This window comes from Diachasmimorpha longicaudata, chromosome 6 (genome assembly GCF_034640455.1).
Source record: "Diachasmimorpha longicaudata isolate KC_UGA_2023 chromosome 6, iyDiaLong2, whole genome shotgun sequence".
Taxonomy (NCBI): domain Eukaryota; kingdom Metazoa; phylum Arthropoda; class Insecta; order Hymenoptera; family Braconidae; genus Diachasmimorpha; species Diachasmimorpha longicaudata.
Window position 1 is genome coordinate 2856565 of NC_087230.1, and position 129517 is coordinate 2986081.

General features: G+C 40.2%; 11 protein-coding genes and 1 non-coding gene across 15 annotated transcripts; 7 read left to right on the forward strand and 5 right to left on the reverse strand.

Annotated features, from left to right (window-relative positions):
* Positions 1–1938: 1938 nt before the first annotated feature.
* LOC135164099 (uncharacterized) lies at positions 1939–4062 on the forward strand. Its single transcript, XM_064124149.1, has one exon. It carries the CDS (start codon positions 2487–2489, stop codon positions 3963–3965), a length of 1479 nt encoding a protein of 492 aa, XP_063980219.1. The 5' UTR covers positions 1939–2486; the 3' UTR covers positions 3966–4062.
* LOC135164098 (transcription initiation factor TFIID subunit 1) lies at positions 3971–12062 on the reverse strand. Its single transcript, XM_064124148.1, has 3 exons — positions 11156–12062; positions 6415–9950; positions 3971–5774 (listed from the first exon to the last, which is right to left on the reverse strand). Exons 1-3 carry the CDS (start codon positions 11787–11789, stop codon positions 4245–4247), a joined length of 5700 nt encoding a protein of 1899 aa, XP_063980218.1. The 5' UTR covers positions 11790–12062; the 3' UTR covers positions 3971–4244.
* A 794-nt stretch (positions 12063–12856) lies between these two features.
* LOC135163805 (tumor susceptibility gene 101 protein) lies at positions 12857–32088 on the forward strand. The gene is made up of 6 exons (XM_064123619.1): positions 12857–13319; positions 13395–13558; positions 16189–16300; positions 23856–24073; positions 27895–28253; positions 31711–32088. The coding sequence occupies exons 1-6, from the start codon at positions 13115–13117 to the stop codon at positions 31895–31897; spliced, it is 1245 nt and encodes a 414-aa protein (XP_063979689.1). The 5' UTR covers positions 12857–13114; the 3' UTR covers positions 31898–32088.
* Positions 16307–19401, forward strand: LOC135163806 (uncharacterized). The gene is made up of 2 exons (XM_064123620.1): positions 16307–16755; positions 16830–19401. Exons 1-2 carry the CDS (start codon positions 16734–16736, stop codon positions 17222–17224), a joined length of 417 nt encoding a protein of 138 aa, XP_063979690.1. The 5' UTR covers positions 16307–16733; the 3' UTR covers positions 17225–19401.
* A 24-nt stretch (positions 32089–32112) lies between the features above and the next one.
* On the reverse strand, positions 32113–32892 carry LOC135163809 (transmembrane protein 258). The gene is made up of 3 exons (XM_064123622.1): positions 32736–32892; positions 32300–32539; positions 32113–32222 (listed from the first exon to the last, which is right to left on the reverse strand). Exons 1-2 carry the CDS (start codon positions 32736–32738, stop codon positions 32300–32302), a joined length of 243 nt encoding a protein of 80 aa, XP_063979692.1. The 5' UTR covers positions 32739–32892; the 3' UTR covers positions 32113–32222.
* An 895-nt stretch (positions 32893–33787) lies between these two features.
* On the forward strand, positions 33788–34950 carry Sumo (Small ubiquitin like modifier). The gene is made up of 3 exons (XM_064123621.1): positions 33788–34014; positions 34110–34235; positions 34304–34950. The coding sequence occupies exons 1-3, from the start codon at positions 33997–33999 to the stop codon at positions 34436–34438; spliced, it is 279 nt and encodes a 92-aa protein (XP_063979691.1). The 5' UTR covers positions 33788–33996; the 3' UTR covers positions 34439–34950.
* A 1231-nt stretch (positions 34951–36181) lies between these two features.
* LOC135163804 (histone-lysine N-methyltransferase SMYD3) lies at positions 36182–85952 on the reverse strand. Of its 4 annotated transcripts, XM_064123616.1 has the most exons (8): positions 85540–85634; positions 85269–85437; positions 84849–85149; positions 82710–82951; positions 82332–82636; positions 69472–69751; positions 36635–36797; positions 36182–36548 (listed from the first exon to the last, which is right to left on the reverse strand). In XM_064123616.1, the coding sequence occupies exons 3-8, from the start codon at positions 84986–84988 to the stop codon at positions 36308–36310; spliced, it is 1371 nt and encodes a 456-aa protein (XP_063979686.1). In that variant the 5' UTR covers positions 84989–85149; positions 85269–85437; positions 85540–85634; the 3' UTR covers positions 36182–36307. The 4 variants fall into 4 exon arrangements, with proteins under 4 accessions (XP_063979686.1, XP_063979688.1, XP_063979685.1 ...); XM_064123618.1 differs by lacking the exons at positions 85269–85437; positions 85540–85634 and adding an exon at positions 85798–85952; XM_064123615.1 differs by having other exon boundaries at positions 85269–85597.
* On the reverse strand, positions 83200–83287 carry LOC135164159 (U6atac minor spliceosomal RNA). Its single transcript, XR_010299242.1, has one exon. It is a non-coding gene; the product is annotated as a U6atac minor spliceosomal RNA (small nuclear RNA).
* Positions 85953–87862: 1910 nt separating the features above from the next.
* Positions 87863–102635, forward strand: Mdh2 (Malate dehydrogenase 2). The gene is made up of 5 exons (XM_064124171.1): positions 87863–88125; positions 98896–99111; positions 100523–100795; positions 101332–101661; positions 102287–102635. The coding sequence occupies exons 1-5, from the start codon at positions 88051–88053 to the stop codon at positions 102413–102415; spliced, it is 1023 nt and encodes a 340-aa protein (XP_063980241.1). The 5' UTR covers positions 87863–88050; the 3' UTR covers positions 102416–102635.
* On the reverse strand, positions 88683–104472 carry LOC135164112 (uncharacterized). Its single transcript, XM_064124172.1, has 3 exons — positions 104335–104472; positions 91363–91514; positions 88683–89341 (listed from the first exon to the last, which is right to left on the reverse strand). Exons 1-3 carry the CDS (start codon positions 104364–104366, stop codon positions 89166–89168), a joined length of 360 nt encoding a protein of 119 aa, XP_063980242.1. The 5' UTR covers positions 104367–104472; the 3' UTR covers positions 88683–89165.
* A 14-nt stretch (positions 104473–104486) lies between these two features.
* LOC135164110 (uncharacterized) lies at positions 104487–112905 on the forward strand. Its single transcript, XM_064124170.1, has 4 exons — positions 104487–104641; positions 106811–108119; positions 111065–111499; positions 112416–112905. Exons 2-4 carry the CDS (start codon positions 106827–106829, stop codon positions 112758–112760), a joined length of 2073 nt encoding a protein of 690 aa, XP_063980240.1. The 5' UTR covers positions 104487–104641; positions 106811–106826; the 3' UTR covers positions 112761–112905.
* Positions 112906–119826: 6921 nt separating this feature from the next.
* Positions 119827–121429, forward strand: LOC135163953 (uncharacterized). The gene is made up of 2 exons (XM_064123858.1): positions 119827–121264; positions 121368–121429. Exons 1-2 carry the CDS (start codon positions 119827–119829, stop codon positions 121427–121429), a joined length of 1500 nt encoding a protein of 499 aa, XP_063979928.1.
* Positions 121430–129517: the final 8088 nt, after the last annotated feature.

Below are 129517 nucleotides of genomic sequence, written 5' to 3' on the forward strand. Positions count from 1 at the left end.
GCTAAAAAATCACGAGTGCGAAGCACGAGTGATTTTTCCTGAAAAACTTGACGACTTCATTTGTATGCAGGGAACCTAGAGGGAAATATTCTATAATTTTGAAGCTCGAGTGGTATTCAGGGGATTATTTTTCCTATCCAAATTTCGGCCAAGAGAATTGTGCCATGACATGAAAAGAGGTTTATTTGGTTAAGTGTCGTTTGTTTACCAAAATATTCAAAAAATTATCGCTGATATTCGAGGTAGGCTATACAAAATATCAACAAATGGTGCAATTCTATTGGCTGAAATTTGGGTGGGAAAAATAATCAGTAGTAATACCCCAAGACCTTCAAAATTATCGGATATTTCCCGAGAGTTTCGTTGCGTAGCAACGAGAGGGATAAGGTTCGCAGGTTAAAAAACCCGAGCGCGAAGCGCGAGGGTTTTTCTGCGAACCTTATCCCGATCGGTGCTACGCAGGGAAACTGGAGGGAAATATCCGATTAATTTTGAAGGTCGAGGGGTATTTGGCTGGATTATTTTTTTCATTCCAATTTCAAACAATTAAATGTGTGGCATTTCACGTCATATAGTATGGTTTTTCACTCGTAGTTGTGGCTTCTCCAGCGTATATTTTCTGTGTGCACAAAATGCAGAGAATTGTTTCCAAATTGTGGCTTTTGTCTTCACTGTATAATTAGGAACATTATTTTTAATTTTTCGATCAATAATCCCCAAGGATTCTCCTCCAAATCTGCTCATGTCGAGGTAAAGTCTTTGAACTTGATTTTTTGTAATGACAGTTTTGGGGTTTGAAACGCGTACAAATTGTTTATCGGATATTTTCATTGCTTAGCAACAAACAGGGAAATATCCGAAAAATATCCGAAGTAAAACTCTCTTACTTGTACCACGTGACGGGAAATGCCACCATTTGATTGGTTGAAATTGGGATGAAAAAAATAATCAGTAGTAATACCCCAAGACCTTCAAAATTATCGGATATTTCCCGAGAGTTTCGTTGCGTAGCAACGAGAGGGATAAGGTTCGCAGGTTAAAAAACCCGAGCGCGAAGCGCGAGGGTTTTTCTGCGAATCTTATCCCGATCGGTGCTACGCAGGGAAACTGGAGGGAAATATCCGATTAATTTTGAAGGTCGAGGGGTATTTGGCTGGATTATTTTTTTCATTCCAATTGCAAACAATTAAATGTGTGGCATTTCACGTCATATAGTATGGTTGTTCACTCGTAGTTGTGGCTTCTTCAGTGTAGATGTTCTGTCTGCACAAAATACAGAGAATTGTTTCCAAATTGTGGCTTTTGTCTTCACTGTATTATTAGGAACATTATTTTTAATTTTTTGATCAATAATCTCCAAGAATTCTCCTCCAAATCTGCTCATGTCGAGGTAAAGTCTTTGAACTTTATTTTTTGTAATGACAGTTTTGGGGTTTGAAACGCGTACAAATTGTTTATCGGATATTTTCATTGCTTAGCAACAAACAGGGAAATATCCGAAAAATATCCGAAGTAAAACTCTCTTACTTGTACCACGTGACGGGAAATGCCACCATTTGATTGGTCGAAATTGGGATGAAAAAAATAATCAGTAGTAATACCCCAAGACCTTCAAAATTATCGGATATTTCCCGAGAGTTTCGTTGCGTAGCAACGAGAGGGATAAGGTTCGCAGGTTAAAAAACCCGAGCGCGAAGCGCGAGGGTTTTTCTGCGAATCTTATCCCGATCGGTGCTACGCAGGGAAACTGGAGGGAAATATCCGATTAATTTTGAAGGTCGAGGGGTATTTGGCTGGATTATTTTTTTCATTCCAATTTCAAACAATTAAATGTGTGGCATTTCACGTCATATAGTATGGTTTTTCACTCGTAGTTGTGGCTTCTTCAGTGTAGATGTTCTGTCTGCACAAAATACAGAGAATTGTTTCCAAATTGTGGCTTTTGTCTTCACTGTATTATTAGGAACATTATTTTTAATTTTTTGATCAATAATCTCCAAGAATTCTCCTCCAAATCTGCTCATGTCGAGGTAAAGTCTTTGAACTTTATTTTTTGTAATGACAGTTTTGGGGTTTGAAACGCGTACAAATTGTTTATCGGATATTTTCATTGCTTAGCAACAAACAGGGAAATATCCGAAAAATATCCGAAGTAAAACTCTCTTACTTGTACCACGTGACGGGAAATGCCACCATTTGATTGGTCGAAATTGGGATGAAAAAAATAATCATTAATAAAATCCCATATATCCATGGTACATTATTAAAGTTCGGCAAAGAACTGTTTGTGCGTTGCTATGCAGTTTCTACATAGCAACAGACAATGCATCAATTTCGCTAATGATGTGGGAGGAATTATATCAACTAGATTGTGATATGACAATGGAAACGCTTCACAAAAGAAATTAAATCAATTGAAAGGAAGGAATTTTGTCGATACCACGTTCTATTGATACACAAGTCAACTTCAACCACCCCAATTTCCAATGGACGATTTTTACAGTTTGTGTTTTTCTCCCATTGCAACAAAAAAAAAATTAGCTGAAGTAATCGCCCGGTTTATTCGGCTGATAAAAACAACCAGACAGGAACAATGGCAAGACTACGAAGCAGATAAAACTCTCCTCTGCACTATAAAAGTCCTTTCATTCTGTGATGAGGCACTGCATCATACATCATATAGTTGGGGATGGAAAGAAAAGAACAATCATCGAACTGTGACAACTTTTTATTTCCATATATTGAAGATATATTTTTCTATCTATACTAACAAAATGATAAAAATAGTGATCAAAATTGTTCACCAAGAAAAACTATGGAATTGCGAGGACCTATGTCAACATATTATTCAGGGTCTTCTCAATTGTGGAATTAATCAATATGAAATTATCGACGGATTATTTAATAAAACACTGTGTAGAAGTACATCTTTGAAAGATACCCGGACAATTTTACGAATGGTGTGTTCAACACTAGAAACCTATTCATGGGTTAATAATGAAGATAGTGAAACAGTCATTCAAAAGCTATTAACACTATATCACAATAGTCTCAGCCATAATTTTAACGAAAAGGAAGTGATACTGAAAAAAGGTTTTGAAATTTGTTTACTCGGTGCTATCAAACATCTATCCAATTACCATCTAATCTCAATTCTCTCACAAATGAGTTTATGGGCCCTGGAAGAGCAATTCCATCATGACGGAATAATTCTAGAGCTTACAAATATTTTAGAATTCGCTGCCCAGTCTTACAAAATGGATGTATTTGGGAATCCCTTGACGAAAGAATTATTACTTCTCCTTTTAAAAATGATATCCTCAGCAAATTCATCAGTAAGTCTCATGGGAAATCGAGTATTTCAAAATCTTATTGACAGAAAACACAATAAATTGCAATTTCAAACGATAAAATTATACTTCGAGAATATTAATTACAATTTAGAAATCAATAAAAATAAAGAGAATGGCCAAGACTTTTTAAAAAAACACCGACAAGTTATCCACCAAAGTTTTCTGCAATGTGTGATGAATCACTACACATCAAGAGTAAACCTTGAAGCCAGTTACTGCACTATTTGTTTGATAGCAATAGAAGTTCCTTGCGGATTCACTGCTGCAGCTTTAGCCTGCCTCTTAATGAACATTCAGGATTTAACTCTCGAACACTTGGATGCCAATTATTCTATGAGTTATCATGTTCATGCAATGATATTGGCAACAATGACATTGATCTGCTGGGTTCACAAAGCAAAAGTGTTTTATGCTTATGTCAACAATGTTTTAAGAGAACGAGCCCAATGGGCCCCACATTTAAATCCACCGTTAGCAACCCACTACGACTTAGCAATACATCATGTTCTTTGGGACAAACCTGAATTGTTTTTCATCGACTGGGAAGTGCGCTTTGGACTTTGGAAATGTTTTCGTCTACAAACAGGGAATGATCATAATAAAAGTAACTAATACACTTTGAGAAGAACACAAAAAAACCATCGTTTAATCTTACATATTAATTACAATGTATGCCATTAAATTAATATATTAATATAATACAATTGCAAATTGCCCACTTCTACGTTATTAAATCTTGTTAATCATGATTATTGAAATCTAGCGATTTCTCATTTTTTCATTGTAAAAGTATAGAAAATCAATACCTATTATTTTCAAATAGATAATGATTAGAAGTAATATAAGGAATACACTCTTTTTTAATGGATAAATTTCAATATTAACTCACATCTAAAACCATAGATCTCCAGCCATTTCCTCATCAGCTTGACTGGACGGCGGAATCTCCTGCTTGATCTGCCCAGTAGCATTTTCATGTTCCTCATCACTCTCAGATACTGCCAAGTCATCCTGAATTTTATCAGTACTGACTTTTTCTGCTCTAGGAGGTAAACCAGCTAGGAGAAAATCTGAGGGGTCATAATTAGGATCGACATCCATGCTCTCTTCTTGCTGAATCAATTGCTGTTCCCCAACGTAAAAACCAACGTTTCCCAACTGCACCATTGCTTCAGCAGCTTGTTGACTATCATCATCAGCAGCGACCTCTCCACAGTCTCTCATTCCACCGAGCTCAAGTGCTTCCAAATCTCCAGACTCTCCCTGCTCGTCAGCCGTGAATGGAACTTCATCAAACTCATCTTCACTGGAGAATTGTAAATCCTCTTCGAGAACATCTTTTTTTTTCGCATCCACATTTTTCGCGCTAAGTTCAGTCTCCATATCACCTTCAACATCGACAAAGTCGAAATCATCCATGCTGGACTTGCCGAACGGATTGTCTGGGGAATTCGTTTGGCTGCTTCGATATTCTGGCTCCGCAATAGTATAATTCTCCTCTTCAGGACCCAACCACGAGGAGTCCATGTCAGCTTGCTCCATTGCGCGTTGCTGAACGAGAGATATATTATTTTCGAGTTGAGTGACGTGGTCGCCGTACTCGTCTAATGTCTCTTTGCAAATTTTTACTAGCACTTCCGCGTTCCTCGTAAACGTTGAATCCTTTCCATTGTATTGAACACAATTTTCAAGAATTTGTTCGACATCTCGCACAAATTCTTGACGACTGTGGTATTTATGTGTAATTACTTTTTTAGAAATGCTTTCAAGATCCATCGGTCTTTTTATTACATTATAATAATCTTTGACCAACTTTTTGTTTACGGGTTTAAGGAAAGGCCAAGCTTCAGCCATCGTTTTGAGTTTACTACTGACGCTATCAAGGATATATGTAAGTGCCACTTGATCGTTGTCATCAAGAAGAGGATTTATCGCCTTTTCTAATCTCATTAGTCTATCTTCTTTTTCTCCAAGTCTTTCCACACATGTGTCGAGCATTCGCTTTGCCGCAACAGTTAGAGAGCTCTTTGACCCATTGTATAAATTTGAATTCTCAACGATTTGATTGACGTCTGCCAGAAACTCCTCTCTGCTCTGATATTTCTTCTGTCGAAGATTCTCTCTGATGGTTTGGAGATCCATGGGACGTTGGATAATTTTATAGTAATCTGGCACAGCTTTCGCGCTTACTGGAAATAAAAAGGGTTGAACGTCAGGGAGATCACGCATTTCATTAAGAATGCTCTCCAGAATAGTTGACATGACAACCACAGGATCAGTTCTACGTCGATTTGCCGGTCGCTGATGCTTCTTCAGATAGTCGCAGTGATCATCTCCTATTGCTCTCCGCCGCTTCTTAGCACTAACTGCTTCTTTAGGGACCTTCAGGAGAAGTGTTCGTCTCTTCATCTCTTCAGCATGCTGAAATTGACAAATGTCAATGTTTAGTCATGATGTCGAACCATTAATTATTTATAGAAATTTTTGAAAATAACTCAGTGGACCAAATTCAATTGAGGTCTTTCTGGGTGCCCTGGATTGATAAATCATTGTGGTCATCTTCGGAGTATAGTTATCTTTGCTAATAAATTAACAAACTGTTTCCAAATGCTTGTTTCACACACTATTTCCTTTTATCATGTGCAATTGCTTGATTAATTTCCCTTGAACTTCCTTTCAACCAATCTCATCAAATTTTTAACTCGTTTTAGTACTATCATCATCGTTATTCTTAATATTATTTTTTCTATACAACGCATTGCCTTGCGTATATAATGCTCCTTCTCTCTTCAATTCTTTGATAAAATATTAATATAAAATGCTTGTAGGTAAATTTGTGTATACTTGCATAACTTGGAGACATCGTATTTTAATAAACCATTAGATGACTTTAATCATATTTTAAAATCAATTTAGGGATAACGAGAAATAACGAGAAATAACGAGAATCTATGAAAAATTAATAAGGTCCTCATTAAAGGATGTCGAGCGATGGTGAATTATCTACCAATTTGCAATAAATAAAGTTGCCAATAAATGATGAATAAATAATTATACTTACTTTGATGAGTTTTGATGATAATTTAACTTTAGTACCCTCAACATTAACGAGATCTTGATCATCAGTGTTTAGTTGCTTCTCTATTTCTTCCTCCTGCTCCTCAGTCATGGCCACATTGACAGGAGTAGTTGTCAAGCTATTCTGATAGAGTGGACAGGCCTTATTGGTCCTCATATGTCCAACATTGCCACAAGCACCACATTTTAACTTCAGATCTGGTTTAAGTTTAGGCTTTTTACGTTTAGATGAAGCTGCCTCAGATTTGGGATGTTTAGAACTTAAGGAAGTGGATGGGAAGTTATTGAAAGGAAGGATACTGGTTAATGCAGTAGTTGGAGTATTGGTATTGCTACGATCGAGCATGCTAGAATTAGAAGGGAAATTGCTGAAAGAGGTGCTAGAGCCATGCGATTTATCACGCTCTTGATTCCTCTTGATTCGCCTTAATTGTTCCTGGAGTCTTCGTTTTTCTCGCTTCATCTCTTCTTTTTGTTGTTCGTCAAGAGTTGCGAACTGTTTAATAAATGTTTCATCTTTGGAGTTTCGTATTTTAATATATGTGTCAATGACTGCGGGCTTTCGTACAATTTCCACCCGAGTATATTCCTTTCCGTCAGGATCTCGGAATGTTCGGTAAATCTTCAATACCCGACCTGGCTGAGCATTAAATCCCTGCCCGTGATCCCGACTGTCCTCTTCGTCATCCTTCTTCTTCTCTTTTGTTTTTTTACCCTCTTGTTCTTGAGTCTCACCCATCAACATTTTTCTCAACTCCTGTCTTTGCTGTTCTTCTCTTTCCAATGAAAGCTGCGAGCTTGTTTTTTTATTTGATAGCATATTCTCGATGTTTTTACCCATTTCTTCTATATCTGAACTATCCTCATCTGAACTCTCACCCTCATCAGTACTGAGTACTTCAGCAGACGAGAGAACCCGATTCTGAAGGTCAAAAATTCTTTGACATTCTTCTTTATATCTTTCCTGATGCTCAGCAATGGAAAACCTATTTCCCCTCGAGAACTTGGTCATTCCTTCTTCACCAGCTTTAGCCTTTTCTGTTGAAAGAGTTCGCACAACATCGATAACTTCCCAACGCGACAATTTTTTAATTTCTTCCTCAGGCACTCCAAATTTTCGAAGAAGTGCTTTTGCATTGTTCAGCGATAATCTTCGTAAATCAGCATCTGTGCCAGTGACTGTTCTCTTGGGCTGAGCCTCTTGCTCTTCTTTACTAATTGTTGGCTTATTAGGCACTCTGACGTAGGAGAATCCCTCGCCGCATCCAGTCGGATCTGCTGGTCCCGCCAATTGCAGTAAGCATTTTCCTTTCATTGCTTGAATGTATGCCCGTGTCGTATTCCAAGGAGCTACTTTAACCTCGTCATCCATCTTCAACTGCATTTCTTCATCATCATCGTCTTGTGGAGTAAAGAGAAATTTTTCCCCATAACCAGCATCTTTCAAACGTTGTTCAGCAGCAACCATGCTGAAATAGGCACAGCACTGTTCTGGCGATACCATCGCGCGAATTTCCTCTTCACTAGGCAGACGAAAGTCTGGTTTTATCACCCACCAGTTGGAGTCCATTCCAGTTCTTTTAAAATCAGCGCATAATTTTAGACGTTTTCTGATGCTACTTTCACTATGGGAGGGAAATGCTTTCTTTATATCATCCATTTTTATTCTCCTGGGAGTATCTTGAGATTTCCAAAAAAGTCGGTAAATAAAAACTTGAAGGAAATCTCTTACAAAATTATTAGCTCTTTTCGAATTAGGACCGGGTACTTCGTAAAGTGGACACTCTTGACCTGCAACAAATAACGCATCGATTTCCCTGATGAAGTACTGTTGTCGAGTTCGAATTACCAGGAAATCGGTCTGGGGAATCTTGTGTTCGTAAATTGGAGCTCTGTACATATTATTTTCAATTGCCTGAATGCTCTGGCCTGGTGTGAGAATACCAAGAAATGGGCTCGTGTGAGCATACGCTGTCTCTCCGTATTTATATTTTTGAGGACCTTGATCCTTACCGGCTTTCCGTTTATAGTAATTTTTGACTTTGGAACACATACCAACTTGATTCATCAATGGTGGATGCTCTTCAGAAAATTCAACCAGAACAAGCTCACCATCTTTTCCTGTCAAATCCTCAGAGGTTCTCATAAAAAATACATCTCCACCCCCTGAAGCTATTCTCTCTTGCTCCCTCTGTTTGGCTTTCTTTTTAATATGTTTCAGTAAAGGAAGAACACTGTGGGGACCAGGATGAGCTAGAGGACCATGACTGAACCTCCTTATTGGGGGTCTGTGAAAGTTCCTCAAACGCATTGCTCCCATGTGAGTCTGAACAAATGGAACTCTGAGCTCCACGACAGGTGTACTATGTTGAATAAGATTTCCACCACCAACTTTCAGTCTCAATGTTGTTTCAGAGGATCGCGGCATGTAGTAAATATCATTGGAAATGTTGAAGGGATCACGGTCTGGTGATTTAGGTGGAGGTGGAGGTGCGTCTTCTTCAAGAACGTTAATTACACCAGCTTTTCCGAGAAGTAGTTTACTCTTTTTTACGTGAGGATGAGGTATTTTAACTTTTGGGGTTGGTCCATTCTCTTTGTGAAGTAAAGCAGGGTCAATGTCGTCGGGAATTCCTAAAACAATATTTTCATCGTTGGGATCTAACGTGAGTATTTTTGGTTTTGGTATTTTTTTCATATTTTCAGCATCCCAAATAACGTCATCCTCCCATAATCCATAAACAAGTTCCTCATTTTCTACTGGAAATATCGAATACCAAGTGTCATCGTAATTGTCCTCCCTCTGCTGTTGATGGTTACCTTTCCCTGGAGCCTTATTTTTTTGGGATTGCATGTGAAGAGGTGTTGAAATTTGTGATGTTGCTAGGCGTACATTCGAGCCCACTGGAACTGGAGTGCCTTTTCCTGGTTGACTAAATGCTTGGGCTGTTCTATTGCCACTAGAAGGTACCCATCCAGCTAAATTATTCTTGCTGTTAAGTTTCTGCATTACTTTATGCTTAATCTCTTCACCATTCCAAATAACATCATCCTCCCAGTGTAATTGGGACACCATTAAAAATGCATCGTCCGCAAATGGTTCCTCTTCAACTTCTGGCGTCTCTGTTTCATTAGTTGGCGGGTCCTTTTTTTCAGCCAATTTAAATCCATAATTGAAGCCCTCGCCGGTTTCGGGTACCTCCAACATATCATACCATATTTGTGCAGGCCCAAAACGCCAGTCAGCAACTTTCGGTTCCATGTCCCGATTTTCCCCGGCCTCTCCAGGCTTTCCTCCTTGTTCTTTATCCTCGATTGGCGTCAGTAATTTGACTTCATCATCAGAAGCAATAAACTCGGATGAAGGCACTGGGCCATAATTCATCTTCCAACCTTTAAACTTGGCTCTCCTATCATCTTGATCTGAACCAGAGTCTGAATCACGCGTATCATGATGCCTCTTTTTCTTTCTTCGTTTCCTAACTCCTCGCCATATCTGTGGAAGGCTGCTGGGTTTACCTGGAAGAGAAAGGAAAAGAGATTATGTTAATATGAATTCATTGATTGAGCATGTAATTGATAATTTAAAAAAATAATAATGATTAACAAGGTAATGAAGTCTAATAATAATGTTTTATTATTATTATTATTATTATTATTATTATTATTTTCATTTCTAGCGATTCGATTTATAGTATGCTTCCGAATGGATATGTACCGACCCGAGTTGATTGGGCTGGTGACATTTGCCAGGGGCCTTAGAAAGATATATTTAACCCATTAGTAACATGAACTTCAACAAAACAATAAATATTGCAACAGCCACACGACGGATGCTTTCCATCCATGCTTTCATAACAAAAATGTTATCATCATGCCAAATTTTAATTTGCTACCCCAATTATTCATCAAATTATTAAGTATAAAATACTGGAAATACGGAAAAAACTTAAAAATGGCACTAACTCGCGATTTTTATACCAACAGATATACATATTTTCATAGCTCTGTATGGTGCTCACTGAGACGAGTGTTTGAAAAAAATAAATAAAATCTGTTGATATTCAAGAAAATATATTCATGTAAAAGGTGGAATATCTGTGGAACCACTCGGCTGATTGGGCCCATCTAAAATAGCAGCTTTTCATTTTGGGAGACTTACAAATGTGCAAAATTGCTACTCGCTATCACTATTTCTTATTAATATATGGTATTTATAACATTTATGATGATAAAACCTAAAAAGGGCCATGTCTTAAAATTTTATGTAAAAAAATGTTAATATTTCCATTGGTATAGATAGGACGAGTTCGTATGAGTATTTTGAAAGAAAAAAATGAAATCCTTCCAATGGTTTTTGAGATACTGAGAAAGAACGAAATTGACAAAAGTTGCTATATCTGAGGAACTACTTGAGCGATCGAACTAGAATGACGCATCGAAGTAGGCTTTAATCATAGCTATCACCAGTTGAAGATTAAGACTTTTAGCTACAAGTTTTACCGAATTTACGTAGAATTTTCAGAAAAGTATCTGGAAAATTGCAAATTTTCCAGCACATACACCCAGACATGATATAAACAATATCGTTTTTTCCAATTTTATAACATTCTAGATAACTTGAAATTGAAATCACTGAATGGAAAAAATCGTCAAATACAGGGCTTCTATTAGGGAGAAAAATCGATATTAGCTCAAGTAAAATGTATATCAATGCCTGTTACCTGGGCCAAATAGCCGCGAGAATCTCAGGACTTTGTTCGGTCGAAAATCAGGAAAAATTTCTGTAACGTCGATGTTGGCGTATTTCGAAGGTAACATTGATGCTAAAGGTGTTTCTAGCCTCCGTTGTCGAGCAGCCTCTGCTTCCTCAGCGGTTAAAGACTCATTTTCTTCGGGTACTGGAGGCGGTGGCATCAATTGTTTATCCGATTTGTTTACATTGTCCTCATCATCGGCATCATAATCAGTAGAATCTTTCTCGGTTTTCACCTTAGCCTCCATTCCAACATTATCCTCGATTATGTCATCTGCTAGTTCACTTATCTCTGAAAAATCCTCAGCTGTTGGCGACTTGTATTGGTAATCAATGTCATCGTTCTCATTCTCATTCTCAAATTTAATATTTGAACTAACTTCTAACTTCTCTTCCAACTTCTCCTTATTTGACTCATGAGGAATCAGTTCATTTAAAAATGAACCCAGACCCAGGCGATCAAGAGATGCCAAATGTTGCTTGGCATCATTGTCGAGAATGTCGTCCTCCAACTGACCATTTTCATCGATGTTACCAAACAGGAAACCCGTTATGTTCATTCCAGTCTCATAGTCTCTATCGTCGTCATCAGAATCTCCCATTGTTCTTGTGTTTATTTGACGATAGTGTTTCTAATTATTGCGTCAAACGACCATCAACGTACACTAATAAAAGTTACAAGGCGATTTCCACCATTTTAATCACCATTAAACATTATCGATTCACTTTATAATATATATTAAATGATGCACTACCAATAATTATCGGAATTTATCATTCTATTCACCATATGCTCGTATTTATATCCCTTAGAAAGAGCATGGAGTAGCAACTGCCAGCGCAGAAGGCCACAGGCAAGGAAATGTCGGATGGGTCTAAAATAGGTACATCCGCAAATAATGGTACAGGAAGTGGCGGCCATTTTCCCCAGCAGTTTCGGGGGGGCTCCGTTTGTACTTTCTCAACTGTACCAATGAACAACTGTACAGAGAATTTTCAAACGGTGAGAGCACCGGTGTGCAGGGATTCAACTGTCGAGACAAAAATGTGGCTGTACATGTGGACCCAGCGCCACATGTACAGCTTACCTTTTTGTCTCAACAGTTGAATCCCTGCACAGTGGTGCTCTCACCGTTTGAAAATTCTGTGTACAGTTGACCATTTGTACAGTTGAACAAGTACGAACGGAGCCCCTCCCCCTTGACTCCGTGACTACATTATTTTAACAAAGGGGCCTCACATGTGGATTTTAAAGAGAGAGAGAAAATACTTGAGATTCTCTCGGCGAAATTAGACTATCTCCGAGAAAAGGTTTTATGACTTGAACGGTTTGATGAGGGACTCAAATTACACTTAGAAACTCTATTACAAAAAATTATACAAAGAATATTTTATTTGGAAGGCTTGAGTTACGTCAATAAATTGCAAGATTTATTACTTGTATCCGCTTACAATTTTCTGAAACTGACTATTTCAAAAGGCTGTGTTTTTTCATCCTCAAGAGTGTTTAAAAATATTACATATAGCTTGAACCTTTTCCCGAAAGTTTAAATTATTGAATACAATATTTGAACGCCAGAAGCTAAATCTAGTACTAATATGGAAGTCATAGGGACCCTATGGTAAGTAGCGGTCTACGCGAGAGGATACCTTCACTCCCACATAGTTTCATAGTTTCTGCTTTGTAACCCGTATCCTCCCACTCCTAAACACGGTGATAAAAGTTACACTTACTTCACTACGGCTTTTTGTATCGATTGTTTTCAATAAAAAATATACATAAACGATGTGCAGCAATTGCTTTCACTCTGACGGACGCAAAACCACTTAAAAATCACGGATAACCCAGACTTGAAAATCAGGGAGTAACCTATAAAATTGCACCCAGCCTCCAACCTGACATCATTTGTGACGTCTGTACGGTTAAATGGTAAAAATGAATCGCATGGATGAGGCGAGGATGAAACAATATCTACTGAAGTATCAGAATCCGGAAGTTACCAGAAGAGAGATTGTAAATGTGATGAAGGAATACAAAAGTTTGATCGGGACCAGTGAGAGCTTTGTTTTTAATGATGGTTCGTGTCAAGAGCTGTTCAATCTTCAGGGAACAATACCAGTTATGTTTAAAGGTACACAATCATTTTAAGATTAATTTTTCCTATCTGATTATTAATTTTTTCCCTCTTTTGGTGCTAATTCATCAGGTTCAGTGTACAACATTCCTATCTGTATTTGGCTAATGGATACACACCCAAATAATGCACCAATGTGCTACGTAAAACCAACAGCAGATATGACAATCAAAGTCAGTATGTATGTGGATCACAATGGGAAGATTTATCTGCCTTATTTACACGATTGGGTACCTGTAAGAATTATTTTACTATTTATTTTTCTTTCATGACATGCACAATATTTAAGAGATCGATGAAGTTAAACTTTCAGTAAAGAAAGTGATGCAACAATTTTTATTCTCTAAAAAGATCATCCGTGGGACCTGGCAACAAAATAGAAATAGTCCGTTCAGTACGGGCAAAATGAATTCCCAGTCTCCAAAACTTATTTTGGAGAAATAAGATATATTAATATTTTTCTGAAAATCTAAAACACTATTCTGTCGAATTTTCTAAAAATTTTTCGATTGTCTCGAAATGTGATGTCCCTGGCACTCCCTTCGAATTTATAGAGGCTTCGTTATTTCCTTATTATTTACAAACTCCTTGATTTCTCTCCCAATTTAAAGAACTTTAAAACAGATCTTCAAATAAATCTTTATGTTCCTAAAATGTTCTCTGAAATCCAACGTAAATTCTAATGACATCTTTGAATTTTATAGTGTCTGTGAATGTCTGAAATTTTATTGAACGGTCTTACAATTATTTTTTATTTTAGAAACGCCGATATTCATACCAAATTTTACGAATTACTTCGAATTCGTTTAGTTTGTAAAAAAAAATTGACTCACGATATTTTCCTATGGAGTCTCGCAATATGTTTGAAACTTATAGAATCTTAAAGAATTTCATAAAACTTCCTCTAATTAATAAAAAAAATCGGTTTTTCCAAGCTTCCTAAAATATTTACGAATTCTATCGCAATTTTCTAGAAGCTTTCGAAAAGACTCAGTTTCGCTAGGAACGTCCTGACTGTATACATGATACCACAAAAGCTTCAACATTATCGAGCATTTCCCGACAGGTTCGTTTGCAAACAAAGGAACGTCGCAAGTTCCTGAAAAACTTGACTCGCGCTCGTAATTTTTTAACTTCAAAAACTTGATGACTTTATTTGTTAACAGGGAAGCTTGAAGCTTGTATGTTATTCGAGGGATTATTTATCCGATACAAATGTCGGCCAATAAAATTGCACCATGAGACAAATTTTCACAATTGCATTCATCCTGGCTGTTTGTTGAGGTTTATTTAAATCGATCATGTTTTTTTTTCTATATAGCAAGTACCAGAAAGAATTATCAAAAAATGATCAGCGTAATACCGGGTAAACTGTACTACGCGTCGAATGGTGTAATTCGATTGGTCGATATTTGGGTCGGAACAATAATCCTTAAAATTTGATTAATTGTAGAAATTCTCTAAAAAGGACAAAAATTGTTCGTGTGAAATTCCTAGAAACTCTTTAAAAAATTTAGAAATTTGTATGAAATCTCCTGAAGCCCATGAGTACTCTAGAAAAATTTTGGAACGTTGCTACATGCCTTCCAATTTTGTAGAAACTACGATATTGCAAAAGTACCCAGAACGTCCTAAAAACTTCAAAAAGTCTCTTGAATTTCTTCGAATTTTCTCGGTCTTTATCCATTGTCGCAATATCCCTAGAGGCTTTTTGAATTACTATGATTTTTTGACAATGTCCAGAGACCTCGTAAATGTTATCACAAAGTTCTCAACTATGTATAGCCGTCGCTGTCCCAGTAGAGGCACACACCGAATTCAACAACCAAAAAATATAATTGATATTTAATGGGATATTGAAACTCAATAATGGATCAAAATAGATAATAATAATGGATCATAAGTATGAAACGCCTTAAATAGCTAGGTGGTCAAAACTTTTAATCAAAAAGATTTGTTTCACTCTTAGTCCTATACGTTTCCAAGGATTGATTACACTGTTGATTTGATCTTGAACTTAAATGGTTCTGAAAAGTCATTTGACTTTTCCAACATTCTGGTGAAAGCAGTCATCAAATGAGCCGTAATCGTTTGTATTGGTGATTTATGTCGCTTCACAATTTTATTTCGATCAACACTAGAAAAATATATTTTGGCCAGTGCCGCTACGTTCAGTTCATGTTGAAATAATATATTTCAAGATGAGGGACATATAGATTTTTGTTCGCGTGGTATTGTTCGAGAAAGGACGAGTTCCAATCTCCGGACGAGAGAGAGTGAAGAACTGCACGGAAAAGTGCCTTTTTGTTAATTATTCAATGAAGAAAGGCGCAACTCGTAAATGACTGAACATCATATTACTAATAAAATATATAGTTTGGATACACGTCCGACAGAATCTTTCAACTCGTGTGGAAAATCAAGAAGTTTTGAAAAAAAGCAAGGAGTTTTTAGAAAATTTGAAGGATTTCGAGTCGTTATGAGAAAATTCGAGGGAAGGGAAGAATTCCTCAAAAATTAAAGACCGAAGCCAAGATCATCAACGTGTCCACGTAAAACTACGGTTAGACCAAGATACAGCCATCTCCAATAGTTTTTTGGTTAGATTTCTTTTTGGTGCCAGCAGAATAATCAAACAAAAAATGTATAAAAAATTGAGGAGAGGAAATTCTATAGAAAATCCCTCAATAAACTGAATTGTAGAGTACGATGGAAGGACTTTTCTATCGAATATTTTCTGTTAAACATTGAATAGAAATTTCATCGAATTTTTTAGCCTTCTCGCTAGCTTCTTATATTAATTTGTTTCGCCCGTCGATCTATATCAATTTAATATTAATAAATATGACCATTTTTAACTTTTCAGCATTCTTCAGATTTGCTGGGTTTAATACAAGTTATGATTGTAACATTTGGGGAGCATCCGCCAGTTTTCGCAAAAATGAATACTCAAACTACTCATTATCCTACTCAACCTTGTAAGTATGAAAATTAGGCAATTAAGAAAAAGCAGGAGGCAGCAAGCAATGACAGCCGGCATATAATAATGAAGATCTATGCATACTTTCTCCGCCATCAATGAATCGATAATGGGCTTCCGAATGAGATCAACGTCATACAACTTTTTCTCCTTCAAATAGCTCTCCGCATTTTCGCCACAATTTTTCATTCCTTAAGTCTTGGATGAAGGTATTCTGACTCCTTCCCTTCCCCCAGATTCTCTTTGGCCATACACCTCATCCATCAAAGATGGCGACTGGCACACTATTTTTACAAGAAGAGAATTTTTATTAAAACAAACAGCGTAGAACTCTCTCGGGCAGAAGCAGTAGTGCCGTTCTATTCTGCCATGCTAGTATTTTTTTTTTATTTCTACCATTTTCATTGGTAAAAAGCAGCAGTTCTGCACATATGACTACGAGGACGAGAGGGAGTATGTCGTTGAATGATTTCTAAAATTTATAAAATCTAAATGCATGATAGACTTCCGAATTACTTACGTCATAGTGGACCAGCATTTTTGTACCAAATTGACTGGCGACCAGTACGGAATCATGCTGATTCATACCAAGACCTCACACTTCGGAATAAGAAGGGGGCATCTTCAAACCTCTAGGATAGTCTCAAAGGAACAGTGGTCGGTTAAATATCCGTTCTCGACCTTCGAGAACCTTTTGCTGACCAAGAAAATCTGCTTCCCATTTTGGGAACGCGTCCTCAGAGTCGGCAAAGCTCCCTTTCACGGGGTAAATCGAAACGTTTCTAGAATAGTTTACACAGACAGTAGATGGTCTCCAATGGTTCTTGGAGATATTTACAGAATACAAACAAAATCAATTTTTAAAAAGTTGTCAAATTCGTTTATCCTTGTTCTTATCGTCCATCGACTTGTACTGTTCTAACAGTGGGCAAGAAAAAGGTTACATCATTGAGATTCAATAGTTGGCAGATGCTGTGTCAAGAATTCAATTGAATTCTCATCCAGCTCCTTCTATAATTTACAATCGTTTGTTGATATGTTGATTTTTTAAAAATTAGCACTTAAAAGAGTCATTAACAAAAGTTAGATAATCGAAATATCTTGGGGCTTTCAATGATGAGGTATAGGTCAGAAGTGATTGCAATAGCCATCAATGAGATGAATATTTTGGACAAAATAAAAAAATTTAATCAGTTGAGTAGTTTTTTGGATGTTGAAGAAATTTTGTTTAGATCCAAAGTTGAATATCATCTTCAGTATAAAACATTGTACTTATGAGAGGAAATTTTGTGCCAACTCTCAAGTTAACAGCTGGTTTTTGTCAAAACAGCGCGTGCACGCATCTTTAACGAAACAACAAAAATTTTAATATCTGGAAAATTTTTTATTGAAGCTTGTTGGTTTTTGGAGTTTTTCTCAAATACAAAATTCACTCCTCTCCTAGTGTATGTTATTCCATCTCTCGAAGGGTAGTACATGATTTTATTACAGTATGCCCAGAGAATAAGGAAAAAGGATAACTTTTTTACCGTGGTGGTTGTGGCAAGTAAGGTCCTCGTAGTCAGTTTTAACTATAGTCTCTCTTGAGCATCCGAACAGCAACATACCTCTTCATTAGTAGAAGTTGTTCATCTTTTATAACTAATAGAACTCCAAATGCAAAGTGAAAATTATTTTAAATCCAAAATCCAATGAAGGTTCAGAAGTTTGGGTTAGATGAGATAGAAGACATTGATATGAATGTAGTAAAAAAAATCGCTTTAGTAATTTTTAAGAAAGTCAAATAATCCTCTAAAATATCAACTGAAATATCTGATATGTTATTCATCCGGTTCACCCCAGATTCACTACGGAACATCGTATACATAACAGGTCGGAAAACGGACCATAATTTCCAATCAACCTTTGCCTTGCGAGTATTCATTCTTCCATCATGAAAGTATATTTGTGAAATTCGGAGATTTTTTATTAATGTTTCGATTAATGATCTATGTCCGGAGTACTGGAAGATTTGTCGTTTTATCTGCTCCCCCATGATTTTGATGTTGGTTGGTCACCATTTGTCCTTGTGCTTATCTCTTTCTAATTTCGCCCTCTAATGACTAATTTCTCAATATTTATGGAAAAGGCTCGCTGAAAATGTTCCCTATTTTTTCCCCATTTTTTACATACCAATATTTATGGATAATTTTTGATGATCCGGCAATTACAAAATAAACTTTTTCAACTGCAAGGGTTTGTAGATGAACAAAATCAGATAAAAAACAATCTAGATAACGTTCACTCTGGGGTATAGTCAGGGCATAGTTAAGTGACAAAACTTGAGATTTCTAACTTGAATTTCAGGGCTTTTACTTCTGAATGAAAGTCTTGTATTTGACGGTTTTGTCAGTTCTCTACTTTCAATAGCAAGTTATCAAGAATGTTATGAAACACGCAAAAAAGTGGATTTTTACGTCATACCTATGTGGATGCGCTGCAAGATTCGCAATTTTTGAATTTAGAGAAAATAGAAAGAAAATACGGTGAAATTTCAACTTATGATAGCTGTTATTAGTCTTTACTTTGATGCGTCGTTTTAACTCGATTGATCCAATAATTTCTGAGATATAACAGCTTTTGTCAATTTCGTTTTTCATAAATATCTCACCAACTACTTCAAGGATTTCAAATTTTTTTTTCAAAATACGCCCTGCCGTGGGTCCTGTCACTATCAATCGGAACCTCCACATCTTCTCAGATAAAATTTTGAGATATCGGTGTTTTAGGTTTTATCCTCATAATTGTTATGAACAGCATGAATGAAAAAAAAATAGAGATATCGAGTTGAAATTTTGTAGACTTGTAACTCTCATAACATGAAAGGGTGCTATTGTGGGTGAACGCAATCAGCCGATTGGTTCCAGAGATATTACACCTTTTGCATGAATGTATTTCCTTAAAAAATTCATGAACCACTAAATAAATTTTGATTTTTCTTTTCAAAATACTCGTTTCGATAGACACTATACAAAGGTATGAAAATGTGTATACTTGTTGATAGAAAAATCACGGGATATTACTATTTTTACATTTTTGAACTATTTTCAGTATTTTTGGCTGATTATTTTTTTCATCCCAATTTCAACCAATCAAATGGTGGCATTTCCCGTCACGTGGTACAAGTAAGAGAGTTTTACTTCGGATATTTTTCGGATATTTCCCTGTTTGTTGCTAAGCAATGAAAATATCCGATAAACAATTTGTACGCGTTTCAAACCCCAAAACTGTCATTACAAAAAATCAAGTTCAAAGACTTTACCTCGACATGAGCAGATTTGGAGGAGAATCCTTGGAGATTATTGATGAAAAAATTAAAAATAATGTTCCTAATAATACAGTGAAGACAAAAGCCACAATTTGGAAACAATTCTCTGCATTTTGTGCAGACAGAAAATATACGCTGGAGAAGCCACAACGCCGAGTGAAAAACCATACTATATGACGTGAAATGCCACACATTTAATTGTTTGAAATTGGAATGAAAAAAATAATCCAGCCAAATACCCCTCGACCTTCAAAATTAATCGGATATTTCCCTCCAGTTTCCCTGCGTAGCACCGATCGGGATAAGATTCGCAGAAAAACCCTCGCGCTTCGCGCTCGGGTTTTTTAACCTGCGAACCTTATCCCTCTCGTTGCTACGCAACGAAACTCTCGGGAAATATCCGATAATTTTGAAGGTCTTGGGGTATTACTACTGATTATTTTTCCCACCCAAATTTCAGCCAATAGAATTGCACCATTTGTTGATATTTTGTATAGCCTACCTCGAATATCAGCGATTATTTTTCCCACCCAAATTTCAGCCAATAGAATTGCACCATTTGTTGAGATTTTGTATAGCCTACCTCGAATATCAGCGATTATTTTTCCCATCCAAATCTTGGCCAATAGGATTGCACCATTCGACGTTATTTTGTATAGTCAACACGGTATTTCAGCGGATATTCTTGGAAATTTCACTGGAAATTTTGCATGTTGATATATATAAAAAAAAACAAATGTTGAAGTAACCCTCAATTGTATCTGACAGATTAAATGGCAATTCGTTGAAAATTATGTCTCATGGTGCAATTCTATCGGCCAAGATTTGGATGCAAAAAATAATCCCCCGAATACCACTCGAACTTCGAAATTATCTGATATTTCCCTCAAGGTTCCCTACAAACAAATAAGCTCGTCAAGTTTTCCAGAAAAATCACTCGCGCTTCGCGCTCGTGATTTTTAAACTGGAAAACTTGACACGTTCATTTGTTTGCAACGAACCTATCGGGAAATATCCGATAATTTCGGAGCTCTTGTGGTATTATATGCGATAATTTTTTGAATATTTTGGTAAACAAACGACACTTAACCAAATAAACCTCTTTTCATGTCATGGCACAATTTTCTTGGCCGAAATTCGGATAGGAAAAATAATCCCCTGAATACCACTCGAGCTTCAAAATTATAGAATATTTCCCTCTAGGTTCCCTGCATACAAATGAGGTCGTCAAGTTTTTCAGGAAAAATCACTCGTGCTTCGCACTCGTGATTTTTTAGCCTGAAAAACTTGACTCCTTCATTTGTTTGCAACGAATCTATCGGGAAATATTCGATAATTTTGAACCACTTGTGGTATTATATGTGAATAATTTGATTAAAAATTGGGATAACAAATTACAATTTGCTATGATCACAATTTGTCAGGTGGTTGTTACCAAATTTATTTTTTTGTTGAGGTTCATGTTACTAAATATATCTTTGAAAACCGCCTGGCGGATGTCAGTACCACAACTAATTCACATCGCGAATATCTACCTTTTCATTTTCTAAATCGAACTGGTGTAGATCCATTTGAAAGGGTACTTCCAATCGAATTGGTAGAAATGAAGGAAAAAGTATAATAACGCGTCAAGTATCGACCAGATTACTTCTGTCGAATAGCATCGGCCGTTTGCTGTTCTTCAAAGGGTTCCTCTTAAAGTTCTTTATGTTAATCAAGCGGTATAAAGAGATATATTAATGGGTTTAAAATAATTTAATGTAATGTTCTTTAATTAATATTTCTATTTTTACCCCGAAATCGTGGGTCGGTTGTTGGCGGACACAAAAATGGAAATATACACTTGAAGGTTTGTTGCACGAAAGTGCCTCTGGTCATTCATTTTCGGAATATATATGTATAAATCTTCATTTTTGCATCAAAGTCGTTGTTTCAGTTGAAAAGAAGTTGGAACAATAGATTTCTCTTGTTTTGTTTCTAATTACACCATGGAGTAATAGTAATGCAAGTATCGAGAGTTCGGCATACCGCCTTTTTTAACTTTCTTGACATTCGCTTTCATAGTTTCAACTGTATCATTTTCTTCGTTAACTTGTTCTGTTTGAGAATGGGACTATTGATAACGTTCAATTTTTCGATTTCTAGTTTTCCTTCGAAATGATGTAGATTAACTTGTTTACTTTATAACTTTAAGGAAATTTAAGAACTAAATAGATAAAATAATTCCAATAATTCAAAAATGGTTTCAGACGTTAAGTTTTACTGAGAACCACCTGTTGAAATTGAACTGATGTTCTTTCTATTCTCGTCGTCCGAAAGTTCGTGATTGGGTGGGAATTAATAAAAGATGACCCGATTTACACTACTTGATAATATTGCGTTCGCAGTAATTTAATAAAGGGAGAGAAAAGTCTGCAAAAAATCCAGATGCAACTTGCTAGAATAATGGGATGTGTTTTACTCACACATCAAAATTCCTATTAATACCGTTAATTTTGTAATTAATCACATGTGGCTTCGTAAAATTTACTAAACAGTACTATAAAATTTCAAGGTCTATCACTTTTTATTTGAGGTTAAATGAGAAATTCATAGAAATCTTTTAAAAATTCTTAACCAAGTCAGTTTATTTTATTGGGCCTTCCTTGATTTTTTATTGTGCCACACAGCAATTTTTCAGTAACTCATTGTAATTGGTTAACGATGAACGCCGAATATGGCCGATTATTGCCGACGTTGGACTTGATCATGGGAAATGTTAAATCAAACTTTGAATTTTTACGAAACCGATATAGAAGTTTTCTTAAGCCTCTCAGGGCCCCTAATTTGCATCGAGATGGTAAGGCAGCACACTAATTTTTATTGCAATCACACTATAAACATTGTCAGATTTTCTTTCCATTAACGCTGAATGCTTTCCTGATTTCAAAGCTGGTATATACCCCTGATTATTTGATAACGACTACCTGATATTGCCCCTAAGAATCACCGTTGACCCACTGTGATTGTAATGGAATGTATGATTGCCTGTTCCTGACTGTGATTGCGAGTATAGTGACTGGAAGCTGCCCTATTAGCGGTCTACTGATACCCTCTAATTTAGACGATGTGTGCCGCCCGATCGTGTTTCTCACCCTATTCCAATTTTGAACATCGTCTCTTTTTCAAATTCAACCCGATTGGTCCAGCGGTTTTGGAGAAATGGACGTTTGTTTCTCAGTCGGTTTATTGCAAATAGAAAGTATAATTGAAAAATAACCTAATAGTGTAGAATTCCCACTTGTGTTAGTTTTCCATGATTCGTTCATTTGTTTGTCTATGAAATAAATCACACGTGCCAAAATTTATCCGCCGTTGTTGGCCAATATGTATGAAATGAGCTGAGGAGAAGGTAGAGGAGTTGGAACCTCGGTCTAAGCCTTAGATATCTCCTTGCAGATGCTTTGCAAAATGTGATTCTGATTGTGTTGAATTATATCGCTTCATATTTAAGAATCAATTCATAAAAATCTGCGTCCAAAAACCAATCGAAGTAGAGAGTGCTAGAGAGCTAACATAAATAATGTAAACAATGATTCTATGATGGAAAAGCACTGGGGGCACTGATCTTTGTGACCGATTTTCATTCTGCTGGAGTAGTTAGGAATGATACGTTTCTTTCTCATGCGACATTAGTAAAGAACTAAAGAAAAATTAATGGACTGCATTTTTCAATCGATTTGCTATCTATTAGATTGTATATTTTAGTGGCACAGGTTATTTTACAGGAATTCGACTTGGAGCTTTTGCCTATGGAGTTAGAAGATATAAAACAAAGAGAACGATTAATAAGCCGAAAGATAAGGGGAACTTTGGCGAATAGATTTGAAGTGCTGTTTCTCATTTTTAATGCTCACAGACGATTTTTTTGCTTGGAACAATGAAAAATTGATTAAATAAAATTTTTCAATGCCGTTATTTATTGTAGAATTAAATTCAGATAGTGCTCAATCGGCGGGTTATTGAACCACCAATGATTTCTTTTAACGAAGAAGTGGGCAATTTTCATAAATTAAAGCCATGAATCTCCTGAATTTGCGCATAATTTATATACTATCGATGATGTTGATGTTTGTTACATTTATATTTGACTAGAGCACATATGTTTTTAGGGTACCAGGATGTGAATTATAATAAAAAAAATATATTTTTACTGTTCTCGCTATAATTATACATATGAGCTTCACACGTTTGAATTTCTTTTCAGCATTTATGCCGCTGCCTTCAGGTGATCTGAACGCTGCCTCCATGACTCCCTATCCACATTTTGTACCGAATCCTCCTTATGGAAGTGGGATGCCACCACCCTATCCCCCAGCCGGTGGTGCTGCTTTTGGAGGCTATCCCAGCTTCGGTTCATACTCAAATCCGGGATATCCAGCGAGTCCTTATTCATCCACACCATATCCCCCAGTCAAACAGCCAGTGAGTCTTCAATTTTTTATTTTATCTATTCACATCAAATGTCAATGTCTCATCCTGGCTCAAGAGCATGAACTACGCTGACAGGAAAACGAGCAAATTTTTTATATTTCATGATTCGCTACCAGTTTCTTATTACTAAGGAAGGCTCCTTCCATAACTCATTCTTCATTATGTTTTCCAAAATGAATGAGGTGTTGATGAACATTAGCATAAACTTGTTTGCAATAATATTATTGCTGTTCACAACTAATTACGTAATTAATCAATAATGAAGAATGAATATTCTTGGTAACATCATTAATTCGATTTTGAGATTGCTTCATCTTTTAACATCTCATCAGGCCTTCGCATAAATATTGAGAAATAAAGGGATAGAGGGTGAAATAAGAAAGGGGTAATTACGAGGATAAATAATGGCCATCCGACATTCACGTGGGGAAGGAGAATGAAACGCCAACCCTCCCAATACTTCGTACATACTGTATTAATAAAAAAAAAAGGTTCTGAACAATTTTTTTCAAAATCTCGGAATTTTTCAAGAATACTTTCATGAGGGGAGAATGAATGTTCTGACGATATTCGTTGTTTTGCCTACCGACATCGAAAATCGGTGTGTCATAAAGATAATGAACTGCTACTCACTCAAGAAAAAGCTATATTATCGATGAAAAAAGAATGGATTTATTGTCTACTAAACTCATTGTAATATTGTTCCCAAAAAAGGTGTTTACAAAAGTGTGATAATCCACATCAGGGTTATCACCACTCATCCGGGCGATTTACTAAAGTCAGTGAAAATCAATTAAATCTTACAGTTTAAAATATCGTAAGCTGAGTAAGCTTTAGTAATCAAATTATCGCCTTTGGAATACGCCCGTATGTTTTTAGTTTAATTGAAGCTAGATATTCACCCTATCACCGGCGTAAAATTAGATATTAAGCCACATAGTTTAAATTTCATCATGAGAATTTATTATTAAATTCCGAAAATTCTCAACCCATTTAACCAATCTATCCAGTGATAAGTTAACTGTCCAAAATTCCAAAAATAATTGACATCTCAATCCCGAGGAGCCATGAATGGATATTTATCGGAAATGACGTGGATCCATTCTACAATTAATCTTGTAACCAAATTCACAATTATCCTATTGGCTAGAGTCTCTGAAGACCATTCTAGCGGTCCGCCATAGTCTCTGTGGGAGTACCGGCGAGTGAACTGTCGATTCCACGTGCTCTTCCTCTTTGATTTAGTTATCGTCTTCTTTCCTCCGGATTCTCACATCCGGTTGCTTTCTTTATCCCGAAACGTTCGCCTAATATAAATTAGTATTGGGATTTGAAGTGGTTATTCCCAGTTTTTGGGATTTTTGAGAAATTTCGACTTAACACAACCAGCTTGTGTAGCTATTGTGTAATAGCTCTGCCGTAGTTCCTGCGGTGTATCCTGACCTATATGTCATTCACTGAGCTCGGTACCTTCTTGCAACCCCCAGTAACGGATTTCTTTTTCCTGCTCCTTATCGATCCAGGCTTTATAGGGCTTATGCGTTGAGGTTTCACGCCTGTCCAATCCTCACACATACACGTTAATCAACCACTCATCTATTTTTCGTTTTTCTGAGGCTGGCCAACCTCTCGTTCCTCAAACACCAGAGGAAAAATCAGGACACAGAGCATCCGTAGGTTCGGTGGGCTATGATGTAGGGATGCGTACAGTACTAGTGAGAGAATTCAGCTAATACCCATTCCCATCATGCTGAAGGTTACACGAGGAACTCATACGAATCTCTAATTGAATAAATACCCCTAAAAGGGGCTATATCACTCAGTTCAGGTATTTTCAGGTATTCTAAATTTTACTGTTACCTGGAAAAGAATTGGAAAACGGCGTGGAACAATCATCTTTTTCCAACAGTTTCATGAAAAATAACAGCTTATTAGACATTTCGAACAAAGAGGAATTATGGCCCGGTTGGATACACTGAACTATCTGCAATAGATAGTTTTGGTTTTTCTATTTCATCTGTAACTTTGGTGCAGACCTGCATCAAGCAGAAGTGCACAAAAAAAATAAAGTATGCTGGAAAAAAAACTTAAAAAATGTAAAAATATAGAACCCGGCTTTTTAAATTTATATCTTAAGATTATTGCAATAAATAGAAAGCCGGTAATGCCTGATTTGACAGTGGAGAGGAGTGAGAGGAGGGGGCTCTAAAAGTAAACGATTTCCTGAGGGGTTCAAGGAAAAGTATTTTAAAATATCATTCTCTGAAAAATTATTCATTATTTTTAGCAATTTTATAATATCAATAGTCTTACTCGATAATGCGTAGAACCCTGAGAACTAGAGAACTTTTTCGAAGATGGCGATTAGCCATCTTAGGTCACCTTAACGCATCAGGGAGGGAGAGGGAGATAAGGGGGAAATATCCGACATTCAAATCATTTTGGAATCAATACGTGAAGACCAATTATAAAATATTGTTGTCTGAAAAATGTTGTAATTTTTTTTAGAAATTCTTCGACTACCACCTATCAACTAGCACTGAGAATGAAGAATATTTAATTGAGGTGGTGATCAAGTGTCACTTTATTGCGAGAAAAGAAGAGGGAGTGGCCAAATTCATGTCGCTATTTGGTGGATTGCAAAGTAACAGTTGATTATCATCTCATTTCAGACATTTTACGATAAGACTAGGATAATTAAAAAATTTCTTAAAACATTTAATAATTTTTCAGAGAACAATATGCTCCATGAATCCCTCAGGAAATATTTTACTTTTATAGTTCTCGCCCCTCTAACCCTCCTGCCCCAAATCAGGCATTACCCGCTTTGGGTTTATTGCATTTATCCTCACATATAAATTAAAAAGACTCGGTTCTATATTTTTTTCGTTTTTTTTTACCTTTTTTCAGGATATTTTCTTTTTTTCCTATGCATCCCTACTTAATGCAGGACTGCACCAAAGTTTCAGATAAAATATAAAAACGAAAACGCTCTATTCCAGATAATTCAGTATATCCAATCGGGCTTTAAATAAAAAATCGCCATGCATTCCCATCGGGATGAAACAATATTAACATTGGGTTGGAGGTATTTTTAAGTTACAAATCCCGAGAAATTACTACAGAAATGGCATTTTACTTGCACGCGAACTATGGTTTTATGAAAAAATCCAATTGGCGGCTAAAAAGAGAGTTGCATCAATGAAATTATTCAATTAAATTATTTGAGCATGATAATACTTCGTTTTTAAAGTTATATTCTTTTCTTGCTATCCTCACCGGAATGTAAGAATTTTGAATTGATGTATTAAACCGTAAAATCAACGATTTTTTGTAAAAGGATGGACTTTCGATCCAATAACATTGATCGAATGAGAAATTACTATACTTTTTTCTTTTCAACGTCCATGCATACATACACATACATATACATACACATACACAAATGATTAACATTCTTTCAATAATCGTTTTTCAAGAGTACATTTCTAAGTGTTTTCAAAATAAATAAAAATGTGATTCAATATTGGGTCTCAAAGTCAAGCCAGTAAACATGAAATAATAAAAGTATTGTAAAATATAAGGAAACTTGGAGTCAATCGGTGCCTAAATAAAAATTTTGACATTCGGCGGCAACATGAGAAAACCATTTCGTTGCATAAACAATAGCCAGAGTACATGGTTTCCTTAAATTTTAGATCATAATCTTTTGATCATCAGTCTAGAAGTTGTCAATATGGGCGCTATCAGGGGTTAATTTCATTGTCAATTCTCTTCCACCGATGTAATTTTTTTTCGTTTTTATCTTACAGTCACCCTCAATGCCAGCTATGAACAGTGGAAATTCCGATACAATCACAGAAGAGCACATTCGAGCTTCGTTGATATCAGCAGTTGAAGATAAATTACGTAGAAGATTAATCGAACAACATTCACAATTGCAAGCAGAACTGGAAACTCTGCGTCGTACTCAACAGGAACTTACAAATGGTTCGTCTAAACTGACTGATTTGTTCAATAGACTGCAGAAGGAAAAACTGGAACTAGACAAGAACATCAACATTCTTCACGATAAGGAGACAGAGCTTGAAAGGGAAATCACTAAACTCTCAGAAAATCAGTCTGTAGACGTTGATGAAGCTGTCACCACGATCGCACCTCTATATAAACAGTACGTAAACAAATTAAGAATTAATCGCTTAAGGATTCGGCATGCCCTAGTGAGAAAAACGCACAAAAAAACCGAAATAATGTATTTTCAATGTTCGCGAAAATGGGGAAAAATTTTCATGCATTACTATTAATATTTGATGTATGAAAAATTTCGTAAATTTTTCCGAATTTGTTGTCACTTTATTTCAAAGACTAATGAAACTAATGAGTACAGAAGAAAATTCGTTATTTTTCCATCTCCACAATTTCATTTGAGACGTTCAAGTAAAGCTACAGGCAATTCTGAAACAGATTACAATTTTTTTTCATGTCAGGTTATACCTTGCAATTTTTCAAATTTTTGGGGCCATTGAATAATTTGATATCAACCATTTTTTCATAACTCAAATCTGAAAGTTGATTTTTCTTGAAACATGAAATTATACAGAGAACTGTTAAACCTATTTCTCAAGGGAAACATATTTTTCATTGAAAATATAGTGAATCAAAAAAAAGCGGTTATGAATGACAACAAAAACTATCAATTTTAAAACTTTTTCCTCCTCCAAAGCTGGATTGTTAATTCACTTTAAAAAATTTATGGTCTATGATTTTACAGCTGCATGGCCCATGTTCTATGAGCCAAATGAATTGCCAAAATAACCGTGGGCCATTCCGAAAAATCTTGTAGATCTGTTCTCAAAATTTAAAATAATTTTTCCTATCAGCCACAGTGAGGTTTTTGAAGTCTAAAACGTGAGCTTACACAGAGTGGTTTTAACTAAGCGAACGATGTGTGCCAAGCTAGAAATGCTTTTGTCAATCACTAAATATTAAGATCTATAAAAAAATACGGAGTGATAGAGATGGTGTACATTGAGAAAAAAAATTTCTTTTGCCAAATAGATTTATTTCCCATTAGTAAATCTACATAATTTTTCCCCATTCTAATGCCGCGTAAATTTACTTATAATCTTGACACAAGAAATTTTTTTCATCAGTGGACGGACTCTCTCACCAGTAAAATTGGAACACGGGCCACTCGTGATTGTTCAAAATCACTAGGTCCGTGTCATACGGAAGAGACTCGAACACTTGAATTTTTTACAAATGAATAACAAAAGATAACTTCATGAATTACCCTCAGTACTGACGCATTGCACCAAGTGAAGGGTATATTTTTTTTCTTCTGAAGAGCATCTTTCCATTAAGTCAACTCGAAGAGTTATTGACACGTTTGAAGATATACAATTTGGCATTATCCACTCATGATATTACTACCAGATGTATTTTGACGAAATATTAATACCTACATTCGGCCTGGGAGGATGGTCGCGGAGAAAGGGCGCAGGAACATGCACTCTTATCTCCACCTGTACCATAGCAGTCAAAGCGGTGCACGACTGCATTAAGGAGGGAGCCTGCTTTAGAGGCTTCAAAAAATCTATATTTTCAAGGATTTTTTTGGAAAGGAAAGAAATGTCTGATTGAAATGAAACTCTTAGGATTTATTCTTATATATTTGGAGAGTCTTCTCAAAATTTTTTATTATTATACATTAGATATTCTTCATGTTTGAAGAAATTTACTGAGGCGCCACGAGTGTGCAATTTCTGTGTGCCAGGCAAGATGCAGGTCGCAATTTTCATGTAAAACAAAAAAACAAAAGAAATTTTCAATTTTCAATAGTGAAACTCCCAGGTTAACCACGAAAATTCAACGAAAAGTGAAAAATTCAACAATTTTTCGCAGATTGAAAAAAAATGCATTTTTAGAAAAAAAAAATTTACTTTAAATCGTTTAAACATCGGATTAATGTAAACTTTCTTAAGATATGTTAGGTTTACCTGGCAGAGAATTTAATTCCAAATTCAACGCATTTTGATTCGTTTCGATAGGACGTTTATTTTTTTTCCTATCTTGTCCAACAATTTGAAAAAATCATAAAAATGGAAATCCGAGGAATCGCGTGTCAAAGTTTTCGTGATGCTCGTATACCTGCTTAACGCTTGCTCACTATTTCGTCTGTATCTCCGGAAATAATCCGAATTTTGTTCTGAAATTTTGGAGACATATTCTTGGATAGTTTAGGAAGTGATTTACGCAAAAAAAAAAATCGATTTTTTGAAGCCTCTAAAGCAGGATCCCCCCTTAAGCGGCTCACTTTTATCAGAGGGGTCAAACTGGCTCTGCCTTGATCAGCGCTCAAGTAAAGTTTATGGACAATGGCCGACACAGGCTGGGGCATGGGCCAGCCTCGAGTTCTCCTCCTCCCCCCCCCTCGCGATCAAATTAAAAGTCAGTTAACTAAGGTGTCTATTAGTGAACATTTCAAAAATGATTCATCACGTGGAAATGAATTCGTTTTTATATGAAAGGTCATGAAGTTCCTCACAACACAAAATCTAATGAAAAGTCTCAAGCTCTCATACACCTATGCAATAAACAACTATTAACATCACATGCTTGAATTTGTCAAAAACCGACATCAAGTACGAAAACGCCGGAAAGGAAGAGAGGAGAAAACAGGGAGCAATGCGTAGTGCGATTGATATTTTTTTCCGAGAAAGGTGATCCTCTACCAAAAAATACACCCTCTACTTGATGGAATGAATCAGCAGTAAGCGTAATTCATAAATTCATTTTTTGATGTTTATTTGTAAGAAGTGTAAGTGTTCTAGTCTCTAGCCGGGAATCGCGCGTCTACCGATTCGGACACTAACGTGACGAAGCTTTAACTTGTAGCAAAACTAGTCTTGGCTATTATTAACCCGCATTTCAAATAATCTGCACGGGGGATGTATACCGATAGTCACTTCGTTTTTTAAACTCGATCTTAATAATTAAATGTTTAAAAGAGAATTTATCTCTCAGGTGAAATGACTCCGTGTGATGGAACATTTTATGCCTGCAATAGAGGACCGATGCCGAACGTATGAGAAATTGGGATGAAAATTTTTAATTTTATGGATTTTGATCAGTAGATTTTAGAATTGAAAAATAAGAGTCATTTGGTTTAATAAAGCTGCGCAATAGCTATTAGACGAATATTCTTTTGAGAAGAAACAAAAATAAATATCGACTATTTTTCGGCTATATCTATTGCGACATTTGGCATAATGAGCCATTTATGTTTTGACAAAGTCGATTCTACTTATTAATATTAGGAATTTCTCGAAAAGTACCCGTATTAAGGTATTTTATTAAAAAATTCACCCAAACCCGTTAAAGTCATTTTTTGTAGAAATATCTTCAATAAACCTCTGTTCAGAATTACTAGGGCGCTTATATTGACTGATTCAAATACTTGATTAAGAATTTCCCCTCCTGGGTTTAGTGTAACCTAGCTATACACAAAGTACTCATTTTCAACTGATGGTTTGAGAAGGAAAAAAATAATTAAATACTTGCTCATCCTGATATATATCGAATTCAACAATTTTTTCAATATTAATTCCATAATTTTATATATTCAGGATGTTAAATGCTTTTGCTGAAGAGGCAGCCACAGAAGACGCTATTTATTACCTGGGAGAGGGCCTTCGGCAAGGAGTCATAGATCTTGATGCATTCCTCAAACAAGTACGACAATTATCTCGTCGACAATTTATGTTACGAGCACTGATGTTACGCTGCAGGCAAAAAGCTGGACTCGCTGGTTGATTAAAGATGAAAATAAATGAATGATTTTCTGTTCATTAACTATCCATACTTGCTGCAATGTTTTATCATTTACTTTACTTTACTGATGATGAAAAAAATGTATTCAGCTAAGGTAAATTATCTACTGTATAAATATGATGGTTTTACTTGATATGCTTGTTCAATAATAAATAAATCTATGGCAAAAGCTATTCCACTGTAATAATTGCACAACATAAAATTAATTGATTTATTGCTTAAATTCAATTCATGAGTTTGACATTCTTAGTGTACGGGAAAATGCAGAGGGATAATCGACTGGCAGTTGTGAGATGACAGTTCAAATCTGAAAGACAATTTTTACAGAACAAACAATTAGTATGACAGATGCTTTCTTGAATTCAATCGTTTTTTCTGTCTTACCTAAACATAAATTCCCACCCAGAGCATTAAGAACAATACTCCGAATCCAGAGAATATTGCAGCAACGAGAGAAACTAATAATTCTTTGAATATATCTCGTGTAAATTTTGTGCTAGTCACTTCATAAACGAAGAACCAGGCGGTAAAGAAAATACCAATTCCCAGTAGTACGAGGGCTAGAATTGGGAAGACCGTTGGATTCACTGGTGAGACATACCTCGTCATTGATTCTAATTCGATCTAAAAGGTTGTAAAGATTCAATTAAATAAAGAAGGTTGTAAAGTTTTCTTGGTTAGAGTTAGTATGCCGAAAAGTTTTCATATGCTAATTATAGCAGTTTGAGAATTAATTATTCGGACAATTCAAAAGTAATTTTTCAATTAATCGTTATAACATTCATCATAATTTTCAACCAATTATTTCTTATTATCTTACCATTTTTGTTGGAGGATGATTTGACGTGGCCTAAACAGAGTTAGTCGGATATTCAACTAAGTTACTAGATGAGCCATGTTAAGCGGGGCGCCAGGTTACTAGCCACAGTGGATAGACTAATGTAGAAACTCCGATTCGGGGAGCCAGATGACCCCAGCAGTAGGCACCGCCACAGTCGATTCTGGCGGGCTGGGTGAGCTACTTGAAAATGCCCCTGTTCATGAAAAAAATCTCTCTTCGTTCCTAATCAATAGTAAGGAAGGACACCAACGCTGTTCCAAGGAGAATTCTCCTCAATCATGCCAACTTTCATTCTTTAATCTCGGTGAATAAAAATAAGAAAAGAAAACACGGGGAGGATCGCAGCGCGGTGGCAAAGCCAATGGAGTCTCGGCGTAGAGACTGCGTGTCGACTTTCCTCGTGGTTTTCAATTTTAATTTTCCAAAACTAGGGGACGAAACTTCACTTGATCAAGAAGAATATAATTCTCCTTCGCAGCGCACTGACGTGATTCCTTAATATTTATTAAGAGGGGAGATATATTTTTCCAATCCGTATATAGGGTATAAAACCTGGCTTGATACGGGAGATTTTAATTATTGTTTAAATAACGCTGGTTTCATGTCTTAATGTTTATTAGAAAAGGAGATAGGATTTTTTAATTAGCAGGTGCCTCTGCGCCGAGATGCCACTGGTCTCGTCACTGCGCTTCGACTTCCCTCGTCCATTTTAATTTTTCCTTTCTGAGATTAAGAGATGAAACTTGGCTTGATCGAAGAGAATTTAACTCTCCTTCGAATAGCATTGGTTTCATTTCTTGATGTTGATTAGGAATGAAGAGACAATTTTTTAATGAACAGGCCAATTTTCGGGCAGCTCCCCCAACCGCCAAAATCGACTGTGGCGCATCCCACCGCTGGGGTCAGTACTAGTGTTGGCCTGGGATCACTTGGCTTTCCCGATTTGAGCCTCTGCTTTAGTCTATCCTCTCTGGTCGTCGTCGTCGTGAAATTAAAGTTCATCGACAGATGGATACTTACGTGAAGTTAGTCAACAATTTAATTTGAATGGGAGAGCCAACATCAGGGCGAACAAAAAACATTTCGACAAAACGAATGTCCTATGGATAACAAGGGAGACTTGAAGAGCGGGCTTTGATATAAATCATCATTAACAATAAATAAAGATCACCATTTGTAATTTTGCACTTATTTTTTGGAGGTGATACTACTTTTTTGTCGGAGAAAATTATTTTCAAGCATGTCAGATGATAAAAAGGTATGAAGTTTAACCTCAAACTCATCTTTTTTGCTCCGTTAATGTCGGTTCGTTGTGATAATCCCTTTAATTGTCATTTAAATGTAATTTCTCAGGAAACAAAGGGCGAGACAGAGCACATTAATCTGAAGGTTCTTGGTCAAGATAGTGCAGTGGTTCAGTTCAAAATTAAGAAACACACACCGCTCCGAAAATTGATGAGTGCCTACTGTGATCGCGAGGTGATTTGTTTGTTTACGTTATCATGAAGGACATAAAACTCAATATAAATGTTTTTTTTTGTCAAAAGGGGTTGGCAATTGCAGCAGTGAGATTCAGATTCGACGGACAGGCAATTGATGAGTCCGACACCCCTTCCAGTCTCGAGATGGAGGAGGGTGACACTATTGAAGTTTATCAGCAACAAACAGGCGGCACGTGTTGAGTGCAAAGATTATTACTATTATAGATACCTTTAAATTTCAACTGTACGAACCGATGACATTGCTTCGTTATTTTTATGTCTCCCCCCTTTTTTTTAATTGTTATATCCGAATTTGATAAGAATGAATACGTGAAGACATTGCAATGAGTCTGTTTCTAGAATTATTTTCATCTTTTGACAGATGAATATTAATTTGTTGTCTACAATTATAAAATCAAAAATTACATGAATCCATTTGGACGTTAAAACATTTATTAATCAGACTATAAATGACCTCTGCAAGTACTTCCATCTCTCCAAAAATGTTGGCCCCCTATCAGACTTAATTTTTCAAGCCATTTGAGATTCCATTATTTTCCAGTTCAAATTCATATTTTTTTATAATTTCCACAAATAGTTTATCAAGGCAATGAACATAATGATAATGATAAATGTTCAAAGGATAAGAAAAATGTGAAAATACAAAAAAATTTTGTATAGAAATATCTAACGTCCTAATGTAATAACATATAAAGTTCATATAATAAACTGAGTTTTTCGATAAAAGAGATTAATTTATCGTGACACTATTTGGGAGATAGTTCGCATAATAATAATAATAAAATATTTTTATTTCAATAATTTTCAATTATAAAATCTGTAGCAAAGTGGTTAATAATAGAGTTAATTCAATTTTAATTTTTCATCGTCTTCTGGTCAATATGCCCTACACTAAGAGACATCGGAGTTTTATTGGAATTTTCGTACAATAAAAACAAAATTTTCATTATCGCTTATCCATTTCCAGATATACTTAAATAAATTGACTATTTCGCTGAAGACAATTGTCTACTATTTCTCTATGCATGACTGACTAGTAACCATTCGTTATTAAAACGAATTGTAATGGGAGTAGTAAGATTCATATGCGATGGACAGGTTATTGATGAGCTGAAGTCTAACTAATAGACACTGCTTAGAGCTTTGAAAACGAACATTGATACATAAAGAGAAAATTCCACCATAAATTCTGAGTGTGCTACTCACTAATCCATAATATCCACTTGTAGTCACCAAAAACTTCGGATATGGCTCCCTAATTAATAGAGGGAACGTGCAAAAAAGTAGGGTAAGTTTGTCAAAAATTAGTGGACCACATTAAATTTTTTTCGGTTTTTTATCCAAATTCCTTTATTGCCTCCGTTTCATCCCATAGCTAGTGGCTAGTACTCAATATCCAGCAGACTCACATTGAATAGTCCTATATTTTTTCCTCCGTGTATCATTGAAGTCTAAGGTAAATGAAAATATTTCCTGGAAACGCCCCTATTATCAGAAGTTCATTCAATTTTCTGAGTCTACGAATCGATAATAGTACTTTGTTGTACAATGCTTGAAATTTGAATGTACTAAACTTGAATATAAATTAACATTGCGATTGATGTTAGGATTATTTTCGATTTATGGGCAATATGTATGTTTAAATTTATCTTTTGTTATAAACAAACTCCAAATTAAAATAAATAAATTCGGATTTTTAAACATTACTCAGTTGAATAGAAATAGATGTTCAATAAATTGGTTCCCATTATGGCCCATGTTGCAAGGATCCACACATTTTAATTATACAAAAACAGTGCTATTCAAAAACTTTGTATCGAAATATCTAATGGTTTAAGGTAATAAATATCCGAAGTTCATGAAGGAAATTCAAATTTTCCATAAAATAGTATTCCCCGTGACAGACATTGGAAGATATGGAGATAGAAATAATCAAAAACTTTTATTTCAACAAGTGCGAATTACAAAATATTTTTATTTTTTTTTCCGTAATCAATTTATTTCAGAATATAGTCAGCCATATCTCAGCTATCAGTCATATTATGATGATTATGATTGATCAGTAACATCTTGATGTTTTTCAAGATGATATTCAGCTAATAACTGATCAAGAAGAGGCCTTACTTCATATTTCATCTTTGAGTGATCATCACCAAATGAAATTTTTATTAATTGAGCAGCTTTTGTAATGTATTCTAAGGCCAATCTACCTTTCTTCTGAGATGAAAGTAATTTTGCTCGTACAAAATGTACTTGCCCAGTCATTGGATGTGTTTCACCGAAATAAAACCTAAAAATGGAATTCAAGAATGAACGGATCGGGTGAATAAACAATTTTATTGGCTATTCAAATAGCATAAAAATGTATTGACTTACAAATATCTAGCAGTTAATTGAGCAGCGTACTTTTCAGCATCTTCCCATCGTTTCAAGTCCATAGCAGCAGCCAAAGCCATTTCTAACATTCGAACTACTAAAAGATTATAGGGATGCAAGACCCCTTTTTGTTTTTCCAAGCACAATCTTGCCGTATCCAAATCTAAGTATTGGAAATGATAAAAATTGTAAATTAATGAAAATAAATCACAACACATAATCAACTAATACAAATGGCTTGAAGTAAACACTTGACATTGCGGCCTCACATCACAAGTTATTTTCAAATCATCAAATCATCTTATTAAAATAAGTCAGGAGATTCTCAACAGAAAATAGAGTGATGTTAGCTCAACTAAAACAGCCTCCAAAAGATCGATGACAACAAAGGTCACTAGTAGAGCTTGAGGGAACGACCACTAAAGACGAAGTGAAAAATTCGTATTTATCATACTAGAGGTGTGAACTGAAAAAATTTTGAGCAGGGAGAACCCGGTCAATGGTACACCACCGTGGACTAGAGTTTCCCTGGGTGAGCTCATCAGTCCCAATGTCTCATGGTTACTCCTCCTTCCCATATTCTCCCATTAATTAATTAATTGAAATTGAATACAATTTAGAAATTGTGCTCTAAGAAAAATTTTAACATCAGGGCGCGCTTTTGGTTTTAAAATAATATTACGTTATTCAACGTTTGAACAATAGTTTTATTTACTTTCCCATTTTTTACAGTCCCCCTGATCTCTCCAATTTATACATGTTATATAATATACATATGTCTTATTTGAGAAGAAGAATTTTTGGTACACGCGTGTTAGCTATGTTAATATCTAACAATAATTGAGAAATAATGAATGAGAGTTATCCTTATCCTAAAGTTCACACTTGAGCTGACCGAAGCAGCTGTACTGCGCCCAAGAGGGACCTGGGACACAGCTTAAAACTGGCCATCGGTCGTTTCGCTCAACTTTTCCTTCGCCAACTTTTCAAATTACCGGGTTCCCTGCCAGAGCATCGAAAGTATTTCGCCTTGTGTCTTCTTAGTTCCCGGCGTCCCCTATGTAATTTGAGATACCGTTCCCCAGCTACTTTTCCATTGCACTGGCATCCACGACACAGGTAATAATATGCTCCACGGTCTTCTGCTGGGACTTGCAGAGTCTGCACTCCAGGTACCGGAAGCCCTTGTGTGCCGTCCTCTCCACCTTGTAGAGTGTCAGCCTTGCCCACTGCTCCTTAAGCTCTCCTCGGATTTCTGTCTTGTTCCAGTGCCTGGCTCCCTGTGGTTCGATACTCAGATTCATAGTAAGAGCAGTACTTGGATCTGCTGATGCTCATCCAGTCCCCTTGGCTTTCCTGGTCTTCTTTTATTTCCAATTCTTGCTCCAGGATGCCTTGAATTACTGTCCAGTCTGTTTGGTTCCAGATAAGTTGTGATTCCACTATTTTTAAAATCTCCATTCCCCTGTTCGTAGGGTTCAGATTCTAAATGTTTCTGCTTTCCTCTCTTAGATATATTTTTGGCCACCTTTCCTCATCCATCTTCATGATGTCCAGTAGATACCTGAGAGCTCTCCCCAGCGTTTCCACATCGATACTCTGTCCTGCCTCGAATCTCCAGAGGTAGGTGTGTTTGGGGATAATCCCATGGCCATTTTAGAAAGTCTATTTTGCAACCTGATGAGTTCTGCTCTTCTGGATCAGCCCCATAGTTCCACTTCATATAGACATTCTACCTTGCGATTGAATCCATCACATATAATCTGTCTCTCAATGTATTAATCCTTGGTCTCGTAAGTACTCTCCAGAATCCGTTGACTGTTAGATTATGCCCGCTCGGGTGAAAACCAGAAGTGAGTATGGAAGTCCCCAAGGATTGAAATTCCCATACTAATCCGAAGTGGCTATGGTCTAGGGTCGAGGCAGCTCCCTACCTCGCCTTCCCTCCGTCATGGAAACGCATAATTTTGGATTTGGGAGCGTTTACTGTCACGTGATTTTTCTTGGCGAATTCCTCTACGCATTTGAGGATGTTCCGGAGTCTCTCGGGATCTTCCTCTATCAGCACTACGTTGCCCGCCAAGTTTAGAGCGAAGATTTTGTCGCCCGGTATGTTAGTCTAGCTGCCATTACTTTAGTCAGGATGTTGTATCCTGTATCCAGTAAGGAGATTCCCCTGTAGTTTCCGGCACGTTATTCTTATCCCCGGCTTTGTCGATTGCAGCTATCTTGTTTGTTGCCTAGTCCTTGGCCCCAAAACTAGCCAATGCAACAGACAGGTGGCCTGTGTGCTGATGGAGAAGCTGTTGGCCGTCTCGGTTTAGCAGGCTGGTGAAGCATTCTACCCATTTCTCCTCGCTAATATTCCCACTAATTCTGGCGTTTCTTGGCCTCAATATATTTAAGGCTTTTCAGAACTCGGCCCTATTTCTGCTTTTCTCTATTGTGTTCTACGTCCTTCTGTTGTGTTCCCTCACTTTGAAGTGGCGGTTTTTGAGATCAGCTAGCTCCCTACTGATTGTGGTGCTCTCTTTCGTCGCTAGGGGGTTCTTTCTGTTTTTGAAAAACCTCTTTTTGCATTTGCTTCCTATAGTCCTCCTCCATCCGGGCTTCTTCCAGGCGGTATCTCCTTATTTTTAATTTTGCCATCCCGTACTGCTTGACTGTTTTCCAGATGATGGTTACAAAAGCATCCCACCTGTCTCTTTGGCGTCTCCATTTTCTTGTAAGGTGAGTACTTTGGTACCCAGTAGTTGTGCTCATAGGCCTGTGAGTTTGCTTCGTTCCAGTTCAGTTGTTCCTCCCTCCAGTCCTCGTCTCCTTCTGCTACTGGTCCACTGGTCGCGTGTGTTAATAGAGAGCTTCCGGCAAGTGGTCTGATGCCAGTCTTGGAATTATTCCGACCGTCTTGACCGTCTTCCCTTGCCAGGATGATGTTCAGGAGTTCGAGTGGATGTATGTGGCCCTTGAACTGTGGTCCCCCCTCACTACTCGGTCCAGGATAACCATGTTGTACTCACTATACTCAACATTTGAATGATTTCACTGAAGGTATTTTTTAAAAATAATCTCAACAGTTTGAATTGAACAATATTATATTGAATTTCTTTATCAGCAATATTCATGGAATCGTTAGAATTTACTTTTTTTGTCTGTTCAATTGAGTAAATGCGCAGAACATGAGAAATGTGGCGAAGCTATTATCAATATCATCTGAAGGGCTGCTTGCAGATCATTAATCTCTAGTCGGCGACATGCAGTCGCCTGCAAATCGTATGATATACAAATTATTACCAGAGAAAAGTTCTACTTTTAAAAATTGAGTCTATTTCAGAAAGGAGATAGTTGGTGTTCATTTTAAAATGGCTTTCGTTTGAAGATTGTTAATGTAATGATAGTTGCTCCAAACGAAATTTGTTAATGAGGGACCTGGAAAGATGAGAAGACGTGGAGTCGTTGAACGGCCCAAAAAAAAACCTCTTACCCAGCACGTGTTTAGTCACCACAAACAGTCAGTTTATCCCTCACAACACGTGATTAAATAACAATAAATGTTTATGAAAAACGATAACGAACGATTCCGAAAAAGTACAATTAACTTGAGCGGTCATCCGGTCAATGATCAGCAATAAATTATCCTGTACAGGATAATAGCGAGCTATCGAGGAAGTAGTGCCTCAATGGAAAGATATGCCAATTAGGCTTGTGGTAGGGATTCGGCCTGTAGCCTTCAACGTGTATGGACGTGCTCCTCAGTGCGTGCCTCTACCTACGTTATCCCTGCCACAGTAGTAGTTCCTCCCGTGTCCTACTTTACTCTCCAGACGAATTCTTTTTGGATCACTTCAAGCTGCCGAATCTACATACCGCTTAGTGCCTATTCTCATTAAAACGCGTAAGTAGACCGTGTCTTGGCCACCTGTCCCCCTAACCTCAACGGCGTCCCCGCCAACGTGACGCTACAGCCCCAAGATGGAGGACCAATCAGCCTCCAATGCCAACTTAATCAATACTAAGTCAACCAACATCGTCAACGAACGCAACTACGATATCAGCCATCAACTCAAAAACCGCCATAGAATCTTCCATGACCCATTCCTCTCCCAGAATTCTCCGCCCCCCCCCCTCAACCTCACCAAGTCGCTCCCTCTTCACCACATGATTCTAACGACTATCTTCTCATTGAAACTTCTCAACGCTCTTCCTACCTTGACTACGCCTTTCAGAACAACATATCCCCCCTCACTCTTAACGTTATTTCCCAAAACACTCTTGGTAACTTCTCTGCACTCTCTCCACGAAATTCGATCACCTCCCCCCTTGTTCGTCCCCCATCCCTCGCAGTAAACGACACTGAAATGAGCACTTCGGTCAAAAATGCTCTTGGTAAACGTACGATTAGATCCTCAGACGAAGAACCAGATTTCGAGCTCCCCAAATCCATGAAGGAAAAGCTTCACAAAGCCTCCGCCCCTCATCCTGAAATCTCAACCTCGACCTCTGCCCCTCCTGCCATCCTTTCAACGAGGACACCTCGACGCCCCATCATATCCCAAGAACTACAGAAAAATCGCTTCCCTCTCAAGTCCTTTAACCAATCCTTTGAGGTCTTCTTCCAGGCTGACTACTCCATCCCAGACATCCCTGACATTCATGGAGTCAACCTTGCCAAAATCCTCATGAACATTCTAAACGACCTAAGCCATAGCCGCTCCTTCTCCAGCACCAGAAAAATTCGTTTCTCCATCCTACTCTCCTTCCAATCCGCCAAAATTGCTAAGGATGTCCTGAAACATCATTCCCTGAAATCACATAACATCATCGCCTACATCTGTGAATTCAATCTATCCAGACCTGGCATCATTAAAGATGTTCCTCTCAATATCTCCATCCCTGATCTTCAATCAGACCTCATCAGCGATGTCCCAATTAAAGAAATTTCTCGCTGCAACCGATTCGCATCCCTCTCCGATGAAATCAGGCACATGTCTCCTTCTACCTCCATTCTTATTAAGTTCCAAGGTCAGACTCTCCTAACCCATGTTTCTCTCTACAACATTCGTCTCCAAGTCTCCCTCTACTCGTCCCAAGTTAAAAGATGCTCCAACTGCCTTCGTTTCGGCGACTCCAAAGCCCACTGCAGAAGTAAAAAAACCTGCAACCACTGCGGCAAGGCGGACCATAACAACCTGCAGACTTCCCTTGTCCAAAAGTCGACCAGGACCCTCCCTGTATTAACTGCAAAGGGCCCTCAACCGACAACAGCTGCCCCCAGTTAGCCAAACAAAGTCTCATACACAAATATGCCGCCCAACAGGATATTTCTTATATTGAAGCCAGACACATTATCTCCTGCAATCTTCAGAATGCCCCCCCTGTGCACGTACCTGCCCCCTGCCACCTTCTAACCTTGGTAACTCCCTCATCATTTCCCCTCAATCTCACACACCCCCTCGCTCATACACCCACTCTCCAACCCACCCCTCGTCATCTCCCTAACTCCGACCCGATGCCTTATCGCTCCGCTGTCATCCCTCCAACTCCATCGTCCAAAGACTCAAACCCCATCTCTCAACTCTTCTCAAATTCGTCTCGGGGCAAGCATCTCCAGTACTCCCACAGGCTCATACATAAAGCCCCCCGCAGCTCCTCAAGAACCTCACACATCAACAACTCCTCCTCCTCTAACCATGCCCATCTCCTTATATCTCCAAATGGTGCAAACTACTCCAACCTTCCTCCTCCTACAGAAGTTATGCACTCTCCCCACCAACCCCCTTTCGTACCCACTTCAGAGCTTTCTCAGGTCCTTGACCAAATTAGAAACTTCCTCCATCTCGAATTAGCAGCTGGAATTAGAGCTCGAATTAGTAGCCAACCGCCTCACATAGTGGCTAGAAACTGAACATGTCCTTCCAAATAATCCGTTCGGTTTCAGAAACCTCCCGTCTTGCGCTGACAACCTGCATTTGTCTCCATCGACATAAATGGAGCATTTGATAATGTCAACCTCCTCACTTTATACAACGACCTAGCCCGCACAGGAATACCTTAAAAACTAGCCGACTTCGTCTACTTCCTACTAGGTTTCCGCCGACTTTATTTCGTGATGCAAGATGAGCTCAACGATCCCTACCCTATGGACAAAGGCACAGGCCAAGGACTAGTCCTAAGCCTTATCCTATTCAACATTTACACCTCTTTCCTACCCCAACTCCACCAGTTCCAGGCTGAATCTAGTGCCAAACCGACGACCTCGTAATCTTTTCTCACAGTTCCAACCTCTCCTTTTGTTTGGAGTCTGTAGAAGAAGTAACCAACTCCGTAGCCAATCATCTGTCTGACAGAAATCTTGAAATCTCCCCTGATAAATCTCACCTAATCATCTTTTCAAAAAAACACTTCATCCCTACTGACCACCACATCTCTATCAACGACACTCTCATTCAAGCCAAAGAAACCACCAGATTCCTTGGGGTCACCTTAGATTTCCGGTTCTGCCTCTCCTCTCATATCTCAGTCTTGACAAGCAAATGTACCAAAGTAACTTCACTCATCAAATCCCTCATAAAAACCTGGTATAGGACACACCCGAATAATCTCATCACCTTCTACAGAGGGCTAATTCGTAGTTCCATAGAACATGGCAGTCACATCCTTCGTTACTCAAACTTCTCTCACTTCGACAAACTCAACAAGCATCAATACAAAGCCCTCCGACTTGCTATTGGTCTACGAAATTCCACCACCGCGAACGTTATTCTTGCTGAAGTTGCTGAACCCCCTCTAAATCTACGAATTTCCCAACTTTCGGATAGATACATGGCAAAATGTTTCTCCTAATCACTCCACCCAGCTCTTGACAAGCTCGCCTCCCTGAACTCGATCCTTTCTAAAAAAAACTCCAACATCCACAGCATCAAATCCGATTTCCCCATTTATAGCTCGTACATCAAACTCCTACAACACAAGCACCTAATTCACTCCCACTCTCTTGCTACCCCTTACCGATTTCCGTTTTCTCTCATCAATTCCCCTCTTCTAATCAACACTTCCATTGGCCACTCCTTACAGAATGCAAAAAATAAAATTGGCGCCCTGTCTGATGAGTTATCTAAAACCAACCTTGATCTCCACACTCAAATTTACACTGATGGGTCGGAAACACATGAAGGCTCCTATGTGGGCTTCGCAATCGTTGTCCCCTCCAAAGACATCGTCATCAAGCACAAAATTGTGGGAAATATTTTTACGACGGGTCCACTGGGTCAACCTATTGTAAACGTCTCCGAGAAGTGCGGACACACTAGGGTTGTTTATGACCAAAACAGCCCAACACGTGGACAACCCAAGGAACAAGAGGGCCTTGTCTTTGGGACCCTTCCCACCCTGGACGAGTTGAGGGCGGAGGACACTCTTGATTGAGCTCTCGAGGAAGGCACCCGAGTTTTCCAGCGCAGTAATCTTTTAACGCGACTTACATCTAAAAATTGTTTGTAACTAAATCTAAATAAATATTGTGACATTTTGATGAAAGTGAAGTTATATTAATTTCCAACAAAATAACTTCTTATCCCCCGATATTTACAGCGGAAGCCCTAGCCTTACTAACCTACGTCCAAACCATTGTCTCCCTTAAAATCAAGCGCTCCTTTATCCTCTCAGACTCCCTTAGCGTTCTGACAGCCGTGTCCCACCTTTCAAGCCAAAAATCTTCCTCTCACATAATCTATGAAATCCTTGAACTCTACTCAAATCTCTCCCTCAATGGATATCACATCTCTCTCATATGGATTCCCTCCCACGTGGGGATCCCAGGCAATGAAGTAGCGGATCGTCATGCCAAAGAGGCCACTACCAACGGAATCTTTCAAAACACCTGCATCCCCTACTCTGACTTCAAAGAATCATTCACGAGAAGCATGAAAACCAAAACCGCCATACTCCTCAGAACCCAAAGCATCCGTAAAGGTTCCCTCTACTTCAAACACTTCTACAAAGGTTTTCGTCCCCCTCCCCCTGGTTCCACTCTTTAGATATTGAGAGACCCCAAATTTCCTCAATCTCAAGAATGAGATCTAACCATTTCAATCTCTACGACAACCTCTTTCATAAAAAAATAGTCAACTCCCCGCTCTGTGAATGTCACCTCCCCGAAACCCTATCACATATTTTCTGGTTCTGCCCCATATATACGAATGAGCGCACCGCCTTTGTGAAAGTTTTAAAAAAATGAAAAATTTCCTTATCCAATATCCTGAAGCTAATCTCCGATCGAAGCGCAAAACTTGTCTACTTCATTCACAACTAGTTAACATCTATCCAGAAATCAGTCTAACCAATATTTCAAATCTTTCCCGCCTTCTATCTACGCTACCCTCTTCCCTACCTTACCACCTGCCACGCATTCACATGTAACGTTCCTACATTGGGAATAACGGCCGCAAGACTTGCAGTCAAAGCCAACCAAAAAATTAGAAGAAGAAGAAGAAGAAGGCTCGTGGTAACAGTCAATTGTTTTCCACCCCGAAGGGAAGAAAACGTATATTTTAGGTCTTGCCGAAGCTTGATCCTTCTGAGAGATATTTAGAATCTGCTGGCACTATAAAGCTGTGCTGTGACTTCAAAGAGACACATATTTTTAGAAATAATTGTTTATTCATCGTCAAGAACCTAATGATAATAAAATCCATATGACACTAATAATTTCTTAAATTGGCTTAAATCAGTTCGTAAGAGAATTGTTTGGTCCTGAACTATTTGGTTTTTCAATGACTTAGTGAAGTTATCAGGGCCCTTCCAATTACACCTTTGCAGTACTTCTTCCATGTTCCTTGTGTTTTGAAAATTATGCGAAGCTACCGCTGAACACGTTGATCCTGGACTAGCCTGGATGTCTGCATCCGAAAGGGTGGTTCCAATCCAACCCGCGATGATCGACCTTGATGCCGTTTTTACTACACCTCTTGTAATAAAAAGGGCTGGGAGTTCTGTCCTAGCCCTACGTCTCTCCTCTGACAGGTTTACCAAAATTTCAATCCACTTTACCAGGTTGAATGAAGGGTATTCTGAGCATGAAATCTGCCATCCAGATTGGCGATAATTCGTCGACTCCGTGTTGTCCGTAGATCATGTATTCTTCTCCCCGACGCCAGCAGCAGAAGGAGAGCTATAAAACGCGAGGTCTGGAAAAAATTGTCTTCCCTGGGCGGATGGTCTGAGATCCATGTTGTCACCGTTTCTACGTTCCCGATGGTTATCTTCGAAGGCTTTACCTCTCTAGCTCCCTGAACTTTTTTGGCCTTTAGCTAGGGAGCGAATTGCCGATTTCTGCGTGAGGATGAAGTTATAAGCTAATCTCCTCTCCCTGAAGAGCTAGCTCAGATATGCCTTCACTTGCTGTGCTGAGGGACTGTCCGATTGAGTCCCTTTTCTCGTGCACCAGGTTCGCCACAGACTCCAAATTGAAGAGTATGTTTTCTAAGAAGTGTTCCTCCGAGCCGCGCCTAGGAGTTTAATCACGGATTCTGCCAAACCTCTTATTCAATGAGTCCACCCCGTACCTTCCAAACCTCTAAAAAGAGGTGGTCGATCCAGAAGTTAGAACGGGGCATCCAGGCTTCTGCGTTTCAAGTTGTTCCTCCAGAAGGTCTTCTGCCACCTCGGCACCACACCAGAATGACTGCCTTCGCTGAATTCAAGTGGTGTACTACCTTCGGACTTAGCGTAGGGGGTGGGAACACCTACGCCAGGTTCACTACCCACGGCCTGCTGAACGCGCTGATGAATGCAGCGTTCTGGTCGCTCGCATTGGTTGACATAGAAATTGGCACTGCCTGGAAGTGGCAGATCGCAAACAGGTCTATTTCTGGCGTTCTACACTTCTGGAATACTCTTTTTTGAATGTCTGGACTCAAGTGCCAGTCTGGCAGGGGAAGATTTCTGAACAGTCTGTCCGCCCAGGTGTTCTACACTCCCGGGAAAAAGAACGAGGTCAAGGTGATCCTGTATCGCTCCAGCTAAGGTAGGAGTTTCTTCACCAGACTCAATACCTGCGAACGCGTTCCTCCCATGATTCCTCATGAAGGCCAGGGCAGTCTTGTTGTCTGATTGTAGCATCACCGTCTCGCCATGAAGGTAATCCCTTAATGTCTTGACTGCTATCAATACTGTGAACAGTTCTATGTTGTTGATATGCCAATCTGACTGGAATGGCGACCATTCCCCTGAGTTATGAATCTCGTCCATTTGAAATCCCGAACCTGACTGGGAGGCATCTGTTGAGAAAAAAAGATTTGGTTCTCCCCGGAAAATCGGTCGGTCTGATTGATGTCCCTTCTCCACCACTGACAGTCGATGAACGCTAGTGACAGAAGAGGGTATTTTCTTCTTGGAGAGATTTGTGATAATCGGCGCACCCCTCTTCACAACTAACGACAAAAAAGGCGTGGCGTGTCATTGAAGCAAAATTCAGCATCCCCAGGAGAGACAATCCTCTTTTCCAATTCCATGATCTCGACTTCATCACACTCTCCAACAGCTTTAGGATCCGTTCCTTTTTGTCTTCTGAGACAAGAGAAGATCATTAAATTGACTCTTGTGTCCCAGATAATTCCTAAGAGTTCGATTCTGTTGTAAGACTGAATGATTGACTTTTGCACGTTGACGACCCACCCCAGAGATTGAAGAACGTCCTGAACCCATAGAATCTGCCACTGAAGTATCCGGGCATCCTGTTGCGTCAGCCGAAAACCGTCCCGATAAAGCAGAACCCTCACATTCTTCTGACGAAGGATGCGTGCGATCCAATTGGATATTCCGGAGAAAGCCCCTGGGGCTGTCGATAGGCTGAAAGGAAGACACGTCGCATTGTAGAGGTGACCCTTGAAGGATAGGCAGAGATAACGGCGATGACTCGGTTTTATGGGAATATGGCAAGCATGCCTGGCGTTCTTAGTGGCAAACTTTTCCATCAAAGTTACGCAGGCAACGTTGACAGCCGGCTCCTTTGTTTGTATAGTTCAGATGACAGATATACTGATGATCTCCCTGAAAGAGCTAGTAGGAATAGCAACAGACGCAGAGGAAGAGGATGGAGTTTCAGATCGGTTTAAGTTATCCGCAGACTCGAGTCTGCCGGTCGGGTGGCAAGAGCGTCAGATACGCAAACTGTTCTTTGCCGACCTCTTTGGCGAGGAAAGGGTGGTGGACACCTTACTTCTGTGGAAAATCGAGTTCCTACTACCCACAGTGGGCGTTGCTAGAGCGTTTGATCCGGAAGCATCGGGACTGAGCGATGAGGAGTTCCATTATTGCAAAGCTACGATGCTCCGCTGGCCGTTCTGTAAAGCCTTGATCATTAGCCCACCGGCGCTAGTCAATTGAATCTGGAGCTCCAAGATTGAGGCTCAACAATTCCTCCACCTTTTAAAACCGGTGAGGCATCTGTTTGTCCCCGCCGCTGAGGCGGACAAGACCTTGAAGCAAGGGAGATTGAAAAGAGTGAGACATTGGGGGGGGGGGGGGAGTGGGGGAGACTGGGAGAATGAACACTCGCGTTTTTGGAAGTCGATATTTTAACGTATTTATAATCAGTTAAATTAATAAAGAGAAGTGGAGTGAGCCTCAAGGGATAGAAAAAACGGTCCAGTACACAGCAGGGAAATAAAATAACACCGGAAAGGCGCAGTAACAAGCAAAATGAATGCGGACGTACTACCGCTCTCCTTTGAGGTTAGAGAGGTAGAACAGGGGTCTACGCAGATGACCCGGCAACACAAGGGGGATTAGTCGCCACAACAAACCCAGGAAGGAGATAACTCACAAGAGGAGGACTCGGGAATTGTTGGGGATGCTCACCTCGGAGATGGCATAAGCACTGGTACGAGGACAACACGGAGAGGCACTGTCGCGATCTCGGCCACTGTGAGAAAAAGGGGGAGACCGGCAGGGTCTAAGAATAAGGCAGCCGCGGAAACAAAGAGTAAGCCCACCAAAGTCAATTCACTAGATCGTTACTTGAGAAGCCAGGGGGACAGGAATGAGGGGGCAAATCAAGAAACGAATTTGAGTAGAACTCGATGCGAGGCGGAGGATGAACAGTCGGCAGGTGAGGAATCCTCGGAGATTGATCCAGCGACACCACGAAACAGTGACACGCCACAGCCTACCGCACCTGAAACTACCCACAGGGAGACCGTCAAATCGCCGCTGGGGACCCGTACAAGTAAGAATAGTAGGAGGGTGCTTGACTTCAGCGAGGGAGTGGGTCTCCTCTCAGCTCCAGTACTGGAGAGAGAGGCCGGGTTCGGCGGCGAAGAACTTGTGGAACTATTCCTGCAAGGCCTACGAGGCAGTGAAGCGCGGATTCTCAACACGATCCCGAGGCGCCTGGACCCACTGGTGGCTAGGAATGAAGAAACCCAAAAGGATCATCTCAGACATCTGGAGGCATCCAACCTAAAACTGCAGGAGGAACTGAGGGTGCTGAGGGCGAAAATGGAACGCTTGGAGAAACCAAGCAAGGACACCACCTATAACAGCTATTGCAGTGATTCACAGGCAGATCCAGGGAGGTCTCAAATGTGAAAGGAGGATATGAGCACTTCGCAGGAGTCACACAACTGTGGTTACAACAATGAATTGAAAAAGAGAACCTATAGAGTGTGGAGGCGAGAGGATCAATGGCCGGGGGATTGCGGCCTTTAACCTGGAAAGTCAAACGGATTCTCCATCTCATCAATTTGGAAGGGGGGTCTTTAGCGTTGTGGAGCCACACCAATGGGCGGTGGTCCGTGATGAGAGTAAATTGGCGTCCGTAAAGATAGGGTCGAAAGTGTTCTACAGCAAATAGGATGGCGAATAACTCTTTTTCTGTTGTAGAAAAATTGAGTTGACCGTCTTTTAAGGTTTTAGATGTGTAAGCGATAGGCAAATCTTTTCCGATAACTCCGTGGCTGAGAACTGCTCCTACTGCGTAATTGGAGCCATCTGTAGTTACTAGAAAGGGTTGCGAAAAGTTTGGATATTGTAGGAGAGGTTCAGAACAGATGATGTCGCGGAGGGTCTCAAAAGACGCATTTGCTGAATCGTTCCAAGCAAATGAGACGTTAAGTCTCGTGAGGTGCGTGAGAGGTTTCGCGATCTTCGCGACGTCGGGAATGAATCGGCAATAATATTCGATGAGACCTAAGAATTGTTTTATTTGTTTTTTAGTTTTCGGAACTGGGAAGCATTTAACAGCTTTGACTTGTGTTGGGTCTGGTTTAACACCCTCTTTCGTTATTACATGGCCGAGATACGCGACTTCTCTATCAAGAAAATGGCACTTATCACTTAAATGGCACATTCGTAATTTGTGCGTATGTTCTTCGAGCGATTTAGCATAAATCACGATATCGTCCATGTATACGAAGAGCTCTATGCCCTGTAATCCTGATAGAACCTGGTCCATCAACCTTTGGAAAGTTGCGGGAGCATTCTTCAGGCCAAAAGGCATTCTGTGGAACTCGTAGTGACCGTGAGGAGTTGAAAAGGCGGTTTTGGCCATTGATTCCGGGTGCATGGGGACTTGGTGGAATCCAGAGGCCAAGTCTAACATGCTAAAATATTTAGCCCCGCCGAGCTGGTCTAGGATGTCCGTTATGTTTGGTAAGCGGTAGGAATCATTTATAGTTTTTTCGTTTAGACTGCCGTAATCGATAACCATTCGCCATCGCGGTTTTCCGGACGAATCTGGTTTCTTGGGGACTATCCACAGAGGGGAATTGGAAGGTTTAATTATGCCACCTTCCAGTAGCCCTTCGACCTGTGCTTTTATTTCCTCATTATGGACTTGGGGAAATCGGTATTGTTTCGTGTTAATTGGTAATTCATCTGTCGTTACGATTTTGTGTTGAGCGGCGTTGGTTGAACCCATTTTATCACCGAGCAGGGTAAACTGATAAGGAAATAATGCGATATCTTCTAAGACACTAGCCTTTTCAACATCGTTCAAATCATCAAGTTTTAGACTTTTACTTAGTTGAACTAATCTCGCGGCTTCTGCTTTTGATTTATCGAGTATGGGGTCAGCTGTCCGAGCAAAACGGTGAGCAGGAGATACAACTTCGAATTTTTCTAATTCAATTGGAGGAATTGTAAGTGTAACAGGGGTCGTATTGGAATTTATTGCAAAAGTTTTTGCAAGGCCGTTTATATTTGTCACGAGCAATTCTCCAATAAATACACCGGGTCCTGCAACAATATTTGATATATAGCCTGCCTTTTTCGTCGTATTTTTAACTGGGATCGAAATGAGGGTTTTCGCGCGAGGTGGTAATTCGAGTGTAGTAGGCGAGCAGAATGAAAGAGCTTTTCCTCCTAATCTTAAATTTCCGGGGACCTCATCACTGAATATCAACTCAGCCTTTTGTTCCTTGAGGAATGAAATGCCGAGTATACCGGATTCATCGATGGGAAAATAATGCTGGACTAGTTGAAATTTAATTTTTGAATTATTAATCGATAACAAAACTTCCCCTAAAGTATTAATCATGCCTGATCCGATCCCTGTGAGTCCGTATATCCTTCTTGAATTTATTAATGTATGGGAATTTAATATATTTTGTTTGAGAAGGTTCAATTGAGAACCAGTGTCAATCAAAAAATGCGCGCTTTTTTCATTAAATTGGGGGCTGGTTAAACTAACGACGGGTAATTCGTATGCATTATCTGTACTGAGATCTAAGCAGACGCGTTGGAATTTCTGTGGGCAATAAGGGGTTGTACCTGGCTTGCGCCCGTTTGCCGGCCCCCGTTCGAGTTTAAAGAATTTACTCGTTGCATGGATGAGTTGGGGTTATAATGAGGGTTGAATCGAGGATTCCCGCTTAATTTCAACCGACAAACACTCCCCTTATGGCCTAACGACAATGGGTGGCAAGATATCCTGGTTTATTGCAATTATAGCACGTTCGTGTTTCGCGATCCTGGATTTGGTATGCGCGTCTAGTAGGGGGCGCGTATCCATTGTAACTATTAGGAGCGAAACGTGCATAGGGTGTCTTGGGGGGTGCGTGAGTATCGCGAGGGTTGGAGACCATAGATATGCCTTGAATATTGTCCGATGGATGCATATTTTCTGTGTCACAGATTGTGAAAGTACGCGATCCCGCAGGGGGTGTAATGGCGGGTAAAACCGCCCTTACACACGGGGTGTGACGAGCCCGCGGACCCTGAGTCGAACTTGGTGTAAGGATTGGGATCCCCCCTTTTGGGGGGTCTCAATAATTATACCAAAGGGGGGTTACGGGTGCAGGGTGAACCCCTGTGCCTAAGGGGGTGTTCGGTGGGGGAGGGTCGCGGATTGGGTCACGGTGGGGCGGGCCGGACTTCGGGAGTCGCGGGGGATGTCGAAATCGGCGGGTGGAGGGGTGGGTCCACGCGGTGCAGGGGCGCGTCCACGTGGTGGATGGCGAAATCGGCGGGTGGAGGGGCGGGAGACCTACCTACTGGGGGGTTCGGAGGGGGAGGGTCGCGGATTGGGTCACGGTGGGGTGGGTCGGACTTCGGGAGACGTGAGGGAGGGCGAAATCGGCTGGTGGAGGGGTGGTTCCACGCGTGGGTGGGGGCTCGGGGGGACAGGCTGCTTCGCAGTGCGAAGGGCATGGACACTCCGGTTCTCGCAAGTGGTTCCAGCCACGCGGTAGTAGTCGGAATCTCCCGCAACGGTGGAGGCCGGCGAAACCGCGACGCCACACGTGGGGCTGGGTCTCAGGGGGAGTGGGTGGGTATCCCTCGGGAAAGGGACAGTTCGCGGGGTGGGTCGTCAGGTGAAATGGGTGGGTTCCCCCTTTCTGTGGGTCTGCTCCCTCTCTGCTCCTCTTTCGAGGGGAGTCGAGGGGGAGCACTCCCTCAGCGCCTCCACCGGGCCCCGATCCGAGCTACCCGCGGGGAACCGCCCCATTTAATCCTTAATCCTCTTATTTTTACTTTCTCCTTTACTTTTCAGCCCTTGCCTTTTGGCACGGCCGGCGACCGTATCGTCTACTTTCAACCATGGCAGAGCATTATTGGAAATCTATTCCGGAGGCTAAACTGCCCCCAATCGGATCTCCGGGGGGGGCACAATAATGCGTCCGTCGTGGGGCGAAGTCTGCGCATCGCTTCCCAGAATGCCAGAAGATCATCTCCAGCGACTACATCGAGGGACCCAAGGAGGGTGGTGCCCTCAGGGGTTCGTAGTCGCCCGCCGTGCGCCGGGGTACTGCCCTCCCGACGAGGGAAAGGTTCCAGCCTTCGCGCTGTCCAAGATGTCGACGCAGAGGACGAGGGACTGACTCAGCCGAGCCAGCCAACACCGGGATCTTCAAGACCATCAACCGGGGAGTCCACTCATTTATTAGGTAGGATTCGCGAGTGCCACGTTAGCTTAAGCAGGATCGATAGTCATCGCGTCGCGACCGGAGGCTCACCGGTACCCCCCGTTCCAATGGGTCATCCTCCCCGGACCCCCGCGATCGAGGGACGGGGCGCGCAACGCGACGTTAGAATACTGCAATTGAACATGTCCCGCTCAATTGCAGTAACCGGGGAGGTCTTTCAGCTCGTTCGCAAAGAACGTCTGGTCATACTATTGCTCCAAGAGCCGTATGCCATTCGTGAGGCGAACACCTGGGCCATCCGCGGCCTAGGACTCGGAATGCGTATTGCCGCGTGCTCAACGGAGCGACCGTGGGCGGCCGTCGTTGCGTGCAACTCCTTCGTGGAGATTGCTTACGTGTCCCAACTTAGTACAGCACATTGTATCTGTGCTGAAGCCCGCGTCGCCGGTGGATCCTTCTTCGTCGTCTCCAGTTATTTTCAGTACTCGGACGACATAGAAATCCACCTGAGGCAGCTTGAAAAGGTTCTCAGCTGTCTCAGGGGTCGCCGCGTTCTGGTGGCGGCAGATGCCAACGCCCAACACTCCCTTTGGAGCCCCAGGACCACTGACCGTGGTGTCCTCCTGGGTGAGCTCGTCGAGTCTTTCGGTCTCCAACCTTCAGGAGTGCCGCAGGTACGTCGTTCATCGACGTCACACTGGCCACCCCTGGCATGTATAAATTCATACGTGCATGGAGGTTGCAGGACGAGTGGTCCACCGGTGACCACACGTCGGTTTTCTTTCGATTAGCGATCCGGAGTTCCTCGCAGCGCGTCAATAACTCGGGGGTCGGCGAAGGCTCTACCATGCGGTTCAACGTTCGTCGGGCCGACTGGGAAAAGTTCGAGGCGACCCTCGATGAGGAGGCCCGTGAGAAACTCGCGGACCATCCGCCGGATTCCGCAGCGGATGTTGAGAGAATGGCAGAAGTACTGGGTGACGTTCTCACCAAAGCCTGCCAAGATTCGATGCCGCGCCGCAGACATTACCGTCGCGCGAATCCATGGTGGACCGAGGAGCTGACCAGCAAACGCAAACTGGTCAGTCGTCTCCGAAACGGCTACCGAAGGGAGACTAACCCTGACGCGCGAAAAATCAAGCAGAATAGGTATCGTGTAGTCTTACGGTCCTATACCAGACTACTTAGGACGTGCAAGGAAAATAGCTGGCGCGGATATACAACGACGGAAAGCAACGCGAATCCTTGGAGCTTTCACTACAAATACGCGGCTGATAAATTGCGTGCAAGCACGGTACTCAGCACACTTAGAACCGCGAATGGCACGACACTTACAATGCGTGAGACTGCTGTGGTACTGTTGGACACACACGTACCCGACGACGACCCCAACCAAGACACACCGGAACAGACCGACATCCGCGAACGCGTGAAGAACCTAAGGGTTCAGACAGTGGACGCACGAGACTTGACGGACGACCAACTTAAGGCTCTCGTAAAGACCCTTAAGAATGACAAAGCCCCAGGATGCGATTCAGTAGAAGTTAGGGTCCTGAAAGTCGCGGTCATGAGGATGCCTCACATCTTCACGAGAACCTTCAACGCCTGCCTTAAGCACGGCGTTTTCCCCACCGTTTGGAAAGTCGGCACACTTCGTGCTCTCCTCAAAGGAGTTCACAAGGATCTGTCCGACCCCAAATCCTACCATCCCATTTGCCTCTTGTCGGTTGTCGGGAAATTTTTCGAAAATGTCCTGCACGGGATCCTTACGGCGAAAGTCCTTACCGAGGACAAAAGATCGGGACGTCAATATGACTTTCTGCCTGGACGATCCACGGAAAACGCGATAGTAGAGTTGCGTAAATTAGTCGAGCGCGGGAACGACAAGAGGTACGTCATTGGACTCCTATTCGATATCTCAGGAGCCTTTGACAACGTGTGGTAGCCCCTAGTCCTCCAGTCTTTGGCGGATCGAGACTGTCCGAAGAATGTCTTTGAAGTGCTCCGGAGCTAGTTCGACAATCGGACCGTCAAGATCACCTGGAGCGACCAAGAGGTTTCCAAGCCGGCCACCCGGGGCTGTCCGCAAGGATCAGTCCTCGGCCCCGCTTGCTGGAATCTCATGTTCGATGCCCTCCTCAAGAGCATCGAGCATAACTTCGGCGCAATCGAAGTCGCCTACGCGGACGACCTTATCGCAGTCGTATCGGCCGACTCGCGTAAGGAGTTAGAGAGGATAGGCCGAGCCGTCGTCGACCACATCGCGTCGTGGTGCGCATCAGCGAAGCTCGAGCTGTCGAAGAGCAAGACAGAGGCAATTGTCCTGTCATGCAACTCGCAGAAGAGAGCGCCGCTGGTGCAGTATAGGTGGGATAGGGCCCGAAAGACACGCCGACGCGTGAAACCGGCGTTGGATATCCGCCCACCCGAGGTTAGGCTCGCCGGGGAGAAGATTCGGTTTAAGGAGAGCGTTAGGTACCTCGGGGTACATTTTAATAGGAACATGCGGGTCCGGACCCATACCGAATATATACAAGAAAAGGCTCGGGTCCTTTTCACTCGGCTGTCGGCCCTAATGCACAAGCATTGGGGACTCCGATACCGATCGGTCAAGGTAGTATTTCAGGGCGTTTTTCAGGCTGTCGCGTCGTAGGCAGCCCACAGGTGGGTGGACCGGTGCACACCCTACGACTGGAAGAAACTCCGTACCGCACAGAGGAGCGCGCTGCTGACGGTGACTGGCGCGTATAGGACGGCCTCACACGAAGCACTCTGCGCAGCGGCGGGAGTTCTTCCTGTGGAGCTATTATTGAGGGAAAGAGCAGCGCGCTACCAAGCCAAGAAAGGCAAATAAAAGCAGAGATCCGTAATCTCTGGAAAGCCCGGTTCGAGCGGGCTTCAACCGGGAGGAACGCCTTTGCGTTCTTCCCCGATACTGCGGCGCGCCTGGAAGCTAAGTGGGTCGAGTGCGACCACTGGGTCTCGCAGGTCCTGACAGGGCACGGGCAATTCCGGTCTTATCTTCATGACCGGCGCCTTGCCCAATCACGCAACTGCGAGTGCGACCAGGCTGAAGACACAGTCCAGCATCTTATCATGGACTGTCCGATATATGCACCACAGCGGGAGTGCATCGCGGGAATAATCGGGAATCGCCCATGGCCCCAGGCGGCACAAGCGCTAGTGTCGTCCAGGGAGTCATTCGCCGTGTTCGCGGATTTTTGCAGGGAATGTATGTGGTTGAAATGCGTGGAAGCGTACGCGGAAATTAGAAACCGTGGCGACGATGAGTGAACGAATGAATGGGCCAACCAGCTCTCGTTGTTGGAGACGAGAGTCATGGGACAGGAACCTGGTAACCTTCTCCGGGTAACCCCGTCCCGGTTGGAGATATGAATGGGAATTAGCTTCACGTCTTCTCTTTTCTTCCTCTTCTTCTATTCTATTTCTTTTAATCCCAAATACCCTTATCCACTTTTCACATTCTGGGTGTCAGGCTGACACCAAGGACCACCGCCCCGAGGTTCCCCGTGGGAGCCATGCCTGCGTCAGTCACTTGTGACCCGGCGCCGTCATGGTTGCAAAGTGTCCTTGGGCCATCTGAACCGGCCGACAGTATGGATTTTTTCCAATCCCCCGCTTGGCAGTGGGTAATGGCCTAAGTGTTTGTTATCATGTAAGTAGAGTAGATTAATAGGCCATGCGAGGTTTCCGAAAACCATAACCTGGCAAGGTTGTTTTCATCCTATCGCATTGCGTGGCCTTGCTGTTCAATGGAAAAGAAATTCAGCTGAGAAATTCCCATGACCTGGCCAAAAAGCGCTTTAAACTTTTATTGAGAAAATTCCAGCGTAACCCAGAGTTGGAAAGACAGTACACCACCGTTATGCAAGAGTACAATAACCTGGGCCATATGTCAGAGACTCAAGCCAACCCTGAGGAAGGGACAGGCTTCTACCTGCCACACCAGGCTATCGTCAAAGAGACTAGCCTCACTACAAAGGTTCGGGTTGTATTTGATGGGTCAACCAGGGGGGAGAACTCCGTATCCCTCAATGCCACACTTATGGTTGCGCCCACTATACAGCAAGACATTTTCTCTCTTCTTACTCGTTTTCTCACTCACCAATATGTGATTACAAAATGTATCGGCAATTTTTGGTTTGTGAACAGGATAGGAAATTTCAACGGATCTGGGGGAAAAATCACGATGGCAATGAAAAATTATTTCATTTGAACACAGTTACTTTTGGCTTTTCAGCGGCTCCCTATTTAGCTATTCGCTGTGTACCCCAACTGGCCGACAATGAAAGCCACGAATTTCCCAATTCATCGAAACTCCTCAAGCAAGATTTTTAGGTTGACGATTTTTTATCTGGTGCTGATACTTATGAAGAAGCTCTCCAATTGCGGAATTCAGTAACCTCACTATTAGGGAAGGCGCAGTTGAATCTACATCAATGGGCCTCAAATGATCCTCAACTTCTAAAAGGATTACCGGAGGGGAGCGTAAATTTGAAATTGAATACATCGAATGACGCAACTATAAAAACATTGGGTGTTCATTGGGATTCAGCACGAGATTTAATTGTTTATACAGTGAAACCGATTTCATTCAATAAAAAGGTTACAAAGCGACCGATTCTATCTGAAGTAGCCAAGATATTTGACCCTTTAGGCTGTATAATTGAACCAGAATGATTCTTCATCGCTTGTGGTTAGAAAAATTGGATTGGGATGATGCAATTCCTCTAAGCACTTTTACAGAATGAAAAACTTAGGCTGATCAACTATGTGAACTAAATAATTTATTTTTCGATCGAAAGGTAATTATTTCTAAGACAAAAGAAATTCCATTACATGTATTTTATGATGCTAGCACAGTTGGATATGGAGCGTGTATTTATCTACGATCTATTGATATCTACGGCACGACACAAACACGTCTTCTTTGTGCAAAATATCGAGTCACACCAATTAAACCTGTTTTTTTGCCTTGACTCGAGGACTATGCTCAGCATTACTACTAGCTGATCTTTATACAGCCGCCACGGGAACTATTACTCATCAATTTAGCAAAGTAATTTTTTGGTCAGATTCAATGATAACATTACACTAGATCAAAACCTCTCCAAACAAATTATTAGTCTTCGTGGCTGAACGCGTAGTAGGCATACAACAAAAAACCGATAGTGCAGAATGAAGACACATGCGATCAAAAGACAATCCTGCGGATCACATCTTTCGTGGCATCTTCCCCAGCGAATTCACCGACAACCTTAATTGGAAGTTTGGACCAGATTGGCTTTCTACGCATGAAGACAACTGGTCAAGGAGTGAACTGATTCTTTTGCCCGAAATCCCGGAAATGAAGAAAAGTCAATGTCTACTCGTTGATCTGCAAAACCGAAAGGAAACTGAGACCACACAAAAAATTGATGAAAAACTCCCAGGCACTTCCGCTGAAGAAAAATATACGGTAGCGTATATATTACGCTTTTCTTCCATCCGCTACTTGAGAAGATTGTTCGCCATTGCGCTACGCTTCAAGAACAAACAAAAGGGCCTACTTTCAGCTTCCAAATTAAATCAAGCAAATAATGAGATAATTAAACTCATTCAGCGTTCAGAAGTTTCGATCGAAATAAAAGTGTTAAGATTATATGTGCCTCTAACGGCAGTCTTGGGTACCGCTAACGCGGCACGTGTCCCCGCCCGATCTAGTCAGTCGTGCACGGACTTGCGCCCCGTGAAGATCTCTCAACAAGTGATATATATGTATAATTCCACTGTCGCCCAATGGAAATAACATAGTTTCTGTTCATGAGGGATGTTGCGACGGAAGTCGAAACATCCTTCTCTGCCTTTCTCTCTCTCCGAATGAACGGAGGTTCGGCTCTCTCCGCTCCGGCCGGAACGCACACAATTGTCTCCGGCGCGCGCGCGGCGACTATTTAGGATTCAAATGGTTCGTTGTGCGTGCGCTTTGGCGCTTCCGGTGTTTTCGGTTTTGGGGATGGGCTGAGTCCTCATCCGAATGTTTGAATATGGGCCCTTCTTCTCAAGTGAAAGTGCGAAGTGAAAGGTCACGCTTTCTTTGCGGAAATTCTTGTCTCATTGAAATCAATTGATATATTCGCGATCGGAATACAAAAATAATCAATAACGAGAAATAATCATAATCAATACAGTCGTCTTTACAGTTCTATTCATATTTTTCGTTAATATATAGAAATAATCAGCAAAATATTAATTTAATTTAACCTCCTGGGTAACCCCTGGACATCACCACACGAGAGTTAAACTCTCAATCAACTAGTGAAGTCACATATTATTGTTGGATATCAAACATAAGATTTGGATCCAACAAACTGATCTTATTCATTCTAGTTATAATTTAGCAATAAAAGTGTACGTGTGTGTCAACTGTGTGGGCTGCAGCCAAACGAGTGATTAGACCATTATTGATAAATTGATTGTTCTCAGTTGGTGTAATCAATCATTTAAATACATCTTGGGGTTTTTATGCCATAACGGCTTTTTCCCAAACAAAAATTGTGTGAAGTTTTTATTATCATTCAAACCTTTAATTAACAAAATCAACGAGAAGAAATAAAAGCAACTGTCATACCACCTAGGGTATGAATATATATATGCGAAGTTACGACAGAACAATTGATACGAGAACGAACATTACAATAAACTATATCCATTATTACCTATATGAAAGTGTTTTATTGCGTTTCACACCCTACCTAAACCTCAACAAAAAGAAATCAAGAAAAATCATCAATTATCTCCCAATCACAAATGGAAGAAATTTGATTTATTTTTAGACGAAAATGAATTACTACGAGTCGGTGGACGATTGAAAAACGCACATATCCCATATGACCAAAAACATCCTTTACTAATTCCAGAGGGGCATCATATTACCACACTTTTTATAAAAAAATGAACACATTACTAATCTTCACTCCGGAGCTCAAACAACTTTATATGCTCTTCGAAGAAAATATTGGTTACTCGACGGACGTCATCGGGTACGAAAGGTGATAAACAACTGTACTACCTGCGTCAAGGCTCATCCTCCGAAAAGCAACTATATTTTGGGCAATATTCCGGGCCCTGAACAAGCGAACACCAAAAGGCAAAATGGAACTCTTCACCAAGGAAGAGTTAACAGTATGCATAAACAAGATGAAGTTGAAAAAAGTCCCCGGGCCAGACAACTTCAGCTTGGATATATTAAAAGCTGCAATGCCAATAATAAATGAAGACCTGCTTAAAATATACAACGCCTGTCTTATACACTTCCTTTTTCCAGATTCATGGAAAACCGGGAGAGTAGTAACAATCAAGAAGGGCCCTGACAAAGACGAAACAGACCCGTCATCGTATCGGCCAATCTGTCTCCTACCAATCCTCGGTAAGATACTGGAAGCACTTATGCTAACGAAACTAACTGGGGTAATTGAACCACAATTATCCCAAAATCAATATGGCTTCAGATGCGGTAGATCCACGGAAGACGCTATAGTCCAGTTCAGAAATATAGTGAAAAACTCAAGTCAAAAATAAGTTATGGTCATTTTTCTCGACATAAAAGGTGCCTTCCGTAATGTGTGGTGGCCCAGTGTTTTGAGAGCGCTCAGAGAGAAGGATTGCCTCAAAAAGCTATACTTGCTCGTCAACAATTACTTCTGTAACAGGAAGGTAATGATGAGAGAGTCTGCTCATGAGATCGTCAAGCCTGTGAACAAGGGCTTCCCTCAGGGCTCAGTCATCAGACCCACACCTTGGAACCGTATCTTCGACTCGAATCTGAAGATACTTGGAAATATGAGCTGCAAGACACTAGCGTATGCTGACAACCAAGTAGTCTTAATTGAAGGACACGGCGAAGAGATTTAGAGGAAAAAGGCCAAGCTGCACTGGAAGCGATAGTTCGATGATGTGACGAGAACAAGCTCACGCTAGCTGCAACATAAGTGTGAAATGTTACTTGCCAAAGGGAACTTTCACAAGAAGACGTCTCTGGATATCAGAATCAAAGGAACCAGAGTGAAAAGAACAGAATACTACAAGTACCTAGGAATCACCTTTGGTACAGGCCTAAGTGTAGCAGAACACGTGAGAAAAGTCTCAGAGGGAACCAAGAACCTATTTGAAAGGCTAGGCAGAGTGGCCCGAAGAGAATGGGGAATAGGTCCAAAAGCGATGGGAACAATATACAAAGGTCTCTTCGTGCCGATAGCTACCTACGCGGCAGCAGGATGGCATGATAGAATGTTAAAACATGTCAGGGTTTAACTTGACATGGTTCAGAGATTTGCGCTGATCAAATTCACAGGTGCATATCGAACCGTTTCAACGCAAGCGCTGACGGTTCTGACGGAGAATGGGCCCGTCACACTGGAATGTATCTGCAGAACAGCGCAATACAATCTGAGAAAAGGGAAGAAAATAGAGATCGAGGATCTTGTATATGACCCCGAGACGCGGAATTCCGGGGAAAGGCTAGAAAAATGGAAAGCACGAGTCCTAAAAGATATTGATTGTAAAATTAATTAAATCTGGCAGAGAGAGTGGGAAAACTCTGAAAAGGGTAGAACCAATTTCAGATATTTGCCAGATGTGACCAGAAGAATAAAGGCTGAATGGCTTCTTCCAAATAGATTTGTCATTCACATCATGACCGGTCAGGGCAATTTGAAGAGCAGACTTCAGAAGCATGGGTCCATAGACTCAGATCTGTGCCCGTGTGGTGAAGAAGAAACGGATAGTCACGTTCTGAACGACTGCGACAGGTACGATTTTCGGAGAGAGAAGTACATGAAGCGGTTGGGCATGAGCGTGATGAACGTACAAGAGTTTGCTCAAAATGAAAAATCATTTCGGATCTTTCAGGATTTTGCAAAAGATCAGCTTACAGAGAAAATAGCCATGGACGCTCGGGAACTCAAATTACAAAAGCCTCCAGGGGAGGACGCATAGTGAGAGCAAGCAAAACCCTCAAAAATCCCTTAGCAATAAAGAATATACAGAGACACCCAGTAATAGGTGGAGGAGAAAAATAAAGATTCAGTGGTTCGGAACCCACTTAAAAGATGTAGGTCCACTCGTGTTCTCACATGATGATGCGAGGATAAATAAACACCACAGCCAAACTATTGACAGTATGAATGTGGAAAAACTTAAAACAGCAAAAAGAGCAAGCCGATAAATGAGACAAAACAAATGCTGGTATGCAATTGCGAGGTACAGCATAGTCGAAAGCTTCACCTACTGATGCTTCGGAGGCAACTCTTTTTTTTTATATGGGCAATATTTTAAGAGCAAGAATTACAGAAGCTAGACCCTTTGCAAACGAAAAGAAAAAGAAAAGAAATTTCGCAATAGAAACAGAGTAAAAATTTGGGTTGCAGTATTTGTCTGCTTAGTGATAAAGGCAGTTCATTTAGAAGAAGTAGTGACCGACCTGACTACCAAAGGGTTTATGGCCGCCTTGAAACGATTTATTGCTCGCCCAGGAAAACCAAAAAAATATCCATTCAGACAACGGCACCAACTTCATTGGCGCAAATAACGAAATTGAAGAGCTGTATCCGTTTCTTCAATCCAGCGAGCATAATAACAAAATTCAACGAGATCTAGCTAACGAAGGAATCAGTTGGCACTTCATTCCTCCTCTTTCTCCTCATTCCGGCAGGCTCTGGGAAGCTGGTGTTAAGTCCTTTAAGCATCATTTAAAAAGAATTTGTGATGACTTAGTTACTTTAGAGCAATTTACTACCCTGGTAATTGAGATCGAAGCCATTTAAAATTCCCGTCCTTTGACGCCTATAGCTACTGACCCTAACAATCTAATCGTTCTCACTCCTGGACATTTCCTTATTGGCGATTCTTTAATGAGTTTACCAGAATCAGATTTCAGCAAGACACCAAACAATTGATTGTCATCTTGAGAATGAATTCAGAAGAGACCATAGGAATTCTGGAAACGATGGTATAAGGAATACATCAACGAACAAAATCTCAGGCACAAATGGAACCAGGGCAGCCACGAAATTCGAAAAAGGACTGTTGTTATACTAAGAGAGGATAACCTACCACCTCGGCAGTGGCCATTAGGTCGAGTCATTGAAATGTATCCAGGTAGTGATGGTGTTATACGTGTGGTTACAGTTAAAACTGTAAAAGGTGAATTAGAAAGAAACATTAGAAAACTTTCGCTTTTATTAATCGATGAAAAAAAGTGAAAAAGACACTCAACTGGACATTAACGACTCATAGATTTTTTAAGTTCATGTGATTTTATTCTTCTACCTTATGTTTTAAATAAGTTTTTCCATAATTTTTGCTCATGGTATTCTATTATGTTAATTGATACACTAAAGTATAGTCTCTCAAGGGGGAGTGTGTTCGGTCTTAAATATTATAGAACTTTGAAACCGACCGTTGAAGATCATAAATTTCTCGACTTGTCAGAAGAACAGGCACAATCTCGAATTTTAACTTTAGGTCTGTCACGTAGATTTAGGAAAAATAAACAGAAAAATGCTGAAAATAATGAGAGAAGCCTTTGTGCAGTATAAAAATTAGTCACAACCTTTTATAGGAAATAGAATTTCAGAATTAACAGAGCATGCCAGCCTTTTCATTTTTCCCTTGTTTTTATATCCTTAAGAAAAGCCTAGAGTCTGCTACATAGACCTCCCATTGTTTGTCATATCCTCCCAATAGTTTTTCCACAAACACATTTTCATCCCCACTTTTTTTGGTGTGAAAAGTTAAATTGAAGAGCTCTAGTTTTAGTTCAGTTCAAAAACGGAAACTAAAGAGATAAATCGAGACAGCCTTTAGTCCTGATCTCAATTTTCCAATATCCCAATTATAATGATTTTGTCAGGTACATCAAGTACAACAGTTATTTAAATCAAAGATTTTTCAATTATTTGTGTAAATCAATTAGTGTGATGTCGTATACCCCTATATTTTACGCTATATTTTATATTAATATTTCTATTTCCCACTCATTTATTGCTTGGGGCATACCCCAACTACGTCTGACCCAACTCTTAAGCCCACCATAAACCCTGGCGCCACGACGAATTTTTCATATTTTCCATTTGCTAAAAGCAACCATCTGCATACCCAAAATACAGGCATGCTTCCCTCCATCCCCTCCAATATTCTTTTTGTATCCTCAGGTAAGGAACTGAGGACTGCGACATTATTTTGTTAGTTAGTAAGATTCCGAACTTCATCGAGAGCACTGAGTCTACTCAATACGTTGCGCGAATTTCGGAATAAATATCAGTTTTATTTAATTATAAATTCTGTGTTATTGAATTTATTGCGGGAATCCAACAGTGATTGTGATTATTTGTTCCTTTCACCTAATCAAGAACATCGCTGCTTTCGAATTACTTTTCGTGAATAGCAGTCTAGGAGACAGTGTTGCCGCACCAAGCAGTATTAGACATGCGATTGACAACCGTAGGGAAGTGTCAAACTTGAAGACTATTTTTACTTTGAGTTGATCACCACGACAACTACCCCGCACAAAGTGTCCATTGCACCCAACTACACAAGAAGCGAAGCCGCAGTCATGGAGTACCAGGGAGCTGCGACAGCCACGCCGCATCCACCACCATCCGCTAATGCAAATACTACTCAACGGCAAGCTTATACCATTTCTGAATCGTGAGACCTCATCATTCTCAAATTTCCTTCACTTTTTTTCGCCTCTCGATTACCATGGTTGAATTAAACGAAGTTCAAAAAGCTAAAAGTGCTGCTCTCTTTCAAACGTGCGGTCAACGTAAAGGAAGAATTACTAGATTAACTAATCATCTGAGAACTGCTGGACTGTTTGCGAGTAATGGTACCATCAATTGAATTCTACCAAAAATTGAGGAGGGCATCGCGAATCTGGTAAATATTGAGCGAGAACTTATGATACTTGAACCTAACGGAGATCACAGCGAAGAAGCGGAAAATATCAGGTTTGATTATGATGATATGCAGGCCATTGGAAGAAAATTCAGAGACCCTCATCGCGAAGCCATTATCGCAAATTAGGCTCCCGTACGCGAACATTCTTATACGTCGGTATTACGGAGCACGGATTACCCTTTCTCAATGCCAGAGGCGGAGGTTAAAGAATTCGACGGTAAAATTGAAAATTATCGTCCCTGTCGAGATTGGTTTTTGAAATTTATCCACGACTATGAGAGACTCTAACTGATGAGCCTCATACAATGATTGATGCTTTTACAACGACTGATGAGAACTATGCTGTTGCATGCAAGTTACTAGAGTCCACGTATAGCATTGAGTACATTTTAGTTTTTCGTCACTGTCATCTTTTCTATGACACCCTAGCAATGAAGAACAGCTCTCCCGAAGAAATTCGCAAGTTGGTCAATATCCTCCAGATACACTCTCGCCATGAAGGCATTTCGGGAAACTGTTCAAAATTGGAATAATCTCATTTCTCACATCATGCGAAGGATAAACAAGGAAACTGAGAGAGAATGGAATAGGTCAGAACAAGGTAATAAAATTCCTAGTGCTGCAGAACTCCGCAAATTCCTCCGAGACCAAGCCATTCATCTCACCTCTTCCAGAATATCCAGAGGGAACCAGAGCTATATCTCCAGTGGTTCTCAAAATAAACACAAAAACGGAAACCATACTCACAAAGTTTAAACACTGTTCACTGGGACCGAGATAACAAATTATCCAAAATGGACTGCGCAGCACACATTGGAAACTTGTAAAAAATTCCTTGCTCTATGTTTGCCAGCTTGAATTAATGCAGCCCCTGAAGCAAAACTGTTCCTCAATTCTTTCCGTGGTAATCATGAAACTCCCTTTTGCAAGGCAGACAAGTGGTCCATCTTCAAAAAATCACCCAATGTCCTAATTCATTTACAGGGTGATGATTTGACAAATTTCCGGAACTCGTCCTACAGCGACCGTTCTCGTCGCCTCTCTTCCAAACAGGGATGCTATCGTCACTGCTATTCTGACTGTGTTAGATGCTGCCAAGAAACCTATCCGTTTCCGCGCCATATTGGATACTGGATCGAGCTCAAACTTCATGACAGAGAGTTTTGCAAAAGAATTCGAGTTGCTCTTAGAAAAGTAAACTGTCAATCGAAGCAATGACCAATTCGAATTCTTCAACTAATCACGTGGTCGCAGCAACGATGAATTTGAGATTGAATGGGTACGCCAGGACGTTCACTTTTTTAACCGTCCCAAATATTGGCAATTGATTTCCCATGCAGCCGATAAATCGCAGTGTCCTCAACATTTCGAAACACTTGCAATTAGCAAGTCCAGCTTTCGATCAACCTGCACCTGTTGTCATCCACTTAAGTGTTGGTATTGCACTTCCCTCTCTGTCAAGGTCGAATCCCATTGAAGGACCCCGGTGAGCCAGATATGATTCTTCAAGAAACTCGTTTGCGGTGGATCATCGGTGGAAGCGCACTGGCGAAAAAACCACTCTCCAGAAAAGGCCCAGTTCAATCTTATGCTGCTTCCATTGAGACTCAATTTAAAAAATTCTGGATAATGGATGATGTCAATACTGCCGCACATTTTTTGACGAAGGAACAACCCTGTGAGGATCATTTTAAAGAGCATACGACTCGCGATGTAATGGGGAGATATGCAGTGGCCTTACCATTCAACGGGAAGAAGTCTCAATTGGAAAGTGCTCGCGAAATTGCAATAAAACGTTTCAAATCGTTGATATGAAAATTCCAAAGTAATCCAGAGTTAGAAAAATAGTAGTCTGCGGTGTCTCCAAGAATACATCGACCTTGGCCATATGTTTGAAGTGTTTGAAAGTGCTCAAGAAGAGAAATGTTTCGAACTCTCGCTCTCTCCCTACTTGCACCTATCCAATCATGATATGGTCCGTCCCATCATAGATAATTTCACCAATCACATGGCATTTCCAGAAAACTTTTTTCTTTTCCATTTTTTCATCTCTCCCACTTAACATTTTCTAAGTTGCCTCCAAAAATATTACTACTCCTCAGTAGCCATCCCAACCGCAAAATATTCACCTCATTGGAGGTCTTCAGTCTTTTATATTTTGTCGTCTATAATAAATTCAAATTTAAGATACAATCGTGAGTGATAATTCAAACCTCATCACAATGTTCTTTTCCTTTATCCAAAAAACTCCCCTCATCACAATAACTAGCTACACAAAGAAAAAATTGGCGTGTAGCAAGAATTGCGATACTATTCTGTGTAGGTCAGAACTCTGGACCTTACAACTCCAGAGTGTTCAAAATCGAACACAGTATTGAACCAATTCAATACACCAGCCAAGGACGATGTCAACCTACTGCTGATATCTGCGTGTTTAACTAGATATCGTACGATTTTCAAACAGGCACTGGACCAGGGAAAGAGAGAGTTACTGGCAATCTCCGCCGCCAATGGAATTCTTCCGTTACATACTGGAGGTGTGTCATTTTGTCATAAAAACAGACCACGAGCCACTCGTCTATGCCTTTCAGTAAAAAAGGAGTAGAACCTCCTACCTCCCTAGGGGAGCAGGGGGGGGGGGAAACCTCACCTCGAGATGTTCACCAGCTTGACTTCATCTCCCAGTTCACAACAGAGATCATCTATCTGAAAACCGTTGAGAACGTAGTAGCGTACGCGCTCTCCACAATCAGTGCCATCAGCATGTCCACGATTGTCAGTGCTGACAGAATTTAGGACAAGCAACGGCGATAGTGAACTGGAACGGCTGCTCGAAAATAACAAAACTCTCTTAAACTCCAGCGTTTCTCCATCGATGATTTCCATTAACTGTCACTAGAGGGGATTATTCCATCATGAAACTGGCTCGAAGAAATGCAGAGAACCTTTTGAAATTTCTCCAAACAGTTTTTGAAAAATTAATTTCACATGTGGTGTAAGGAAGGGGAACACTTCTTGGTTCTTAGTTTGCTATACAATTTTGTTCTCTGAAGATGATACCGTGGCGAGCTCCACAAAATATGTGGAGCTGCAAGATGATACTGGTTCACTCTGATACGGTTGAAGAACTCCTTGTAGAACCAGTTAAAATATTGAAGACTCACGCTCAGGAAGAAATTTCATTCGTTATTCGACAGTTTTTCTTTTTTCAATGTATTTCTGAAATCAGTATGAGGAACACGATATTCATCCAGGCGCTCGTCAGTTGCATTACCACCCTCTCTCATTGCCTCTGTGGCAAGGTATTCATTTCCGTTCCCTTTCATGATTTCGTTGTATTTGTCCCTAATCACTGTTATCTATGGGTTGGATTTCACCGTTAATCTACTCGAGTTGAGACCTTGGAGAGCACTAAGAGAGTCAGAGAGACTGGGGCATTTTCGCTGTGGATTTTCTTGAACGATACGTAGCGCAAGACAGATCGAAATACACTCCGCACAATAAATTGATGCGTAACACTTGAGGGTAGCAGAAAGGTCAATATTGTCATTTTCATTCACTTATTTTTCTGTATTCATTGAAAAGTTCCTTTGAAGACGTTCGCAATTTTTTCAGTTTCAACAAATTTAGATTGATAGTGTTTGGGAAGCTCGCAGTGATAAAAAAAATATGTACATGAAATTTATGCACGACAGAAGTGAAACTTCTTAGCCATAGACTGTTAAAAAATTTTGTCTGAATTTTTTGTGATAATTTTCGGAACTTTTTATTGAGCCACACAGGAAGATTTCAGAACATTTTGTCATTGAAAATTCGGGATCTCGTGGAGAAACCAAATAGAATAGTCAATTTCTGTTCCATATTTCCCTGAAAATGAACGGAATACAAGGAAATTGCTGTCAATGCATTTTCGAATTCGGGGAACAGTGACACCGAAGCCCATATAAGACAAAAAATCAGGAAATTTACGATTTCATTGAAAAATCAAGGAAATTGATCTCCAATATTCATATTACAGTATATATTTAAATAAAATAGGAAATTCTCATTTTCGTACCGCTTAAAATTCGGGAATTTTACTGGAGGATAATTTAGACCGGAGATTTCATGACTTTCAAATGTGTAAAAAGCATTTGATGCCACTGGATTGGTAATTCCCAGTGAACTATCCCGATATTATTAAAAAGGTTTTATTAGTATTGTTCATCCTATTAACAAAATGAGTCATTTTCTTACTCCGAATCTATCGCGTTTTCGTTTTTCTCCCATGTCTCTTTCCGTCCGACTGCCCCACCATGCGCGCTATCCCCTCTCTTTTTCTGTCTCTTTTTCGTTACATACTGGATATTGGAATTACAGTCCAACGAGCGCAAAGAAGTTTCACTTCAAAATAAAAGCTTTGGAGCAACATTTTTCAATTAAATATTCAACTTTAACTCTTTTCCAATATTCTCTTGATAAAGGTTCCTGCCTAGGATATATATTCTATTAAGAGTGGAAAATGATACTTACATGCTGTATGTGACATTTTGTCTAGGTGAAAAGCAGACAATTCGCTAACTTCATCGAAACACTCTGCAAACCCCTTGGAAAACTTCTCACCACATTTAATACAGTGGGAATCACGAGATTGACATGGATATGTACATTCTTTATTTGGACAGGCTGCGGCAATTTCGATGGTCTCTGGACAATTACATCGCTCACATTCGCACAAAAAGTAATACGATTTTTTTAGCTCTGCACGTCTTGTATTTGTGTCCTTCAGTACATCGATGTAGGTAATGCGTACCTGAGTAAAAAAACACACGAAAGAAAAATCAGTTATCAATTGAAATTAATGGAAAAGCTTTGGAATAGTTAGCAATCCTGGTTGTACTAATTGAACCGAGATATAGAAATTCGATCATATAGCACTGCTGCTACATTCAGCCCGTGTCGAAATAGTATATTTTGATACAAGTGCAACGGCGTGGCAACGATCGTGAAGTTGGCGACGCGAGGTGAAGCCGAGGGTGCCAATCACACCCCGTCACACGTGTATCCGGACTATAGTTTTGTTAGTGATGTTACGTTCAGCGAGTGGCGAACTGTATCTTTTTTCGTTTACTTGTAAACGAAAAGGCACTTTTCAACACGGGCTGAACGTAGCAGCAGTGACTAAAAATACCTTTTCGTTGACTGGTCAACGAAAAATGGCACAGCTCGCCACGCGCTGAACGGAACATCACTAACAAAAACTATAATTCGGATACACATGCGGCAGGGACATGTGACATGGAACCCCACACTCGTGATCACCCCGTCGCACTTGTATCCAAATATGCTATGAAAATCACCGATCACTAGGAAGACGAATAAAAATTTAACTCTCAAAATAATCCATCATTTTCAATCTCTTTTATACGAATGAAATGCTGTATTCATTAATGACGTCCCGCTTTGTTATAATACTAAGAAATAAATTAAATTGAAATCTCTGAAAGATATGAAATGAATGAAAAGAATTTGAAATGAAGAATACCTCAGTAGCTTTTTACAACTTGGTAGGCATATTATATGGACTAACAGGGCTCGTCCTAATCATTAACATCTTGCCGTGTCTCTGAAGAGATAGAAATTCATTGAATCAGCTGAAAGTAATAGCGGTTAACGAAGCGAAGAACTCGACCGTGCACGATTTGAATAACAAAGACAAATGGTGCATTGTTTTTGAAGAATCAACTAATTTCTACGGCCCTACATGAGCGCAAATATACTGAGGAACCTAGACAGTAAATATAAAAAAAATATATATTTTCTGTTCGTATAGCTTGTAGGATTTTTACCGTTTGTGCCCATTCCACCCCCGCCCCTTCCGCCGAAGGACGAAGGAAGAACCGATCTAGATACAGTCGTCTCTTTGACGAGACTACCACTCGGTAGTGAAACTGTGGGACTAACGTTACAAATTGTTGATCATCGCCTACTAGTCTTGATCACCACATACCAGTCTGGCACTTTAACCGCACGGCCACTACTCTCGGTATAACAATAAATTATTCGAATTATTGAACAATTTGTGGAGAGCTGTCAAATAAAAACCGAGTGCCTATCGGCACAGAACGAGAGGTCATCTACGGCTTCGCCCTGCAAATTACTTCAAATATGAGAGGGAAGGAGGGGTAATAATCACCAACACGTGTTTTGCTACGGCGTAAGCTTAAGGTGAGTTTAATTTTGTTACTCATTGAATGGGCACACGGATCATCCGTGGCTTCTAGAAATCACTACCTTCCCTATGATGCAGGGGAGTCGAACACTCGAAATTTCTACAATTATAGATCAGTAACGAAGTGGTAAACTGAGATAAGTTATCTATCAGTCGAGTTTTTGAGTCGTATTAACGAATCGGCGGGAGACAGCGAAATTTTTGGATTTACTTTTGTTGGAGAACTCAATTCGCTCCAGAAAAATGTCTGGTTTGAGATTTTTTTTTACTTTTCTAACCCTTTTCACGTCTTGAGTTGATTGGTCCTACTCCTTATCTAACCATGCGGTTGCGTGAAAGGATCATGATTTGCAGGAGAGTGAAAAAAAGCCTTACGTAGGACTCCTCCGCCCAGTGAACATCTCCTCGAGAGAGAGCATTTACTACCCTTGATTTCATCTCTAGGAAGTACCCAAATTTCGCTAGATACTCCGATTTACGGGGAGCACAGGAATTTGCCTGGCAAAAAAGAAAGTGATCGCGCAAGACCCTCGAATTATCGGTGACGTCGTTATCTACGAGATCTCGGTATACCTCTTTTACACATCCTTGCCTCGGGCCCCCCAAAGGGAAAAGTGAGCTCAAGAGGTCCAAGGTCAGCTTAACCAGCTTAGCCAGTTTGGGCTTCCTTGGACCTCCTGATTTCGTTCTCACCAAAAGTGAAAAGTGACCATACCCGACCCCAGGAGCTAGTGGGAGGACCGCTTAGCGTTTTTCCCAGAGAGATGAGAACAGCTCGGATCTCCTTCAGCTGACGACCGCCAATCATGGTCATCTTCCGACGATCGACATTTACCACCCAGTAGCAGGGATCTCTACAATTTTATAATGACCAAGGTCCGAGTTTTTCCTCCAAGGTGTTTCTGATAGAGAAGAGCAACGAAGGCTTCACACAGATTTTCGACCTGAGAAATCTCAACCGCCATGCAGATGTCCAGCTATTCTAGTTGATTTCCCACTTGAATGACAACATTGAATTTATCCCAGGTGAAGATACTGCTCGCCCTTCGGTGGGTCAGCTGCCCCTCACCTCTTGGCGTTAGTTACAAATTGGTTAACGGAAACCCTCCATTGGCGAAGGGTGAAAGTTCTAATCTGTCTAGACAATCTACTCCTGGCCTCTCAGTCCGGAGACAGGTTGATAGTCTAGACTGCGGAGGCGTTAATACTCGTGAAACATTTGGGTTGGTTAGGAATTCACGGGAAATGCTCGCAGACACTCAGGCCACAGACCGAATTTCTAAGTTTCACGTAGGATACGCAGCACTATTTCTTGGGGTTGCCAGAGGACAAACAGTACTTGTTGATAAAGCAGCTAGTGCAAGCTCTCCTGGATCGGGAGTTGAGCAAACAAAGCCCAGCTACAGTCCCAGAACTTCGCGCCATTGGTCATCTCCAGAGGGCGTCTTCATTGTTGTTACCTTTGAAGATTCCTCAGCACCTTCAAACAGAATCGACCGAGAGAGTAACGAAGGCTGCCTCCTTCAACGAGAATTGACTTGGAATGATGACTAGGAGTTGTGGCCTCCGCCAACTATCTTCGCAAACCTCCAGTCTCGGTTTTCGTGATGCCGGATGTGACTAACTCGGGCTGGGGAACCCAGATCAACGAGAGATATCTGTCAGGCATCTGGTCTCTTTCACAGAGGAAATGGCAGTCACCAACGAGTTGTTTGCCGTCTTCGTAGCTCTCGAGCAAGAGGAGCTCTCACATTTTAGTACACTCGGAGAATCACATCCTGTTGATCTATGTCAGAAAAGAAGGAGAAACCAGTCCGCTGGATTTATCGAAGTTCTCCTTCGAGGTACTGACACTTGTAGACGAGCTAATCCTTTCGACAGAACACTTCCGCAATCAATTGACCAGGATAGCAGAGCAATTGTCACAAGACAGCTCTTTACCTGAATGGCACCTTCGGTCAGCATTGATGGACATGGTGTTCGAAACGTAGGGACGTTGCGACGTCGACCTCTTCGTGATATGCGTCGAGAGACTCCGGAGACTTGAATACAGAATTCATCAATGCGTTCGGCCCATTGTGGGACTTGATACTGGCATGGGTCTTCCCGTTAGTCAACCTCATCGCCTGATCTGGGAGAAGGCCTTTTGGCTGCAGGATCTGGAGAGGGGATGGGGACTTCAGCTCCATGAAAAATCCGGAACTTAAGGAACCACTCAGTGAGCCTGACTACGATGCAGCCGGAATCCACAGTTTGAAGAATTGGGGGTGGGAGCTCTCGGGAGTTTGAGAGATTACGCCCGACAGGAGAAGGATCTTTGAAAAAGTAGCTGGCGTGGTTCCCCACTGCAGACTTATAGAGGACCAAATCGCTGATGGCTATCTTGGTGCCAGCCGAACCACGTGAATTCGAGACCACTCAATGGAACATGAGTCGTAAGATTCGTGACAGCGACCGTCATTTCAGAGGGTCTGACACACAACACAATGCTGGTACACCGCACGGTGTTGGCTACATTGAACCTGGGCGGCTAATCCGGGGATATTGCTTCTGATTTGTTGGTGCCCCAGACTCTTAAAGGGATTTCATTAGCTAGATCCAAGGGAGTCTGATCGCCTCTTTGGGATGTTCAGATCCTGATCAAATAAATGTTTCCTTCCTCTGAGAATATATCCTCATGCAAGGCCTTTTAGAGGATGGCTTTCCCGCTATTGGGTCTTTCTGGAAGACGAGTGGATGACCTGACACTCCTCAAGCCCTCTCCGAATCATTTCGTAAACGCAGACAACGAAATCATGCTCTGGCCATCGTTTGGTTCCAAGACCGATAGAGCACAGTTTTGTCAGTGGGGCTGGGAGTTGTCAACGCTTACGAATGTCTTGCTCTGCTACGTCACCTGGATCAGAACCTTTGTCAGGTACTCTGGGACTGGACGACCTAAAAGCCAGTATGAGATTTTTGCTTCGGTGACACAGCCAATGGCCCCGTCTCGAGAACAGTCATAACAAACTGGATTCGGTCGACGCTGAACGCGATGGGAACCGAAGCATTTCCAGACAATGGCATCCAGGGGTTGGCTGAACAATAAAGAGTGTTCGGTATGTGGAGGCTGATTGTGAACCGGCATGTTCTGGGGGTGATTCTGACTAGAAAAGTCCTTTTCCAGCTTTCAATCGGGCGCACCCCTGCTGAGATATGGGGATGAAAAGAACGGCCAATGGGGCGCGAGCGTTGTGCGGCTCTACGTCCGTGTACCGTGGGTAAGCGGTGTGCATGCTTCCCCTTCTCCACGGGTGGACGTTCCATTCAGCTAGTGAATGACAGAGAGAGAGAGGGAAAGATATTTCTCTCTTGCTCATTGGCAATTTCAAGACAATCCTTTGAGGGAGGGTGTGAATAAAAACCTATTATTACTAAGATTGGAATTATTTATTAGAATACAAGAATAACCTGATCAGATAAAAAATTTAAACAATAATCCTCGATTATTAAATAAACTAATTAATTTATGCCATCCGGAATGCCAAGGGGGATGCCCGTGATTTTCGGAGTTTCTACTTAAAAATGCTTTTTGACAAATGTCTTGTAAGCAAATGGGTTTACAACATTTTATCAAAAAGATTTTTTGTGTGGGGAATTCCATTTTAAAGATTAAATGTCTGATCATGAAATTGCATAAATTAATTAGTTTATTAAATAATCGACGATTATTGTTTAAATTTTTTATCCGATCAGGTTATTCTTGTATTCTAATAAATAATCCCAATCTTAGTAATAATAGATTTTTATTCACACCCCCTCAAAGGATTGTCTTGAAAGTGCCAATGAGCAAGAGAGAAATATCTTTCCCTCTCTCTCTCATTCACTAGCGCAATGGATGGCGTGCGCCCGTGGAGAAGGGGAAGCACGCACACCGCTTACTCACGGTACACAGACGTAGAGCCGCACAATGCTCGCGCCCCATTAGCCATTCTTTTCATCCCCATATCTCAGCAGGGGTGCGTCCAATCGGAAGGTGGAAAAGGACTTTTCTGGTCAGAATCACCTCCAGAACATGCCGATTCACAATCAGACTCCACATACCGGACACTCTGTATACTGCTCCGAGAAGTCCTGGAGGTGTATGGACACCTTCACAAAACACTGCTGCATGGAGGTCGTGGATACTGGGTTTCCTCCCAAGCAAGCTTCCGCGGTGCGCGCAAAATCGTTCAGAGCTATTTAATCTAAGTTAAGATCATTACAAGTTAAACCTGAATTGTAACTTTATTTCATCATTAGTCGAGTTGAAAAGGGCCAAGAGGCACTTCATTGTATGTGTTTTCACTAATAAAGGTCCAGATGTCATTCTAGGAACTTTCTCCGTTTTATCATTTTTGAGAACTTTCTTACATAGCGTGGAGTAATGGTATTCAGGAACAGATATTAAACATGTCTTTCATTAGAATGCCGTGTATCGGTCGATGGCATATAATGGAACTGTTTTATTTATTTAATTTATTTAGGGTCGCTGTGTAACTACAAGGTCATAAGCGACCGATATTGGATTCAAACATTAGATTTCTTTATACAGGTCAATAGATTTCAAGAAGGATATCACTTTTTTGCAGTTACTATCACTGTTTAATATTTCGGGGGATTCAATTGACAGATTGACGTTTTCCCTCTCTTGTTGGAATTGTTGGCATTCCAGCAGATGGGTAACCGATGACATTGTGTCGCATCTAGGACATTTTTTCTTAGGCTGCTTAGTCATGAGGTGACCGTGTGTGTAGTTCGTATGGCCGATCCTGAGCCTAGTTATCACTACTTGCTCTCTCCTGTTTTTCGTTGAGAATAAGATTTTTTCAAATATATTCGTTCGGAAGGAGTGCAGTTTGGAGGTTTGCATTTGCCATTGATTGTTCCATTTTTGTTTGATTTTTCTTAGAAGAAGTTTCTTAATTTCTGGTAAGATGGAGGGTGCCTCTTCATCCATCGCTGGGAATTCAATGGCTTCTTTAGCTTTTTTATCAGCTAGTTCGTTTCCCTTGATGCCGCAATGCGAAGGTATCCACATAAGGCAAATATGGTAACCCTTTTCCGCTAGTTCCATTAATTTTTTTTGGATATTTCTCGTCCTAGGGTCGTTGCTGAATCTATTTCCTATAGCTCTCAGGGAAGAGCATGAGTCTGTGTAGACTATGGATTTTGAACCATTCGTTGATGATTCAATGTGCTCAATTGATTTCTCGATTGCGTATATTTCAGCTGAAAAAATTGTAAAGGAGCTTGGGAGTCTGGATGAGTATATTAGCTCCGTCTCTGTTGTCACTGCACATGCTGTTTTTCCATCTTTCACTGAACCGTCTGTATAGAGTTCTAGAAATTTCTTGTACCGAGTTTTTTGATCTTTAAAAAGACTCAAGTAACAATCTTCTGAGGTGGAACTTCTATCATCTTTAGTTAGTTCAAGATTGATTTCGAAGAGGGGAGGAGACCATTGAGGGATTTTCAGTCTTTCTCTCATGACAGTTTTTGGTAGAGAGATATCCAATTCTTGGAGATAACTATTCAGTCTGGCTTCTAGAGACTTGGGGATAATTGGGTGTTGCACATATTTTTCTGTGAAGTGATGATCGGAGATACACTTCCAGGTCGGGTTGTCTAGAGAAGATGATAAGGTACTTGCATATTTGATGCTCAATAATTTTCTTCGGTCTTGAAGGTATAGTTCGCCTGATTCTGCTAGTAGGCTGGTGATTGGACTGGATCTGACCGCCCCCAGGCAAAGCCTCAAGGCTGAGTTGTGGACTGTGTCAAGATTCTTCAGTATATTGCTGTTTGCTGTATCATAAATTATACATCCATATTCTATTTTAGTTTTGATTATAGCATTGTAAATTTTGAGAAGATTGTTCTTATCAGCACCATTATTGATAGATGATAGACATTTAATGATGTTTAACCTCTTCGTGCAATCCGTCTTTAGGAGTTTGATGTGGGGAACCCAGGTCAATTTTTCATCGAAGGTCATACCTAGTATCTTCAACAGGCTCTGTCTTTCTAGAGGATGATTATCAAGTAGAAGGTCAGGAACTTGAGGAATCATTTTTCTAGAGATTATCATGAACTGGGTTTTTGTTTTTGAAAATTTAAATCCGCTAGTTTTACACCAGTTTTGCAACTTATTCAACGAATTTTGCATGGTTTCTGTTGTTGTTGATATAGATTTGCCATAGCAGGACAATGTGAGATCATCGGCGAACAGTGATGTTTTTACTGGTTTATCGATACAGTTTGTGATGTCATTAATTGCTATCAGGAACAATAAGACGCTCAAGACAGAGCCTTGAGGAAGTCCATTTTTTGTTATTCGTTTCTCTGATAGGGAATCGTTTATTCTCACCTTTAGTGATCTATTTTCTAGGAAATTTTTCTCAAATGCATAGCTATTTCCGGAAATATTCATTTTTTGAAGTATTGATAAGACTCTCTCTATCCATACTAGCTCGTAAGCCTTCTCTAGATCCATAGAGACAACCAACAAGTGACCTCCTTGTATCAAAGCTTTACTAGCCTCGTTCTGCAGATTAACTAGATGATCAAGTGTTGAGCGATTTTCTCTAAACCCATATTGATATTGGGAAAGGATTTTATTGCTTTCAGTGAACCAGCGAAGTCTATGGCTGACTATTTTTTCCATGATCTTGCAAAGGTTGCAAGTCAGCGATATGGGTCTGTAGTTTGTTGCTTTGGAGTGGTCTTTTCCAGGTTTGGGGATAGGTAAAACAATGGCCTCTCTCCATAATTGGGGGAATACTTGATTTTTCCAAATGTGATTGTACAATTTTACTATGTATTCCAATCCCTCCTGAGGAAGGTTTTTTATGAAAGCATTTGGGATTTCGTCAGGTCCTGGGCTGGTGTCTCCTACCCTCATCAAGGTATGTGTCAGTTCCTCTATTGTAATCGGGATATTAATTATGTCATTACTATTAGATTGGGTTGTCTCTATTGGAGTTGAGGAATTAAATTCAGCTTTATATTTACGGAAGTCCGGGTCATAATTTTCGTCACTGGAGTTTTCGGCGAATGTTTGGGCAAGATTGTTACAGATCTCTATATTGTCAGTGATTATTTCCGAGTCATGTGTTTCAAGAAATGGCGGAGCTTCATTAAAACTAATGCCTTTCAAGGATTTGATTTTTTTCCAGAGAATTGATGGGGGTGTCCTGCTGGAGATTGACGATACAAATTGGTTCCATGTTTTTATTCTGTTTTCCTTGATGGTTAGCCTAGCTGATGCACGAGATTTTTTGTATTCAATTATGTTTTCGATGGTTTTGTTCTTTTTCATTTTTCTAAATGCTCTTTTCGAATCTCTAATTTTTTTTAGGCATTCATCGTTTATTCCAGCAACTTTTTTCTTATGTTTTTTCCCCGATGTTTTTGGAACTGTTTTTTCCGCCAATTTAATAATAAATTGGTTGAATTTTTCAATTATTTCGTCTATGTTTAAATTTTGGGGGCTAATCTCCAGATCTGGCAAATCCTTTATGTTGGCTTTTGCTAGTTTTTTGTACTCAGACCAGTTGGCTTTTTTAATAATCCATTTTGGCCAGGTGACAGGTGGGTTCAGATTGGCTAGTTTGAGGGGGGTGATTAATATAGGGAAATGATCACTGTCATGAAGATCATGGAGAGGTGACCAGTCAAAATTTGTTGCTATGTCATTAGTAGTTATTGATAAATCGATTGCACTTTCCTTATTAGTTCTTGAATTAAAATGGGTGGAAATACCATTATTTAGTGGGATTAAATCATTATCATTGATCCATTTTTCCACAATTCTACCTCTTGAGTCCCAGTTTAAGGAGCCCCAAAGAGGGCAGTGACTATTGAAATCTCCAACTATAATAAATGGTTTTGGTAATTGTTGGACGAGGTCTTCTAGGTCATTTCTATCGATTCGTTGGCTGTTAGGTAGGTATACGTTGCATAGGGTGATTCTTTCAGGGATTTTTATCACGACAGCTACTGCCTCAAGTGGTGTTTGGAGGTCCAATTTTTCTGAAAGGATGTTAGGTTTAATATAACAAGCAACGCCTCCGCTGGCATGGCAGCCAATGACTCTGTTTTTATAGACAGATTCGTAGTTATTTATTTTTGCACAGTATGATCCTAGGAAGTTCGTTTCTTGTAGACAAATGCAAGCTGGATCTTTTTCAGCTATAAGAAGCTTGAGTCTCTGTTTTCTCTGGGCAAAACTATTTAAATTCCACTGAAGTATTTCCACCATTTTGTTGTTTATTATATTGATTATACACTTGAGTCGTCCGATGAGACCATTTCGGTTTCCACATCCTTTCGTCCATTTACATGAGATTTTAAGTGATTTATTGTTCTGGTGCATCGATTTTTCAAGCTAGGTGTTGGGAGTGAGCCGTGAATGTCTCGAAGCATGTGGATCAAGTCTACGGTTTTATCAGTGAATTCCGCTGCCACGGATTTGAGGTCCTTTTCTCCCTTGGTACAATCAAGAAAACTTTTTAATTGGATAAGGTCTAAGGGGTAGTGTTTGTCTGGGTTTCCGATGATTTTACTAGTTTCGTTCCAGTCCAAGGTCGTCTCAGGAGCGGGGATTGTTTTTTGTTTTTTGTGTTTTCGTTTTTTCTTCTGAGATGGGGTTTCAGAAGATTCTGGGGGACTTTCTGTGTTCCTTGTGATTGTTGTATCATTCTCTTCGTTCTCCGGTTCACTGGGGATGATAATTGAATTGGTGGTGGAGGTGGTTGACGTCATTGCTCTTTTAACTTGAAGATTGGCTGAAGCAGGTTCGAAACCAAGAAGAAGGGACTGCATGGTATCCATATACTCCGCTGATTGGGTAGGAACTTCAGGGTCAGTTAGATCCATTTCAGGGAGTTTTGGGAATTCATTGTTGGTTTTTTTTGGGTTCATTGTTTCTCTTTTCTCAAGGTCACCAGGACTAGTTTCTTGATCATCAGTCGTTTGGGAGGAATTCTGTTGGGTAGCAGGACGTGATAAGTCATTGCCTGAAATGCTATTTTGGTTCTGTTCAAGAGACGGGTCAGGTTCAATTTCTGTACAGTCTTTGGCAATGTGTCCTTCTTTCTTGCAGAGGAAGCAAGTTATTATATCTGGCAGTTTGTAGATAAAATAGTTTGTGTTATCGTGGAAAATTTGAATCATATCGGGGATCTTCTCATAGTCCTCTGGGGAGACGAAGAGTTGCCTCTTGCTATTGCAGACGTGTTTAAACTCGGAATCGGTTGTGTTGACTTTGAGATTAGTGATCGTCGATTTAATATCCACATTAATTCTTCTAAATTCGTCCTCAATCAAACTATTCGGGATTTCGAAGCTAATGTTTGTCAACACGACCCGTTTATTCTCGTTGATTAAGGGCCTTGGGCGAAGGACTGTGTTGTGAACGATAATCGATTTGTTATTCTTGACTATATCTTCGACTAGTTCCCTGTTTTCTAGATAACAGCTTATTCTGTTGTTGGAGATTCTAAAGAGGGCTTTGATACTTCTGGGGTTGACTATATTCTTTAATGCTCGGAGGTAATCTATATCTTGAGTTCCTGGGATAAATTCCATAACGATTGCATGGCTTCTTTGTGGCTTATGGGTGGTTTGTAATACGTTGGTGTAACTCGGTTTGCGGATCTGTTGAGATTGACTTACTTGGGGAGGATCCATAGTTGGAATACTGCAGGCTCCGTTTCCAGAGCCTTGCGAGAATGGATATCACGAGGTTTCACTCGGGGGAAATTAATTTCCACCCTCGTGAAATTTCACTTGGATTTGTCACAATTACTATGACTGTATCTATAACTGTATCAATAACAGTGACTGATTTTGGGGGCCGAAGCCTAAGCCTTATACGCTTTGTTTTGACCACGCACTGTTATCAAAAACACGTCCGTTCAGCTCGACGGTCAACAGACAACTGGGAACTGTTTTATATCACAACAAACCCCGGATTATGTGCCAGAGTACACAGTAGCGACGCCCAGCGCTTCCTGATGATTGGAAAGCCACTACGAAGTTAGAAGTGATTTGAACACATTTGGGTCCTCTGGTAACCACCGATTAGCGTATCCTCTAGGAATGATGGGCATGTCAGGGAGGATCGGAGTAAAAAGAGAAACTTAAAGGTAGGAACACAATAGCTTCTCTCATTAGGATATCGTGTATGGGCTGTGGTACATAATCCGTGTTTTGTTGTAATGCAAAACCCTTGAACTTTTAATTGCACAAAACTTGACCCTTCGAGTTTCCCTTCTATATCACACGGAATCTAGGGGTTGCTAGAGGTCACACATCGCCTATGGCCGGATTCGGCTGTTAATAATAAAATAAAGCGTCATCCACTTAACCACTTAAGCCGTAGCAAAACCCGTGTTGACCACTATTACCCCCCTCCACTTGTATTTGAAGAAATCTTTATGAAGCGCGCGTCCATCATCCGTATTGTGTATCGATAGTCACTGCGAAATCGAAATCGAAAAATTGCAGTGGCCACAATAAATACGCAAATATTCTTCTTCATATGCATATATCCATATGTATCTCTTCGCCTTTAAATCGACTTACGTAATATATACATTTCGATTGTATATAGAGTTGTAAAATTGTTATCCTTGAGTTCGTCATCGAGAAAGAAAAAAATAGATTCTATCATTTCCAATTTCCAAGTCGGTCAATTAAATTGCACGAGAAATGCGAAAGAGAAATTCATCGGTGGTAAACACCCTACAACCTACATTTTGTTAAAAATCATTTTTTTTTCAAAAGACCTGTGTTGTTTGTGACCAAACTAAAATTATAGAAATTTATATATTGTGAAATATCGAACATTGAGCAATATCTTATGATTGCGAATGAATAATTTTTATGGTAGAAAATAAATTGTTTGCAATTTTCGAAAACCTCTATCAAAGCGTAAACTTCCTAATTTTTAAAAATTTTTAGATGTTTCACAGTTGCACCGTTTTGCACAGTTGAAATACTAAAAAATGGTCAACATATCTATATATTTAGGATGAAATAGGGTTGAAATGAAAGATAATGAGAAAAAAACAGTGTACTAGAGAACTACTGACTAAAGTACTCGAATATGATTAAGCGACGATAATAGAATGCTCACCTCAGACCAATCAAAACTTGTTATATCACAAAGTGTTCGTATAATTATTGTTGTTCCCTCAAATATAGCGCTACAATTGGGTTTGCAACTATGATCAATAATCGATGGTCCCAAGTATATTCCCACTCCCAAACTCGTCATATCAGTATCAAGAATATTGAAAGAATTAACACTCATGCGTCCAAATATTCCCAGTAATTCCTTGACATCTGGCAACATATCCTTTGGTAAAAACTCAGCGAGTATTAAGCTGAGAGCCGTGAAGTGCTCCATTTTTTTCATGTCACCTTTAATATCCAGCACGTCTGTGAATAAAAACATTTTATTTTCCTACACGGTTATGATTATGTCGTCAAGGGCAAACATGAACAATCTTACGTGACATCAAATCATGGAAAACTCTGTATTTCTGCGGTGTGTAGTATCCTCGTTCCTCTTTTCCATTCTGACTTAATTTTATTATTATTCTCGCCATCATTCTAGATGCATCTGGAAGTATACGTGGATGGATTCTTTTGATATTAGGGCACTCTACTTTATGAATGGACCAAGCTTCTCTTTGGCAATTCCGTCCACAGTAAAAAACGTATTGGCAACCAGCGCATCGTGATATTTTGCAGCTAAAATAAAAAATAAATGCAGCTGAAATAAATGCCGCTTGCATTCGTTAGAAAATTATTTCCATTTGAAACTTCAAAATTCCCTTCCAATTCTTGTCAAAAGAATATTGAATTGACGAAATTATATTTTTCCATCAGTGACGATGATTTCAGTTTAATGGTATTCACGTAGAATGATTTCAGTGCGTTAGAATTCACTCAGGCAATCATCATGTGTTAATCATGTTGAGTCGAAATCCCGCCGAATTAAAATGAAGCTATCTTGTCTGAAACTATCCTGCAGTAATACCTTCCCAGTCTAGGAGAGTGCTAAGCATCTCTCCTTTCATACTATACTCTTGCACGAATGCCGCAGAATTGAAGCTATCCTGCCTGAATCCCGTTCATTGCATTTGCTGTTCTCTAGGTTTCACGCTGTAGGCCATGCAACTACTATGACAACGGGAGTCCCGCAAGCAAACCTGTAAAGTGTACCGAGGGTACCAACAGGAAGCTCCCCAAGAATGTGAATAACCATGACCAATGAACCCAAATATGATTTCAATTAGTTTAAATATCGACATAGTAGAATAAATCTGAAACTTCAATGTGAACAATAAGAATGTTTCCATTCAGACACAAAAATTGAGGATGTATTTATCCAACAGCTAAAGAATTCAAGTGTTGCTTCTCAAAAAAGTTCAAGTGGAGGTTAGTTTTTTTTTCGTATATTGGTAGCAGTTTTAATCCAATTGCGCGAGCTGAAATTACATCACAAAATATTATGAAACAAAAATAGAGAAATATAACAGATAGAAAAAAAATATTGATTTTAAAATCACAGGGTGAGTTTTTTTTCTAGTTTTCTAAATTGGATCTCCAGCAATTGATTAACAAAATATACTCAAAAAAGTAAAACACATAATAATAATATTTTTGATATGTAATATTTTCTAGTAATATTTATTCAGATAATAGCACGTCTCAGTAATATTTCGTAGTGCTACCCGAGCCAATTATTCAGAAATTTCTAACATTCTCGATTATTTGCCACGTATCTCGCCACCTATTCCGGAATGGATTTCCTGAATTCCTTTTAATTATCATTGATTTTTATTTTTTGTGCCTTCTAGTGGTTGAAAACTATTAATTGAAGTGAGTCAAAAATTAATCCTGCAAAAGCTCGTCTATAAGTGTTAATGTCGTAATGTAACGTTATCAGGGTTACTTTAACGAATTGCCTTCCATTACGAAAAATACCAGTTTGGTATGCTATCCCTCCGTCTCCCCATCAACCCTCTTCACAATCCGTTCAAACCCCCTCCTTTACGAATGCACTGAAGGAAACTCATCCCTGACAGACCCCACGAACTGATAACTAATTTTGCTCTTAAAAAGCTTGGTCATATTTGAGACCTTTCCCACAAACGCAATCCTAGGATCCGGACTCGGTGCAAATACCCTCAGCATCTTTTACTAGAAAATTCCAAAGCCATCAAAATTGAAAAAATGGGCTCTGATCTCTGGGGAGGCCTTGTCCATCTCCCACAATAGATTGTACAATTCTGTAATTCCTCTCACATCAGTTCATCCCTTCGTATCGTGCGATCTCGCTGCACACCCAATCTTCCAAAAACCATCATTGCTTTCATTATCTCCACCCAGTTAAACTGTATATCAATTTTTTCGTACTTACTCGCGGCAGCTACCCTCTACATAATATGTAAATACTTGACTGAAGGCCCTCCGGCAATGGCCAGTTGCAAATTCTTACAGAAACTTGCAACGCATTTTGTTAAAAAGAAAAAAACAAATATGTTATCTCAAGCTCTTAAAAATACCGAATATGCCTCAAGCATAACGAAATGTTCTAAAATTAAGCGAAAAGTAACAAAATTAAGATTGGAAGATAGAATACCTTTTAAAACACTGATCACATCTTTCTTTCCGTTGCTGCTGACTCAAAACAAATACAAATGGTTCAGCAGTGAGGATCGTTGTTCCTTTCTTAATTCCATTGAGTAGTCCATTTACTGGAATACCCCCATTGCTTGCCATCTCTACATGTGTTTTCACACTTAGCTTGGACCAGTCCAACCAAAGACGTTCCACTCACCAGCGGGCGAGATTCCAACTACTTCAGTCTACTACCTTTTTTATCTCTCTCGCTTATTGGTATTGGGGATATAATTATCCATTCGAATCTACCACACCAGCTCCTACGGGAGAAAATATATGACGCATACAAATGTGCCCTCATGACTCCTTTTATTAAAAATACCATATCAAGAAAATAAAAAAAAAATTGTAATCTGGATAAATCAACTCTATTAGATACCGTAGATACCAGGCACGGCAAGTTGATCACTCATATTGATCAATTAAGTAATTTAGTAAACAAGTCCTGGTGAATATCCAGGCCATTACATTCTCGAATAAGTGTCTGTCACCGATGAAAAATCTCGAAAGGACTCACAAGGATTACGTGTCGCCTTCGTACAATGAACCTTCATTTCAGTTGTTGTACATATTTAATACCCATGTAATGAGTTATCCAATATTTGACACATATTTCACAGTAACATATATAGCATTTCACAACAACAAACCATTTTGAAATTGCTCCACAATGAGAATCGTAAATGGTCAGCTGTATGATAAAACATGGCGTTACTCCCCTCCATTCCCCGCCAAAATCAAATGAGTTTCGACGTCTTCAGAAAATTTTTTTTTTTTTTTTGTTAGATAGTCCATGTGAATATTGTATGTTAATAATTATTATCTATTAATCATCTACGAACAATTTTGCATCTATTCATGAGTGGTAGGCATCTTGATCGCTAAATTTAATGACGAAGAGGGCTTACCTTTTGGATATTTTCTATACAATTGAGCAAAAACCTAATGTTGTCTATTAAATAATAACTTCTATCAGTCATTGATATGTAAACTTCTATCAATCGAAGAAAAAGATTTTATTATTCAACTTAGCAAGAAGAGTAGAAAAACTTGGACTGGGACCAAAGAGAATAGACTAAAGTAGAGGCTTAGATGCGGAGAGCTACGAAACCCCATCATAACGGTAGTAATGACCCCCGGGGTGGGATGCGCCACCGTCGATTCTGGTGGTTGGGAGAGTTGCCCGAAAATTCGCTGGTTCATTAAAAAATTGCCTCTTCGTTCGTAACGAACATTAAGGAATGAACCTAGCGTTGTTCGAAGGAGACTTTAATTATCCCTGATCAAGCCAAGTTTCATCCCCTAATCTCAAAAAATTAAAATTAAAAACCACACGGAACGGGGGTACGCGGGTTTGCCAGCGCGGTGCGATTTTCCCCATGGTGTTTAATTTTTATTCACTGAAATTGAGAGATGAAACTTCGCCTGATCGAGGAGAATTAATTCTCCTCAGAATAGCGTTGGTATCATTCCTTAATATTGATTAGGAATGAAGAGACAATTTGTTATTGAAGAGGCGAATTTTTACGCAGCTCACTCAGTCGTCAGAATTGACGGTGGCGCGTCCCACCGATGGGGTCCGTTAGTAACGTTGGCAAAGAGGATAGACCAAAGTAGAGGCTCAGTTCTGGGGGTTTGACTGACGCCAGTTTCTCCACGTTACCGACACGATTTCACCCCCGAGGAGACGGGGCGCCACGAGTCCTACTGGGGTATCTGCATATCGGCCAAGCGGGGGGGGCTCCGTTCGTACTTGTTCAACTGTACAAATGATCAACTGTACACAAAATTTTCAGACGGTGAGAGCGCCGTTTGAAAATTCTAAAATTCTACAAAGCTAGGCTGTACATGTGGCGCTGGGTCCACATGTACAGCCTAGCTTTTTCTCTCGACAGTTGAATCCCTTCACAGTGGTACTCTCACCGTCTGAAAATTTTGTGTACAGTTGATCATTTGTACAGTTGAACAAGTACGAACGGAGCCCCCCCGCTTGGCCGATATGCAGATACTCCAGTAGGACTCGTGGCGCCCCGTCTCCTCGGGGGTGAAATCGTGTCGGTAACGTGGAGAAACTGGCGTCAGTCAAACCCCCAGAACTGAGCCTCTACTTTGGTCTATCCTCTTTGAACGTTGGTGTGGAGTTTTTAGGCCTACCAGATCTGAGCCCCTACTTCAATGTATTGTTACGTCGCGAGCTCGTGGTTGGCTCTATCAGATGGCAGGTCCGTTGCCCGTGCAGTGCTCAACCACTCTGCTTCACAAGTGCGGGAGTATTCAAGTAATTTTTATAAGAAACAGTATATTACTTGGTTTATATTAATTTTTTTACACAGAAACAATTTATAAAAATTCTTTGTACAATTTCTAAGTGATTCTCGAGTTACAACCGATCCGGTCTACATAGACGGGCTGCCCTTACATTTACCTTTCAAATTATTCCAACTCGCGTTAAATTCCAATCTCATCCCGCTGGAAAGAGGTGGGGTTTGTCTTACACACCCACAGTAGATTGTGCTGGTCCAGCTTACAAGCTTTTGGGCTACGTGAGGCGAACAATAGGCCCAACATGTTGTGCCGAGTAAGCAAGGAAAATACTTGAATTGCACTTCGGCAAAAAAAATAACTTGTCTCCGGGCAAAAGCTTTATGGTTGAAACGGTTTCCAGGTTTCGGCCACGCTAGCATCTGGAGTTTTATTAGCGATTTCTTGTTTCTCCAAGTTTTCTAAAATATATCCTTGACTAGTGTATTTCTAAAACTTGTAGTGAAGATATTTTACTTATCATTAATATTAATAATTATACTAGGATCGATTTGAATTTCACTGATTTAATGTAGTGAAAAGATGGAAATCATAGGGACCCTACGTCGCTACTAGGAAGATAGATATGCGCCACGCCACTAGCCTTTTGGAGGCAGCCCACCAGAATCGACGGCGGCGCGTCCCACTGCCGGAGTCATTACTAGCGTTGGCGCGAGGTCACCTGACCCCACGAGATCTGAGCCTCTATTTTAGTCTATCCTCTTTGCTTGAAGCTATTGGAAGGTCATTGAGTGTCATTCAAGGGCTATCACTGTGTGAAAAGAGGCGCTTGTGGAATAAAATAGTTTTTCCTATTATTAATTAATCTGATAGTGTGAATTACTAATATAATTAAAAAAATGCTGCCACGTATCATCAGATCATCGATAACACTCGCCCCTCAGGGCGTTAAGCAATTGTCAACAAGTGCACAGGTGAGCCTGATAACTTCGAGTTCAGTTCGTAATTTATTAAGCTGCACTATTTTTCGCATGTTATGTGTCTCGTCCAAATTTTCCAGATTCCCATCCACTCCTAATTCATCAATTCCCATCATCACTCCGGGGTATTAACGGATGTGGTCAAGAGTGATGAGCACAGGCATTATGCAACGCTGGTAATTGCTACGGGATTATTAAGTTTGAATATACTGATACATCATTGAAAATAATTCGAATGCCCCTTTGATCTTGACTACAAAAAGTGAAATACAATGCGGGGTCTAACTGAATAAAATCACATGACCTTATTAGTTTTTGACAACGGATGTAATTTTTGTCTGATGAAGAGAGCGCCACCACAATACCACGTGCATTAAAAAAATTCAATTCCCTGCATTTCATTTCCCCAGTTTTTACGCCATAATTTCATTCGTTTTCCACATATCCAAAACGCATTTGTTTTCAGTTTCAATCATTTATCAGTATTTTCTGTCTAAAAATTCTACTGGGAAAATCGGAAAATTGTTATCGATTACTATTATCTGCTTTGTACTAATGACACCATATTGAGTTATTCCAAATCGTACAATATTTATTGTTGTATAGCATTCCAATAAAATTAAGTGATTTTTGTATTCGGTGAATTGTTTACGTAAGGAAATTCTTGAAATGGATATTTCAAACATTTTTAGGTTCTTTTTATAGAGAAGGAGTTGCAAGAAAATTCTATAAAGCCACTTCCGAAGATATGAAGGCACCAACTCTGAAGGCAATAAGTGGGAAAATGCATGTACTTAGTATGAATTGCTTTTTTGTTAATATCTTAGAAATCAGGGAGAAATCAATTTTTATGAGGATTTTTCAAACTTTTTTTCGTAGAAAAACACACTGGTTTCCTCGAAAAATGAACATTTTACTCCAATCCTAAGATCTTGCGAAAAAACGAATACTAAGTGTAACCATTTTTCCTATTAAATATGTTCGAGACTACGGTAGATAGGAAATAATAATAATTTGAGAGCTTTCTGTAGATCTCATTCTGTCCTACGAGGAAGATTTAGAGAGAAATTCCTTTCCGTCTCGGTGGACGCCAACTGAAATTTTCCTCTAACTTCGTGCGACGGAGGGGACTTTACGTCGAATCCTATCCCTGTGCTTATCAACCCTGGCTTAACTGATAACTCTGGGTCGGGATCCTTTATTCTTTCACCTTAAATCAGAAAAATACTATACATACTTCATTTAAATTTCTACATATTCGCTAAACACTAAAAAGGCACTTCGAAAGGCAGTATTTTCTTTGTCTATTTCACCCCTGAATTTATGATAGCAGTAATGTTAAAAATACATCAGGAAATTTAATGAACTTCAAGATAAAGAAACAAAAAAACCTCCAGCGCAAGACATAATTGCCAATCACCATTCGAATGTTTTTTTTCTTCCAATTGTCTCTAACAAAACGTTTAAATACATTAAATGTCTTCCTCGGGACCCTTCCTGTCACTTGCCCTCCTAGGGAGATATTTCTATGCATTGTTTCAAATGAGACACCCTGTATATAAGATTCCTCAAAATCGAAGTTGGACACCTATCTATGATCCCTTGGTAGTTGCATAGGCGTCGTTGGGACGAGTATTTTTGAAAAATAATCGGTCTAACGGTTAAGAAGATATCGAAGAAAAATGAGGTTTGAAAACTACTACGGGCTACATCTTCCATAACGTTGAACGAATAAAACTTATTTCAGTCCCAAAATATTAATAATGCAAGTGCTAATTGACAACCCAAATTCCGATGCCGTTGATGCGTTGTGATAGCAGACATCTTCGGCCGGTCGAAGTGTAGGTTTGCATGATAGAATGAGGAGTAATCTCACATGTTGAAGAATCGAAAATCTCGCTCTTATTTACTTTGTTCATCACCAAAGCTTTAAGTGAGATTCCCGAGTATAAAAGAACATACCTCAAATGCTGGTATGTTATTCAATAAAATTAACGTGAGATGTTTTCAAATATTTTTCCATTCTTTCCATCATATCAAAAAAGGTTAAAGACATCTTCCACGTCGATATCTCGCTTTTATTGTGAGTATTCTAAAGGATTTTGGTCAATAGGTAATAGGATGGCCCATAAGTGAAGGAAATCGAATTTCACCCTGCCTATTCGTGGTACACATAGCTAAAAATATCAGGATCATATGTGAATTTTTTCGGATTTTTAAAAACATTTTTAGAGGTTGCGCCAACTGGTTTAATTTCTTATGGACTTTTACACGTGACGGACAGACCAGATGCAATAATAATTTTTTTTAAATACAATGACTCGACCTTTCGTTATGAACTCTCGTACACTTTCCGGCAGAAAGGCTAAGAGTAAGATAAGATTTTTCTCCCAACAAAAAAACGATTTGTTATTAAAATAAAAATCGTAATTTCTGTTCAATTTAGGGATTTTCGGTGGTGTCTACGACGCTTCGGGAGTTTTCGATATTCTTCTCGATTCGGTTAGATGATCATTGAACTATCTGACTATCATTTAGCGGAAAGAAATTTTTTTTTTGCAAATGCAATGTGGTGAAAAACAGGAAAGAAAATTGTCAAATTTTCGTGTAGAGACAGGTGTCCGACTCATCCGGTGCTTTTATGGCGGTCGTATACAGTGAAATGGAACCCAGGCAAAAAAATTTGGCCTGCCGGACTGACCTTTCCTGAAAAGGAACCGAACCCTTAGTGCGTTATAGGATATAATTTCATTTCGAATATGAAGATCTCTCAATTATTTATATTTTTATTACAAAATAAACATTGTTAATTTAATCAATTTACAGAAATTTCAACAAAATTTGAATCGTAAAAATAGGTTAATTCTAAATTGATTTTTGATGTTTCGTAAATGTCGGAAGAAAGCCCCTTAGGTATTACCTGGATGACACCCGAAGCACCACCTGCGGTCATTCCTACTACCTGACACGGGACCGTCATTGAGGGTATTTAACTTCTACCTAATTTTTATAACCCTTAACTGCCAGTAGGTCAGACATTTTACTTCAACTTTAAACGCTTCGCGCAACCACTACAATTTGTTTAAATTTTTTTTGGAAAATTTCCTTGGCTAGTCTATTAATGGAAGAATCATTTTCCGGGATAGGCTCTCAAACATTAGGGGATCCGAAAAAATGGGCCATCCTAATAGGTAACCAGTGTAGTGAATATTTTACAAGTTTATAGGGTACCCGGTGGTTCCTGGGTTTCCTCAGTCGATAAGTCTCCCTCCAGTGTAGTCATTAGGATGGAAAGCAATGCATCCAAAAGCTCAGGATTGCTTGGAGGCTCGAAATTATTTTCTTCAAGGATGTTTCCTCTTCTTCTCCCAGGTGACTCAATCCTGTAAAGGCGGTCATTGTTTGTGAATGATCTACTCTCTAAATTTATTGCATTATGGAAGTCGAAATAAATAAACACGGAGCAATTTTAAGACTCAGAATTATTATTAAAAATTATCAGACTCTAGACAGTCAAGAGGTACTTGACTGAACGAAGACTTATAGTGAACTGATTAAACATTATTGGTGAGGCCCACGTTAAACTCCTCTCCAGAAGGCAATATAATTTCTCCTTCCACCCTTAACTCTTGGACTTTTCTTTCTTGACCATCTCTGGTCGCCAGATGTATTTTGGGAAAAACCCGCAATAAGGAAGTCCCTCTGGGACTTTCTCCTTTTTTGTTATAACATAAAGGAAAGGTCCCACAGCAACAAAGAAATTAATATTTCCTGAATCCGGAAATATAAAACCTCTAGAAGAGTAAATTTGGACCCGGGGAAAACCCCGAAATCCAACAAAATTGATAATTTTCAGGGCCTCACGAGCCCATTATCCTAGCTGGAACAGTTGCTTCCTTAGCCGTCTATTGGCAAAAGTTAATTAGAACTAAAAAAATAGCTGGGAAACCCAGAAAAAGCATTTATGTATATGAGGAGGGGAGTGACTACCGTAAGCGTAATCCTACTTGCGACCAGTCCCTTCGACGATAGGATAACGACTGCTGTGATTTCTGCTGAACCAGCTCGATGTACTGACGACTAATGGGTGACGCCCTCTCTCGTCATAGGGTCGCACTGTGTCCCCTTTGGGGTCACTCCAGTTCGGAGAACTGAAGCTCCATTCATTTCATCCTTTTTGGCCGAACTATTCGTCGCGAAAGCACGTGCGATAGGATTGTCCGGAATCTGCAGCACTCCCACTGACGTTCCGGTAGCCTAATTTTTTCGGAGATAGAAGGGAACATGTTTGACAAGACTGGGAAGGCGCACGTTAGCAGATGCCTTACTTCCAGATAGTAGCAAAGGATTTGGGTACGATGTGAAATACGCCGGTTGTGCGAAAGCCGCCTGAGTGAGTGACTATTGACATTTGACTAGTTATTTAGAGGGTATTATTACTTTTTCTCTTCTGTCTGCTTTAAACATGGTAACTCTTACTCAGTTAATTCCGGCTCTATCACATCTATTTACTTCTGTCACGGGGCGCCATATTAGAATATTCTTGCACTTGAGGAGACTCATGCGGCGTCGAGTTTAAAGTTTTCTGAAATCGTGTTTGTACAGTCGGCTGGATGACTTTTACATTTTTTCCAGCGACGTATCCTATTAAGTCATCTGCATAGGCTATTTAGTTAGTGCTGAGGGTGTTATGCCCAAAGACGTTCAGATGTAGATGGAGAACAGACATGGATAGTTGACGGCTCCTTTCTATAGTTCTGCCAGTATCTTCAAGTTCTCGCCGTTGGAATGCGTTTCGTCTGTGGTGATGAATCATCGGTAGCTGATAATATCTTAGATTTGTTGTATCATGTTGGCGGTATTTTTTTTCTTAATGAATGGGAAAATTGGACCGGCTCGTTAAACTGAATCAAATGCTTTCTCCAGGTCGATTAGGACCACTCCTATCATGCATTTGTGAGAAAGAGCTTTGTTGACGTCAGAGAATCACAGGAACAAAATTGATTATCAGGAATTTTGTTTTTTGTACAGTACCTGATGATTAGATTGTTGATAAAAATTTCATAAACTTTGCTGAGGTTCGGCGTTAGGCTAATGCGGCGCTCCCGGGAAAGATGAAAAAGTTCTGAGAGAATGGGAATGTGAAAGAAAAAAATTCCGTTTGAACCCAACCTGGAATCGAACCTGGATCTGCTAGTTTAGCACCGGGCGTTTTAACTCACTCAGCTACCGGGAACCAGAGAAATTCACTGTCAAAATCTACGACTTGTCTCACTGACTCGTGAAACTTATTGTATTTTATGTATATAAATAGGAGACTACAGTTAGAGCTGTAAAACACTTCTTCTGACTTTATCTCAGTAGTTAAGTCACGTCACCTTCACCCGTTCCAGTTGTGGGCTCCAGTTAGCCTTTCTGGACCAGAACCTAATAAAAACGAAAAGAAACCGAAAGGATAAGGGACTGGAATTGCACTGTTTTAGCCGAAGTGTATAAAACCTCATAAATGCAGAAGTAAAAGTAGAATCCTAAAAGCCGAAGCAGCCGAAAAGGTAACAAGGGGGGGGGGGGTTATCCGGTCTTATCTGAGCTCGGTAGAGTCTCGTCAAGCCGAAAGGTCCCAAAATCGTAAAACAAGAGCACAAAAAACGGTACGAGTAGAGTTGGACCTTGTCCTCTCTATAATACAATATCCATAAATTCCCAAAATCCAAAAAACCCGGCGAACCCACTCCAAAACCAACAACTTCAATGAATCCGCTCATCGTAAAAGGTACTATCCGCGAGATGGCTATAAACCAATGGCAAAAGGATCGGAAGTGGGAAGTCTGAAGTCCCTCATGATGCTACATCGCGGACAGAGAAGGCCAGGGTTCACGGGACGCGGATTCCACAATAACTCTAATCACAGGATACTAAATTAATATTATGTTACACGAACACTTGAAGATAAAGATACCAACGCACGGATATCATCACCGAGTCCATACGTGGAGATAAATGAAGGGGAAAGAGTCTGGGGAATAGACGATTCACCCACCGGTACTCCTACAGAGAACATGACGGACTATTAGGGGTGATCCTAACTTAGAGAGCTGCCGTGAGAGGCCCTAACCTCGTCACTTGGAGCTAAGGAAACAAATAAGCTAATGCACAGTATTTGGGATTTCGTACGAAACTCCAGGGAGAGCTAACAGCAAACTGACCGGAGTCGGGGTCTCACTACCCGAATGAGGAGGAAATGCAGGCCTTGGACGTACTCATCCCCACACTGACTCATCAATTTACCAAGTGTTTACCTCTGTAGGATCGGTAAGGTGGGCAAGAAATAAATGAGAAAAAGTCTATTACAAAAAAGAACTATAATTATGATAAAACATTAACTTGGTATAAAGATGTTGATTGAAAGTAAAAATATGCCGCGATTAAAATAAGTGTTCTCTCCGAAAACCCAAAACGAACTAACTGTCCAGTCTTACAAATTTTCACTCATTCTCATCCCTAGTTCCCCCTCTTCACTGCACTAAAACAAATCATCCATTGTTTAGCGGTCCGCACACTGCCTCCACTGGACCTCACACAAAAGTCCCAAAAAAGGCCTGCAAGCCATAAATCCATCACTCAGTAATACTAAACATTCCACGCTAAATTATTATCGCTAGAAAAACCATAAAAGACACAAAATAAACATATAGGCTAAATTCTACAGTTAACAACGAACTTATTCACGTAACAGAAAATCTTTGTCTTAATTTCTAAGAGTCTTTTGTAATATTTAAAGTTATTGTTCCGTTTGTCAAAAAGTCTTAAAACCCACACCTCCAATAAACTGACTTTAAAGCCTAAACACGTTACCTAGTTCTAAAGCCCCACTCATTCATGCAGAAGAATTAGATCAAGGACTTGGATAGCGTCATAGACCTAAGAAGATGAACCCCACGGCATCACTTTACAAAAGCATTTGTATTCCACCTCCAAAATGTCGACTACATCGAATACGATAACAGACAAGTTCATTACTTGAACTGAGTAGGATGGCATACAGGAAACACATCGCAGGTATCACTAGTCGGCTCTCCATGAGCATTAACTAGAACTCAGCCCTGAATATGGAAACGGCACATGAAAGGTTGTTTTCATAGCCCCCATTGCAGGCTACAAACCTGGTAACGTACTGCAATGACATTCGAACTATACGTTCGTTAAATTTATATCGAACATCCTAAACCAACGCACTCGATATACGAAAACTATCAACACGATGTTGATTTCATAAAATATCTAGGCAGCAGCCACTACCCCTGGAAAAAGGCTGAACTACAAAAATCGGTGGTAAACACAAGAACAGCAGACTTGACTAAGTGATCCAAAAGAATAATAACACTGAATCCAGAACTCCAGAATTGTTGCACTGATTTTACAGGCTTGAAGAAAATAAAAAAAAAGAATATTACGACGATCCTTTGATCGGATGCGTGATGCTTGGGGTTACATCATCGATTGGGAATAGTCCGGGACTATTCACAAAGATGTAGAAAGATTTATCTTGATCAATGGTAGCTGATCTAATTGATCATTGGTGGCAGGACACTGCGATACCCTGCCCCATCTGGGTCGTCGCACTCCGTCCAACTAGCTCGTAAAGTGGGCTCATTTGGGTTCACTCACGTTAGAGGGGTGTCTCGTGATGAGCGGGAAGGGTCGATGTTAATTAAACACTTGGGTACTTATTATGAAAAAGGGAAATGTTATATTCAGATGTGACAGCATATGCCAGTGGGTCGATATAATGCGTTAAGTATTCGACCGCGAATTAGGCTTTGAGTATCGCCCTCGTCTCCTTCTCGTCGTAGTCTGACCTTCTTGGAGACTTTCAACACAGTCCAAGCTCAAATTCGTTGAGCTAAACAGTCTGACGGTTTTTTGGACTATCATTGTCTTGTGTCATCATTGATACAAAACATTCACAGACAAACAGTTCATTGTCCTCGGTTGAGTCGCTTGCAAAAACTATGAAACCGCTTAATATGATGTTTAAGGGACGCCGTAAGGGTATTGACAATGGTCCAAACATCCATTGGATTATCTAATACCATTTTCTAATTCTCTTCGAATTATTTGATGCCCAAAGAAGATTAGTCGGTGTACCCGGCACGATACTGAGAGACCCGGGTTCAATTCCTGGCTGGGTTGAAAAAAAGCGGAATTGTTTTCTCTCTCATTCTATTTCTTTACGAATTGTCCAATTTCTGCTGCGAATCTGCAGATCAGTATCCCTAGGACTGCAGATAGACAAGCCATCATGGAAATGCTGACCAATGTCTGGATAACAGGAAAGAAGAATTGAATCCTCTATTCCATCAATCATTCGTCAATCCCTGGATATTGATGAAAAACAATGTACTCATAGGAAATCTCAACAATGATGTTTTCGTCTGAAGGTGTATTCTCAATAATCTTTGAAAGAGGCATAGAAACGAACAATTGACAAAATCAATTAATCCGAATTTAATTGAGATAAGAAGGGGGAAAACTAATGTATCACATTTACATTCCGAGATGCCACTTTAATAATTTTTTATGATGCTCTTGAAGCCAAACTTATGACGTCGAAAAATCTTTCCAATTGAAAACATCCGAAGGCTTAAAAATAATAATAACTTTTCTTTCTTTGGTGTTACATCCTGTGTTTTACACCTCCTCCCTCTACTCCTCTCTTAACATAGGTAAAAGACTATAAATAACTTTCCAAACTTATTACTGCTATTCTGATATAATCTAATCGTGTAGATTTTCTCACGATGTAAGCATATGCAAGCCCTTTGCTGCGCTTTTGGGCATTTGAGTAATACGGTATTTGCTTATTTACTTGTTTATTTCGTTATTTGTTTGGTTTCGCTTTGTTCTTCCCGCTCTCTTCACTAGCTCTTCTTCTCTCTTATCCCTATTAACACAATTCCTCCCTCTCCCCGTCCTCCTGGGTATTTATAATAATTCCGTCTCATCGCTGCTTTCCCATCAGCTCTCCTCATCTTTCTTCTACCTTCAGCTTCAGGATCCTTCCTATCTCCACTAGTCTCAGGCACCATGCCCTGTTCGGCCCCTTTCTCAGTACCCCTACTAGTGTCTCTGGCCCACTTTACCTCTCTCCCGTTTCCAACCAGCTTTTCCACCATTTGTGACTGTTTTTCGTTATGGTTTTTCGTATTCTTTCACAGTTTACAAAGGGGTTCCATCGACCCTGTTCCTCTTCGGCAGCCTCTGCAGCGTTTGATCCACTAATCCCTTCTCCTGTCAGATTCCAACATTTCCATTGCGCCCACCCAATTTTCCGCCATAACTTCAACTTCCTGTCCCTCCAGTAGTCCGGTAGCCCCATGTCCTCTCCCTTACTTTCTCTCAGTGTGTCTATATGTCCTGCTGCTCCCGAATCATTCTTACTTTCTTCATTCTTTTTTCCCCGATTCATTGTAAATCTATAATATTGTGAAAGTGTTTTTTTTGTTTTTTTATAAATAAATTATCACGTAGCAAAATACGACTTGTACTTATTTAACAACAGCATAATCCAACCGTTGGATTCTTTATCCAAGAACAAATACTCTGTCTCCTACTCTGTTTAATGTTTTGATCACCATTTTACCCCACACTGAGGCATTTCCGTTCTTCATTCCCCTTAGCTCCTCCCACATGCTTTTCTTCACCAGCTTGTCATTCTTCATTTCCGCCTCCAGCTTCCATACGTAACTTGGTGAGTTCTTCGCAAATCCCATACACGCCTTTACATATCTCCCCGTAGCGTCTCCAGGTGCCTCCATCTCGTCCATCCTCATACTTCCCCTCCGTGTAATGCCACCCCTTTCACTGTGGTCTCCATGAGATACAGTTATCTGTGCAGGTCCTCAATTTTCGCTCCAATTTCGCTCCAACCCCCTTCACTAGCTGCACCGCCTTGCCTGCTAATTTCTCATGTTTATGTTAAACTGATTCCTCGTTGTAACCCATACCCCCAGATATTTAAAGTGATTTACTACCTCGATTTTCTCCCCTCTGTACGTCCACTTTTCCTTCGTCCTCCATTTCTGAACATCATTATTTTTGGTTTTTCTACACTGAGCTTCATTTTATTCCGATCCGACTACTTCTCCGTCGTCCCTATCATTTTCTGTAGTTGATTTCCATCTTCTGCCGCCAGTGCCGCATCATCCGCGTAGAGTATGACGAATACTTTATTCCTTTCGCCGTGTCCTCTCCCTTTCCTCTTAGGTTGCTCTTCTAAGTCGATGTTGTAAATGTTGAACAGTATGAGACTCCCAGGGCATCCTTGTCGTACTCCCTGCCTTGTCCTGAAGCTCTCGGTTATGCGTTCATCCACCATCACCTTGCCCTTCGTGTCTTTGTATATCAACAATATCATCATATTGTAAAGCCATTAACAGGAAGTGAACAAATTTTTGTACAGTCCCATGAGCTAAAGAATGCCTTCAACTAGAAATTCCTTCCCTGGTTCTGCTCTGAGAGCAAGTTGTCTGATTAAAGTAATTATGGTGAACTCGTGATTAAAACTAGGATGTCTAATTGGTTGGAATCAGTAGTGGATAGTAAGCGAATCATAATTCATTTAAACAGAAACTGGGGATAAGAAATTGATGAGAAATTATTATCATAAGTTTTATGTTCTTCTTAACACTTCCTTTCACATTTAGCATGCATAATACTTAAATTTATACGGAATTATTCGGCATAATTATTTCTTTGAATCAGCGCGATGCCAAGGTTGCCGTGATGGGTGCAGCGGGAGGTATTGGCCAACCTCTCTCGCTCCTGCTGAAGCAGTCACCCCTGGTCACCGAATTATCTCTGTACGATATTGTTAATACCCCTGGAGTCGCTGCAGATCTCTCACACATTGATACACACTCCAAGGTCACTGGATTTACTGGACCAGAACAGCTCAAAGACTCCCTTCGTGGTGCTCAGGTAATATTCTCATAGACTTCTTATAATTTATTTCTATCAAAAGGCTTAAATAGGCCAAATACTTAAATTGTGTAGATTTATAATGATTTGAAATGAGATGCAAAGCAATTGCACAGCGGTTGAACATATTTAAAACATTTGTGACATTTCACATTGTAATTAAAATGTGTGAAGGAAACAATAAGTATAAGAAAGAAGGGAAACACGACTAAGAACCAGTTGTAGAGCCTAGGCAGATAAAGAAAATATGGATAAGTCGTAAGATTGTATGGACATCTCGGGTGACTGGAAGTAGTGCTCCTAAGGAGTGTATAAAGGTGGAAAATTTTCTTAAACCTTTCAGACAAAAACTGAATATTTGCCTAAACATTTCAGACGCGCCGCTCATTGAGAATAATATTTTGATAATTTTATTAACTTTACTGGATGGCAAAAGGCCTCCACTCAACGCGGTCTGGGTCAAGGGCTGAAAACTCCCTAAACGACAATTATTATTGTAGTTGCTATTATTAATTGGGTACCAGTCGATTTACCGATAATCAACAACGTATTTGCACCGACCTCAGGAAGCGGAAATTGAAAATATCCGAGGTGTGTGTGTGTTTGTCAGCGTAATAATGTTGACTGCATTTTTAAAAGATAATTCCACCAATTCCCGCGCGTGGGAATATTCTCATAAACAATTCAGGATCTGTATTAAGTATCTGTAAATGGGTGAGCGTGATGCAATAAAAAGTATTCGCAATACAGAATTGTGTTCCCGAAGGATCCACAACATAAAAACTTCAGGACTAAATTATTAAACATCAATAAATTATGAGTTGAATATTAAAACACTTTCACGATTTCGAAATCAAGAGTAATGGGGTGTCAAAATTTCATGACGAGCTCTTCAAGACTGTGTCCGGTGGTCTCGCATAGTGAGTAAAGCCATTACCTGACAGCGGATAAGTTCCAGGTTCGATTCCTGGCCGAGTACAACAGTGAGATTTACCTATTTTTAAAAGTCCTAATCAATCACCACATAGTCATCCTGACTCAAAACGATGCAAAATAATTCTAAAAAAAATACTCCAGGGATGGCAACTCTGCCATCAACTCTATTCTTTCAACTCTATTTCTTGCGATATTTTAATTATTGAATATGTGTTACAGATTTTATATAAAATTCCAGATTCCATTCCCACTTTCAATATGTATTTTCCGGAGAATGAGGATATAGGAAATTAATAGGAAATTTTGAGTATAAAATTTAGGCATAATTTCCTCATTATTTCTAATTTATCAACCCCCTCATCTCCGAACTCCCTGTTACCATATTCCAAGCTTATGGAACCAACCAAGTTAAGAGCGACAAATAAAGCCTAGCGTGGTCCAAATTGAAGTAAAACCGTTTTCTATTATGTATAAGGTCGTTATCATTCCTGCTGGAGTACCACGTAAGCCCGGTATGACCAGAGATGATCTCTTCAACACCAACGCCTCCATCGTACGTGATCTAGCCCAGGCTTGTGCTGAAGTCTGTCCCAAGGCCTTCATTGCAATTATCTCGAACCCTGTCAATAGTACAGTTCCCATTGCCAGTGAAGTCCTCCAGAAGGCGGGAGTTTATGATCCCAACAGGATCTTTGGCGTCACCACTTTGGATATTGTGAGATCAAACGCTTTCATCGGTGAAGCCAAGGTAATTTTATTTTATAAAAAAAAATATTTTTTTGTTTAGTTTGTTTGCGAAGGCAAAGAAGTTGACAATTTTACCCAAATAGAGAGTTGAAATTTGAAAATTGATTCATTCGAAATGTAGAAACTAATGTGATAAGATTTTGATGCAGTGGCTTCGAAAACAAACACTGTTTGTTAATTGAGTACGAAACTCCTTAGACTCAGCTAATGCGGAGGAATTACAAAAATAACAGAAATAAAAAACAGCGCCAAATTGGTAAACGCTCTGATTGGAAGAAAAATATCGAAAAGTAGGATCAATGGTACTATGCTCCATAATTTCTACAATTTTTCCACGTTTTCAAAATTTTTACAATGTTCATGATTTTTGAAATCTCACAAATTTTGTTGTCTCCTCTCCTAAACTAAATTCCAAATAGTCCGAAAATTCTTCTGCTTGTATAATGTTGAAGAGTTGCTTTCTGATGAAACTATGATTCTAACATATATCCGATATTCATTAAGAGGCACTAATAAGACAATGGGGGATGTTTTCAGAGCATTGATCCTCAGAAGGTATCGGTTCCAGTCATTGGAGGGCACAGTGGAATCACCATTATTCCATTGATCAGCCAGGCCAAGCCCAGTGTCTCATTTCCCGATGACAAACTCAAGGCCCTCACTGAGAGAATCCAGGAGGCTGGCACTGAAGTAGTAAAGGCTAAAGCTGGCACGGGCTCAGCAACACTCTCCATGGCTTATGCTGGTGCTCGATTCGGTTTCTCCTTAATCAGAGCGCTCAATGGCGAGCAAAATGTCGTCGAGTGCTCTTACGTCAGGTCAAATATTACTGACGCCAAATATTTCTCAACGCCGATTCTCCTTGGTGTAAGTTGAATTTAGATATATCTATAGAATAAAGGACGGATTCCCAAATCGATTTATTTGGTAAATATGTCGTAACATCGCACTCTAAGAGAATTTTAGGAAAATGTTTCAGTTTCTAATAAGATAAAGTTATTAAGAATTTAGTTACAAAATACGAAACATATTTGTGGTCAGACATTTATGTCGCCATTCACAAGGTTGGCAAAAGGTTTTGTTGACGAAAAAGGTTTTTCCGAGTCGTTTAAGAAGGATTAATATGAAAATTAGTGCACTAATCCGAAGCTTTGTAATCATCTGATTTTCCGATTTCGGATTTTCGGATTCGGATCTCATTTTCCTTGGAAATGATGTAGAACGCCCTGAAATGTAAAAATACCAAATTCCGACACAATTCCCCAGATTGATTTTTTAAGATAGAACATTAGAAAAATGATATTTAAAAAAATGAAAAAAATCGTAAAGGATTTTTTCATTAGGGACACTATCCTATATCAATTTGATAGCGATAGAAATTCTCGGTTTTTACCCACGTACGTCTTCCTGCACATGTCTCATATGCCTCGTACGTTGGATTGTCTTTACTTTTATAAGTGCGAAAATTCTCATTTTTGAATGAATGTTCCAGAAAAACGGAGTAGAAAAGAACCTCGGTCTCGGCAAGTTGAGCGCTTACGAAGAGAAATTGCTGCAGGCGGCTATTCCGGAGCTCAAGAAGAATATCCAGAAGGGTGAAGACTTTGTAAATAAGAAGTGAAGAACCACATGAAGAGCTCTCATCACCTCACGTATGACTACGTGTTTTGCATGGAAATCAACGTAAAAGACAATGAAACAGTATCATTAATGCATCAGACATGGTTAATCGACTGTCGATGAATTGCTGAGTGCATTTAATGTAATTAGTTCCCGAAACCAATCATGTTAAATTAATTGAAGTATGTAAATTAAATTAAATGAGCCGTGCGATACAGTAATTCTCTCTTTTTTTATTTGTCTACCTTTACAAATTGATTCCCTTGTTTTTCTTTCAATTAACTTTTAAAAATAAATCATTACTACTCGATCAATAAAAACACTGGTATATGTTCTTGTATGGGATAAAGGATAATTATTTTTTGTAATCAAATTAGCTGTTCGCCTCGAAATAGTTAGCTCACACATAATTTTCTGTCATTATATATAATTTTTTATACGCTTCATTGTAGCAAATTGAATCATGTATCTTTTCAATTAACTGGTCATATATCCAATACAATCGCATTTGAGGTTGTCTGTTTATTGATTCATTTAATTTATTCAAGACAGCCCAATCCATTACAAGACTTATGACAGCCATGGAAATACTAAACCGATCACGGTTTTCGTCGAGATTTGTATAAAGTAAAAGGGATGACGGTGTAATACGAACACCTCGGGTGAAATGGATACCTATGGAGAATGGATCTATAGAGATGCCTGGTTGAGCATTGGCCCAGAAAAGTTACAACTTTAAATGGTCATCTTTGACGCAACCGACTCAGACCGAGCGCTACCGGGTATCTATACACGACACAACTATCTCCTCCACTAGCTCTAAATGATTTTTAATAATTATATCTAGGTAAATTATATAAATCTCCTATACTCTTTTCGATGGGACATATTCTATATTTTTTGGATGGATAGTTAAAAAAATAAGCTCATAGCAATGGTCCCATATTCACCATTTTTCACCATTTCACATTATAAAATTTCCATAATGAATTCGTGACGTTGGTAGTATTGACCACCCAAATGGGAGCTTCAAATGTACGTGCGATATTAAAATATTACAAACAAAGCATTTGAATGTGTTGCAAACATTCAAAGAAGTAAAATAGAAAATCCACTTCATTCCATTAAATTCTAAATTCAGTTTTTAAAAACAACCTCCATGAAATATCAAAATTTTTGTTTTTATTTTGAAAAAATCTATAAAATTTGAGAAAAAAAACAATGAATTTTCTAAAAAATCCGCCAAGAGAGTGTTTTGTGTAGCGCGTTGCCCTTAAAATTTTTGAAAAATAACCAGTACTGAAAAAAACCTTTGTTTTCCTTCAACAATTTTTTTTTCATCACCCAGAACTTTTCTTCGACGCTCTTTTTTATTTTAATTTACTTTTTCAAAATTTCCAGGGCAAAGCACTACACAAAAATTTTCTTGGCGCATTTTTTTCCAAAAATTAATTTTGCTTTTTGTTAAATTTTGAAAATCGGTCTATTTTCAGGAAACATAATAGTATATTTCGGTAACAGTTTTCTCTTTTCCTCAGTCTATATGAATTGAATATCAACATATTAAGTAAAATCCTCGAAAATTATGATTTTCTAGAAATTAGTCTATGAAGCGTGCCATGCGCATATTAACTTGCATTATAAAAAATAGTGATGAAAAAGTCAAGATAGAAGAGGAACTCCATTTTTAAAAATTCATATAATGCATAATAGATAGCATATATATATACTATGTAATATATAATATATATTATATAATATACATAGCTTAACTCGGCGCCCACCAAAGCTGACAACAGCGTTGCATTCCTTTTTCAAGGGATTTTCAAATAAATTAAAAGCGATAATTCTAGCCATTGTCCCCACCTTAGAAGGTGGTTAGAAGAACATCCATACTAATTTCTAAAGCCATTCACTCACCCTCGAACATATTTGCTCATGATCATTGCCATTTCTCCACTACTCCCCACTTAAATCGCACAAGTCGATTTGTTTTGATGTAGATGAGGACCTTCAGATGTTATTAAAATCGAGAAAAGCACACACAGATAGCAGTTGACAATCCCACGAAATGCCTCGAATAGGTTAATATAGTTGAATAGAATTGAGAGAAATCAGTTTGATTGTGTCCTTTGTGCAAGTAACTGACAAACATGAGGATGAACTTTGTGAAATAATCTGTTCAAAGTTCATTTCGACTGAGAGCTATTCTGTGAATAATAATAAGGTAATAAAATGACCAATATCGAATGAGTTTTTATGTTTTCCGCATTGTTTTGCAGTTTATGGCAATAGTATACCATGCCATTAGGTGATGAAATTATCATTTACTGAATATGGGTTATAATCACATTCATCAGGTTATACTTTAACTCACGTTTGACGTACAATATTCTCTGTTAGTGATTCCGACAAACTGTCATCTAATCGAGTGCAGGAATGATAGAATCGTGATTTATCCGGTCTAATGACGTAAAAAGGATAATTGAAGTTGAAGTTTCCACATAGGAAAAATTGATCGTAAAATACAAGACGTTTTGAACATGTAAATGAAGAGATCCGACCTCATAAATTACGTTTATCTAAGACGTAAAATACAATGTCCAACCTCATTATTTATGCGTCTTTCCTCTACATTTACGAGATCTCAATCACATAAAATCCTTGATTAATGAAGTCGTAACTGCCACCGAAAAAAAACTTATTTTGCCAATATGTAATCTTTACGTTTTAGATAATTCTGAATCATCTGTGTCTAACTTTCAGAGTCATTTTTCAGAAATTTTTGAAGGCCATTTCGCAAATATCGGGAGAGACGCTTATTTCACCCATTAAAAACTCACAAACGTCAAATTACTCTGAATCTCTACCGTTGTAAACCGTTAATAGAAAATTTTATTTGTTACATAAGCATCTTGCGCAAAATTTTTGAAATTGGCTTAACGAATTTTTGAAAACATGTCTTCCACAATTGGGCCCAGATGATTAAAAGCCATCTAAGACACGAAGATTTCACATTAAAAAAAAAAAATTTTCTTCTCGATTGCATTTATTATTTAATCAATTCAGAATTTAACGTAATTACGTGATCGTAAGTAACACGAAAAGGCGTAAATCACGAGGTTGAATCTCGTATTTTACGTGCCAGAAAAACGTAATTTACGAAGTCAGATGTCGCAATATACATTTTCAAAATCGTAAATTACGTTTTGAGTCTCATATTTTACCACTTGTTTTTTCTGGGTGTCCGATTAATTTTTTTTAATCAAATCAAGTTCACGCTTGAATAACACATGAATTGTATTTTTTTCTATCACATATGAAGTCTGATAGTCGACAGGCAACCCATACTGTTTTTCCTATAGAATGATATTTATTTTTCATTCAAATATTCGAGAATTTTATCAATCATCGAGACAAACACATAATGGCCTCCAAGATCGCGATTCCGGTCGCTGATTATCACCATATTCGTGATTAAAGGGATAAATAGAGAAAAATCCAAGTAATCAAGACTCATGCCTCGAAGAAAGAATGGTCAAATGGAAAATTGTAATATAAGCAACGGTAAAACGAGTAATAAATAAACTAGATGTACTAAAATATTTGAAATCACTGCAAAACTTCCCTGAAATCGGATGAAATTGATAATTGCCTGAAATTATTGGAAATGGGATAATTGTAAATGATTTATACGGGCGAATCCCGTTTTATTCTTTTATTTTATACTGGAAAGGCACAACCGCTCTGCTTCATTTCCTTAAAGGAACTAACTAAAATACTGAAGGAATACAACACCCTGGACCTGCAGGCTCTCAACAACAATGGTCCCACTCATGCACTTCTGTATACATCCAAGAAAACAGAGCATACACATCACCCCAAACTTTCTAAAATTTTCTCTCATAAAAATGTTTTCCCATCTCAAGTGGAAACACCAGAATAACAAAAATACTAATCGTACAAAGACCTATTCATTCCATCTGAACATTAATTTTTGACAAACATTCGAAATGCAAACTCCAATAGAAATAATCGGAATCCCTTTGAAATCATATAAAATCGGCAATTGTTGTCTCAACAAATTTTCAAATGAGTGGCCTCTCGGTTTTCCCGAACCCTTCGGTCGATGTGGTATAGGGGGTCGGCGGAGGGAATGGGTACAAATGGTAAAACCCCGAAAAGGTCTAACAATAGGCAATAATTGTACTAAAGAAAGTTTTCAATTGAATATCATACAGTAACTTGGATGATACCCTACCACGTTATATTCATAAAAAAAGTCAATATTAAAAAATAATTTAATAACTGCATGAATGTTCCTTTTGTTTCGTGTCACTATTACCCACTTAATCGAAAACTGCATTAAAAATTCGTTCAATGTTTATCATTTCAGTCGTCCTCGCATACAAATGACGCCCCGAAGATTCTCCCAACGGCTGAGACAAATGCGGAAAACCGCAAATGTATTCCATTCTCCGCCACAACCGCCAAAATCCTTAACGAAGAGTCCAATCGACTCCGAAATTACTGACGTCGGGAAATCACCAGAGTCACTTCGTTTTAAAGGGCCAGAGCCCCTCTGCATCAAAGAGCTCAGTCCCAAAATCCTCCCCAGAGCCCCAAAACTCAAGCTCAACCTCGACATACCCGATGAGGACGCCGAAGAAGACCTCAAAAACGATGTCAATTATCCAAAGAGCTACAGGGACACCCTCGAACGAACTACTTCCATTGACACAATTAAGAACGAAATATCATTTATGGGACATTCCGCGAGTCCCAAAGATTTCTTGTACCGTAAAATGGAATCGTTGGAGCGCCAGAATGAAAAACCAGCTGCATTAGACATGGAACAGGAAAGATGCGAAGAAATCGTCAAGATACCGAGCTGTTGTCCATCGACGGCGGATTCCCCTCACCGGAGGTATTTTGATACTCCAAAGGCGATCGGCAATGACCTCGCCGAGCTCAAGATATTAAAAGAAAATTTTTCACAGATAAAGAAAGAAATGGAGTATTACGATAAAAGTGAGACTTTATCGAAGAATCTTCAGCCAATGACAACAACCAATCAAACAACCGCACTTTCTTTAGCCTCCTCAGTTAAGGCGATCGATGGTGGCGAGGATTCTCGAAATGAATACTTCGATTTGACCTTCACGACTTCTCCACCTTCCAAGAAGTGCATAACGACCTTGAACTTTGATGAGATCAAGATACCCAGTAAAAAAACAAACAAAGCTAGCGATAATACTTTAAAATATGGGACTGGTTGTGATGAGGTAATTGTAGAGTCCCAACAAAGATCGATGCTCAGTTGGCCGACTCCCAAGATCGTTGAATCTGGATGCAAAACCATTTCTGTGACGATGGAATTGAGTGATTCTCAAGTCACAGTAGAAGACCATTCAATAATGAATGGTAGTGTAATTAAGGCGCAGGGATATAGAATGGGGGTTACAGAGTGGTGGCCACCTTTGGAGAGGGTCCTGGTGACCATCGAGTGGATTGGTAGGAGTGTCTTGGCACTTTTGAAAAAGTATGGAATCGTCTTTAGGGAGGGTTTTAATTCCCAGGCTATGAGCAGGAAATCACCGGTAGATGCGTTGGATAAGGTGGTTGAGGTCGTCAGGAAGGAGAATGAGAGGATAGCTGTAAGGATCTCGGAGAGCATCAACGACCTTTTGATGGAATTGGCTAAAGTGAGTTTACTATTGATTTTGATGTAGCTTTTTTTCTTTTCAATTACAAACGTGAGAAAAAAACGTATTGCGTTCGTGAACTAGCTCCGAAAACTCTTAACACAAATAGTAAAATATTCATAAATGAATAGTAGTATTGACATATATACTTTCATTAGTTTTCTTCGTTACATTAACTATATTGTTTTAACTTTTTTTCACTTGTAAAGAGAGTGAGATTTAGTTGAAGAACAGAATACTTGAGGGTGTAACGTAATTGTCGCGATTCACGCAAAACTCCGTTTCACTACGCATTTCTTCGACACCCAATGACCCTAAAATACTAAAAATTGTGCGCCAGATCAGTATTATCAGAACGATCACTGGAAATGGAATGGAAATACCTATCTATTCATTTTTAGTCCTCTATAACATATAGGGGAGGAGGGGGCAAAATAAAAAGTGAAAAAAGAAATACGAAAATATATATACATATATTGCAAAAATTATGATTTGTAAAGTAAATTCACGAATGCTAGTAGAGGGAGATAGAAACTAGGGATGAGGAGCCATTTATCAATGGGGACGAGTTTTTTTCAGATAATCAAAATAATAACAAATGAAAATAATAATATCGTATTAATTTCCATAATTAAACCATAATATCACCATACCCATACCTATTAAGCCATAATAAATAATAATACCGTATTAATTTCCATAATTAAACCATAATTAATTATAAATTATGGTAATGATGATAAATAACAATTTACAATATTTTTCTTAATGGATCACACTAATAACCGCGGAATTGCACAGGTTCATCAGCTGAAAACGTCGTAACCCTGCAGATTAAACAAATGTTAAGAAACTAAAATTCATCTTGCTATTCATAGAGGGAAAAATCTGGATGAATCTTGTAGCGGAGAAGTTAAGGGATTATTTTTCCCTCGAATTTCAAAATCTTAACCCTTAGCGCTCCGCACGTTTTTGTACCACTGCCTACCAGCAACTCCGGCACATTTTCGCAGCGGAACGATTGGGCTCCGCAGCGGAGCCCACGGAGTTACGGAGCAAATGACAGTTGGCTCCGTACCGGAGCCAACGGAGCGCTAAGGGTTAATTACGTTGATAATGAGGCAATTCCAAGAGGAAACGACTATCAACTGTTTTTCTCAGTGAATACCTCAACCGCGACGAGATCCTCTTGGTTTTTCTCCCAATGTGCCTTAAATTTTTAGAAATTCAGAGAAAATGCATGTATATTCGTGGTCCATTTCGCTTCCTCCTCCCCTATAAAGTCCATCAAAATGGGAGGGGGACGACTGTCTAGCATTTCTTATTAGTGTGAAGTTTTGAAACGGTTTATTGATGTGAGTCAATAAAATTTTGATGAAAGCTATTACTCCGTTCGATTTGCGCGTGTTCACCAGTGCAATGGATCCATTGGGATGAATTATATATTAAATGGTCACAGAAAAATTTAGAAGCAGGTAATTCCTTATTGAAGTTTGAAAATTGAAGAAGCAATAAAGTGAGGTGCATTAGTTATACCCATCTTAATAATGAAAATAAGGACGATACTGATGTTATCAATGATGGTGGCCAAATTGGATAAAGCGCTCGGCCGAACGCCGAGACCTGTGAGGCTTAGGGCACTGAAATTTACCATCTTTCGGAAACCGTTGAAGGGAAGTCTAAACACCAATAATTGCTATGGTTTTTCATGGTTTTTCGTGGTCACCAGGAGAGTCTGTACGTGCTAGACAGGTCCTCGGATAAAGGCGACACGGTCGGAGAGGAAAGTCAGCCCATGATTACCACAAATATAATATAAAATCCCGAGTGGGGCATATATGAAATGAAGAAATACTACACAGAGAGAATGCTCATGTGTCGAGGTGAGCAGGTGATGAGGAAATAACGCCAGGGTACGAGCGAAGAATCGTTTTATTAACTCTCTCCACGCTACAATGTTTGAGAGTTGGCCTTAAGTATGGCTTGTCCTCTTGATGTTCCTTCCTATCCGGAACGGTGTGGAGTGTCCAAGTGATGGCTGGTGAGACAGTGTGTTGAGGATTGGGAAAGTGCGAAATTTTAAGGAGAGTGTAGAAGTGTGATTGGTAGGGAATTAGCAGAGGGGAAGTGTAGGAGTCTAGGCGCTCATTGCTTGAAACTTGGTAGAGTGGATGCGTACGAATTCCAGGTCTGGGATTGGCTCGGCACCGTATTCGTGACTCGTGACGTCGTGATGCCAGCCAGGCGGACAGGACAGCTGGGTTTATGGTTTGGACGGTTCTGGGTTATTCCCCAAATTTCTATGGTAGGGAGGACGCTAAGAGGGTCTGGATTGGGAGTAGACATGTTTGGAGAATTTTTCATCGGAATGACAGAGTGTAGTAGAGAGACAGTCACCACAGATATTAAATAGATATAAAGGGAAGAGTATAGCATGGCGAGTATTAACGTTGCGATCGCGGTGGCAGTAGTCCACAATATTAATGGAACTGTTACGATATTATCGACGTTCTCGAAGTTGCGAATTTTGTCAAATATCAAGCCCTAACATATCGGCAGAAAAATTATTGGGTATGATACCAATATCTCATCTAGTTGGATCCACAAGGAAATAAGCGCGCCAATAAACTAGGCCAATAAGAATTCCTTATTGGCCTAGTTTCTCAACAGGGATGAGAAGACAATACTCAAATTCCATGTGAGATATGTTTCTCGTAGAGCTCAACTGGCCAACTTACGCCACTGATAATATTTTATTTACCAGAGTCACCAGAATATTCTGGAAAAATTCAAATGGTGTTTCAATTTCTAATTTTGGTACAATTTTCGGAAACGCTAAACAATTTTAGAGATAAACTTTACGGAAAATTATTTATATAACAGCCGCCATACAACTTCATTATTATCCTCTTCATCGTCAGTAATATCTCATTTGATCTTTTCAGACGTCTTTGAGGAATCATCAGAGTCTCTTAACATTGAGCAAAGAAGTTCAGGAATTGAAAAATACAAACAAGCAATTACTGAGTAGTACCACGACCGTCACAACAGAATTAAAGTCCATATCAGAGGCGCTGGAGATATTTAAATCGAATTTGAAAATGCCAGCTACAGTTGGACCCTCACCTTTTACACCACAACTCCCATCACCACTGCCACCACTAGGTGGACTCCCGGGCCTTCCTCCTCCTCCACCGCCGCCCCCGCCACCCCCACCACCACCCCTGCCCGCATTATTCGTGAAGACTCCGAAAACGCCATTGAGGTCGGTGAAAAAATTACCAAAGAGAACATGCTCAACTCCCTTGGAAGGCAGGCCGTCCATCACCCTTGAAGACATCCTCAAGGTCACACTGAAGAAAGCACCTCCAGCGCAAAAAGTAAGTAAATACGATTTGCTGAAATTTGAAACCTTAAAATTAGGTATAAAAATGTACCCTTCTCGGAATTTTCCTGAAAGAACACGATTATGTTCAAGATATCGTTTCTCGTAAGGGAATAACGGGAATAATTCACCAGTAGCCAAGCAAGAAAATCATCAAACACATATGACTTACTGTGACATATCTCGTCTCTCTGCGAGAGGAACTTGATATGCTGCTCTCCGTATCCAATACAGAATTCTGTGAATTATTGAGCGTCAGAACATTTGCTACCAAAACGGCTAAAATCCAAAATACCGAATTCCAAAGAGAGCAAAGGTTGGTTTCCGGTTACGTTAGTTAACCAAGAAGCTCGTATGTTGACACGTGTATAGAAATACAATTTTTGTCAGGAGTTCGCGCTACCACTGTTGCTTTTGACTAGTATAACTTGGATTATGTTGATGCTAATACTGTGTAATACCTTCAGTTGGGCCGTATCGGTCGTAAGAAGGATCAGGTTTCCGCCTGTTACATGGTTTGCCGACAATGTTCTTCTCCTCATTGGAAAGGATACGGGTATACGCTGGAAGTATAGACACAGACTTCAAATCATATATGATTTTAACCGACAGTAGTGGCCTTGCAGTTAGAGTGCCAGACGAGTATGCTATAGATCCGGATTCGACTCCCGGCGACGGTGATAAAAAATTTGTAACGTTAGTCTCCCACTTTGTCGGCCGACTGCTAGTCTCGTCAAAAAGACGACTGTACCTGGATAGGTTTTTCCCTCCGTGTGAGGTATCCCCTTGACCTTCGGGAAACCCGAAGAGGTATACGAATAGAAAATAAAATTCATACATAATTTTCTAAGCAATTAATGTGATTTTTTATACGTGATCTTCTAAAACATCTCTTGTCATTTGTTTTGCAGGATCCATTAAGAACACCACTGACTGCCAAGGGTCCAGTGGTGTCCCTGGACATGCTGAAAAGTGTGAAGCTCAAGTCTGCCAGGCGCAGAAGTACTGATCAGCTAGGATCTCCACGCAGAATTCATCCCTACAAATACAGGAGCTCGCAAAATTTAACAGCATCGCCGATTTCAGGGAGGGAACGCAGCCCTCTCCATAGAATTCTGCGACAAGTTGACGAGACTCGACGTGGACGCAGAAAAACTATGAGCCCCACAACGAGCTCTCTCAGTGATTACGAGACTCCCAGGGAGGGTAAAGAGGTCGACGCGAGAAGCAGCAGATCCCATTCGATCGTCATTTAATCCAATGAAGAAAATATTTTATTCATTGAAATGAGAGTTTTTAAATATCGTACATTATTCAGAATAATTTTCAGATTAATTTATCGTGACTGTCAAAGTATTTCTTTGATTAATCTCAATATATTCCAGATGAAGATAATTTTAATTGATTTATTCGTTGAATGTTTAAAAACGTAGATTTATGATTTTATGAACCTATTTAGAAAACAGAAAAATCAGGACTCTTGTGTTGGAGTGGTGGAATAATAACATTTTTCAGGAGTTTTCTTGTTCCACTTTGATACGGCAGTTTTTATTTATTTGGAATGTTATCATTCCTTTTATTGGAAGTATTGGAGAGGCTATCTCGGAAATTACTTGTCTTGCACACAGAAGATAATAATCGTAAAATAGGAGATTAAAAACGTAATTTAAGTGATTTGTAAACACGGAAACTACGATTTTGAAAACGCAAATTAAGATTTTGAAAACATAAATTACTAAATCCGACCTCGTAAATTATGTTTTTGTCACTGCTGCTACATTCAGCCCGTGTCAAAAATGGCAGAGTTTGCCACCCTCTGAGCGTAACATCACTAACAAAAACTATAGTTCGGATACACATGCAACGGGGTGTTTTAACCCTTTTAGTGCCGGGAGCCGATATATCGGCTCCAGCTGTACTTGCGAAATAGGCACCTCGATTTCGCCCGGAACTAAAAGGGTTAACTCGTGTGATTATTAGCCCTCGCCTTCGCCTCGCGCCGCCAACTTCACACTAGCTAGCAACACACTTCCGAGATCCGCCCTCGTAAATTACGTTTCTGCTGGGATGTAAAATACGAGGTCCAACCTCGTGATTTCCGCTCATTTCCTCGTAATTTACGAAATTTCAATCACGTTAAATCCTTGATTGATGAAATCGCCAATGCAATCGAAAAAAAAACTTTTTTGCTATTATAAATACTTTGTTTTACATGATTCTGAGTTATCTGAGCCCAAAGCAATTTCGAAAATATAGCGAAAGAAGCGTATCAAACCGATAAAAAAACTGCGGGTATCAAGTTACTCTGAATGTTTGCAGTTGCAGAACGCTAATGGAAAATTTGAGCAATGTGACACTTGTCAATTTTTTTTGATTTAATAACCGTGATGGAGATCTCGTCAATCACGATGAAAGAAGCATAAATCATGAGGTTGGACCTCGTATTTTACATCCCAACAGAAACGTAATTTACGAGGGCCGATCTGGGAAGTGAAGTTTTATTTTGAAAGTTAACGTTATCAGAACAGACATTCCACGGGAGATTGCTTGCGATTATAAAGAAACTTCAAGCACAACTTTCACAGCGGAATCTTCTTGATCGTCAATCATAGACATGAAATAAAGTAGCGCCTAAGCCAATGAATAAGGCCGGACCCGAATACGATTGAGAGGCGATTACTTTGTACACTTTAAAGAGAGCATTTCCTGTTAGCTGTACTCGTCAAACACAAAGTAGGAGCGTATATCCAGACTTTTGAGAAATTTTCCATGTACTACTCCATCAGACCAAATCCAGGATAAGTTCCTTTATTTGAGGATTTTCTGAAAATGGGAATCTTCTATTCGGATTCGCATTAAGGACGCCTACAGAGTTACATGTATCAATGTTCTCGTTGATGTTTGAAGCCTATTCGGCGCTGTCCCAACAGTTTAATGGGGACAACTTCTGCACAACGATGTTCGATGATTTGAAACGCTCCTTTCACATTTATAGCTAAAAGGAATTCGGAGAGATATGGATGTCAGAAATATGTGAGAAAAGATTAGAAATAGCTAAATTTTTGTGCATCATATCTGCTAACGTGAAATCTTACCGGAAAACAGTCATTCAATAATCCTGCCAAATCGCCCCGTGCGTTCTTAATACGTTGTTGCATATCAACTGTTCATTAATAATATTACCACAACAAAATAATTATATTTATTGATGTCAACGTTGAATGGGAAAAATGGACACTTCGCGATGAAAATATGGGAAATTGTTTGTTGAAACGTTATTTCTAAATCACCACCTCGAGGGAATTCCCCAAGAAAAACATCTGCTGAACACTCAAAACCTTTAACATCATCTCGGAACCAGTCCCACCACTTATGTCATAAACAGGGTAAAATTCATTTTCAAAAATCCTTCAGACACTTCTATAAATCAAGATAAATCGTTCCCTATCAAAAAAAAGGGTTTCTACCAAAATTTCCCTCGTTCCGCTTATTTTACAGCTTGATCCTTTGCAACCGGTCAGTAATCTCCTCACAAGCCTCGGGACCGCAACGGGACCTGGGAATTCCCCTTATTAAAAACCCAAAGGTCGAAGAGCAAAAATTCTTCTCCTTGCATGCAGACCCTCCTACAGAAACCTCCCACCAATCAGAACTACAATTTTCATCCCTTCTTAAAATTTACGAAACTAGTTACCCCTCTCGGGAAGTAATTGAGGAGGGAGTGTAGGGAAAAAGAGGACCAAGTAGGCAAATAATCGAACCACATCGCGAGTGTCCAATTTCTTCCCAAGACTTCATTTTGAGATTAGCTTCGATTATCAGAGTTGGTCCCATTAGAAAAACCTAGTTCTCTTTATAAACCGATAATAACAGTGCAAATGTGAAAAATTCAAACTTGTGATTAAATGAAAAGTGAAATCAAACCATAAGTGCATTTTTATTCTTTGTTCAAACACCCGTGACAACTGTCAGTAAGATAAAATCAAAAATAAACAAATAAATACATACTTTACAAATAAATACTTTCGAGTGAAATTAATTTATTAACTCGAAAGTGTCACAATCATTTTTTCGATTGCTGGCACATAATTTTGGTCCTTCGAGCCGGATTATAAAAATAGATGAACGAACTTTGAAAAGACTTAGAAGGGAAATAAATCGTTCGACGAATAACAGACGACAAAAGAACAATAAACAAGTAAGAGTGCAGTGTTTGAACATAAAATAACATTCCAAGATGGAAGATCTGGAGGAAAGAAATATTTGAATTCAATCAACTCTCAAGCGAATGAAAATATGGAAAGCGGAAAATACCAAATTACAAAAATTTCTTTCCATCTACGATAATGCACCTCCTGAAGCTGAAAAAATCGATCAGAAGATGCAGAAATATGAGGATGCTTTGAAAAGCCACGAAGAATTATTGGAAGAATTGGCTACATTGGATCCAGATTATGAACATCACGCAATCGAAGCTGCTTACGACATTGAAAATAGTTATCTAGATAACATAGCACACTACGAAAGATTGAAGGCGATGGACAGGAGAAGTGCCAACGGTTTCAAGAACTCAATCGGTGATGAGCAGCGCAAATGCAATCAGCCGTAGGAAGGTAAAATTACCAGAACCTTCGTTACCCAAATTCAACGGTGATTACGAACATTATTTATCATTCAAAGGAGAGTTCGACTCCATGATTCATAATCGAGAAGATCTCAGCGACGTCAATAAATTGACATATTATCGCGGTGCATTAACTGGACCAGCTCAGGATAAGATCAAAATGTTAGCAATCACAAATGAGAACTACGCAAGGGCGAGAAACCTGATTGAGGAAACTTATTCAAATCGACGTTTAATCATCTCCAGACATATTCGTTTACTGCTTCAATCCGTTAAGGGGTTATTCTCATGTGAGCACTTCAAAAAATCGATTTTTTTTTTTTGATATTTTGACAGTAAAACCTATTGAAAACATGCTGTGAAAAATTCAGACCGAAATTCATAGTATTTGATAAGTTACAGCTCATAGTCGCCGACGTGTCGTAAGCGATTGTCTACCAGGCTTTAAACTTTAAACGCGTTTTTCTCGAATCATCATTTTCTGAAACGGTCAAGATCCTACAAGAAAAAGTATTCAACCGATTGCTTTAAAATTTACATATGTTCTTCTACTCATTTATAGTTATCGTCCCTACCACAATTGTTTATTTTCGACAATATCTTCATATTTTTTTTAAACGATTTGTAACGAAAAAGAAGGAGATTTTCGTGATTTTTTTTTTGAAGTTCGATATTTTTTTTTGTTTTTAATGAAATTGATTATATTTGGTAGGGACGATAGCCGCAGATCTACTGAATAATAATCCATTCGATTTTTTTATGTCAGACAACATGAACAGCCGCTATCACCTTGACCAGTGAAATACCTTTTTTTGTTGGGGACTACTTTGACTTAAAAAAAATATATGTTAAAAATGTAAAAAACGGAAAAAAAAATTTTTTTCGTATATTTCAAAATACAAATAAAAATATATTGAAAAATCAACATGATTGAAGTTTGTTGTCGCATAAAAAAAAATTCCGAAAAAGTGGTAAAATATAGGCGTTCACATGAGAATAACCCCTTAAACAGGAACGAGAAACAGCGACAGGACTCTCCAAACTCATAGATGCCAACACATCGCCAACACATCGAGATGCTCAAAGTGATGGACGTAAATCTGTCTGAGGAAATTATTGTAATTATCCTAGAGAACGCTCTACATCGTTCAACAGGAGACGAGAGGACAAGGTTCTAGAGAAAAATAAATTCCCGAAACTCGATGAATTTTTGGAATTTCTAGCACACAAGGCAGCCAGATTAGCGAGTCGGGAAACAACTGACAAGGCTATCTCACACAACTCATCAACAGACAATCACCCGTCCAGTGAGAAGAAAGCATTTAAAAGAACTTTCGCACGAGCATTTTTAACCAACACCGAAACATTAGGAAAAGATTGTCCAGTATGCAACAAAGACTTACATCCACTCTTCAAATGTGAGAAATTCAAGTCACTATCAGCATCTCAACGGTTACAAATTATAAAAGATCGAAATTTCTGTTATAATTGCCTGAGAAATAATCATCGAAGCAGTGATTGTTATTCATCATCAAATTGCCGTCAATGTTGCGGAAGACACAATACGCTTTTACACGCTTCATTCACCCCCAAGAAAACGGAACGAGTCGAAACCAGCACAGCAGCCGATATCAATACCACTCTGAGTGATTCACGAGAGAAAAATCAAGCCAGTTGACTAACCGACCAGGTAACTGAACAGATCACATTAATTAACAATCCACCAATTGATCAAATAATACTGAGCGCTATGGTAAACTTGAAAGACAAACACAATCGACCAGTGCCTTGTAGAATCATACTAGACACCGCCTCAACAGCTAATTTCATTTCGGAAAAATTGGTATAAACCCTGGGAATTCCAAAAAAGGCTTGTTCTGTACCAGTCGGAGTTCTCAACGGGCTCTCCACTCATACTAAACATCTCGTGTCGGTAAAATTACAATCAATGAATCGAAAATATCAAGGAGAATTTCAATGCTTGACAATTCCGCAAATCTGCGGCCTTACCCCAACTCAAACCATTCAACGGGAATCCATCAAAATACCTCCAAATGTCCAAATGGCCGATCCAGAATTTTATAAACCGCGACCTGTAGACATGTTACTCGGCTCGGGACCGAGCCTGTTTTTATTTACCGGTGGGCAATACCATCTCAGCAATGATGGCAGATCCAACATTATATTACAAAAAACTCGACTAGGCTGGGTGGTCGGTGGAAGCATGATTAATCATTCAACACTACAACAAGCCTTTAATATAAATACCAATTTTGATCTAAGTAGATTTTGGGAAATAGAACAAGGTACAGATATCAAACAATTGTCACCCAACGAAAAAGCTGCTGAAGATCATTTCATGAAACACCACATCAGGAATAGTGAAGGAAGATATGTAGTCGCTTTACCGTTCAAAAATTGCCCATCAGAATTGGGTCAATCAAGAGATCTGGGTCTCAAACGCTTCAAGGCATTGGAAATGAGACTCAACAAGGACGTCAATCTGAAGAACCAATACGAAGCAGTCATGAACGAATATTTAACGCTAAATCATATATCCAAAGCTATTAATACTGATTCTCCTGGCTATTATCTAACCCCATCATGCTGTATTCAAAGAAAGCAGCAACACAACCAAGTTGAGAGTAGTTTTCGATGCTTCAGCAAAAACTACCACAGGCATATCTTTGAATGAATCTCTCTTGACTGGACCCACAATCCAAGATGACATTTTTTCTTTAATGATTAGATTCAGAACACACCAATACGTCCTCACTGCAGATATTGAGAAAATGTATAGACAATTTCTGATACGCCCAGAAGATCGCAAATTTCAACGAATTTTCTGGAAAGACGAACAAAATCATTTAGCTACATATGAATTAAACACAGTGACTTTTGGACTATCAGCAGCTCCTTTTCTCGCCATCAGATCTCTGCAACAATTAGCCAAGGATGAAGCAACCCGTTATCCAACCGCATCACAGATAATACAGTGAGACATGTACGGGGACGATCTCTTAACTGGATTTGATTCAATCGAAGAAGCCATAAATGCAAGGAACCAAATCACCCATTTATTAAAAAAAGAAGGAATCAATCAACATCTATCATTGGGCGGCGATAAAACCTTGAAAACATTAGGAATTTCATGGAACTCTGAAAATGATAGCATCAATTACACCACCAAGCCTATAAAACAAAAAGAGGTAATCAGTAAACGCACAATTTTATCAGAAGTCGCCGCAATTTTTGATCCTTTGGGACTACTAGGTCCAATCATTTTAAAGGCAAAAACTATAATTCAACAGTTATGGCTAGCTAACGTCGACTGGGATGAACCTATACCTCTCCATATCGCAACAATATGGACTGACTTCTGTAACCAGTTGTCGCTGATTAACGACTTGAGATTTGATCGAAAAACCCTTATCAAACACTCAGTCAATAATGAAATTCATGGTTTTTGTGATGCCAGTGAAGTAGGTTATGGAGCCTGTATTTACCTCAGATCAATCAATTCTAAGGGAAATGTTAAAATCACTTTACTATGCGCCAAATCCCGAGTAGCACCTTTAAAAACAGTCAGCATTCCACGTTTAGAATTATGTGGTGCTCAAACTTTAGCCAACCTATACCAATCTGTAAAAGACTTCATAAACATCCCTATCTCCAAGACAGTCCTCTGAACTGACTCTATGATTGTTTTACACTGGATCCAGACCCCACCTCACACGTTAAAAATATTTGTTCAAAATAGGATCACTGAAATCCAACGTCTAACTGAAAATTGCAAATGGAAACACGTATCATCAGGAGACAATCTTGCTGATGCCTTGTCCAGAGGACAACTGCCCATTGAATTCATAAAAAACCACCTCTGGACCACTGGGCCCACTTGGTTAACTCTTCCAAGTGAGCAGTGGCCAGACCGGCCATTACAAGCGCCAACTGTTGATAGAGAAACAAAACAAATAACTTGTTTAAAAACCATCATTGATTTATCATTGTTTAACACCTTTCACTCGTTTGACAAATTAATCCGCACGTTCGCTTACTGTTATAGATTCATTTCGAGAAAGAAAGATCGACGTTGGCAAGGGCGAGTGACATTAGTTGAATTAAGGGAAACTGAATCTCGCATCATCAAACTCATCCAACATCAAGCCTTTCAAGAAGACATCCAAAGTCTTCAACAGACGAAGGCAGTACGCCAGCGTCAATCCATCAGACTGAAACAATTGACGCCTTTTCTCGATGATCAAGGCATATTACGTGTGGGAGGAAGACTAGAGAATGCGCAGATATCATTTAATCAACAGCATCCATTAATTTTACCACATACTGGTATCATTCCTGAATTGATCATCTCTAAATCTCATCTCGATAATTGTCACTCTGGAGTTCAAAACACACTTTACAACATTAGACATAACTACGGGATTCTCAATGGTAGAAATTTCGTCAGAAAAATAATCCGCAGATGCTCTACTTGTTGTCGAGCAAATCCGCCTACAACACATTATATCATGGGCAACTTGCCAACAGCTCGAGTTTCTCAAACCATCAGACCTTTCGTCAATGTGGGAGTTGATTATTGCGGCCCTTTTTTGATTAAAGAAAAGAAGTATCGTAATCGAGGACACGTGAAAGTTTATGTTGCGGTTTTCATATGTCTTGCCGTAAAAGCCGTTCATCTCGAGCTAGTCAGCGACCTCACGAAATCTGGATTTTTAGCAGCCTTGGATAGATTCATTTCAAGGAGAGGAAGACCCACATCGATAGAATCAGACAACGGAACAAATTTCACAGGTACCAACAACGAGATGAAAGCCATCATCAATGAATTGAAAGAGTCACAGCAAGACGACATAATATCCCGCGAACTCAATAAGCAAGGCATTCAATGGAAATTCACACCCCCGCTTTCTCCACATTTTGGTGGAATGTGGGAAGCTGCCGTTAAATCTTTTAAGCATCATCTAATTCGAGTTACAAGAAACACTTTATTGACATTTAAGGAATTAAACACATTAATCATTAAAATCGAACCGATTCGCAACTCCAGACCGATCACACCAATGTCAGCAGACCCTAATGATCTTCAAGCCCACTCACCTGGTCACTTCCTAATCGGTACCACATTCATACGGTAACAACGCGCTTAATCAGATGGACAAAATTTGAAAGCCGCAAAATACACTTTTCCTCGTATGGTCACCCGTAATGCACGGTGTAGCAAGTCATGCACTGCATCAACTTCTCAACACACCAGCAACAAAGGCGTGTCATCATGGCTGAGTTGGTTAAATCCAAATTTTAGTAATCCAAATCTTTCTCCACGGCGAGGGTTCGAAACCCAGTCCTCCATTCTTTTTCACAACAGATTGCACGACGCGAATCGCCACCGGTCCTCATACGTAGGCCCACGACTAAATAGTAATAAGTTCGATACAGCACTGCCTCTCTAAAACACAACCACCGAACTCCTACACTATCAAGAATTGTGTTATAAAGGGGCACATTGTTTGAACCTTCATCGCACACTAGAAGTTTCACCCTTACATCAGCCTCCTCTAAACATCAAATCTCTTATGCCGCCAAGTCTTCTATTGCCAATAAAAAGTATGCAAAAGTAGGCTGTTTCCATCTATTTGTGCTGCTGCAAGTAGTAAAATTAAAGAATAATACGTTGTGTGTTCTCATATCCCGTCATCTAAGCGGTCCAAGGACGACTAGACCTTCAATAATGTCGTATTTCGAAGAATACTCTTCATAACTTCTCATCAAAATCTCATGCCCAGCTCAAAAACAATATCTGTGAAGAGGTCTAAAACTGGCCATTTTTTTCGACAGCCTTTCTCTATCCACTTTATCAAATGCCGCCTTGAAGTCCATGAATACCACATACAGTTTCCCTTTTTTCTTCTTCAGTCTGTTCCCTATTATTGTATTTAGTACGAATACCTGTTCCATCGTACCTCGGTTTCCCCTAAATCCTGCCTGTGCCTCTGACAATTTCTCCGTCCCCTCCAACTACCTTCCTAGTCTTCTGGCTATTACTCCCATCAATATTTTACACCCTATGCCCAACAGTGAAAGTCCCCGATAGTTTGCCGCTCTGTCCACCTTTCCTCTTTTATGGATTGGGGAAATTGTAGCCACCCACCATCTGTCTATCATTTCCTCTCTTCTCCATAACTCGCTAATCGTCCTTACTATCTCTTTTTTTCCGCCCTCCGGCAGGTTTTTCCAGAACTCCGCCGCTATTTCGTCCTCTTCTGCCGCTTTTCCTCTTTTCAGCCTATTTATTTCTCCTTTTATTTCTATCTCTGATATGTGTTTGTCCAACTCGTCCTCCTCTTCGCCCTCCCTCTCCTCTTCTAACTGTTCTGTTCCTGCCTCCCCGTCATTCTCTTCCTCTCGAAATCACATTGCCCTCGTTGGTGTTACCTCCCTCGACGCATGTTCTTCAGCCTCCTTTTCGTTCTTCTCTTCTGCTTCCAGCAATTCCTTGAAGTGGCGCAACCAGTCCTCCTCCGTAATCGAGTTTGCTGCCTTTCTAACCGATTGCCTGAACCAGTTCATCGCCTTCCACCATTCCGCCATTGTTTTGCTTGTCATCACCTCCTTCTGCTTTCCCTCAATCGATTCTCTGTACAATCTTCCCCTTATCGCCCTTAATTTCTTCTTCGTCTGATTGTATTCCCATTTATTCTTCCAGTTCCTTTCCTTTCTGAATCTGCGTAGATTTTTGAACATTCTTCTTCTCTCTTTCGTGTATTCCCCATTATCCCACGGCGCCCTTTCTTTTCCGGTCCTCCCGTTGCCATTCCAGCCTTTATTGTCGCTTTTACTGTACTCTCTACTAATCTCTCCCATCCGCCGTTCACTCCTGCCTCCGTCCCCCCTCAGATTCCTTCCATTCTTCTTGCCATCTCTTTATGAAGTCCTATCTCTTTGCCTCTTTCCATTTTAGTCTTTTTTCTGCCTTCCTTCCCTCTCCCTCTCCTATGTTCTTTCAGCCCCACTCCACTTTGTAATTTAGTGGTAGGTGATCCAAGCCCGCTTGTTCCCCTATCACTATTTCCCTGAACCATTCTGGGTTCTCCTCTCCTTTCAATCTTATCATTACATAATCCAGGACGCTTCCCAGCCCCGCGCCCTCTGCGATGAATGTGATTGCTCCCTCTGTGTCTCCCTTGAATCTCCCATTCTGTATAAGTAGTGTCTTTTCCTCACACCAACTTATTAGCCTTTTTCCCTCACTCCTTATCGTTTTGTCCGGTAATCTCCTTTCTTGGAACTCACTTCCTCCGCCCTTCTTTCGGCTACCCCCTGCATCTCACCAATCCTCGCGTTGAAGTCTCCCATGCTTATTACCCTTTCCGGTTCCTCTTCTAGATCTCCTAATAATTCCTTCAGCTTTCCCAGCACTTTGTTTAGGTTTTTTTTATTATTATTGTAGGTGCTCATTATCACATACTTCCTATCAGCCTTTCTCTCTCTTATTTCTAGTCTTAGTCCATATTCCCACTCTTGAACTGCTCATTCTGCCCCCAACGATTTCCTCACCCCTATCAGATGTCCTCCACTCGCCTTTCCTCTCTTTTCTTTCCTTATCGCCTCTTTCCCGAACCACGCAAAGTCTTTGTTCTACTTCCCTATCATCTTTTTCATTCCCTTCGCTTCCTGATGTGTCTCCTGAAACGTTACCACATCCATTTCTTTCCACCATCCTTCATTCTTCTCTATGTTCCCCGCGTTCTCTACATTCCACTGTGCCACTATGAGTGATTCGAGAATCTCCTCCCTAGCCCTTGCCTGTTTTTTAAAAGGGTCTTCCCTCCCGTTCTCTTCCTCTTTCTTCCCTCTGCTGCAGTTCTCCTTCTCTCTCGTCCCACTCCAGCCACGTCCCGTCCACACATATGCAGTTGTATGCTGTCCGGGCAGTCCAGCTTCTCTCTCTCTCCATTTCCCCCCCTATTCCTCCAACCACCCTTTCACCTCCCTTTCCCTTTCCGTTAAATCGTCTGTGATATATACCCCCATCCTTTCTCATTCACTCCTTTCTTCTCTCTCATTATCGCCCTCTTGTCCTCCAGCTCCTCCATTCTCACCAACCATCCTCCCTCCTCCAGCCTGCTCATTTTCTCTATCCTGGTCTCCATCCCCATTTCCCTCCTGAAAAACAATTCCAACTCCTGTTTCTTCCTCCTTGTGACTAGCATTAGCCCCTTGAGCCTTATATTTTTTCATCTGCCTTTCCTCTGTTCTAGTTCCTTCTTCAACTCTTCTTCTGTTAATGCTGCAGGGGCTGTCCTTGATTTCTTCCTCATTTGGTTGTCCTTGTTCTTTTCTCCCTCACTTCTCTCCCTTCCCTCCTCCCGTCCTCTCCTTCCCTTCTCAACCATCTCTCTCCCGTTTTCCTCCCTTTCTTAGTGGGGGTTTCTTCCTCCTTCTTTTCTGCTCTCTCCTCTCTTTTTCCTCCTCTTCTCCCTTTCTTGCGTCCTCCTCATCGCTCTACGGGATCATTCTCCTTCCGTCTCTCTCTGTATCCCAGCTGTTTCCTTCTTCCCGTTCCCGACCTCACCCTCTCTGAGCCCCTTGTTAGCCGTCACCTCTCGTGACCTTCTTTTCCTGCGGTCTTTCCTCTTTTCTTCTTTCTCTTACTCTACTGTCCTCTTCTCCCCTTTCTTTCGCCTTGTCCTCCTTTTCCAGCGTTCGCTTCCTCCAGAATGCTACCTCTCCACTTAGCTCCTCCACCTCCTCCTCTTTTTTTTTTAAATCTAAACAGCGTTGCTTACAATCGTTTTGCCAATTCCCTAATTTCCCTTATTGGACCGCGAGATAGCGGGCTAGAGAGTAGTCGTGCGAACGAGTAGTGAGCAACAAAAAGCAGATTTATAACGGAAAAAGTAGAAAAAAAGGTGAAGAAGGGGGTGGAGAAGGAAGTGCTAGTGGGGAGATCAGGTGGAAAATTGAAAAACGGGGGTGAAATGAGTGGGAGGGGAGTATAAAAAACAAAGTGGTGCGGCTGATGTGGAAACATTGATAAGGGCAACAGGGAAAGGCGGAGGGAAAAGCTGCAACTGTGGAAGGGGGGGAGTGGAATAAGGAGGTATATATCACAGACGATTTAGCGGAAAGGCAAACGGCGGTGAAAGGGTGGTTGGAGGAACAGGGGGGAAAATGGAGAGAGAGAAGCTGGACTGCCTGGACAGCATACAACTGCATATGTGTGGACGGGACACGGCTGAAGTGGGACGAGAGAGAAGGAGAACTGAGGCAGAGAAAAGAAAGGGGAAGAGACCAGGAGAAAAGACCCTTTTAAAAAACAGGCAAGGGCTAGGGAGGAGATTCCCGAATCACTCATAGTGGCACAGTGGAATGTAGAGAATGCGGGGAACATAGGGAAGAATGAAGGATGGTGGAAAGAAATGGATGTGGTAACTTTTCAGGAGACACATCAGGAGGCGAAGGGACTGAAGAAGATGATAGGGAAGTTGAACAAAGATTTTGAGTGATTCGGGAAAGAGGCAACAAGGAAACAAAAGAGAGGAAAGGCGAGTGGAGGACATCTGATGGGGGTGAGGAGATCGTTGGAGGCAGAATGGGCAGTTCAAGAGTGGGAATATGGACTAAGACTAGAAATAAGAGAGAGAAAGGCTGATAGGAAGTATGTGATAATGAGCACCTACAATAATAATAAAAAAAACCTAAACAGAGTGCTGGGAAAGCTGGGGGAATTAATAGAGAATCTAGAAGAGGAACAGGGAAGGGTCATAATCATGGAAGATTTCAATGCGAGGATTCGAGAGATGCAGGGGGTAGCAGAAGGAGGGGTGGAGGAAGTGAGTTCCAAAAAAGAAGATCACAGGACAAAACGATAATGAATGAGGGGAAAAGGCTAATAAGTTGGTGTGAGGAAAAGGCACTACTTATACAGAATGGGAGATTCAAGGGAGACACAGAGGGAGCAATCACATTCATCGCAGAGGGCGCGGGGCTGGGAAGCGTCCTGGATTATGTAATGATAAGATTGAAAGGAGAGGAGAACCCAGAATGGTTCAGGGAAATTGTGATAGGGGAACAAGAGGGCTCGGATCACCTACCACTAAATTACAAAGTGGAGTGGGGCCGAAAGAACATAGGAGAGGGAGAAGGCAGGAAGGCAGAAAAAAGACTAAGATGGAAAGAGGCAAAGAGAGAGGACTGCATAAAGAGATGGCAAGAAGAATGGAAGGAATGTGAGAGGAGGACGGGGGCAGGTGTGAACGGCGGATGGGAGAGATTAGTAGAGAGTACAGTAAAAGCGACAATAAAGGCTGGAATGACAACGGGAGGAACCGGAAGAGAAAAGGCGCCGTAGGATAATGGAGAATAGACCAAGGAGAGAAGGGGAATGTTCAAAAAACTACGCAGATTCAGAAAAGAAAAGAACTGAAAGAATAAATGGGAATACAATCAGGCGAAGAAGAAATTAAGGGAGATAAGGAGAAGATTGTACAGAGAATGGATTGAGGGAAAACAGAAGGAGGTGATGGCAAGCAAAACAATGGCAGAATGGTGGAAGGTTATGAACTGGCTCAGGCAATCGGCTGGAAAGGCAGCAAATTCGATTACGGAGGAGGACTGGTTGCGCCAGTTCAAGGAATTACTGTAAGCAGAAGAGGAGAACGAAGAGGAGGCCGAAGAACAGGCGTTGGAGGAGGCAACACTAGAGGGGCCAAAGAAGCAGGCTGAAGAACCTAAGAAGAAAGCTCTATTTTGTGGGAGGAACAGCGAAGGCGGCGGCATTGTACGGAGTGGAGCTCTGGGGATGGGGGAGACAGGAGGAGAGAGAAAGGGTGCAGAAGAGGTACATCAAATCGAGTATGGGGCCAGCAAGGAAAAGACCGTATTACATTTGGAGAATGGAGGCAGGAGCAAGAGGTATAGAAATGGAGATATGCAGGAGAGCAGCAAAGTTCTTGGGCAGGATAGGAAAAATGGAAGAGGAAAGATGGGCCAGGAAATGCCTAAGAGAGGAGATTAGAGGAATAAAGAACGAAGAGCCATCGGAGTGGGGGAGAATGGTAAGGGATAAGCTAAAGGAGTTGGGGACGGAGAGATACTGGAAAGACTGTGGAAAAGGGAGTTAGACGGAATAGAGGAGAGGATAGAGGGGTTAGTGAAGATAATGGAGGGCCAGGAGAAACAAAGGGATCGGGCAACGATAGAAGCATCAAGGTACTGCGACTACTATAAAAACATCAAAAATGACACGGAAATGGGAGAGTACTGGCTGAACAAGAAGCTGAAGGAAGAGCAGAAGATAGAATGGGCTAGATGAAGATGTGGTAACGCGCTGATTAGAGGAAGAATAGGAATGGTGGAGGATAGCTGCAGGGCGTGTGAAATGGAAAAGGAGGAGATGGAGCATGTTTTCGGATGCGAGGAGGTAATGAAGAGCTTCCGAGGCCATTGCGAAGCTACCCACGTAGGGTGGCTGGATGGGTCCGGGGGTCGGCCCAAGATAGCAGCCGATCGTACCGATGATCGCCAGTGAGATCGGCCCGATGCTCAACCGAGTGTTGGATGATAACGCCGGGCCGATATCGATACCCATTATAAGCCCAATGTATTTTTACAATATTGGCCCAATCTTGTAGTCGATATTCAGCCGAAGCTCGTTCAGACCTCACAGCCGACTAATTGATCCAGGCTTGGCCAACCCTTCACCAAAGGTCGGCCAATATCTTGGCCTATTATCGATCGAAGGGTAGGCTCGATCTTGGGTAGAATAATTAATTCTCAAATTATTTGAAAATTAATAATGATTTTATTTTCGTTTGTCTTTTTAATTAGAATCAATCAGTAGTGCATCAGGAATCATTTTGCCTTATCTTTGTTCGTAATTATTGAACAACCCACCCACAAATTATTCTTCATAGTAAATTAACATATTGTTAATTTATAAATATTTTCTTCAGACTTTTGCGAATTTGAAGAATACTCTTATTTCTGCACAAAAAACTATTCTTTTCAAATCGATAAAATAGAATATGAAATATTGCTGCAATATATGAGCTTATGAAAAAGCGAGCCATTCAACGACGTTTTTTTGGGGAACTTTTAACGCATAAAATAATAAACACATAAATAGATAATAAAATTATTGAATAATTAAACAAATGCACTTATTTATGCATTCAAATACCTCAAAGTAGTTGCAGTCGCAGATGGTCAATCAGTTATCAGTTACTCTATTATTGTTCGTTTTTTGCACGTTCAGCACGACCTCCTTCTCGATCACCAGCATGGACCAGCCAATATCCAACTTGCCCCGACAATTTTTCAACCTCTTTCGAATTTTTGAATTTGTCGTTGACAGCCACTGAAAAACGAAACAACGAATGAATTGAAAAAATTCAGCCAAAGCATTATTCTCACACTGATTTTTATTTTTAATTGGATTGACTGAATTTATTTCTCATTGAATAAATCTTCTAGCATGCGGCTGAAGACACAGTCCAGCATTTTGTGATAGACTGTCCGATATATACACCACAGCGGGAGTCCATCGCGGACATAATCGGCAACATCCCATGGCCGCAGGCAGCACAAACTCTTGTGTTATCGAAAGAGTCATTCGCCGCGTTCGCAGATTTTTACAGGGATTGTATGTAGCTGAAATGCGTAGATGCGTACGCGGAAATTAGGAACGACAACAACGATACGTGAATAAATGAATGAAACCAAACAACTCTCGTTGTCGGAGACCGAAGTCTTGCGGCAGGGACCCGGTAATCTTCTCCGGGTCAGCCTAGCCCGGTTGGAGATAGGAATGAGAATTAGAATCATATTATACATCTTCTCTGCTCTTCTTCCTCTCTATGTCTTTTAATCCCAGATACCTTTATCCACCTTTCACATGTTGCGTCTCATCTAACACCAAGGACTGCCGCTCCGAGGTTCCTCGCAGAAGCCATATCTGTGTCAGTCACTGGTGGCTCGACGCGATCACGGTTGCTAAGTGTCTTGGCGATCTGAACTAGCCAGTATGGAATCCCCCCCCCCCCAATGATAGTGGGTAATAGCCTAAGTTTGATCGCATGTAAGTACACTAGTCCCGCAGGAGGTTTAATGGCGGGTAAAACCGTCCTTGCACACGGGGTGTGACGACCCCGCGGACGCTGAGTTGAACCTGGTATAGAGATTAAGACCCCCCTTTGGGGGGGGGGGTCTCAATAATTATGCCAAATAGGGTTACGCATGCAGGGCGAGCCCCTGTGCCCAAAGGAGGGTTGGGAGGGAGGGTTGCGGATAGGGCCGCAATGGGGTGGGCTGGACTCCCAAATGTTTGGTAGGAGGGTCGCGTCGTTTGGGAACCCTTCGGAGGAGCTG

Bases quoted from the DNA above. Each gene is read 5' to 3' on its own strand.
- LOC135164099 (XM_064124149.1), top strand. From the start codon at position 2,487: ATGGACGATTTTTACAGTTTGTGTTTTTCTCCCATTGCAACAAAAAAA.
- LOC135164098 (XM_064124148.1), bottom strand. From the start codon at position 11,789: ATGGGAGATTCTGATGACGACGATAGAGACTATGAGACTGGAATGAAC. The intron at 9,951-11,155 runs GTAACAGGCATT...TTTCTCTTCCAG, and splicing joins CTCGCGGCTATTTGGCCCAG to GTAAACCCAGCAGCCTTCCA. The intron at 5,775-6,414 runs GTAAGTATAATT...TGTCAATTTCAG, and splicing joins TATCATCAAAACTCATCAAA to CATGCTGAAGAGATGAAGAG.
- LOC135163805 (XM_064123619.1), top strand. From the start codon at position 13,115: ATGGTAAAAATGAATCGCATGGATGAGGCGAGGATGAAACAATATCTA. The intron at 16,301-23,855 runs GTAAGTATGAAA...ATTTCTTTTCAG, and splicing joins TCATTATCCTACTCAACCTT to CATTTATGCCGCTGCCTTCA. The intron at 28,254-31,710 runs GTACGTAAACAA...TTATATATTCAG, and splicing joins ATCGCACCTCTATATAAACA to GATGTTAAATGCTTTTGCTG.
- LOC135163806 (XM_064123620.1), top strand. From the start codon at position 16,734: ATGACTACGAGGACGAGAGGGA. The intron at 16,756-16,829 runs GTATGTCGTTGA...CTTACGTCATAG, and splicing joins GACTACGAGGACGAGAGGGA to TGGACCAGCATTTTTGTACC.
- Sumo (XM_064123621.1), top strand. The intron at 34,236-34,303 runs GTGATTTGTTTG...TTTTGTCAAAAG, and splicing joins GTGCCTACTGTGATCGCGAG to GGGTTGGCAATTGCAGCAGT.
- LOC135163804 (XM_064123618.1), bottom strand. From the start codon at position 84,988: ATGGCAAGCAATGGGGGTATTCCAGTAAATGGACTACTCAATGGAATT. The intron at 82,952-84,848 runs GTATTCTATCTT...TTTTTATTTTAG, and splicing joins TGTGATCAGTGTTTTAAAAG to CTGCAAAATATCACGATGCG. The intron at 82,637-82,709 runs GTAAGATTGTTC...TTTTATTCACAG, and splicing joins TTTCCATGATTTGATGTCAC to ACGTGCTGGATATTAAAGGT.
- Mdh2 (XM_064124171.1), top strand. From the start codon at position 88,051: ATGCTGCCACGTATCATCAGATCATCGATAACACTCGCCCCTCAGGGC. The intron at 88,126-98,895 runs GTGAGCCTGATA...TCTTTGAATCAG, and splicing joins AATTGTCAACAAGTGCACAG to CGCGATGCCAAGGTTGCCGT. The intron at 100,796-101,331 runs GTAATTTTATTT...GGATGTTTTCAG, and splicing joins CTTTCATCGGTGAAGCCAAG to AGCATTGATCCTCAGAAGGT.
- LOC135164112 (XM_064124172.1), bottom strand. From the start codon at position 104,366: ATGGCAATGATCATGAGCAAATATGTTCGAGG. The intron at 91,515-104,334 runs GTGAGTGAATGG...CCGCCTTTACAG, and splicing joins ATGAGCAAATATGTTCGAGG to GATTGAGTCACCTGGGAGAA. The intron at 89,342-91,362 runs GTACCCTATAAA...TTCTGATTTAAG, and splicing joins GGAAACCCAGGAACCACCGG to GTGAAAGAATAAAGGATCCC.
- LOC135164110 (XM_064124170.1), top strand. From the start codon at position 106,827: ATGACGCCCCGAAGATTCTCCCAACGGCTGAGACAAATGCGGAAAACC. The intron at 108,120-111,064 runs GTGAGTTTACTA...TGATCTTTTCAG, and splicing joins TTTTGATGGAATTGGCTAAA to ACGTCTTTGAGGAATCATCA. The intron at 111,500-112,415 runs GTAAGTAAATAC...TTTGTTTTGCAG, and splicing joins AAGCACCTCCAGCGCAAAAA to GATCCATTAAGAACACCACT.
- LOC135163953 (XM_064123858.1), top strand. From the start codon at position 119,827: ATGATTGTTTTACACTGGATCCAGACCCCACCTCACACGTTAAAAATA. The intron at 121,265-121,367 runs GTACCACATTCA...TGCACGGTGTAG, and splicing joins ACCTGGTCACTTCCTAATCG to CAAGTCATGCACTGCATCAA.